At 42.6% G+C, this 121,896-nt stretch overlaps 2 protein-coding genes across 2 annotated transcripts; one reads left to right on the forward strand and one right to left on the reverse strand.

Annotated features, from left to right (window-relative positions):
• The first annotated feature begins 35,998 nt into the window (after positions 1-35,998).
• GRIN3A (glutamate ionotropic receptor NMDA type subunit 3A) lies at positions 35,999-100,400 on the forward strand. Its single transcript, XM_065745192.1, has 9 exons — positions 35,999-36,712; positions 63,766-64,370; positions 69,749-70,796; positions 86,590-86,735; positions 87,648-87,763; positions 89,252-89,403; positions 96,115-96,279; positions 97,043-97,116; positions 98,970-100,400. Exons 1-9 carry the CDS (start codon positions 35,999-36,001, stop codon positions 99,304-99,306), a joined length of 3,357 nt encoding a protein of 1,118 aa, XP_065601264.1. The 3' UTR covers positions 99,307-100,400.
• Positions 100,401-102,826: 2,426 nt separating this feature from the next.
• RNF20 (ring finger protein 20) lies at positions 102,827-121,176 on the reverse strand. Its single transcript, XM_065745235.1, has 19 exons — positions 120,987-121,176; positions 120,695-120,862; positions 120,029-120,176; positions 119,696-119,878; positions 118,389-118,507; positions 114,080-114,226; positions 113,851-113,928; positions 113,470-113,589; positions 112,650-112,829; positions 112,329-112,464; positions 110,273-110,394; positions 109,558-109,955; positions 108,896-109,013; positions 106,898-107,047; positions 105,824-106,036; positions 105,025-105,150; positions 103,885-104,025; positions 103,415-103,516; positions 102,827-103,192 (listed from the first exon to the last, which is right to left on the reverse strand). Exons 1-19 carry the CDS (start codon positions 121,113-121,115, stop codon positions 103,016-103,018), a joined length of 2,955 nt encoding a protein of 984 aa, XP_065601307.1. The 5' UTR covers positions 121,116-121,176; the 3' UTR covers positions 102,827-103,015.
• Positions 121,177-121,896: the final 720 nt, after the last annotated feature.

Consider the following 121,896-nt stretch of genomic DNA (forward strand, 5'->3'; position numbering starts at 1 on the left):
TCGTTTCGACAAAACTTTTTTTTCTATAGAAAACTGCATTCAGTCACTGCTTACATACTCCTTTCTTTTTTATACACATAGATTCCATTTATAAGATTAAAGATTCTACGTGCCCTTTGCATTTTTACTCAATCTGGAGCTACCACAATGTGCCAGAACATAGAAGATTCTTGTGCCCTGCAATGCGAAGGCAGACAACTACTCTGGGCTAGATTGCAGCCATTTGTGTGTACAGTAATGAGGCTTAACATGCTTCAACTGAAAGGCAAGCAACAAAAATGGCAAGAGACTGCATCTGTGATAGATTCTCCCCTCTTTCACATGAATGGAAAATAGCACTGAAGTTTCTTACTTCTAGCTCAATAATTGACCACACTGTTTGCTCTATTTATGGCCAGCAGATACTGTTACAATCACAGTCGAAATCCCTAGCAGCTGCTAACGAAGTTCATCAAGTTACACCACAGAAAAATCGGGAACATTGCTCTGAATGTAATGCCTCCTATGTATTTCCATGGAAACAAAAGATATGAGAGCAGAACACACTATTGAAGGCGGAAATATCAGCCCAGCACCTTCAGGGGCCTCACAAGGCTCCCAGGCCCATGCTGGGCCAAGATGAGGGGGGTTAGAAAGCTGTGAGGCAGCTTCCAGCAGCAGGGGCCATATCCATCATGGCCTGCACTAAAACACAGCAGCAGGTGCCAGCCATGGCACCCAGGTGCACTCAAACAGAACCTCCCAATGCTGCAAGAGAAGAACATTGTCTAGACTACCACTAAAAGAAGCACAGATGATACTCAGATAAAGCCCCTGCTCTTCTAAAGCTCCGTGGTGCTATTGAGTTCAGAAAGACTTATCTAATATTCACTGACAGAATATTGGGTTCAAAGAACAGAGGCAAGAAAACCTTCCTTCATGAAGGGATATGCAAAACTCACCTCTCAGGTCAGTGAAGGGAGAAACAGAAAAGAGGAGTAAAAGGAAAGCACTCATTACACTAGCACTATTCCCCCAAATGCCTGCAAAATGGAGAGAGTCCATTTGAGGCTGCTGAAACAGATGGCTGAAAGTAATACAGTGCTTACAGAAAAGCCTTGCTTTAGAGCCATTGGTTATAGAAAAATCTGATCATGAAGGAGGGAAAGAAAAGAGAGAAACAGTAGGAGTCAAGAAAGAATCATGCAGGCTAACAGAAGAAAGGGAGGCATAAAGACAGCTAGCATCGAGGGGAGAGGACTAGAGACTTTTGCAGGGCAAGAGGGCTTTGCAAGGAAGAAATGAGTTTCTCAGAGCACACCAGAGTATCTGTGCAAGGGAAGTTTGACCTCATCATGTGGAGACGCAACTCTTTATATTCATGGAGGGTGAAAACCATCCCTGTACAAAGATATCATGCAGTTCCAGGACTTTACTACTGCATTAATGACCTGCAAGGTTGCTGTAGCATGAGCAAACAGCACAAATGAAGCAGGGAACACCATAAGACTACAAAAAAAAAAAAAAAAAAAGGAGAGTTTACCCATCTACACAGGCTATAGAAAAGCTGCCTCTTCCAGAAGACCACTCAGAGCCTGGCAGAATGTCTCCTTCAGTGGAAAGAGAACTACTCACAAGGAATGAATCTTAAAGAAAGCTCTGCTTCTCCAGGAAAATTAGAGAAAGTGCTCTGGAGGTAGAAGAGTTCTTCTCTCCACCTCTTGTTGATGATGAAAAATTTGATGCAGTTTAAGGGGAGACATTGATCTCTTCTACTACATTTGCAGAGCAAGACAGTGATTTCACCGTGTACTTAGAAAGGAAAGGACAGTAACTTGCTTTCTCCCTCTCGTTTCTGTCCTGATCCAGGGAGCAGGTGAGCAGGTTTCCTTCGTGCACCAGCACCAGTAGGATTAGATGGAGTGGACACCCTAAGCTGTCTAGTAGTATTGACAGCCACACAGTGGCTGTCCAGTGTCCTCCCTCCATGCCATGACTATCCACTCTGTAGCTAGACCATAGTGGTGTGAGCAGATGAGCAACAAACACCAGTTGCATGGATCCTACAGGCATTCGATCCTGATAGCAGTGGTAAGGATTATAGGCGTTCCCTCACTGGAACTGTGCTCAGCTGGCACTTCTTTAAAGCACTACATTTGGCAGAAACATGATGTACCCTTCCAGAGCACTCAGAGTGTGCTCCCTCCATCAGCCTCCTTCAGTTCTCAAGAGCCATTATATAGCATTAAAGAATTGTTTAATACAGCTTCCCTTTACATCTACTGGCCATGTAAAAACAAAAACAACGACCTCCCCTCCCAAAAGAAAAAAATAATATCCAACAAAATCTCTAGCATGGGAGCAGCCAGGAAATTTTTTGCATCTTTTGCACACGTACCTCCTCAGTCAAACTGCAACCGTGCAGGTCAACAACACAGCACTGTCTGACTCGCTGCCTCCCTATGGACCAATGAGATGTTGCTGGATCCCTGATGGTGACTATCCCTGCCTTGTAAATTGTTTGATAAGATTTCTCTCTTTGCTATCGATGACTTCCCCATCTTCCCCACATTCCTTACTTATAAATCATTGGACAGCATTTGGCATCATTTATTGCCTTAATTTTCCTCTATGTCAAACCATCTCCTCCAATAATTGTATTGCAACCATCACCTGGACAAGAATAGATCTGCTTCCTAGAGAGACATGATTTAGGCTTGCATTATTGGTTTCTTGAATGGTTCAAAGCTGGGGATGCTCTGTAGATTCCCTGAAAAATTCCCCTGTTGTTGCCACTTAAATTTGAGGAGATGAAACAAAATCCAGCACAGTTGTTACCTCACCATTCTGATGTTTTATGAAGAATGGCTGTGAAATTAGCCTGCATTACAAGTGGAGGCAAAAAAAAAAAAAAAAAAAACCAACATTGGAGAGTTCAGACTTTTCTATAAATCCACGTATGGCTGCTCTTTTGATGCAATGAATCCAAATCTAGGTAGAAGTTATTGCATCCTTGGAGACTTGACCGTCATCAGTTTTCAGCCAGAATGGCAGCCCTTCAGAAGTACTCACAGATCTCCAAAAGAGGGAAAATATGAAAATGAAGGCTTTTTATTTATTTGTTTGTTTGTTTGTTTGCTTTTTTGCTTATTTGCTTATTTATTTATTTAGTATTTGAAATATACTTAGTCTCACTCTTCAGACAGAAGACATGGTTCCACCACATCATGTTCTCTTTCACGTGATCTCACTTCTGGGAGCTCTGGTTGCTGGCAGGTTAGTGGCGATCTCAAATCCTAGAGCAGCATAACAGCAAGGTGTGGATGGAAAATGGCAGCAGGTCACAGGAAGGGACACCTGGTTGGAGATCACCAGGTGAAGACCAGGTACCTCCTCAAGTCACCAAATGCCACTTGGTAAGGGAAAAGAGAACTTGAGAAAGGTTTCGTTTTTAGTTCTGACCAGGCAGCACTTCACCTGTCTGAAATCCAGGTCAAGAAGTCATGCATGGAAACCAATTGCATCTGTTTGACCTGCACCTGTCAGTCAAGATTTGGGTTAGCCAGAGCAGTCCAGTTGCATTTTAGCCCAATTTTAAATCAACTCTTCCTTGAAATACTTGTAAGATCTGCCTAAGAGCATCTGATCAGCAGGTCTAACATCTGTTCCTCAGCTGCAGCACTCAGAGGAACACAGAGGCTTCCTCAATTATGTTATTCCTTGAGAACTGGCTGTAAAAGTGTTTGTTACCCTAAGCAACGAGCAGAGCTTAAGAAATGCACGCGATCTCCACAAATTGCCTTCTTACATACTTCATTTTTTGCCTGTTACTACCTCTGTATATAAAAACAGTGTGATGTGTAAGATAGAAAAAGTGGACTCAAAAATGAAGAGTTAGTGGAGAAGTAGTTGAATGAAGAACCATTATACAACTTTGCTCTGTTTTATTAATACAGTATTCCAGAAATTCAATACATGAAATCTCAACTAAGGGCACAAACAAACAAAAATCTGTATAAACAGCTCATCAGGCTGCAATGACAAAGTGAATAGCATCATCTAGCAATAGCTTCCAATCTATTAATACTAAATTATTTTTTAATTGTGTTTTCTCTCTACTTTTCAGATAGCAAAATTAATAGTCCTCCTTTACCCTCACTCAATCCCTAACTCAACACTTATTTACACTTAGAGGATAAACCACAAGCTGCACACAGAGTGTGGGTGATTAAACCCTGCAACAGTTCTGGTAACAGCAGGTTATTAAGAATTCATCCTGGTTTTGGTCATTTATTCAATTAGAAAGGTAAACAGACTATGAAATTTTTATTGCATATGCCTATTCCAGTGATGTGCTCATTTGACATCTGCATAAAACAAAAATCAGCTTCCTTTCACTAGAACCCTTGGGGAGGATTGCTTATAATTAGGCTTGGGACTCTTTTAAGTTTTTAAGCTTCCCAGATAGAAGAAAATAAAATGAAATGACTTAAATTTGAGCTCTTTCAAACTGGTGGGACTGCTTGCTTATGTACATGATGCACCTCTATCTAAAAATACTGGTAGAACTAATCTTCCAGGATATAAGGCTGTATCTTTTAAAACTGAAAGACAAGAGGCTGTTTCTATAAAAGGCAGCTGGGAAGTGGAGGAACAGGAAGGCTGCTGTATAATGGTCCCACCATTAGTCTTAATATCCACTGATTTAAATGTGTTTGTAAATCCAAGATAGCATGGAAAGAGTTTCATTAGCATCTGTGATATCATAGGGCAATAGCTACTGTTAAAAAGCAAAGCCTCAGAGATGTTTCCCCATGTATTGTAACCACGTACAGCATTTAGTGGCCTATTGATTTGAGGACAGGAGCAAAATTTCAGTTCTAAATTTAGGAAGTTCCAGTCACTCCATTTATCAGACACGCTCAAAATTGTCTTCAATTTCCCGTGGGTGGTTCCTTCTCCAAAAGAAATGAAATCAAAATGAAACCATAATCTGTTACCAAACATGGTGTCCTAAAGGACAGGATCTTAATCCTGTAATTAGGTCAGCTACTTCATGCTTAACCGTCTGTACAAAACTTGCATCAGACTCTGGCACAGTGGAAGCTGTACTGCATTCCTCACTAGCAGAAGGTCAGAGCTGTTGGATGCAGGGGCAGAGAGGCACATTTCATTGAGAAGAGCACTTGCAGAGGCACCTGCAGGTGTCTGGGAGCTGGAGCATAGCCTGCTGCATGAAAAACTCAGTTTGTATGTTGTTCTGCCTTTCAGGCTGCAGCTGGACCTCTGGCAGCACCATTCACTGCCACCAGAGCTCAGGATTACTTATAGCGAAGCCACAGCTTATGAGAGTGGAAGAAACTTCATTAACTGTAGGAATTAATTAGAGTCTTGCTAATACTACCAGTAAATTCTTATATCTCCTTCCAAGGAATGTATCTTATCTTTCGGGAAAGCCCTAGCAGTTTTTCCTGCTACTGATCATTGACATCTTCAGATTATAGTGCTTATTCACCATTTCCTAAATTCATATAAATCAGGGACATCTTGCAGGTCATTTACAAACCAAGAAAGGGACAGATTCCTTTCATTATTATGGCATAGATTGAGGGCATCTAATTCTTTACAAGTATACCTATGATAAAGATCTGAAATTGGAGAAGGATAAAATTAGTGAGTGCATATCTGTATGTAGTGAATAGTGCACAATAGCTGCATTTACACAACCAGCAGTTTTCTTCTGCACTCTGAAGTATGGATCCATGCTTCACTTATCATGGTGCTTAGCATTTCTAGCTCTGTGTTCACAGCTCCAGCTATAGGCTTTAGTTGACCCTCTCCAACCCTTTCACAGGTCATTGGAAGACCCACATGTAAAAGATGGATTTCATCTGAAATGCCTTTGGCCATCCCAGAACACACATGGGCTACTCTTCTTAGGGTACAGACTTACACCCTGTCATGGTTTTAGGATTTTTCTTATCAGTATTCCACATCATAACGTCACATGAGGCACTGGGAGTTAAACAGTTAATGCTCCACTTCCATGGAGTGCCAAATTTCCAGGTACTCGGTTCTCAAAAGAGAAGAACTACAAACCCCAGAGGACTTTGCATTCCCATTTTCCACTCAGAGGGAAAGATAAAATTGCGTGCAAGTCCTAAGACTTCCTCCTTTTGCTGCTCATATATAGTGGGAGCTTCCTAGCTATCTCGCCTTCAGCTTTAGAGTAAGGCCTTCAGTTTCGGACACTCTCATTTGATTTATTAGCTTCAATTTCAATTATATTGTATTATATTCTGTTATTTTGCATTCTGATATCTTCTTTAGTAAATTAGTCTTCCTCCTCAGATCGTTGCTGCTGTTTTGTTTTTGGGCCCATCTCCCTACCCTCTCCTTTTTCCCTCCTTCCCCTTTCCCAGAGCATGGGTCCATGTGTCCCAAACCCACTCACAGAACCGGGTCAGAACGGCCCATAAACTGCTGACACACCCTGCCACCTTCAGCACAGTTACACAAGCTCTGCATTTCAGTCATGCATACACAAATGCATGTAGATGCCATAAGGTAAACATACATACAAAACCATCCACAGAATATGCCTGTTTCGGCACAGACGGTGTCAGAACGATCTGTTCTTACACGACTTCAGGCAGTAGCTCAATTGCTCCACTCCACAGTAAATACAGTTCAGCAGATGCAGGAGCACACAAATGAAAAAATGGAAAGTTGTATAACGCCTTTTTAACAACAACTCTGAATTTTCTTGTTCAATTGTACCTTCCAAGTCATGTTCATTTAGCCTTCTAATTCAGTGTTACAAGCAGCAGTGAGAGAATGGGACAATGGCTCAGACTGTAATAGTGACTGCTGGGTGGCCGTGTTTTTAAGATGAAGGTGAAAATCGACTGCTTTCCATCCTGACAATTGTGTGCTAGTCCTCATGATGGATATACCCTTTCTACAATTAGGTTGTAGACACAAGCATTGTTTCTCAATTTGTTAGAGTCCCTAAGACCCAGAGCAGGGTGCAAAATATCCATGATCTGCAAAATCACCCCTAAGACAACAAATTAATTCATAGTCAGACTCTCCTGCAAGTATAAGCAAGATGGTAAATTGATGGGAAACTAATTTTTTAAACTTGGGAACCATTTTTACTTGATTGGAAATGAGATTCCAAGAAGGCAGCACCACACCAGTTGCTCCTTTTTTTTATTTAAAGAAAAACTTGATAGCCCTGGGATTTTTAAAACTTTCAAACTTCTCCCTGCTACCGCAGCAGCAGCAGCAGCAGACTAATTGTCATCTTCCTGTAGGAACATTGTTCCCTTTCTTACAGGCACTATTCGCATAAAAATCTCCTTCCAGAAACTTTTGTTTATGTCCTTCTCTGAAATCACAGATCTTTGAGTAGGAAAAAATGCAGAGTCTGGTGAGATCATTTCATCATCTCTAGATGCTATCACTTTCCCAGACTGTTTCCAGGTACTCCTCCAGAAGGTATTGCAAGGTCTTGAACATCTGTCATCACAATGTTTATTTGCTGACATGTAAGAAGATGTAAAGGTACACGAGCTCCTTGCTGTTTGGAAGTGTAGGAAAGGTTTCTTAACTCCTCAAAAGGAACATAGGTACAAAAGATTTTGATTTTTGAACTGGTTGCCAAGAGACATCTTTCCTCTTCCTCAGACACTGTCCCTATATAAAGAACCAGAAGGTTCCTTTAAATCTACTTTTATAAGAAAATGAAAGTAGCAAAGGTCTGATTTAACTAATTGAAGATCAAATGCTTCCATTGTCAACATGGTATAAATGTTCAGTTCTCATGAAATCAAGTTTTAGCCTGGAAATTTTATACAGGAAAGTCTGCTTAGGAAAATAAGAATAGTAATAATAATAAAAAAATGCAGCAGAAACCAATTCTAAAACTGTCTTCTTATTGTCATTACCAAGCAAATGAGGAGGATGTAACAAATCACAACAACTCAGACAAAAGTCTGATTTTCTTCAGCCAATTGAACAAAATACAGTCTTCATTAAAATGGGTGCCTTACAGTTTGCATTGCTTACCCGTTCTAATTAACAGGCAAGTTAATGAAAGGGGAAGGGGCCTTCCCAGCCTCACGAGAGGTATCTGTAATACATTCTTCTCTCCCCACGTAACAGAGTGGGGCAAACACTGGCAGAGTTGCTTCTACTCACTCCTGTAGAAGAACCTTTCATTCTATTTTGTGTTCGTTTGTTTTTAAATGAACGTATAAACTGAAGACAAGAAATAGATTTTCCCTTCACTTCCTCACATTTAGGACTATAATTCTACTCCAATCTTCAGAAAAATGCCAGTAAATCTATACTACAAGCTCCATGTTTGGGAATATTCTCTGAATTTCTTATGTTTGAATCATATGAAGATAACCACAGAATCAGTATAAAAGTAGGGCTGGAAGAAATTTCAAAGGGAAGAAGTCATACAATTACATCCTTTTGCCCCAGGCCAGGAACATCTTCCAGTGCTGTAAAGCCATGTATTAACTGTGATCTATTAAACCAGACTTGCAAACTACCATATTGAAAGAAAAAGTAAAGCTTTTTCTGTGTAAAGCATTGCAGATACTGCAGGATAGGCTTCATAAGCAGCACAAGCACCAGATTAAATACACATTGTCTTGACAGCCCACTCCAGAAGAAAAGCAAGAATACCAAAAATTTGATGGATACTGGACAGTTTAATGGTGCTCTTGCTCACTACCCTCATTGTAAACATCAGCAATTTCCTAATGAAAAATGAAATTGATTTTTAAGGCTATATCTATTACTTTATCTGTCTATATTTTTGTTACATAATTATTTCTTCTGCACACCTCTTCTGTCCACCTTCACCTCCCTGACTACCTACTGGACATGGGAAAATGTCCTAGTAGTATATCCTAAGTGCATAGCTAATATAGTCTGTCTGTAGAGCAAGTAGATGATCTTCTGAGATCAATGACTATTAAAAGGATGGAGGCTGCAGATCTATGTCCTCAGCTCCTGCTCCACTGACCCCTGACACCATGCAGAAGAGGATTATCACTTCATGATGATTCCTTGCCTCTCTCAAGGAATAATTCAGTGCATCCTAAATCACTTCCAAAGGTATTTCTCTTATTTCTTCTGTAGGTGTTCCACAATAAGTATTCCGTAATTTTAGCTTCTCTTATTGTTCATCTATCCTTAGGGTAAGAAGTTTTCCCACAGTCTCTCTCCAAATCTTTTTTCTTCTCTTTTGGTGGAAGCTACTTTTAACCTTGCCCTGCATAGAGGTCATAGAGAGTGGTTTTCTGCCATCCGTTACACAACGGTCTTTTAGTTCCAGAAGACAGGTACTGTTTGTCTCTCTCCCATTTGTATTTCCAAAATGAACAGAATTATCCAACTCTTCCTCACAGACCTTAGTTAATAAATCCCCTATATTCCTCATATTGCTTCCTGCAACCTCCACAATTCACAGGCCACATTCCTCCAGTGCAGTGCCCTGGCTGGTATACACTGCTCTGGCCTCACCAGGGCCCAGGAGTAGAGCATGATTTCCTCCCACACCCTACATTTGATGTTCCTTTTAATATATTTTTGAGTGTCACTGCCTCCCCCTCCTGCCTCCTCTCCAGCAGCACAGCTGATTCAGCCTCAGTCTGTGATCTGCTGCATCGCTCTTACTTTTCTTTGTTCATTTTTTTTTCTCCTTAAGCATTACACTGCATTTGCACTCACTGGATTTCATCTCACTGATGCTGTGCATTTTCTCCAATTTATCAAAATCATATTTAAGTTTAATCCCATTACCCATCATGCTCTCAGCCCTTCCTAGCTCACCATCTGGTTTCTCTAAACATTTCCATTTTGCCATTTAAGTCATTAAACAAGACATTAGCTCCCTGCTACAAATTAACCCTCAGGACATCACTTGCAATGGCCTCCCAGTACAAGGCAGCAAATAGATCCACGGTATGCACATTTCTATCATGTTCTACTGTGCTCCAAGGAGACTTGACAGCAGCCTTTCAGGATCTAAAGAGGGGTTATAAGAAAGAAAGGGACAGACTCTTTAGTAGGATCTGCTCTGACAGAAGAGGAAGTGGTTTCAAAATAGAAGAGGGGAGTTTTAGACTAGATATAAGGAAAAACTTTTTACAAGAATGGTGATGATGCATTGGCACAGGTTGCCCAGCATGGGGTGGATGCCCCATCCTTAGAGACATTCACGTTCAGACTGGACAGAACTGTGAGCATGTGATCAAGCTCTAGGTGTCCTTGTTCACTGCAGGGGAGTTGGATGAGATGGCCTCTAAGGATCCACTCCAACTCAAATGATTCTACAATCCTGTGTTTTTTTCCTATGACCAACAAACCCATACATGGGCAGGGAAAAGTGGTACAATAGACCTGGAATAGACTGGAATAGTTTAAATGTTTGGACCATAGCACAGGGATGTTGGGGAAAAGTGCACTCATTAGTAATCAGTAATGAGTAATTAGTAATCAGTAATGAGTGCACTCATTACTGCTTTATTTGGTGGAGTGATTGTGGTTTGTTTGTTTGTTTGTTTATGGTTCATATATGATAAACTCACACCTTCTTGTTGATCACAGAAAAATGGAACACTATTCTCTCTCAGGAAAGCTAAAGATGAAGCAGCAGATAGATGCCTGTGAGCATCACACGTTGGAGAACACCTCACTTCCTCCTGCCTCTGCAAAATCCTGTTGCTGCTGTCAGAAGAGTGAAGGCAAAAATAGGGGAAAAATGAGGTATTGCCAACTGTTACAGCTTTCTGGATTATGTCACTCAGAGTCAGAAATACCTTGCAGGTGTCCAGTCCTTTTGTCTCCTTTTCCCAGTCTGACAGCATTTTTAACAAAACTGCCCTGAATTAAACCCGAGAGTGCTCTTCTATATTGTTTACCATTAAGCATTTCTCCACATCTCTCTGCTTCTACTTCATATTCTCCCAATTCATCTTCATCTACATGCCAGCAACAGGATGCCAGTCTACACAGACTTTTGATCTGATTCCAGATTTCTCCCGTTTTAGTTTGTCATGGTTCCTCAAATACATACAGAGCATTTGCCAGGAGTGACAATTAGGCATCTACATCTCAGAGAGGAAGAGGCACTGCGTGCATTCTGACACAACCCGTGTCTAAGTCAGTTCTCATTGCAATCACCAGCAAGGTCCAGAATTTTCTACTCTGTATACCCCTCGTCTTTGCAGTCATTTTAACTCAGCCCCCATCTCAGCAATCTCAGAGCACAGAAATTAAGTTGTCCCAGACTTTGTTCTTCTGTGTCTCCCATGATTTTGATTCAATTCCATTTCAGTGCATAGGTAAGAAGCATCAGCAAGAGCTGGCCTCTATTTCTGTCTCTTATGACAAAACTGCTATTTGCCACACTGTGTGCAGTGAGCAGCCTTGCTCTATCCTGTTTCTTGCTTTATGATGAGCTAAGGCTAGATTATCAGCAAAATAACCAAGTTCCTGTTCTCTCCTCTTTCTTTATGATCTGGAAGAAAATTGGCCCTTGATATGTCTAAAATAAGTTCCATAATGGCAGTAAAACCACTTAAATATATGCAGTGTGCTGAAAATATCAGATAAATGGAAGGCTTGGCTCATGTTAACAAGCTTTGCATTTTTTGTATTCTTTTCATCTGTGACAAAATTCAGCACTTACCAGCCATTAAGGTTGCATTGTGCAAGCCAAAAATGCAGACAGATATTCTTAGAGCATTTTAATCATATAATCACTGTAGGAAACATTCATTCAGATGCTGTATGATCTGATTTTTTTTCTCCTTCTAATAAAACATGCACTTTGACAAAATCAAGATTTTATGTATGTTCATCAAAACAGCTGGTTTGAAGATGGCAGGATCAATTGCAAGGGACAACATGAACCAGAAAGATCATAGCCAAAGACAGAAAGAAAAGATATATCTGCTGTGATTTTTTCAAACTCCGGAAATCTACAAATGATGCCATGGGTGACAAGAGCAATGGCACTATGCCAGCCTGTGCAAACTGGCTCTGGATATGTTGCTTTTTAATTTCTGATATTTAGAAGAAAAAAGAAAAAAGAAAAAAAAAACCAACATCCTGAGGTGAACATGGAACGACTGAATCACAGAAGTATAGTATAATTAATGTTGAAAAAGACCACTAAGATCATCTAGTCCAACCATCAGCCCATCCCCACCAAACCCACTATCTCTCAGTGATACATCTGCATGTTTCTTGAACATCTCCTGGGATGGTAACTCCACAGCTTCCCTAAACAACCAGTTCCAATAAGAGGCTGTCCAAATAAAAGCTGCAGATAGATGCCCAGGAGAAGGAGCTTCACACCTCTGTGTGTGAAGAGCAACAAAACAGGAACATACAAGGAGAACAGAGTCTAGGAGAACAAAAGGAGACACACACAGGTCACTCAGCATGGCTTCTCAGCATCCTATCCTCCCACCACAGCCAATGTCAGCCAGCTCCAGACCCGTAGACCTTATACAAAGCTAAGCTTCATCTCTACTTTAATCTGTTCATCACTGCCCGGAAGACTTTACTTAGAGGGCAGTGAGGCCCTGGCACAGCTTCCCAGAGATGCTGTGGGTGCCCCATCCCTGCAGGTGCTCCAGGCCAGGTTGGATGGGGCCCTGCTGCACCCTGACCTGCTGCATGGCACTGATCCCATGGCAGGAGCTCGGGGCTGGGTGGGCTTTGAGGTCCCTTCCAACCCAACCATTCTGTGAGTGTATGAAGACGTGGAGGTGTTGTCCTTGTATGCACAATGCAGGAATGTAAACAGAAGAAGAAAGGTTGATGGCTTCAGTTTGTCTTCAGTTCTGATGGTCCCACAACACACTGATATTGCTTTTTTTTTCTAGGCTGGACACTTCAAGTTGGAGTAACTTCTGTACATTGGATTTCTGAAAATCAGAACCTAGAAAAACACTTTTCTTATACAAGTAACTGAAATTCAAACCAAATAAGAAGTAGTTTTAGGTGAAATGAATGAAAAAAAAAAATAGAATCTTACTCATCATCTGAATTTTCAGGCGTCAGAAACCAGGATGAATAGAGCCTACTCCATGAAGGCAAAACCAAAAAGCTCTCAAAATCTATGACTAAAAAAAATCTTTTCTTAGTAAGCAGAAAGAAAGATCACTAGGAAGCTGACAAGATAGACTTTACATATCCTTTTCAGAACAGATAAGCTTCAGAAAATTCTAGATGCAGGATTTCAGGGCATTCAATCTCTTTTAAATCTTTAATGGGAGGAGCCTAGGTAGTAAAAAAATGCTCTTAAAATGCATAACTCTTGCTGTTTTTCTTCAGAGTGCTTAAAAGGTCAGTCACTTTCCCTAAATCAGGAGCAGAGCTCCTCTAAGAGGCTGTTTAGTAAAGGCTGTTTGCTGAGCTCAGATATATGGCCTTCACAACCTGGCATCTGCGATAAAAGCAAGAGGCAGTTCTTATCAAAACAACATTTGCAAGAAGTACTATTGGGTTCTAAACATTGAAACTGAAGAAGTCATGAGAAATTCATTTTTCTGCTGTGGTTTCAGAAGTTATCTTTGTTTACTGGGTTGCCATGAGCAGTAAGACAAGGAGACATACTTTATCCTTCCTAGGAGTACCTTTTTTGGATCCATTATAGCACGACAGCATGTCTTTGTAGGCCTGTTTTTAGCCAACAGCAAAGGTTATATCAGGTGTTAGTTTCATCCCCATTTCATTTAAATTGGATGACTTTTACCATAAGAATTCCTAAGGAGTCCATTCACATTATAGTAAATGTCAGTGAACATACATGAGTCACTCATTTGTTCATTTTTTCAGGCTATGACCTCTGGCTATCTCAGCCCTTGACATATTAGCCACAGGGAAATATTTGTTCCCATTCCTACTGTGTTTCTGGAAACACATCTCTGACTCTTCCAGTTAACAATCTCACAAGAGGTTCCCTCCATACAAGAAAGGTATGTTTATGAAAGGGAATTTGTGTGTGTGTGTGTTAGAGGACATATTTCACTCCTACCACTTTAATATTGAATCAGCCTTTACAAATGAAGAACTATCCAAGATGTAGAAAAACTTACCTGAAACAAACATACTTTTTGTGTCTGTACCATGAGTGAAAGCAATAACAAGAAGAATAACAAGCACTGTACACTGTATACTCTACATTGACTTATAAATTCACTGAAAATTCAAGCTGATCCAAAGCAAGACAAACAAGGAGTACCAGATTTTCTATTACTGTTTTGTCTAAAATTCCTGGTGTAAGAACAAGGGTGAAGGAATTCAGAGAAGTCCAGCTTTCAAAAAAAGAAAGTCATTTTGAAAATGTATAGTCCAGCTTTTCCAACTGAGTCCTATGTGTGTGGGGCATTTATTTAAAGACTCCACTAGCTGACTTTCTTCTATTCTGTTTGCCTCAGCATGAAGTTCAAATGTACCAGCACACCAGTGGTTGGAAGCTAAGGAATTTAACTGAAGCAAACTGCCCTAAAAAGCTCTCAGCAAATACTATCAGAAAGCTTCCAAAGTCACCATGACCTTAATAAGCTTTGCTGGTTGATATGGAAAGAGGTAAATCACAATTTTTGCTTGACTTAGCTCTTCTCTGTCTTCAGCTTTCTGGTCATAAGGACACGTGTTTGGACTCTCCTCTTGACTTCCTTCAAGACACTTCACATACCACTACACACATGTTGCTTTTGACCAGTCCAGAACTCAGTTTTTTTAAACATAGTGTAATGCATAGATTTTGCTATTTTCTCTTTGGATGGCAGAATGTCATGTTCTCTATTGTTCTTTTTCTTGTACTGCATTCACATTTTATTTCACCTGATCATGACTAGGCATAGTGAGTTGCTGTTTTCCCACCAGATCTGTAGTAAGCAAAAAAACTTTCCTTCTCTCACAGTTTATATGGTGTAGTAAAAATTCCTCGAGTAAAAGAATGGCGTTGGATTCCAGTAATAGATGTCCCAGAGAAAAAAAAGAATTCTGTTTTTCTTTCTACTGCTGCCAACCATGGAGAAAGAATAAAGCTATATGCATAATTTATATCTAAATTTGGATATGAGGTTGGTTCTTAATCACCTTTAGCTTTGATTTCTGATTTCTAAGTAAAACTCTGTCACAGTTGCTGTTACCGTATGCTTCAAAGAGCTCATCCCAGGCTGTACTCAGAGGTAATCATACAAGCATGATGTGCAGCAAATCCTCCAGGCTACCATGGAACTTTGAATTGTATTTCATTACGTTTGAACAAATTGTATTTCACCTGCCTCTGCAAAAGGCAATATTTGATCAGCAGTGGCACAGTCCCAAGGCAAGTCAAGTGACAGAGCCCCTACCTTCTACGAGCCCTAGGTCAGATGATGGAGCAGGATCATATAGATGGAAAGAAGATACCCTAGCACTTCACAAAAATAAATAATCTCCCCTCCAAATTCTTATAGCTGCCCATATGAGGTTTAGAACCACAAAGAAAGGTGTGAAATCTCAGCACTTCGGTGCAATGAGTGATCAAAGCCACAACGCCTTCACCTTTCTGAAACCTGGATGTAGCTATCTTTTGCTAACCGCCTAGTGGCAATCTTTTTCATGGTCAAGAGAAAGACCCACGTGGATAAAATAACAGGTAGAAACTGGATTTAATGTGAGCACTCAGCTCTCATGCAGATTTAATGCGTTTGTGTGAGAAATTCACTTATTTACTCACCATGAGCATCATCTACTAGAGACATCAAAAACGTAAATAACAGGTTATTTCAGGCCCCACTTGTTCACATTTTATTAAATTTAATCAGCTTGATGGTAGGGTATTCAAACAAAGAACATTATTTGGACAGTGGGAAAAGAAATAGATGTGTTTTATTTTAATAATAAAGCTGGTTTATCCCTGAAACTGTGCAAGATGCAAACAATGTCAAATTATTGCAGGTCCAAACATACAGTTTTTCTTGAAGAAAGAATGAAAATGACCAGGTTAGCTTAATTATTCAAGAATGAAAAGAAAGAAAGAAAGCAAATTTGAAAATAAAAGAAAAATTCCAAAATAACTACTGTTTTAATATTGCAAAATCTCATTAACTTAAGAAGCCAGGTTTTTTCTGGCATGAACGGCGTGCCTGCTGAAATGTATCTCAGACAAACAAGAGTAAGCCTGCTGCTTGTGAGGAGCTTATCAGATGTAGAAGTTTGGCATTAAAACAGTGCTCTTTAAGACAGCAGATATTTTGCTCAGATGTGCCAATACGTGTCTTCTTTGCAAATTACTGCTCTGGCCAATTGTTCCTAGGCAAGGAGAAGAATATTTAGCAGCAATTTCACCAAGTCTGGAGTCACTGGAATGGCACAGAATATTTTTGGCGGGCTATTGGATGGCTGTTTAGAAGCATTTTTACCAATTCTGGACATAGATTGGATTAAAATACATTTGGATAGCTATTGGCTGGCTTGCTTAACCAACAGCTCAGGAAAAATTGCAGTGAATCATCGTTTAAGTCAAAGCATTTGTACTGAAACTTATTTTGTAATGCCCTTCCATGTTTACCAAGCACAATATACTGAATTTCAGATTTCTGCCACAAAAAATTTGGAATTTTCCCATCACATTCAGTGGCAGTTTTAAGATCTATTGAAACATTTCATAGATTATCTCTGCAGCTTTAGAATGCCCTGGGCTTTGGAGGCACAACCACAGCCAGACAGCCCTCTACATAGAAGAAAACTACTGCTCACTCACCACATTCACGAGGTCACGTCAGAAAACCTGCAGTTAGTCCATAAAGCCATACATATTTCACAGAGCTGTCAGTTATACAGTGCAGTAAACATGCATGTAAGGGAGAAACTTCAAGGTGACCCATGTTCCTAAAAAGAATTATAAAGCACAAGACAGTGGTGCAAGTTTAGGAAGGAGGCAAATAAAACCAACCTACCATAATGACCTACTGATCACTTATTAATACTGGAGATGCTCACCTTAAGTGACGTTCAGTCCTCTCAAACAGGCCACTCTGAGTTTCTATTCCAAATGTGCTACAGCAGACATTTTTACCATCATATTAATAATATTTTTCAAGCTCTTGTTCTTCTCTTTACTTAAATATGACTTCTCTCAAATCCCAACCCATACAAAAAAAAAAAAAAAAAAGCAGTTTTCACTAGGAAATATTCTTGTTGTGAGATAAAAGAGCTGAAAAACCCTCCGCATTTGTAGAGGAGAGACAAATCTGGATTTACAACTACATTCTAGCCAACACAAGTGAAAACGAAGTGGTCATATGTTCATAAAAAAAAGGTCAAGTAAAAATAGAGAAACAACAAAAGCTCTCAAAGGAAAGAGCCAAGTCCTCAGCTAGTGTAAACTGCAGCTTCGTTACAGTCAGTGGATCTACGCTTGTGTGCACCAGCAGAAAATATGGCTCTGGAATTCTGCTTCTACTAGTGGGGGCCATATGGTAAGCCTTCACATGACTGAGTCCTCTTCTTAAATGAACTATTGTATCTAAATAACTTCATACATATGAGGTTCCTGTCTGAGACTTGAGTAACATCCCATGAATAATTCATGATGGAAAATTACAGATTTTCAGTGTTTTTCTATCATTTTACCACAAGGCTCATACTCAGCACACTCTGATAGTATTATTTCCAGAGATTCCACTCAGGCATACGTACTTCTCATGTAAGAACAAAAATGTCTGGATAAAACCTGAAGTTTGCAATGTTTTTCTCACAGATGCTCTTCACTTCCTTGAATTTTGGAAACACAGTAAAGGAGAAAAGACTGAGAACAAAGCCCAGGTAGCCAGACACAGGTACCTTCCACAAAACCTGTCAGGGAAAGGGATATTCAGTGAGGTATCCGCACAATCTTCAGCTGCAGCAGTAGTCAGCAGTGGATGATGCTGTGAAGGAAACTGAGGTTGTGATGTCTCTTCAAGACAGAAGTCACACTCCAAGTGGGGTGACCCCCAAATAGTGATGTAGCAGCCTCCATGACAGCTGAAATAACAAAGACCAGTGTGTGGTCAGGACTCACAAAGCCCCCACTAAGCATGAAGAGACATGGAATGGCAGCAACACAAATATAGGACCAGATCCACTGCTCTGTCCCACTGCTTTATTATATTCCACAGGCATATGGCAGATATTAAAAGCACAACAGGTATAATTTTATTCACATTTTTTGTCTGCTCTGCCTCCCATTCAAGATAATCCATGACAAAGGGCAATCCACAGCGCTGTGACAGCTTCATCTTTGCCTAAGTATCATTCACTCCACTCAATTATAGCAGACAACACAATTCTTACTACACAGACTTTTAGAGAGAATGCACAGGTGTTCTTCCTGTAGAGTACACCATTCCCCTGGTATCCATTCCTTTCCCATCTTTTGTACCATTACTGCAGGTATCCCTAAACCCCATCCATGGCTTCAAAAAGTCAGTGTGTGTATTCTAAATTTTCAACTGCAGCCATTTTGCTGCTCTTTAGGCTGGCAAAAAAAAATAAAATAAAATATATATATATATATATATATATATATATATATATATATATATATATATATATATAGGTTTGTCTGTGTGATATATAAATAAATGGTGCCAAAGTGTTAATCCTCTAATTTTCTTTTAAATTATTTCTTTTCCTTCTTTTACCCTTTTTTTTCTTTCTCCTAAAATGTTGGACTCTTCTTAGCAGCTGTCCAATTTTTCAAAACCATCCTTTGTTTTGGACTGTCCATTTTAGTGCTTCTCGTATTAGATGTGTCAAAATTACCTCACTCTGTGAAAGAGGTCAGCATTCAGCCTTGGAATATTAAACCCTCAGAATAACCAGTCAGTGATTCTCTCCTCTTATTTTATTTTCCAACCACACTGCTATAAAGCTCTTATTTAAAAAAGAAAAAGAAAGAGAAAGAATTCATTATTTTGTTTCTTTAATTATATATTCATTTGCTCACCAAAAAAAAAGAGTGAATTGTGACACAAGAGAAAATAAATATCAGCAATGAAGTGTGAGTCAGGCAGTACTGAGCCTGTGAGGAATATCTGTCTGGAATTGGTGCTTTACTAACTCCAGTCCGTTACAGATTGATAAAGATCTTCCAAAAGGATTTCAATCCAAAACTAGGATTTTAAAGGAATGAGGAAGTTGGTGAGTCATAAGGTTTTAATAAATCAACTTTGGCTGAGTATTTGCAGAATGATTGTACTTTCTCTTGTTTTGAATTAATGAAAGTGGCTGAACTGTCTTTGTTGACACACCACCAGGTCTCCAAAATTGATCTTTTTTATCTAAGACCTTTAAAAATGAACATCCGTTTTGCATTATTAGAACAAATTAAAGCAGTGTTGATTATTTGTCTTCAAAAATACCTGCAGAGTTTTTTCAGTGTATGGGTGTGTGTACTCAACAGGATGGGGTACAAATACTTGATCAGGACAAGCAAGAATCTCCTTGCCTAAGTATGACCTTCAGTAAAAAGCAGATGGTCAGAAATTGTCATCTTTTCCCTCTAGTTGCAAATGTTCCACTAAGAAAAGTACTAGAGGGGAAAATAGTTGTCATGAAATATGTGAGTATGAGAAAAATTGTGTGCAATATCTCAGGTAGATTTCAGCCCCAATGAATAGACCTGGGAAATCACCAATTGGCAGATCATCTCCAGAAGAATTACCAGCAGAGAAAGAGAATTATTTGAGTCTGCTCAAAGAAGACACACTGAGTATTAATAGACAGACTTCTACTTACAGCTGCTAAATTACAATGCAATTTGGAGGAAACAAGGGTGCCTAGGAAAAGTCATTCAGAGCAAGGTAGTATACAGAGAGCAAAGGACCAATGAAGGGAATGGCAGATGGAGGGAAGTGGAAGAGGTTTGGTTTTTGTTAAGCAACTGGAATTCTTGCAAAAATGATCAAGGAACAAGCGCCAAACTTTTCAAGGGTAAGAGGGGAGGGGAGGGGAGGGGAGGGGAGGGGAGGGGAGGGTTTAGTTGGAAGGGGTCTTCACAGACCAAATCCAACTTCCTGAGCACTTCAGGGCTAACCAACAGTTAAAGCATGTTACTGAGGGCATCATCCAAATTCCTCTTGGCCACTGAGAGGTATGGGGCACCAGACACTTCTAGAAAGCCTGTTCCAGCCTTTGACTGCCCTCACAGTAAAGAACTGCTTCCCAGTGCCCAGCCTCATCCTCCCCAGGTGCAGCTGCGTGCCATTCCTTCACGTTCTGTCCCACCAGGGAGCAGAGCCCAGCATGTCTCTCTGCTTGCTCTCAGGGAGCTGCAGAGCAGTGAGCACCTCTCAGCCTCCCCCACACTGGACAGCTCAGGTATGCTCAGCCTCTCCTCTCAGGACATGCCTTACAGACCTTCTACCAACTTTGTTGTCCTTCTTTCAAGTATCTTAATATCCTTTTTATGTAATGATTAGCAACCGTTTCTACAGCAGGAAGGCTGGAACTAAATGACCTTTAAGGTTCCTTCCAAACCAAGCCATGCAATGATTATGTCATTTTATGGAGCTCAGAAGTATTCGAGTTTAAGCTGCACTGATGCTAAACTTAGAAGAACCACCTCTTTTGTCTGACTACCTATGCTGTTTCTATTACTCAGAATGTTATATTAAGAAGACGATTATGTTCTGAATCTGTTATATTCTGATTCCTTAAGTTCTCTTAAATTAATAAAATTAGTTTATAAAAGCTTCCATCACCTAATGCCTTCATAGTATTGTGCTAGCTGAAGTCAAATACAGTATTACTGTAATATCTATAACTATAGGTGAATGAAATTTCAATTGAGCAGGGTTTATCACCCCTCATAGAGGAAGTGGAAATCCATATCCTGCTCACTCACAACACCAAAGGAACTGAGTTCAGATAATAAAATAAAGGCAAGTGGTTTGTTAAAGCAGGATGCAAAGTGCAACAGTAAATTTTCTGCATTCATTGTTTCGTTGCTTATGAGAGAAAAAATGAGAAGACGTTGGCTAGAATCAACACAAATAAGCTGTAAATATATCTTTTTAAAATTTCTTTTATCCTACAGTGTGGGGATGAGAGGAAGTTTTTAATTCAACAGGACTACTCATTTTCCCAGTTAAGCACATGGATGAGCATTTGAGCAAATGAAAGCTTCACAGTCTAGGCAAGGCAAAACAGCTCTGATCAACATTTCTTTTGAACTGATAGAGAGAAGACATAATCCTGTTTATTTCAAGTCCCATAAAAGTTAAATTTACTCAAATAATAAAGGTGAACCTACTTGGAAAAAAAAAAAAAAAGCGATGCTTATACAGTACATGAGTTTAGGAGATTTCTCATTCCAGTTCTGAACAAGTTTACTACATCTGATACCTGCTGAACTGTAGATTGTTCCAAGATTATCTGTGTGTGTGATTAAAAAAGAACTAAAACATTAAGTAAACTTAGATAAGTTGGATTGAAATAGAAGGCAAAACAAATATCTAGTTCTCATGTAGAAAACATGTCTTAGGAGTTTCCAGGATTCATCTTTCTCTTCCTGAAAGCAGATTCAGGCCCACTGTCCCAGAATAAGATGGATGGCATTTGCCTATCATCCCAGGGCCTTTCCCCATGCACCAAGATCTCATCCATAAGGATGTCAGCCAACTCCCTCAATGCACCTCTCTGCTACCACAGGACAAGGCAGTCATTCCCCTCTTGGTTTTGCTCTCTTTCCTCAAGATCTGAAAACCCCAGCCTTCTCATGGTCAAGGCAGATGAGGCTGTGTGTCTGTCCTCCACCATCCTTTCCTTGTTAGAATCAAACTACTTAACACAATGCTTTCCTTGTTGCCAAACACCTCAGCTGGAGAAGTATATTGTAAAGTATTATATGGTTCACATTTTCAAACTTGCTGTCATGAACAAGTATTTTCTATCACTGGCCTTTAGGGAAAGTATCTAAGTATCTAAATATCTAAGCCCTCAGTAATGCCCTTGTCTTTTTTTCCCTTTCTTTTTTTCTCATCTCTTTGTATTTCCTTTCCTTTTTTGGTTTTAAGCCAGTGTGTTCTCTCAGTACTTCACCTTGATTCTTGAACTTTTGCTGTGAATTCCATTTTTAGATTGGCTGCTGGATGCTATCACTCAGTTATGCTGAAGATAACTCAAGGAAAGAAAGCTTCAAAAGCAAAGTATGTAGGTTGGGGTAGTTAAAACTTACCAGAACTCTTTCATAGTGCCACTGTTGCCCTCTTGTAACTCAGAGCTCCATCCATAAAGTGACAGAGATGAAACAGGAACATTTTTATTAATAAAAACCAAAATAATTAACAATCTCATCACAAATTCTTGTTATTATGAGTTCTGATGTTTGAAAATATTTCCTTGTTATTAAATCCCAGAACTGAACTGACCACATCCCTCAGTCCAACCCCAACCCATCCCACTGTGCCACTGACCACATCCCCACCCACTGAATGCTGGTGGTATCCTAAAAGATACTACCAGCATTCCTCCTCCATAAGTCTAAATGTTGACTTCTAAGAAAAAATCTCTTAGCTTTTGGGACGTATTCTGTCAATTTCCAAAGTTGTGGAAGGATGAAAAGTTTTGACGTGATTTAAATACAATATGGTTAATCCAAGGTTTTCCTTCTTCACACACTGAGGTGTGCAATTTTTTATTCTAATCACTAGTCAGAAGGTTTTCTACAGGTTTTGCCTCTTATGACAACCCCTAAGCACATAAAAAGTAGTATGTAGATCAGCATAATGTTAGCAAGTGTAGCTCTCCTGTTGCCACCAAAGCACTGTTCTTGAATCATACAACTGTAGTGTCATCATTTCTCTGAACAGACTATTAAGTAGGCCTACCCTATTAAACAGACCTACCCTATTAAACAGCCTTGTTGTTTAACCTTATCCACTGTTGCTTCTCTGTTGTGAGGGAGGATACCTTGGTAATGTCAGCATTAGCCCTTACCTGGCATTTCTCACAAACCTGAAGGAAAACAAGTCTGTTGGGACACTGATCATCTGCTAGGCCTCAGTACAGTCCCTTTAATCTTGCATGGGCAATAGACTCTTGGGGTGAGAGTTGCATCAACAACTGTGGGAATTTGATTCTCAGCAACCCAAATGACACAGCACAAGCCTTGCTCACTCTAGAAGCCACTCCTGGAAAATAACACAGAGTGGGAGAAGCACATGCAACCCATTCAATTTTTCCACTGCAGAAAAGGCTTCTGTAGTGTGAAGATCGTTATATAAAAAGGGAAGCAGAGAGGCACTGAGAGAAGCAGGAAAACTACTGGAGTGTTTAAAGAAGCCTCTGAGATAGCATGGGGAAAACTGCTTAGATAAGCCTAAACATGCCCCAGAATAGTCTAGAAATAGTCGGTGTTTACACCAGGAGTCCATTAGTTGCCATTTTGTAAGTCAATAGGCATAGGATTGATTTTGCTCATGTGTCTTTCATGTCTAACACAATGTGTTAGCAGACTAAAAATATCTTTTGTATAGCGTATTTCAGGCACAAAAGTACTCCAGAACTTTTCATGCCACACTTCATACAGCTGCAAAAATTCCATGAGCACATTCTTTTCTGTGCAACTTCATTCTGTCGTGACACCTGGAGTAGAATTACTAACATGGGTAAGGTTTACAGAATATCAGAAAGCAGAGAAATAAGAGATGCAGACAAGACAGAAAAATAAACACTACTGCCTGAGGGGGTGACTATTGATGGTGCTGAGAGGCAGCTGATGATTTTAAGGCAAAGCACTAAAAGATCTTAGCCTGTGGAGATTCAGACAATAACAGAACAAGTGCAGAAAGAGAAAGAAACAGAGGAGTAGGAAACAACAGGATGACAAGCTCTACTACAAGTCTGTGTTTTGAGAAATACATACAGACGTACCTTTTCCTAAGTGAGAAAATGTTTGAGCCCCAATCCCACTGAGATGCTGCTGAGTGTACTGAGTTAATTGGATTTGGGGTTGCACTGTGCACTCATTTTGATAATATTACTGATCTTCTATGACTGACATCCAGAATCTACATGTATTGCTTAGACCCTTAGATCAAAAGAACCCTGTGAGTCAAGAAGAACTCAGCAGCTGAAGTTTAAAGTATAATAACCAGCAGAGAGCAAAACCTATACTACACTTCCATCTGAAAAGCAGAAAAATGCGTGGCTCAGGGGATAAGATTTTTTTCCTTCATTACTGCCTTTCCTTCCTCTGAGGAAGTATCATGTGGAACTTGGTAAGGATTAAATGAATGAATGAATAAATAAATAAATAAATAACTCTGTAGAAATTCACCAAATTCTGTAATTAGGTGTAAACTCTGAGTTTAGATATATAAATGGGATTCTCAGATATAACTTTTCCTTAGGTCAAATGAGCACATGGCAGTACAGCAGAATTTACTCAGACAACTGCCTTCACCAGGGAGCCAACGCCACTTACTCCTTGGCAATCCCTTACAGAAGCCCCCAACAGCTGCTGCTCTTTGATCTCCTCAAACATCACTTTGCCTGCCCTACAGAAGCCTGCAGGAGGAACACAGGTTGCTTACAAAGCTTCTAAGAGTATTCTGAATCTCTATCAAAAGATTACTTTCTAAAGCATTTTCTAAAACTCTGAACTTGACATGGGCATAAAACCTACATCTACTTTATATATAACTGTTGACTTAATTAGAAAGCTGCCCTTTACCGAACAGAAAGTGGCATTTAATGCATTTCTACCTCATTCGACTTTCCATTCACTCATTAGCTGCACACATTTTTCACCTGTATTTTTCATTATTCACAGTCAGTCTATTTTTACAGGAGCATTCTGACAACTTTTTAACTGCAAACGCTCGCTGATTTTCTGGCAGTCCTCTGCAGAATTTTTAGCAGGATATGCTTCCCTGGCTTGGTACCAACAGAACTCAGTGTTTGCTCTTCCAGTAATTTAATTCAGCATATGAAACTCCTTTTGGGGGGGTTCTAGTCCTTCAGTTAAATTACCCAGTCCTCAGCAGGTGCTGTTAATTCATACAATGACATTGACCCCGCAGGCGCAACAGCAAATAATGCATTATGGATTTTCCCTGCTTGGTTTACCATTTTTACAAGTCCCTGCTGTTTCTGCTAGTTACTTGGTTCGATCACAAGGCCTTTTGCTGCAACAGTGTGATGTGTTGGGTGTGATTAACTCATTACTACACACACAAGCTTTTTCCTCCCACAGCTGATAACTTCTTGCTAGAATAGTCACAGGGGGACCTATTTCTACTGAATGCCTGTTGGCTTCAGATGAACAACCTCTTTTAGGTCTAATATCACACCAACACATGATTCATCTGCATCCAAGCTACCTTCAAATATAAGCTAATGAAATATATCCAAGCATCTCCCCTAAAAAGCTCTCAGCAGATACTGTCAGCTTGCTAAGTCACCATGGCCTTAATAAGCTCTGGTGGTCGATCTGGAAAGAGCAGGTCGATCACATTTTTTGCTTGTCTTCTCTGTCTTCAACGTGCTCATCACAGGGCCACATAGTTGGACTCTCCTCTTGGTTTCCTTCAAGCCACTTCACTGACCACTATCTCTTGCTCCAGACAGGTACAGAATTTGAATGTCCTCCATACTGAAAATGCAACATGCAACTTGTTATATAAATGTGGCTCACTCTTTGTCTAAAAAACTGACACATACACTGCTTTATCTTTTCACAGCTGAGTATTACGGTTTTGCTACTGAATGCTAGAGTAGTAACAAAGACATCCCAGTCTCAAATTATGTGGATTTGCTACTATTCCAAATCTGTTGCAAGTTTCAGTGAAAGAATGAAAGGATTGAGCAAGGAAAAAAATAGCACTATTTTAAATAAAAATATGGTTTTTAAATGTCTTATTTAAAGCAGTCTGGAGAACTGCATAAAAACACACATATTTTAGCATGAATTCTGCTTATTTTAGATTAAGATAATTTCCCTGGGTGTTTGGCACCACTGTAACTAAACCAGTTGCTATATTAGGCTAAGCAGATTCATTTTCTTCCCGTAGACAGGTTTAGCCCCTTGACAAAGCTGCAGTGCTCCTTAACAGCCACAGGCTGTTAACAAGGCAGGCATAGCACATCTACACTAGTAATATCGAGGTGGATTTATTATTATTATTATTATTATTATTATTATTCAGTGAATAATTCATAGCAGTCATAATGAATAAGGTTTCTTTTCTGTTCCACAATCGGTCTATGCTTCTTTCTGGAATATTTGTTGCTCCCCAGACTGCCTGTCAAATGCACTTTCTCAGCTGGTAGGTTCATCATCTAGCAGCTTCTTGCCAGTGTTTGATAGACAGAATTCAAATACACGGTTGGTTTCATCAAACATACAGGGCTCAGGACAACTTTCTAATTGCAAAATTATAACTGTGAGATATGAATTTGAGATAAAACGCATTCATTTAGTCAATCAGGTGTGTAGGTACTTAGGAGACTAAGGATATTTTGACTTTTTTTTTTTCTTAAACAATGCTTGATGCAATCATGTACCACGCAACCAATCAATATCCTGTAGGACTCTTGTCATTCCTGGACTGATTAAATATTTTTTTTTACAAGTATATTCAACAATTTTCATTGTCCTTATGGAATTTTCCTCATTTGCTAGAGTATCTGCAAAAACAACACAAAATAAGGACAAAAGTATTCATTTTATACATGTAAATAATGATGGGGAGGAAAAATGTGGAACTCAGACTGGTTGGAGTAGCTGAACTGTATTCAACGCAACTCATGCCTTTCCTGTCAAGAAACCTGAGGCCTAAATGAAATCAGAAAGGTTTCCTCAAAATACAATCTGCAGAATCTACCTACTATTTTTGGTTGACTGAGATCATAGTAATCTGTCATGAGGCTGTCTAATATTGAATTTCTTTAGCTTTCTCCTCTCCACTCCACAATGCCTATAATCCCTTATTAGAGAGGAATGTCCTCTCTCCAGGTCATGTTGGATATTTTTTTGAGGGCAGTAAATGCATTTCTGGTTTTGTCTTCTCCATTTGTTCAACTCCTAGCCAAGCCAAGTAGTTAAGCACCATCAAATTCCACATTAGATATTCCCAGTAATGCTTTAGGACACTGAGTTGTGCCTAGGACTAACACACAATTCTGAAGATCCTCCCAGAAGATCTAGGATTTTCTTCCTATATATTTGTTTAGGCCTAGTTTGTGAACATTTTATGTGAATTTGGCAAAAAAAAAAGTTTTCCTCATCCTCTTTGCTACTGAAGACACCTTCCCATGCAGCAAACTCACTCTGAGATGCTAGAACATCTTTCCTGTTTATATTGAAACGCATCAACCACAATAATATTTTCCCAAGTGATGTTTTTACAGTTCTTGTTGTCTGCAGGAAATGTCTGAGGCAGGAGGGAACAAACACTTTGCATCTGATTTGCATTCCAAAGAGCCTCCACATTTTTCATTTCTCATCAGCCTTGGCCAGCTATAAAAGCAGTTTTGCCATCAAAGTTTGGAGCAGCCAGTGGCCAAGTTGCCTGCTGTCACTGATGAACCCACAGAAGTGCACAGCTTGCTCCTGCTCTATCATGCCTAACTGCCCCAGTACACCTAAGGAGGTCAATATACAGGGGCAAAACAGTGATAGCATTTCAGCTGCAGGGGCAAATGATGAAAGTTGAGTTATTAGAAGCAGGGAAGAAAAGCATTTGAGCTCACAGCACCTGCACGCTCTGCAATTTCCACTTACTTCATTCCTAAAGGCACACATAGTTGATAGCACATTCCCTCGTTCCCAACATCAGCTCACTTAGAGGAGCTGCCCTGCTATGGATGTTACCAGCACATGACAGTTCTTTCTATTACCAGCCTCTCACCTGAGTTGTCTATGGTCATAGCAACCCAGCACACTTCTTACAGAAATCCTTTTAAAGTGAAGAATGTAAAACTCAAGCTAACTTAATTAGAAGAGCATTACTTAATAATTAACCTTCCAGGTGCATCAAGTTGCTTTGTCTTCCTTTTCAATGCTTATAACAAAATAACAACAACAACAACAATAATATTTATTAGTAATTATTAATTACCGTTGTGCATTTCTCCATGGCTATTTGTCAAGAGGTCGGAATACACGAGGCTTCAGACACAAGAAAAGCTAAATCTTGTTCCGCATGCTGCCATTATGTTCCTCTATTTTTTAATGTTTTACACACAAGAGTGTGTTGTCTCACCATGTGTAAGGGTGTGTCATGGTGTCTCACCATGTACACCCTGATGCTTGCTTGTCACACTGTGAGGATCCAGAGCAGTGCTGAAGTCTGCATTTTGTAACAAGGCACTGAAACTGATTGAAGACCTACGCAATGCACCTGGAAGGCATACCACGGTTTCCAAGCCCAGGATTATATCATAAACCCTAAGATATCTTTACTCATTCTTCTCATCGGATATGTCTACCTCCTGCTAACCATCATGTTAAAAATGCCTGTGCTTACTCCAACGCAGCCCATTCCTGCAATGAGAATAATTTGGTGCTGGTGGTAGCACTCTGGGTTTTCATGAGCATATTGTTTAAGGAAGCTTCTGTTCTTAAAAATATATCAGACTTCATTTTTCTTGAGCAGATATTTAAATCCTCCACTCCTAGGTTGCTTCTGGAGCATGACAAAACTCATTTGTCATTTGTCACATGTACACTTCTGATTTAACTATTGCTTCCTCTGTGCTGCCTTACTAAGAGGGCATCCAGCATCACATTATTTAAAGGTTCTCTTGAACAAATGCCACACATTCAGTTCATCTATTTCCTTCTAAAAACATGACCTTGGGTGAATGCCATTCTCACTTGTACTTTATCGCACGTGTCAGCATTTTACAGTCATTTCCCTTTTGCCACCGTAATATCCTATGTGAGCCTAATCCTGCCAACTTCCTGCATTGTTTAGCCTCCAAAGATGTTTACTGGTATCACATATGTTTTTCCTGATATCAGTTTGAAGAGGGATTAATTGTAATTCAGACTACAGTGCAGATCAAACACCAGCCTGTTGTTGAACCCACACGCGTAGGAACAAACAGCTGAATTCCTCCTTGATGCAGAGGACTCTTATCCCCATTCATGAACACACCCTTTTCAGGGTATTTGATTCCAAACAGATAGATCAAATAGAATCATAGAATCATTAAGGTTGGAAAAGACCACTAAGATCATGCAGTCCTACCACGCTCACTGCCCATGCTCCTGAGTGCTATATCCACGTTTCTTGAATATCTCCATGGGCAGTGACTCCACCACCTTGCTGGGCAGCCCTTTCTGACCAGTCTTGTGGGCAGTAATGTCTCCCCTGAGCCTTCTCTTCTCCAGGCTGAACAAGCCCAGTTCCCTCAGCTGCTTCTCGTATGTTTCTCCAGACCCATCACAGCTTCACTGCCCTCCTCCACACATGCACAGCTGACACTAGGTACCTCCTGGGACATTTCCTACTGAAGCAAAGAGTGAGCAATGTGCATGGTCTCTCCTTGGGGTTCCTCAAATCACAAGCTCAGCACTATGCCTGTGTGTTCAACAGGGTGGTTTTGATTCTTTCATTTTTTTTTTCTTTCTCGGTATGCCATATCTTGAGGGAAATTTCAGCAAGAAGCAACTTTTAAGGAATCAATTACCTTTCACAAACACACAACACAATTCAAAAAAAAGCAAGTTGCTGGGGAGACCAACACCCTTACAGCCAGGCAGGGGCTCCATCAACAGGTGTGGTTGCTCTTGCTAAAACATGCAAATGCGATGAAAATTGTGAAAAACACAGCCCCAGGCAGGTTCTCCCTTCTGGTGAAAGCTGAGGAGGAAGCTTGGCTGGAGGCTGGAACAGATGCTCACCTCCTGCTAGACCACATCCCTTGGTGCAGCCTTGGGCAGTCATGTCTGCAGCTGGCAAGGAGACTCCTGTCCAACTCACTTCTGCTCTATCAGAAATTGTTGTTAATGATGAAAATCTACACAAGGTTCTCCCTCCTGTCCTGAGGGTTGCAAATTCAGTGCTTCCAACAGGCAAGCAGAAGGGTTAAGCCCATGCTGCTGCTGCAGAAGAGATGAGGCAGTTTGCCAATTTTGCAGCCCTCGGTAAACTTGACAGAATTGTTTAGCTGGACAAATTGGGTGAATTATCTCTTACACAGATGCTGTTGTGGCCTTTCTAGAGTTTGCTTATGCAGTCTTTTCCTGTTTTTAACACAGCCCTCACCATGTAACTTTGATAAGCACCTGTGATATCTCTCTCCTCCCACCTCCAAGATCAGAGGCAGCAAAAAATATGTGATCCCACCAGGGCCACATGGTGGGGGGTGCCTTCCTCCTCTGGTGGAAATTGAAGAGTTTGCCTGAAAGTCAAACGGTCTTCGTTCATCTTTACTGAGCATTTACACTAAGTGGCCTTCTGAAATGAATCAAAGCAGCACAAAGGCTGCACACAGCCCATAATAACCGTATATCTGGAGCAGAGGTGTGGGGGAAATCATGCAGTGCAGAGGACACCATAATGCCAGCAAATCAGCACTGACATTTTGTTAAAAATGATGCCTTTGCTCTGTTAAGAGGTAAGGTGCCTGTCTGACTTCCCTACGCAAATGATACAGACACTGCACACAATGTTGACATGAACTTCAAAGAATATTTTCTCTTTTTCCTCTTGTTGCTTCCTCCATTTTTCACAAACATGGCTGTCATCCTGGAATACAGATGCAAAAATATACAGGCAAAGTTGCATTAAATCCATGTTGGTCCTACAAGGGTCTGATGGAATCCAGGTTTCATGAATAACACCCTGAGTTGCACTAAGATAGAAAATCTCCCACTATGAAAGAACAGCTGGGGAAGGGAAGAGCTGCCTGCCTGCTAACAAAAAGCCAGAAAAAAAAGTCACTGCATTCACAGCAGTAGTTTATGAACACAACACCCTCTGTGCTCTCTCTCTCTCTACTGAGGGCTTCCAGCACAGCACAGAGAAGCTGGCCAGCAGGGCAGATGACTTTTCCTCCTTAATGATGCCCTGTGGATGATGTTCTTCCTCTTTGACTCAGTTCTGACACATTTCTGGCACTTAGTGGGGCTTTTTGGTAGAGTTTAAGAGGCCCACGGTCAGCAGGGTGAGGAAGGTGATCCTTTCCATCTACTCTGTGATGTGAGACTTTGTGTGGAGTACCACATTCAGACGTGGAGTCTTCAATACAGGACAGACATAGACCTGTTGGAGCATGTCCAGAGGAGAGCCACAAAAATGATCCAAGGGATATAGCACCTCTCCTGTGAGGACAGGTTGATAGAGCTGGCTCTGCTCAGCCTGGGGAAGATCAGGCTCCAGGGGGATCAGGGAGCAGCCTTTCAATATCTAAATGGAGACTACAGAAAAGAAAGAGACAGACCTTAGTAGAGTCTGTGGTGACAGAACAAGGGGAAATGGTTTCAAACTAAAAGAGGGGAGATTTAGATTAGATATAAGGAAAAGGAAAGAAAAAAAAAGGTAATAGTAGTAGTAAAAGAGAAGTACTGGAATAATTTGCCCAGAGATGTAGAGGAAGCCCCATTTCTGGAGATGCTCAAGGCCAGTCTGGACTGGACTCTGAGCATTTGATCTAGCTGTATGTGTCGGTACTTGTTGCAGGGGAATTAGACTCGATGACCTTTAAGGGTCCCTTCCAACTCAAATATGATTCTATGACTCCAGGACTCAGAAAGCTGCACGAGACTTTACATTAAACCAGCTCTTGGATCCTCAGGAAAGCATCCCTCTAAACTGAGGGTCTCCTAAAGCTTCTCTCACTGTAGCATCCATTGTGAAGCTATAAGCAGTGCTTGGCCCACTCCTTGCTACTGAAGCTGCTTTCATACCATCATATTAACCTAGAGAGAACAACATGGGAGATTTGATAACACAGATGAAGAGACAAAAATAAAAGCAGCTACAGGCAGAGGCAGAAGCTTCAGGGAGTCATATCCAGAGGTTTTGTACTCAACTAGATTATTAAGGTGCGTCAGTACTAGTTATGGCTTTGCCCAGGGTTAATGTATCTCAGCTGAGAGAATAACGAGGAGGGCTGCAGGTGGACCAGCAAGGAGGAAAACATGACAAAACATCAAAGTCAAAGTAGATAGCATGAAAATAATACATAATAATACAAGAAGGCTTTACAGCTGCTTGTTTGAGAAGATATACACCACCACCTCCCCCAAGTAGCAGTAAAATGAGTGACTGGATTGCTCACATTAACAGAGCACCTGCAATCGTACTTCCCCCTTCTGGCAACAGAAAACGGTCTGTCTCACATAAGAGCTGAGTCCGCTGTAGGCACCTTAATACCTTGGCCTGACTTGTGAGCATCACTTCCACTTCAGAGAGATGGTCGGGAGCCAACAGCAGGCCTGCCTACTCCAGGAAATCTGCAGGCAAAAGAATCTGGAGCAGCTGTGTGCTGTGGGATCATACCAGGCCAGCACTGGGGCAAGCTCTTCAAGTATAATAGCCTACTTCACATGCTTAATGCAGTTTTGGGTATCTGAAAGTATCTGCAAACACATAAATACTTCTGGTTGGAAAAAGATTTGTGGAGGAAGGAATGCAAAAAACATCAGGACTTTTATTTTGCCTCTTCTTTTCCTCCTTAAAATGGCAATTAAAATGAAAAACATGGCATGTTGGAATGTATGAAACTGTATTTACATTAATTTGGACATATAAATAGAAGAAAAGTAATTTATTCTTTGTTGGAGAGAAAGTAAGTTTTACATTAATTTTACATTGATATTTCACAGAATTCCAGGATGGCTGAGTCTGGCAGGGACCTCTGGGTCCACCAGGCGCAGCTCCTGCTCCAGCAGGGACACGCAGAGCAGAGTGCCAGGACCACATCCAGGTGGCTTCTGGAGGAGACCCCACAGCCTCTGAGCAACTTGTGCTAGGGTTTTCCCCTAATCTTCATTTTTCAGTGATGGTTATCATCATTGGGAAGAAAGAAAAAAAAGAAAAAAGAATTTCACTTCAGACTTCATAATAAGTCCCTCATCCCATCCAGAGGTAGAGGTAGTGTGTGATGCCCTGCATCTCAGCTGGTGACTTCTGCATTCTGAAGAAGGTGCAGATGAACATGAGTGGAAACAAAGGGCTCTCATGCTCTGCCAAGTGCAAGCAGCCTGCCTTATTCCAAGCAGGCTGTGCTGCTTGAAGGGAACAGGCCTTGCAGAAAGATGCCGTGATACACAGAGGACAATTGTTCTGCATCCCAGAACACAAACTAACAAAGAAATGACAACACACCAAGCAACTGGAGAAGCAATAGCAAGAGAAACACAAGCAGCGACTTTAATCAGTTTCCCAACGCATTTTTCATCGCTAACGGGCTTTCCCCAGCTCTAAGGGATAAGGAGACTGAGTGCTTTCCGTGGTTGCAGCTCCCCAGCAGGCAGTGCCACCAGTGCTGTGTGCTGAGGGTTACCCAAGGGGATGGCTGACTCAGAGTGGGCCCGCCCCAATCTGCCTGGTCCTGTTTCAGCTGGGAAGGGTGAGCAGAGCAGATGCTGTGGCTGCAGCCCCCATGGGGAAGGGGAAAGCAGAAGGAAGTTCTGAGTCTAGTGATGAAAAAAAAGTCAATCATCTGTCAAAATTGAAAAATGTATTCTGCTTTGGAGGAGGGAGACTCTAAAGCAGGGTGCTGTTGACTCTGGGTGGTCTCAAATTCCTTTTATCAGACCAAATTGTGCCTCTTTTCCACGTGCCTGTTTGTGCAAATAAAGACACGCAAAAATCGATTGTGTAACTTTCCAAATGCTGTGTGTGTACACTCTGAAAAAGTTTATGTCCTTTCTCAGACCAATTTCTACAAATATGTCAGCCTCTTAAAGAACAGCACATGTAAGGGTTTGATTATTATCCAGTCAAGTCCATGAGGAAGTGCTTTGGTTTTGTGTAGAACTTCATTAATAATCAGGACTATGTGAGTAAAAATGAAGGCTACAAAGAAAACCAGTAACTATTTGTTGCTATAAATAATAAATCTGTACAGCGCTGAAGTCATTCAAATCAAAACAATCACTGAATCATTAAGGTCAGAAAGATTACTACGATCATCAAGTCCAGCCGTCACCCTCCCCCCACCATGCCCACTAACCATGCCCCTGAGTGCCACATCCAGCATTTCTTGAGCATCTTCAGGAGAAACTGACTCCACCACTTCCCTGGGCAGCCTGGTCATGGATATCACCTGCAGCCTGTGCTCTGCTGAAGTTTATGTGCTGGGCTCAGAAATGAGCTCCACAGCAGGAACTGCCTCCAGCAGTAGTCCCAACCCCAGTACCGCATGGTCATACTCTGAATTTTAGACTAGAAACCACAGGGTCTCAAAGACTTGATGGTTCCACTTGTGGTCCACAAAAACATCCTCTCTCACACTGGAGCAAATTCTGCATGACCCAGTGAGAACTGGTTACTACTGAGCTACATGGCAGAGAAATTATGTGCTAAGCAGGCATTTCAAACCTGAGAAAAAGGATGCCAATACCGGTAACTCTGAAAACCAGCTGTTGTGTCTTTAGGGAAAAAAAAGAAGAAGAAAAAAACAAAAACAACAAAAAAAGTGATTTTTCTCTTCTATGACCAAAAGAAAGGAGAAAGAGGAGTAATTATTGAATCTCTCCTTTAACGTAGGACTGTCTCACTGTTAGTGTCAGCAGTGCACACACGGAGCATGCACAGCACTCTGTGGCACCTTAGCATGGACGGGATGGGGCATCCACCAGCTCCCTGCACACCTTGTGCCAGCGCCTCACTGACCTGTTAGAGGGCAGTGACCACATCCTTTTTATAACTGTTTCCTTTTAGACATGGATTTTTTTTTTTTTTTTGCGTGTTAATGGAAAACAAAGTTCAAAGAAAGGCAGAGCGGAGGAACGTTCAGCGAGAAGAGCGCTTTACGCTGTGAAGTGGTGGGGGGGAGGTGAGCTGAGGCTTTAGGGAGATTTCCTGGGAGCAGGAGGCGGCAGCGGGTCAGCACGGAGCTGGGAGCATCCCCTCCTGGGTCCTGGGGCTGAGCACGGAGCGCGGGCACACTGCGGAGCATCGCACCTCGGGCTCGCTTGGCAGCTGAACTAAACTAACGGCGTTGAGTCGAAGCGGGGACTTTCCCAGACCTTCGCAGACACGCTCGCGCGTCTCCGTTCCTCTCTCTCTGCCGGGAGAAAGGTGTTCTCCGTCATAGAAACAACCGGAGGAAGCGCTCACGCCTCGCTGAGCGCAGTCCCACGCGCTGCAAAACACGCGTTGGCAGTGCGGCCGCACGCAGATACCCAGCGATGCCCCCAGAGGTGCACCGACACCTCCCCCCCCCCCATTAACACCGCGCCCTCTGCAGCCTCCCCGCCCGTCCCTCCTCCTCCTCCTGCGTCCGTCGGGGCCGTCCCGGGACGCGCCCCCGGAGGAGGGAGCGGGTGCTCCCCGCAGCTCTCCATCCTCCGCTCCCCCCATCCCCGTGCGGGCAGCTCTCTGCCGGCGGGGGCGGCGGCGACTACAAGTCCCGGCCGCTCGGGGAGGAGCCGCTCGCCGGCCCTCCCGGTGGGAGCGCAGCGCAGCCCAGCGACCGCCCGCAGCCCCACCGCCCGGCAACTTTTCTCGCTCTCTCCGTAGCCGGGCAGGGCAGCGCGCCGAAGGGCTGCGGAGCGGAGCCGGGCTGAGACACGGCCGGGGGACGGCGCGGGGAGAGAGAGACACCGAGAAGGGGGAACCGCTGCGGGGGCGGCGCGGAAGCCGCCCCGGGGCCGTCCGGCTGCGGACCGGGCACCGTGAGGGGCGGGCCGGGGGCTGAGCCCCCCCCCCTCCCCTCTCCCTCCGGCCCCGGGGCGGGGGCGCGGGCGCGGCGGCGGCGGGGGCCCCCATGGGCGGCGGCGGGGGCGGCTCTGCGCCGGGTTCGCCCGCCGCGGCTGATGCCGCTGCCGGCCGCTCGCGGGTCGGCTGAGGCGGGGCGGGTCGGGGCCGGGGGAGGCGGCGGGCGGCGGCGGCGGGCCATGTGTCGGCCAGGGGTGCGCGGGCTCCTGCGCCGGGCGTGCCTGCTGCTGCTGCCGCCCTGCGCCCTAGTGCTGGCGGCGGTGCCCGGCTCCGCGTCGCACCCGCAGCCCTGCCAGATCCTGCGGCGCATCGGGCACACCGTCAGGGTGGGGGCCACCCACCTGCAGCCCCGCGGCCCCGCCGCCCCATGGAGCGGGGAGGCGGCGGGCGGCGGCGGCGGCCCCGAGGGGGAGGTTGCGGCGGGGACCCGGGGCCGCCGGCCCGGGGGCGGTGGGGAGCGGCGGCCGCCTCCCGCTCCTTCGCCGCGGGACGCGCTGCTGCTGGCCGTGGCGAACCTCAACGGCGTGTCCGGGCTGCTGCCCTACAACCTGTCCCTGGAGGTGGTGATGGCGATCGAGGCGGGGCTGGGCGACCTGCCCCTCTTCCCCTTCTCTTCCCCCAGCGCTTCGTGGAGCAACGACCCCGTCTCCTTCCTGCAGAGCCTCTGCCACACCGTGGTGGTGCAGGGGGTCTCCGCCATCCTCGCCTTCCCGCAGAGCCGCGGGGAGATGCTGGAGCTGGACTTCGTCTCGGCGGCGCTGCGCATCCCCGTGGTCAGCATCGTGCTGGGAGAGTTCCCCCGGCGGAGCCCGGTAAGGAGCTATGGGGGTTCAGTGCGGTGTTCGCACCCCGAGAGCCCCGCGGGAAGGGGCCGCGGTCGGGGCGCGGGGAGCGGGACCGGCGTGGGGAACGGGAGCCGTTCTGAGCTCTCTCCCCCCTTCCAGCATCTTTTCCCCGTGCTGGCGGGGGCCGAGCATCCTTTCCTCGCACAGGAGACGGCAACTCGTCGGTGAGAGCGAAGTTGCGAGCGCGGCGTGTTTTGCCGTGCGGAGTTGCGGGGCTGAGATGTGATAGCGGCTCCTGCGGTGAAGCCCGTGCAAGTGTGAGAGGAGATCTGGAGAAGCTTAACTTGGCTTTTGGAGAAGCTTGCCCTACCAAAAGAGAATCGTTAGAGAAAAGAAAAAAAGGAGGGGGGGGGGGGAGTTTAATATTTTTATTTATTATTTTGTTTTATTTATTACCGGTCAGAATGCTGTGCAGTGTTTGTTTATATCTGTTGCTGGTTCAACCAGTGACAGTTTTCAGGGAAGTTGTTCAGGCTTTTCATTGAGCATTTGTAGTTTGTGCACCACTGCTAGTTTGGATTTGTGAAGAACTGAAATACTTGGCTAAAGCAGTAGAAACTACAGTCTGACAGCATCTGCGTTTGGTTGTGCAGCTGAAGTCATAGCATCAAAAATCAGTGCCTAACTGCCCGAGATGCAGCGTCCCTGGGGGTGCTGAGTTTTATGCCATGTGAAGGTGGCATTGTTGTGTTATAAATGCTGGGAAAAAGTGGTGGTTCAGTGTGGTGCAAACGCAGGCTCAGTGCCAAAAATCATGTCCAGGTGAAGGATTGGGAAGAGAACAGACCCTTTTCTGTGGCCCACGCAAAGGAAATTGTGATAAGATGGCAGAAGCTGCCATTTAAGTAGCCAAGAGGAGCAGTTGTTTTATGTAGAAGGAGAAAGCTCAGCTTTGTACTCAGAATTTAAAAAAAAAAAAAGATCACCAACTGAGTTTTCTTTGCAAAAGTTGAAATCCCAGCCTGGATCAATACTTTCTGTACATTTTTCAGTGTTAAGACTGTGACAGAAAAGGTAGGGGAAGAGCTAGGAAAACAGCTAATTGGAGGTGTGACCTCTGCATGCTGCTCTGAGCTTTGCTAGTTTTCTCTAGCTCGGCAAGAAAGGTAACAAGTTTCTCTACAGATGATGCACAGACTCAGGTATGACCCGTATCACCCAGTACCACTGTCTGTACGTGCTTGGTGCCAGTACCGCCCAAGCTAGCTGAGTGACACCAGCCCACCTTGCAGTTACATTCCCTGTTGTACCTGAGCCAACAGCTGAAGCTCCTTGAGGACCAGAGCCTGAACCATCTCCTTGCCCTGTTAAAATCAGAATTATTTTCTCTTCTGTGCCAGATGGGGCTAGGTTCATCTGAAGCTGCCTGAGGACACAACATATGTGAAATGCATATCATGCAGGACCAGAGTCACCATTCCTTTCACAGACTTCGCAGTTCCTGCTTAACTTTCACACTGTTCTCAGTGGGGAGTCAACTGTTTTCATTGGATAAATCTGTCCAAATCAGGACCTTGTTCTTAAGCAGACATTTAAATGTCATTGTCTTCCGTGACAGTGAAACAAACAGGTTTAAAGTCAGGCGTTGAAGTGCTGAGGTTTTTGTTTTGTTTTCAGATCAGCTTAAAAAAGAATCACTCTTCAAGGCTTTTAAAAAGTCTCATCTGTATTTAAAGGCCAGCTGGTAATACACATCTCCAAGATAGGATGTGCAAGCTCTGCAAGCCGAACCCTGGAGGCCTCACCTCACATGCTTCTCAGAGTTGCAGGATTTCCAGCACCAGCTCAGAACTGGGAGAGCCAGTGTGGTTGGCCTGGGCAGCTCTGATGGCTTACTGCCCCATGCAGGGGTTTTGTATATCCCTCCATCCCGTGCTGGTGTGGATTGGACGTCTCGTAGCTCCAGGCCTAAAGCCCCAGGGCCACAAGCTGACCACTTCTGGCTACTGGCAGCATTAGAGCAGACAATTGCAGGTGTCACGGTGGTTAGATAACATAGATTTTGTCACTAGTTACGCTGAGCAGACAGTTTTTTAGAGAGGGTAAGTCATGAAAGGTATTGAGGGCTGCGATTTCGCTCTTCTCCAAGAAGGTGGTCAGGCCCTGGAACAGGTACCAAGCTGCTGGAGCTTGTGGGTTGTTTGGACACCACTGTCAGACCCTGGGTTTGAATTTTGGGTGGTGCTCTGTGGAGCCACGAGTTGGGATTCAATTATCCTTGTGGGTCACTTCCAACTCTGGATATTCTGTGATTATGTTTCTGGTGTGAGAGCCGTCGGCCCTGAGAAGCCTCCCGTCCTGCTCTGCCTGGCAGGGCTGTCCTCTCCTCACTCCTGCACTGCAGCATGCCCCAGGGCATGGCCTGCAGGCCCGTGGCTTTCCAACAGGAATAGCACTGAGCCTGTAGTGTGTTTGTCCTTGAAGAGCACTGCCTGCCGCCTGTCATATTGGGAATGTTGCAGACGTGCAAACAAATGCAACATCTGCTAGGTGCTGCCCTAGCAGCCCTTCCTCTGTTTTGTTAGGGCTGCTTTAGGGGAACAGCAAGGTCTCATTTTCCACATTAAGCCATGATGGGAACATGTAAGTACAACAGTTGTGCTGCCGCTGACCATTAACAACTTCCATTTCATATGGAAGTTTATAATAAGCAGATATTCATTGTATGGATTTCTGAGTATGTCTTCCATATCGTGGCACAAAACAGTGCTTGAAATGAAGAGGACCAGGATCTAGAACTGAAATTCATTTTAATAGCACTGACTGTTGCCTCCATCACATGTGATAGTGTGCTTCAAACGTGTGACAGCAAGAGGAAGCGTCAAAGCTGGGCTTTTGAATGCTGTGTCTTGAGCATCTTTTTAATGTCTGTTCTTCATTAAATTCACCTCTTCTGAAGCTCAGAGAATGACAAAGCCAACAGCGTTCCCCCACAACAATTAACAGTGACTTGGCAACAACTGTCACGGAGATAACAGTGCTGAGGGCTGTGTGTGTCAGAACACACACGCAGCTTCAAGGGATGCTCTGCAAAGTAAAATGTGACATATTTTTCTTTCAGTGTGATTTGTATATGTGATTTAGTGACTAACATAGACTGACAGTAAATCCAGACACTGTTGTGGCCTGGAAAAAGCTGTTTACTTTTCTGAGTTTACTGTCAGTCCTGTAAATTTTAACACTCTCAGTAAGCAAAAGTAACAGTTTATCACCATCATTCAGGAAGCAGAAAACCACTGGATTTCCTTATTGCTAACACAAATGTAGATAGCATTGAAGCTTTGACAGATCATTTTGGAGACAGCAGCTCATGAGACTGATGTCGTTGAGGCAGGACTTACTTACCTTACTTTTTCCATAGCATACACTTTTCCTTTCAATACTGCTAATGTCATTAGTAATTTTCCCAGAGAGGAAATTGCAAACATCAGTAAAGGAACATGAACCACAAATAAATACAGTGATACCATTTGTAGTACAGAGCCAAGAGTTTGGGAAGGATAGCCTGTAATTTCTATTTTACAGGTGATAGTATCAAGAACACAAGGGAGATAATGTTTGCAGCAGCTTTTTCTGAACTTCAGAACTAATGGACTATTTTCAGGGGACTTCAGATAAATCAGTAGGGCTAATGTCTTTTAGCATTAGAAGGATTCTTTGCAGAGCAACAAAACAGAACAAAATAAATCTGAATCATCTTAGTTCCTGCATGGCCTGTCCATACTTCATCTAGTTTCCGGAGTAACTGGAATTGGCAACTCTTCTGATCACTACAATGACTTCAGAGAGGGTAAAAAGAATACATAAATCAAGTCAAGAGTTTTAGTTTGAACAGTGAGTTTCCTGACAAATTAGCAACCCCGTGCTTAGAGCACAGGCTCTAAAAGAAAGTGACCATTAACATTTAACTTTAAAGGGATTGAGTTCTCTTTTTAAAAGAATAGGGGCATGGAGGTGTGGAAGAGCTGTGCAGCTGATAGCACAGATGCTTTTTTTCCTCCTTCAAGCCATAATTGCATCGAAAACATATTTCTGGTCTGCAATAAATAAGTAAATGATATCTCGTTGTCCAGGAGAGACTGCAAAACATACACCTAGCTGCAGCCTCTGGTATTTCATGCTACCATCACTAATCTGACTTGGTCCACGTGTTGGAGCTCGTACCACGTACTGAACAGATGAGCAATAAGCATTCAGTTGTCCTTAGGATCACCAGCCCTTCTCACCCCACTGCATAAATTGTATGGCACACAGTGGCTGTGCACCTCAGATTTGTGATTTGTTTGGAGTCTGTGATCCCAACAGATCTCTTCCAACTCAGGATATTCTATGAAATGTCTTGAGAAAAAAAAAAATGAAATGAAGAGACAAAATATGGAAATAGCATGAAAACAGATGTTCTGTTGATGTCTGTTCAGACAGAGGTCTCAGTGCTGTTCTGCTTTTAAAACTTTCATGGTTTGGACTACAGATCTGCTGTTAAGTGGGAGTCTTTTTCCACTGCCACCTAATGTATTCTGCTCTCCTAGAGCCATTAATTTTTTTTTAACACAAATTTCAGAGGTGTAATTCACGTTTTGCTTGTTGTTGTGCCATGAAATATTTCTTTATTGCAGCAGCCCTCTGTTAAACTGCAGCAATGCTGTGTTTGCTGGCTGATCCCATTTCAGACAAGGTGAACTGGTACCTGCTGAGCACTGTTATCTCCTGCCTCTCTCTTGCTTCTCCCTGGCATTGTACACCTTTCTCAGATTGTTACTCTGAGAATGGTTTTTTCCTGTGGTCTGGTGTGGTGTTGAGCATCTATGGGATAAGTGTAGTTTTGGTGGTTTGATGAGCTGTCATTTGAGGCCAGTCTGTCTGTTCCTGTAAACTTGACACATGCTGTGTGCTGAAGGGAGAAAGGAGTCGTTTGTATTCTGGCCCAGGATCAGAAAGCTCCCAGGTTTTCTGAAAGCAGTGGTAGCATAACATTTGGAAGTTGCATTGGCACCTCCTATATTATGAGGTATTTTCCTCAGTGCCATAGCTCAGGGTGTGTTTTTTCTACCTGTTGCACATATGATGTTCTGTCCCCAAAACTGACAAAATGAACTGAAACTCCATTGCAGCATATCCAGCTGTGTCAGATCTTGGCTCAAACTGATCATTGCAACCTGCTTACATGTGGTTATGTCCTTAAGGATAGTTTCTCTGTCAGCAAACATTGCATACACAGGACAATGGAAAGAAAACAAAGAACTACCCTTGTGATTCTACTTGCATTGTATCACAAGGATTCTGTTCATTGTGATCGTAAAGGATCCTTTTTTTGGAAGGCAGGAAAGTGAGGAGTGTTTATTTACTTCAGTTCTCTCCCTGAATCCTTGATTCAACATCACACTGAGGTAGAAGGAGCCAATGCTCTGCTGGGGTGAACTTTTCCAAGTCTCACCTTTCAGCACTATTTCCAACCCTTCTTCTTTAGGAGGAAGCCTCTCAGAAAGCCTTTGAATTTGCCAGCCTTCTACTGGGCTTTTGGAACTATGAGATCTTGCAGCTTACAGTATTGTAGCATGATATATGATGAATGCACTTTCAGTTGCAAGAATGTATTTTCTTAGTTGTTTAAGTGCTTATGGAGAAACAGTTAGAAGGTGAGGGAGTGTTTTCAAAAATACTAGTTCAAGACTTAACCTTCTTTGTAACCCTAGAAGCTTATTTAGTATTTCTTACCACCTTAGTTGCAATGAAATATTTCAGCGCCTTAAACATAGCACCTAAGTTTCTTAAACATCTTCAGTGCATAGAATTGTTCTTATTTGCTGGTATTCATGGTTTGTAATACCAATTGTGAGAGTTGGTTTGGTCAACCACCAATCACAGCATTATTCACAGTCCATATTTTTTTGTACGTTTTTATTTTCCTTTTCCAGTTGACTGTTTCTTAAGGAAATGTTGGTCGTGCTTCAATCTGAATGTCTGCTTATTTCCAAGTTAAAAGGGTATACCTAGTACATACCAGTTGAAGACATTGGGAACTGGATAGCACAGCATTGTTTGAAATACATAGACCAGAGATTCTCTCTTCAAGTGGCTTCAACTGCTTCAATGGCAGCAGTGGTTTATTACCCAGATTCAGAATGTTCACTGAGTCTGTAATTATTTAGGGTATCTGACTCTGTGAATCTTCAGATAAAATTATGTCAATGATCACTTTGTTCTTGAAGTGCATCTACTTCCATCAAGTTTTATTAAATCACATAATCAACTTTATAGGCTCTGTTGTGTTTTCAGTTATATCAATTCCATTTGAAAAGGGTGTAGAAGAGCTGCAGATGGGGAAGGATGATTCTCAACACTGAATATTGCATTGGAAGGAATTTACTACATAAACTAAGAAAATTATCTTTATCGAATTAATACAAAAACCAAAAACAAAGATAACAGTCCTGTAGTCTAACATGCATTTATCTCTGTTTTCTTCCTTGTTATACTAATCGTATAGTACTAGATTTTGGAGAAAATATCTGAGCTGTCTAATAACAAGATTTTCTCATTCCCCATCATGTGTTACTTCTGTGATGTGGAAAATGCTGAGTTAACATCAGATCCAATTGCAAACTTGGTGTTTTTCTTTTGTGTTTTTGCTGTTATGGATATTCACAAAATAACATCTTCCTCATTGAAGACATCTTTCATAATATACTGTACAAACTCATGTTGATAATGAGTGATCAAAATATGGCAGAGTTAAATGGTGAATTATTACTGTACTTAATGACACCTGGTGACAGAAAAAACAGCCATGTGGCATTCACCAAGTAAAAACTAAGTTCTGGCCAAGACAGTTTGCTGGTAGGTACTGTATGTGTACAAAATTTTGGAAATAGACAGAATATCAACAAAGAAAACATTCTCTACAAATGTAAATGGGGATGTTCAGTACAACCTCCACCAAGAATTTATTAATCACAGAAGCCTGAGCAACTCATATTCCTGCTAGAATGCAGCAGACCTCAGTAAGCTGTTCATCAAATCAATATTCACAATTAAATTCAAAGACCACTTATAAACATTTACATCTAGGGTACATTTAATGAGTTATTTATTAATTAAACCCATGAAAGAATGAAAGCTTGTGGCATTAGAACTCAACTCTGTGTTGGATTTAGTTACTCATTTAAGTCATCGAATAAAAATGTTTAGCCTGTGTGTTCTATTCATTTCCTGCTGATAGTTCCTCACAGTCTGTGAATGTGAAATAAATCCAGGTTTAGCACAGATAGAATTTATGTATTTCTGCTAATCCCATGTTGTGATTAACAGAAAACTGGAAAAAGCAGCTTCTTTTCTCATTCCAGCCTTGTCTTCCAAAGAGGAATCATGTTTCCATAGATCTGATCAAAGAGCTTTTAAATAGGATAAGGATTGTGTTTTCAGTTGAACAGAAGAGCCAATCAAATCTCACTGCAGTGCTGATAGCTGTGGATTGCAGTGTTTATTCTGAATAGCTGAAAGAAGCCAGAGAAAAGAGAGGAAAGAAAGCAAGAAAAGGTAGAAAACCAGAGACATAAATGTAAGAGACACAGGGGCAGATAAGGAGAAAATAAACTGAATCGAGAAAGAAAGGAGGAAGTGCCCTTCTCTGTCTCTTAGTTTCTCTGACTCCAGAAGCGTAAAAACATAATAATAGAGTTTTATATGAAATCACTGTACAAGGACCCAGGGTCACCAAGCAGAGAGCCAGGAAGCTTGCCTGGGTTAAGTTGGCAGGGCTACTTTACTCCGTGGATAGGGACACTTGTCTCCAGCAAGTTGTACTTCCCAACTGAGTCCTGCAGACACTGAGGGGAGCTGCCAAGCCAACAGCACCATTGTGGGGTTGTCAGGCATCCTGTGGTCCCAGTGTGTCCCCGCACATGGAGGCAGACCAAGACTGTATCAACATATGCCACGTCAGACCAGTAGGTATCCAAACAGAACTTACTAACGAATGGGAGGAAGTCCAAGCACAGCAGCTTTGGGATTGCATCATCTGGCATCAGTGGCTCTTCTGTACTTCCAATCCAGCCCTGAAGTTCTGCCTTTTTGTGCATGTATCCCATTGATTAGCCAGACTGGTCCTTACCACTATGGGGAGAGAATGTACAGCAGAAAGAGAAGTATTTAAGCTCGAGTAGGCAGTGATGATGGATGATTCATTTATTAAGGGAGTCACACTTGAGCAGTGCCATTTGTGCAAGGGACTCCTCGGCAGCGTGACTAACAAGTCCACAATCTGGCCCCAAATGCTTCTCAGCTGTCACATCAAGCTCCCATCATTACTTTTGGCAATTATTGACAAGTACACAAGAGCTGCCAAGGGTGGGGAGGGACACCACAAACTGCAGCAAGCCATAGTGGGTGCCATCTGCCACCTGCTCAGAGCAGTGCTGGGACGTGGTTTTGGCTGCATGCAGAACCCTACGGGACATACCTCCTTTCATACTTGACATTCATTGCTCCATCCCGAGTTTACTGTGTCCTTTCCTCACAGAGCAAAATGATTCAGCATCTTGCAGCCCTGTGTTGTATATATAGCATGTGCAAGGAGCAGGGATGGCATGTGAGGTGGTGGTGCTGAGTCTCTCTCTCTCTGGGCTGCACCAAGCTGCTAGCTTGGCTTCCCCATTGACAGGAGGCTGAAGGTTTTCTGCTTGGCACCTGGTAGGAAAGATCTGCTCATCAGCATGCTGGGTAATTAGCTTTTATCAAGAATCCAGCAGTCACCTGAATCTGCCCAACTGCAGATGGGGAGGTGGAGTTGGAGTTGGAGGGGGAAAAGTGAGTGTGATCACAGGTGCACCCTCCACTGCCAGTAAAGCACAGCAAATGGGTAAATTACTGCAATATTTTGATTGTTGCTGTTACATAGGAGAAGTCAAATGTCAGGCAATGCAGAAACAGGCATCATTTTCCTTTTCTTGCTACAGTATTTTTATTACTTTTTCTTCACCAGCTTTCATTTGTGATGATAGCATGCAAAGCCTATTTTACAATGTGAAAAGTATTTGAAATGCATTATAAAAATCTATGGATATGCTGTACAGGCATATTTTAAACTCTTATTATTTCCCTAAAGGCGTACTCTTCCACTTTCAGCTTTTTTAAGAATGTGAAGGAAATGATTGCCCATGCTGTTCATCAGACATTTTACAAGGCTTAACTTAAGACAAGGTTGAAAGACAAGATAGATCTTCAGGCAAAAACTGAGATTTTGAAAATGAGGCCCTGCATTTGTTGAAAGGAAAGAACTATTAGTCCTAGCAATTAATAGCAAAAAAGAGCAGCTGTATTATACACCAAGCTCTCCCAGTGATGTCACTGATAAAGCAGTTACATTACACTTGTTTTAATAGCATACTCACTCAAACAGGCTTAAAAAGAACTTTTTTTTTTTTTTTTTGCAAATCAGATTGAAAATCAGTATTATGAGTTCAGTTTTATAATCTTCCGGTGCTATTTTCGATGGAAGCATAATTATTTATCACTTTCTCAGCTTGTAAGGCTCACTCGTGTATTTCAGTTAAACAGCTATTGGTAGGAGAACGGTTTCTGAGAATTTACTGTACTTGACATACGCATCGATGCATGGGAAGAATAGATCTGAACGTATCTTGGAGCTGATAGCTGCTCTCTGTAGAGCACACTGGAGCCGTTTTAGCTGTAACTTACTTTTTGTAGCACACTAATACTGTGCAGTTAGTTTTGCTCGTACATTAGAAGGGCAACAGGGTGAAGCCGTTACTTGTCTGGGCTTCCTCAGCTTAAATTGCATGTGATAGATGCTGGAATGTAGAGCTGTGAGAGGATGAATGCATGCCCAGTAACTGCCTTGAGGGAAATAGAGGTAAGCAGTTGAAGCAAAACACATTGCAGCTTTTGGTTTCAGCTTTGGGACATGAAAGCTTTTAATGTCATTGCTGTGCAGCATCGCTGTGCTGGCCAGATCCAGCAGCTTAGTATGAGAGCACAAAATCAAGGAAGGCTGTAAGAGAAGGTGCTGCTTCTCTGCTGTATTTGCTTCCCTTTGTCCAGCTGTAGTGACAGCAGTGGTGATGCTGGCTTGCCCGGGACCCAGAAGAAAAAGATGTGCCCAAGGGAGTTTGGTGCCATTTGCAGGAGAGCTTGAAGTAGTTGAGGTTTGGTTTTCATTAGACATGGGATGTTGAGCTGAGCAGCTCAGCCTGATCTGGTGCTCTTGCACTGCTTGAGGCTGAAGGCAGGGAGAGATGGATGGAGCAGCATCCCCTTCCTGTCTGCCAGGCTTCTTCAGGATGTGAGCAGATGCGTGATCAGAGCAGCTGACAGGCTCTGTTCAAACCCCGTGTGTCTCTTAGAGAGAAAAAAAAAAGAATATGATCAAACATGGCATCAGTGTTCATTTCCCAGGGAGTCTGGGGAAAAAAAGACTATTAATCACCTCTTTAAAAGTTCATGTAAAAATGTATTGGTATGGAAACATGCTGGAGAGACTGGTACAGCTAACGATACCCTGGTGGCCTCTGATGAGGTATCCAGCATCCAACAGTCAACCCAGGGAATGCAAAATGATCATTATCCAGTCACCCTTATGATCATCCTTTCATATGCATGAATTATTTACTTAGTACAGGCTACTTACACACTTGTTAATGAAAACCTGCTTTTCCATTGTAAGACCTGTACGATCTCTTCAGAGCATATAATCTTTCACTGTCTAAATAGAAAATCCTTCAGAGCAGAATACCTGCAAGAAAAGGACACCTTAATACTTAATCTTTCATTTTTTATTTTTTGAGAGAGAGAGGTGGGTGAGTGGTCTGTTTCAAATATTGATGCTCAGAGTTTCCAGGAGCCCTGAAATTTCATTCAGCCACACTGCTGTGTACCTACTTTTCCATTTTCAGTGCACCTCGCTTCTTTTATCTGTCACCTCTCTTAGTCTTGCCCACTGGTCTTTGTTCTGAGTACTGTATTCCACTGTAGGATAATACTGATCCTAAATTGAGTCTTGACTCCAGAAAAAGACCGCGAGGCTCTATTGTGATACAAATGATCAGCAGCATAAATTGCTCATCACTCACTGTTCATCACATTTTCTGAAGAGCACCAAAAATAAGACACTTATTTATAAATAGCTTAGCCTGCTAGTTTCCAGTGAAACTGAATTTTCTATCTTCCCACCATTTTGACAGTGCATATAAATATGTAACATGTAGTTTATGTGAAAGTTAGCTGTTCCACGATGTCCTCTGTGGGCATTCACAACTCACCCGGGTTCACAGCAAAGGATTAAATGGCAAAATGAGGCTTGTGGGATGCAGCATGTCACATTATTAGCATAAGAAAGATGCCTTGTTTAAAGAATGGGAGCTTGTTGCCCAGATCATACTTCCCTCCCCAGAAGTATACTTTAAGAGGAAAATGAAGTAAGAGCTCATAGCGAGTAATACATCTGATAATTACAGACGTTTTTTCTGCATGAAAAACACCTGAGATTTCTGCAACAAGGATGAACAATAAAGGTGTTAGGTATAACTGCATCCTCAAGCCTTCCAGAAATGTATGTAAAGGCTTCCTTTCACTTCACCTACTTTGAAAAGGGACCAGTTTGAGATACGGTTTTAGTTGCTTGGCTAAGCCACATGGTATTTTTTTTTTCCCATCCAGTCTGATGAGCATGAGAACTGAGATATACTTGGAAACTGAAACTAGCAGATACTGAAAGTGTTAATTCCTGCTGTTCACTTTCTACAAACTTCTGTCCTGGTGCAATTTGATTACTCAGATGAAAGGAAGCGTTGAGTACAAGAGCTGTGTGAGTATCTGTGGTTGTTTCTGATGCATTTACTATCATTAACTAAAGCAAACCAATATACTCAGACTTCCTGTTCTTTTAAGCATGGTCTGGCTTTGCTGATGATGAGGAATTAGTCTAACAAATCTGTGGCTTGCTACTGTGATATTGAAACTATATTCACAATTGATCTCAGCATGGCTATCAATTTTAATCTTTAATTTTACGTGTTTGCACCTTATCTGCACCAGAGATTCCCTTCACTTATAGATGTGTAAAAAACCATTCACTGAATAAGATCAGGGATAACTGAGACAATCCGTCTTATTGTGGGTCCTACGTACTCTACTGTTATGAGAGCAAATGCATGTCTTCCAAGACAAAATTATTACTGATCTTATTAGTAAATAACAACCAACAGGATGGTTTATTACTGTCAGTAAGAGGAGAGGAAATGAGGATTCAGTATGACCATTGAGCAGAGGACTGTAACAGGAAATCCAGTGTTCTCCAGCTAAAGCTTAAAAACCTGTAGGGAAATGTAGTGGGATAAGGTACTGGACAGCCAAGCATCCTTTATTGGAAGCTTGGCGGGACTGCAGGTATTGAAATCAGTGTTCCTAAGCACGTACTCAGTCAGTTAAGGAATGGTCTCCAAATCAACACTGCTTACCTTGCCTTCATTTCAGGAAAGAACCAAAACAAACCTTCCACGGAAGATGTTGCTCTGTGTGTCTCTCCCTGCCTTTTATCCTTGCAGCTGGCTGGAGGTTTCACTCCTGTTTATTAATAATACATCCTAGTGTTCTGTTTGATACCACCGAGAGTTTTAAGCACAGAATTTTGCAGAAGATTTTAGATCCCTTGCTCAGAAGGGGCAGTGCAACCTTCAGGTCAATGCATAATATCAAAATTCAGAGCTTATATTATTTTTGCCTTCTTTAGCTGCATCCCAGGTCTTTTGAAAAACTGACCAAGACTTGCATTCAGGAGCTGGAGTCACATAAACAGTGACAGAAAAGTGAAATAGAAAGGAAAGAACATGTTCCTGTTTCCCTGGGAAATACGCTGTTTTGTGGTTTTAATTATAGGTTCTCTCCCCCTGAAGCAGCACTGTTTCCTGCAGCTTCGATCATATGTTCTTGTCAAACTCGTAGGAGCTTTGTCATCTCTTCCTTTCAGGTTGTCTGGGGGAATTAGGTGCTTCTCTACAGTGCTGGCAGAGGGTTATGAAGACTTACTGAGCCAGAACCCACTGACGTGGATCCCTGATCCTTAAGCGTGGCTCACCACCAGGCTGCACAGTTGTGTGTTTTCTGCATGCAGATAGACAGACATGAGCGTCTTGCCGGGATATGTGAGACATGATGCTCTTGTGTTTTATCACAACTGCTTACCCGTGTCAGAATCCCAGGGTTTGCTTCATTTTCACTGGTTCTTATGCTCTCCGTTAGGAGGATACAATCACCCACTCAAGAAGCAGAAATAGTGCATGACTAACTATGTCATGGAACAAATGATTAGCACTAAGTAGTTTGTGCTAGCTGTTTGCAAACAATCCACGTGCTGACAATTATGCCAAAGCAATTTTGTGAATACCTAACTCTGTGCATTTTGCATAACTCAGGATGGGTTCCTGGATCATTAAATCTTTTAACTTCTGCCAAATTCGCCAGTGCCCTTCCTTCAACTTGGCCGTTGTGCTGGGAGCATGGACCACAAGGCCATCCTTAGCAGAGGAGGTGGGAGGAATGGTGCTTCTCCAACACGTTGCAGCTGCAGTGCTATGCAAGTTTATGCACCACCGAGTGCCAGGGAGGGCAGCCGCCCGCAGGCAGATCTGCAGAAACAGCCAGTGTTTGTGGATTTGCTGTTACACAAACCAAGATGCTGATCTGCCCCAGCTGCACCCAGCCCACATGCAGAGATCTCAGTCTGGCTGCCATGCGTCACAGCACTTGCTGGGTTCATTAGTGGGAGATGAGGGCCAGCTTGTCATCCACCTGCTGACGTTACAGTTAGGGAGCTGACCTAATGAGCTCCTGGTGCTGATGCAAGACTTTGTGGTAAGAGTCGGTGCAGAGCTCAGTGCTGACAAGAGTTCATTGATTCCTTTAGTGCAGAGTATTTGAAAGTGTTTTGTTTCATGGATATGTGCAGCCCTCCTGGATCCTAAAGTACAGAGCTCTTAAGAGATAAATACCCAATATACTTGGGAAACTGGTAGTTCAAAGTTAGTGGAGTGGCTGTCAGCTGTCACAAGGCTGTGCAAACCTGACATGACCTCAAGGAGGAGATGCATTATTTTATAAGAGTGGGGATACTGAAGTAATAGAGATTTAAAGGGGTTGCAGCAGAAGGTGAGTCAGTATAGAAAATGAGATTTGTAAAGCCTTTCACCTTGTTCATGTGCTACTAAACATTCTGCCCATCAATAATGCCCAGCCTGTTAAATGAATACTATTACTTTCATTACATTCTCATAAATGAAGCCAACCCCAGTAACCTGCCACAACATTTTCCCTTTCCCCCTTGAGAAAAAAAAAGGAGCAGTGAAAATATGTTCTTCCTTAAGAAGACAGGATGACGACCTTTATTTACAGTGAAGCGAAGTTCATGTATAATTTCATCAGAGTCTTGTCCAGGTACTCCTCACTATTCTTTTTCTTTTTTTCTTTAAGGGTAAAAAGTACAAAGGCTGCTCTAAAAATAATGCTTCTCATTTTATTATGATGGCCCTTGCCACCAGAAGCAAATGTTGGTAGTATGGCAGTAGAGGCTGAACCACCATGACATCCTGTTACATGCCATTAGCATGTGATAGATGGCAGCAGCAGGGCAGACTGACAGAATGGCATCAGACATGGGAATGTATATGAAGCAAAGGTGTGTCACTGAATTCCTCCATTCAGGAAAAAAATGGCACCCAATGACATTCGTCAGCATTTGCTAAATGCTGATGGAGATAACCAAGTGGAGGTGTGAGCATAGAGAGGTGAGGAGTGGTGTATTTCAGCAGTGATGACAGCAACAGTGGGTCACCTCTGCTGGTGCTGACTGTTATGAGTGTGGCATGCTGGCTTTTGTTCATGCTGGTGAAAATGCATAACTAATGGTGATGACTGTGTTGAAAAAGTAGTGTTTTGTAGCTGAGGATCTGCTCTATCAGTGTTCTTTTGCTCTTCGTATCTATTGTAGTTTCCTTTGTAATAAATAGGATGCATTACTTTTGGAGTGACCTACATCTATTGAACTTCTCTATTACCACAGGCTTTGCTCGTATTGTGCTTAATTACTTCTATCCATACACTAGTGAGTTTCTAGTTAACAAAAGAAGATCTAATATTTCTTCAGGACCATACGGCTTTCCAGTTTCTTTCAACTCCGTGCACTGCAGTAGCATTCATTTGGAGACACATGCTGAAAGGAGCTGGAAGCTTCAAGTGCCACTCCCTGAAATTTCCAAGGAGGAAAAGCCTGGCTCAGTTCCTCAAGCTAAGTCAATGATGCCTTCCAGAAAATGATCTGCAGCCTCCTCCAGCCCCTGCTAATGCATTCCAAAGGGAGAGGCTGTGCAGTTGTCTTGTGTCTCATTTCAAGGCCAGCAGACCCAGACCTCCTGAGACCTCCTGCCTTGCTTTGGAGCCACTCTTGCATGGTGAAAACAGACCTCAGCTCCCTATCCTCATGAGCATCCTGGGTTCCATATAAACACTAGTTCAGGCAGCACCATCTTTTCCCGTCCTTTGCTTTCAAGTTTGCAAGGGAAGGATAGTCCTTGAAGAGTGATGCTTCATGGGGATCTTCAGCCTCACCAGCAGCTGCAGGCCTGTCCTCTGCTGCACATGGAGGAGACAAAAAACAATTAAAGGGAGGCCATAAAAGGCGGAAAGCTCTCTCCTTGTGACAGAACCATAGGAGTGCAGTAAAGCTCAGGGGCCAGGGCCACCAGCAATGATTTGTCCTTGTGGTGCTTTCATACTCTTGCAGCAGAAAGAGATCTGCAAGGTAAAGCTGATGAGCTGCTTCTGATGGTGAAGTGCTGGAGCCAACTGCACTCGCCATGGGCATGAACCATTAAAAGAGGTGTTGTTAATGTGGCTGGTGCCTGCATCTTGTGATCAGTGCCAGCTGTTGGCGAGTGGTGGTGGCAGACATGGCAAGCCTTCACCAGGTGGTCACACCAACTGTGGTGTGCTGTGTTTCCCAGCATGTATGGTCACATATTTATCTTCAGTCTGTGCTCATTGTCACATATCACATGTGTAAGAGTGGCTTAAGGGCTAAAAAGCATCAATTGCCATCGTTGCACTGAATTTGGATTCAGTGCGATGGAAGGAAGGATTTGAGTCATTCATATCTCTGTGCTGTCACATTATCGTTGGCCTGAGTGTCCATGTTAGGTGCTAGTAGCTGTAACCTATACAAATATTTGTGTACAGTAGAGAGATAATACTACTGTATATGTACTGTCAAGTATTCAGATTAGAACGGAAGAGTAGAGCACAAGGAGCTGTAAATATCCACCTGATCAGACATTATGAACCATGGTCATGGTATTAACTTCTGATGAATTCTCCAAGCTCCACCACAGTGCCACAGTAACTGCTCTGTGAGCTACCTTTGCAGTAAGGTCTGCCTTTATCGCATTATGATTATTGGTAAGTTGTTTATGCACTTAGAATTAATGAAGAAGTCTAAGTATTCAAGTGCAGGCATCAAGTCCTGACGAGGCAAGCATCACCGAGTCAGTAAGAGGAGTCCAGAAGGACAGATGAGTGTGCTGTCAGTAGAGCAGTGGTGCTTATGTCCAAAGAGCTTAAGAATTATTCATAAAATAAATGTATGTGTTTCTTCACACATTCATTTATCTCTTGAGGCAGCAGTGTCTAGCGTGGGTAGAACAGGAATTTTGAGCATTAGATTCCGCTTCTGGCAAGATCTTGCCATATCCTCTAAGATATGTGACTTAACCTCCTTTTTTTTTTCCCCTTTGTCCCTTCAGATCCCTTTCTGTGCAAAGAGATGTGAAATATTTATCGTGCTGTAAGCTGCAGGACTTCTAGGGCAGAAAGCCACTCCACAAGGGAGAAACCCAGACGTGCTGTGGTGTCCGTACCCTGTAGTGCTCACTCCGCACTGTACTTCAGCAGGGCCATCCTTGTCTTGCAGAGAGGAGCTTACATGCAAAAGGAACACAAGGCAGGGCAGGGATTTCAAGTGGGATTGCTCAGTTTCTATATTTGATGCACAGCCAGGGTATCTTCCTCCTCCTCTTTTAACTCGTCTTTCCCTCTGCCTTGGTAACAGCACTGTGCTGTCAGTTGCACACTTCTGTGGGAGGCTGCTGTGCTCTTGGTTGGAAGCTTAAACGCTTCTGCTTTTGGTGGAGAGGGAGCTCTGGATTGCAGAATCACACCTTGTTTGTCTTCTGCAAGACCAGAAGGGAAATTTGCGAAGAGCATGACAAAGCTGCTAAACTGTACATTTGCCTTGCCTGTTTTTTTAATGTTGGTGTTGGTTTTTTTGTTTGTTTGTTTGTTTGTATTTGCTTGTTTGTTTATGACAGAGAATTAAGAGGGAAAAATGAAAAGTAAGTTTAAGTTAACTGAGCTTTGCTGCATTTTCAGAAGTCATGCTTCCACCTCCTATTGAAGGAATGTAAACCTGCAGCACAGAAGCCAGCAAACACAGAATCGCAGAATGTGTTGGGTTGGAAGGGACCTCAAAGCCCATTCAGCTCCAACCCTCTGCCCTGGGCTGGTTGCCAAAATCTACCAGCTCAGGCTGCCCAGGGCCCCATCCAACCTGGCCATGAGTGCCTCCAGGGATGGGGCACCCACAGCAATCTGGGCAGCTGTGCCAGGGCCTCACCACCGTCTGAGTAAAGAATTTCCTCCTAACAGCTAACCTAAATTTCCCCTCTTTTAGTTTAAAGTTATCTTCCTTGTCCTGTCATTATCAAACCATGTAAGAAATCGGACTCCCTCCTGTTTATAAGCTCCCCTCAAGTCCTGCAAGACTGCAGTGTGGTCTCCCTGCAGCCTTCTCATCTCCAAACTGAGCAAGCCCACCTCCGTCAGCCTGTATTCACAGGAAAAGTGCTCCAGCCCCTCTTCGTGGCCCTTCCCTGGACCCACTCCAAGAGCTCCACATCTTCCTTGTGCTGGGGACACCAGAGTTCGGATGGCAGAGCCCTGCCATGCACTCAGGGGTACCTGCAGGGATACAGCCTGGCCAGACACCTGGCAGGTGCCTTCAGGCAAGCAGTGAGTGCCTCCTAACTGGCATCCAGAGCCTGCTGTGCTTCCCCACTGATTGTGACCCCTGCCATTGCCCAGTCCCTGTGCTCAGTGCAGGGGGAAAAAGAAATCTGGCAGAGGGGAGGGCTAGAGTGCTCCCATGGAAGTCTCTGCATCCAGCGAAAAAAATAAATCTGCAGGATTTGTTTTTTAGAAGAGTTGCTTGATATCGTTTTTTTCCTTCTCGCCCCCTTCCCCTAAGAGCTAATTATAAGTCTTTCTAATTTCCCAGCTTTCTAATTAAATCCTTGGTGTATTAAATAAGAAACCTCAAGCAGAGATTTTTAAATGCTATTCCTGATTTTAAGCCAAGCAAGTGCACACAGAATTCACCTCAGAGCCGTGATTTACATGTCTAGCCTCATAAAGATGAACTACTAACTTAATTCACCCTGGCCTTTTTTAATGGAGTTAAAGAGATCGGTCTTTGCAAGCTTAATTCTCAGCTTTCCTTCATACAAAAAAATCAATATAGAGTAAAATGCACCTGCAGGTGAAATTAATCCTGTGCAACATGCCCAGAACAAGGCCCAGCACAGAGGATCGATCGTGAGCTGGTGCATAAAATCATAGAATCGTTAAGGTTGGAAAAGACCCCTGAGATCATCAGATCTAACCACCAACCCATTCCCTCCCTGCCCCCTACCCATGTCCCTCAGTGCTACTTCTATACCTTTCTTCAGGAACCAGATCAGGGTTCATTTCTCCCACTGTACTTTGCCATGAATCTTTCAGTGTCTGCTCTGTGCATGGCACCATGGGGCAAGTATAGATACGGGTGCTAGCCTATGGTTGGTCATTGAGCTGGAGGAGCAGCGTCCAGCACCCTGGTTTCCTCCAAGGCATGGCCTCAGGAAGAACAGGAAAGGCTTTCTGGTTGGATTGACACCTCTTGCCATATTTGTTTCCAAGAACAAATAGCTTAACTTCACTCTGCTAGGCTGCAAACACCAAGTGGGGCTGCAGAGCCAGTTGGCAGGCTTCTTGTCATCTGAAAAATAACACAGGATGCACTGGGCGCGTTGGAGGTGTTTGTAAGCTGGGCTGGAACTGGACCAGTGGGTGGAAAAGGTGCTCCAGTTTTTGTTCTTGCTGCCAGTGTTAATGGTGAATAAAATCTAATTGGATAAAGTGCTGCGTGGGTACACAGGGTACTTACCAGCAAGGACAGTAGCAGCTTTTGTAGAATGAGATCAAACTTATTCTGCCTTCATAGCCAGAACCAGCCTGCTCAGTACACACTGCCCTCATAGTCTGTGTTTCCTCCTGGAATTCGTTTCTTGTGTGAGAATTTTGCTTATGCCTAAAAAGCCAGGAAATACTGAAAAGCAAGCACACAGCTTCTTCTGCTTGTGGAAAAGTAGCATTTCCTTGTGATACACTGCAAAGAGCCCATCTCGCTGCTGGGAAGGTGGAATCTGCTGTAACCAGGCAAGGGTGGGAATGCCATTGCAAGAATCCTTCCCACAGGGGAGCCTGGCAGAGCTGACATGCCAAGGAGCACAGTGGGGAACAGCGCTTGGCAACATGCATCCTAATTGCAGCCTTGGTTGCCAAATTCTTTGTCAACTTTCACGTTGTGTTAATGGTAGTCCTCAAGAGCGAGGCGTTAGAGCAAACGCTGTGTGCAATTAGCGTGAGCTATGGACATACGCAAAGCCAAGAATTTACTGTTAGTCTAATTAAAGTCCTAGCAGTCTAATCAGAGTAGTGTTATTGGTCCCGTTGCAACAATACTTGCAGACAAATTATCCAAATAGAACAGCTCGTTCTCAGCAATGACACAGCTCAAGTTGTTGTATGTGCACTTCTGCTATCTCTTTTCACACCTTTCTCAGCCTTTTTCGTGTTTCCATTCATCTCTGGGTCCTGAGGTCAGCATCACAAATCTCCTTTAGGGAGCAGAGCAATTGCATTTGCCGTTTCAAGGGGTTGATAAACAGAAGCAAATGGGTGTCTGCTGGTCTCTAGAGGTCGGAGTATTATGGGACCAGTACACAGGAGGCAGATCTGTAACTTCACAGCCTCAAAGTCCGTGCACTGTCCTCTCCCTGGTGTTAAGACAGATTTGGTTCTGCTGATGGCATCACTGCTGGACACCCAGCTACTCTGGCTGCACCAGAAGATGCCATGTTGCTTGAATAACTTTTACTAAGCATCATTTTCAAACTTCCACACTTGTAGTGCTGTGCAGACAGACTCCTGAAAGATATGGCTCTGTGGGACTGCCCCTGTGAGTTGCATCCTTTGCGAGAGTGAAAAATCTGTAGCTGGGTGTCTGCAGCAGGAATGCCTGCTGAGAAGTGCTGTGCACAGAAACAGCAGTCTCGATGAGGTCAGCTGTAGGAAAATGTGTTACTGGGAAATCACACTGCAAACAAAGCCCGGGGTAGAGCTGGTAAAGATCACCATACGCTTGATGGTGTGTGCTCACCTACATGTCACAGCTGCATTCTGTAACAGTGCTGAACTTACAGAAAACAGTGCTGTGCTGTAAGGAGTTGTCTGTTGTGGCTAATACTTGCATTTAATACTCCCTGGCATCTTTTGTCCAAATGTTTACAAGGGCTTTGCAGATGCTGATTATGAATCACATCTTCTTTGCAGAGAAAGGAGGATTCCTTACGTAGCTGTTGAGGCAAGGAAGGAACAAGTAGTCATTTACCAAATGCCATGAATTAATGGCCAGGTTAAGAGCAGACAGTAATAATTTGGATTCTTTTCAAGGAGTGTAGGCTTTAAAAGCAAGCAAATACCTTATCTCCCACATTTCCACCTCCCACTTAACATTAGTAGAGCACTTGGGAGCCAGAGTCACAGACAAGGAGCCAGCTACCTTTCTCCCGTATGGAGCACACCACAGACTAGAGGTGATCCTCCAGAGCACTGCATTGGCATTTTAATGATGGGGGGAAATCCTCTAATGGAGAATTAGTGCAACTCCCTCTGATGTATTTGTGTCATCAATCATCTGTCTTCTAACAGTAATGACATGTCTTAGGGAAGGAAAAACTACTTTGGCTCTTGGCATTTGTATGAAATATTCTCTGTTGAACTTTAAATGTTGGTTTTTCCCCCCCTGGAGCAAAGAACACCTTGAAGTTTTTGAAGTAGTATTACTTAACAATAATTTATAAACGGCCATGAAGATAAATAATGGGTCTTTCTTTCCAAGAACAGCTGAATGTTCTTATTTTATACTGCCTGTTTGACCTTGTAGAGAGCTGTACTTATTCAGATTAGTTTGAAGTTTTTGTATGTAGTCATTAGAGATGTTAAGCAACCCAAATTCATGACTGTCTGGTCGAACAAGAGAAATCATTCTGAGGACAAACTAAGACAATCCTTAAATTAATCCTTCATTATTATTATTGTTGTTGTTGCTGTTTCTTTTTAAATCAACAGTTAGTGCCTTGTTAGGATTTGCTGATAAGCATTGCCTGGACAGTTGCCAGGCTTCTTTTGCTGTAAGAATAAGAATGGCTTTAGTTAGTTTGAAGTGAGTTTCCTCTCTTGGAAGCTTTGAGTCCTTCTGCAAAAAAAAAATTAGCCATTCTTTGGGAATCTGCCCTGTTTCAAATTATACTCTTGTTCAAACAGGTGCATACGTGGACAGAGAAGATGTGAAAGATGATAAAAAAGAATTAGTAAAGTCATCCTCCTCTTCTTGGGCCAATGCAGGATAATCTGTTTGTTTTACATAGATGAATAGTTGTAATCATCTGGGGCTGGGATTTTCTTAGCCATAGAAACAAAAGATGGGATTATTTTTCTGTTGAAGTAGCAGAAGAAATTAGTATTTTTAATTGGTGCTGTTTAAGTAGATGTTTAAGAGTTCTGGATGAAGGCCTGAAGTCTGAATGTAACACTTAGTAATGTCCCTGAGAAGCCTTAGGGGTTTAGCTGGGGCTGGATAAAGGCCAGAAGCAGCATTATACCAAGGGTCCAGCATTTGATACCAAAGGCATGCTGGGCTCTTTGGACTAAAGAGTGAGGTGCAGAAATGAAATTTCCTTGGTTGAAGGTATGGAGAACTCTAAGACCATCAGTGACCCTGGTGAAGGGAGAGGTACACACACCGTCCTAACTCCTCACCTATCTCCTGAATGCACCAGCAGCCATTCTCCAGCTGGTAGGGCAAACAGTGGGACCTCTCCATCCTGAGCCCTTCCTGCACTCTGACAGCTGCCAACACAAAATCCTCTTTGAAGCATTGCAGTTTCAGCAGCAAGGCTGCTATCAAATAAATAAAGATAGCGTCTTTCTTTTTGGCATGAAAAGAAGAAGGAATAGGTAGGCACTCAGTCTGTAGGGAGCTGGGTTTTAAGCCTCAACTTGGTCATTTCAACCATGGAAAAAAGAGCTTAGTTTTTGGCGCTCCAGCATCAGCTTGCTCACAGCTGCCATTTAGCTCTGCTTGTAAAGCTGTGAGTCCCCACAGCTGCAATGAAAGCCAGAAGGCTTTTCTTTTTTTTTTTTTTCTGTTCAGCAGAGGTTTCTCTGATGTAATTATATAACTTGTTTTCTCTTTTGTTTCTTATCATAAATATACATTCGAATACTGCCTTTGCCTGTGAGAATCAGTGGGGAATATTTTCAGTATACTATTTACTTTTACAGTTAGAAAAAATTATTCGCATACGTTCTTTTTTAACTCTGCTAATGAATCTATCATAATGTCAAATAAAATGTCACTGTGGCCATGTGTAATTAGCATTACAAATTTGGCTGAAGAGTTAAATGGTCAGATACTGCAGGGTGCGAGTCACTTTAGCTCCAGGCATTGATTACGTTCACAAGATTTTCCTTTGCTAAGAGTGGATCTACAGATGACTGAAACAGAGCCTAGAAAAGAGTTCATTGATGAAATGCAAATCATGTATGGGGTGTTAAGTGAACATGCTATCTCAAATATCTCAGGCAATGGAAGTACAAATTGCTCTGGTTGCAGTACAGAAAGCAAATCAGTAGTTACTGTCTTGTTTTTGTGTAGAGAACTGAAACACATCAGACCATGTAGAGTTTAGTGTGTCATGATTGGGCTTCAGACCACTGGAAGTCAGTGGAAAGACTGCTGGTATCTGATCCAAAGGTGATTAATCAGAAAATAAGGATTCTAGGCTTGTTAGTTACTCAGGAAAAGTTGAACTCAAGACATCATAGCTGGTTTATAAAACATGAGCTAATTACGTGTAGTAAGTCATTAAGTAAGTCTGCATAAACATTGAAAATGCTTTTGCTACTGGAGACTATGTAAATACAAACACATCATTAAAAATAAATTCCAGTTAACATTATTCAAATGAGTTTTAATTTTCTGTGTAATGTAGAGAAATACTGATGCAAGTCATTTCACCTTTAATGACAGCTTAAAGTAAAATTGAAACAAAGCAATTGATTTTCCATACAAGAATTAATTGACAGTTTAACTGAAGCAGTCAAAATTTACTAATTTCTGAAGCCAAGTAATAAAGGTGCCTGCCTAAGAATTTTGATAAGGATGGATGGGCACAGTTCAATACACTAATGTTATCTCATAAATCTGCTGTTTCCTGATAAATAAAAAGTTATACGCATCTAAACTATTATTTGTCATCGGCCTTTGCTCTGAAATTATGCAGCCTCAGTGATTGCTATTGAATCACTGAATAGGCCATTTTTGCAAGTTCCACATTAAAAAGCAGTAATGTTTTATTTTATAGAAAAATGAATCATCAAAAACACATAAAACCTCATCAAAGACTGTATTCTGATATGTGACTTTATCCATGTAATTTTTTCAGCCCACCCTAGGTTCAACTGCATCCTACACAATGACAAATCAACCTTTTGAAATAAAATTAAAAAGGTATTAAATCCACATATCTGAAAACATCATTGAAATTATTGAAAGGTTCTTCTTTTGCATAATACAAAAACAGTAAGATCTACCAGCATTTCTGTAGATGAACCCTGTAATTGGTTGTGTTGTGAACCAGCCTGGCCCGTCAGGTATCCCTACCCTTAATCCCAAGCGCAAAGCAGACATGAACTGATGGTAAAACAAAGTTGGCTGGTGATTCCTAAAGTCGGCGGGATTGTTTGCACGAGGACTGGCTGAAAGTTAAGCAAAACACAGAGGCCTTATAGCTGATTTTTCTGTGTATCATTGTACCAGACAGTCTGAAGACGAGTTTGTTGTCAGTTCGTGTCAAATTCCCGTTTGGTCCTGGAACACTTCATGCTGCATTTCAGGCTTCAAGTTCACCTTATCTTCCACCTGAGACTTCCCACAAGTGCAGTGGAGCTTTTCTTCATCTGCACTTCTTAGGAAAATATATCCAGTTTTCTAGCCCCAGAGGGGAGTTTCTCTGTATGTGCTCAGTAATGTTTCCTGTGGGTACAGTGTAATCCCTAGAGCCCCTAACATGTAAATTTTACCTGTTGTGTATCTTTTTTTTTTTTTGCTTCCAAAGTGTTTTGACACTTGTACTGGAAGGATTGTGCTGGGAAGAAATCTTAAGTAATATGAAACAGCACATTAACACTGCGTTTAGCATGGGGGCATACAGGTCTAGAGATATCCGAACCTGCCGGTTAAGATGGAGCATCAATTCTCATGCACTTAGCCATACTGCCTGCTGGGAATAATCCCCAAAATGTATTGGAACCCACACTGCCACTGCAAGGCATCAGGGAGAGTAATTGCCATGGGCTGAAAACCCAGAATGGGGACAAATTAGGCAGTGCAAATGCTCATGTTTGTTTCCTGGATTCTTTTTTTCAGGACTGTGGATACAAATATTCTTGCCAACTTCTATCAGTCATCAATACAGGGTTGCTTTTCTGTATCCAATAGATTTTTTCTTTTATATCTGCACATACACTGTGAGAGCTGTAAAGCTATGATTGAGATGCTATGCTTCTGAATGCACCTGAGAATTTTGATCTTCCTTGAACTGTATGTACAGGTTGTATGCTATCTTTCGTATGTGCAAAATGTTCTTATATTGAATAACTTACTTTTAAACTAAAAAATAACTAGTCATCAGCCTTGCAAGATTGTTTGGAGGCAGATCGTTTTGTAAAAGGTGATGGGGTTTTTACTTGATCTAGGGTGGAGGACAGAAGGAAAACTTTCTATTCCCTTCTGTTTCAACTGAGAGACAAACTGGAGTTAATTTATTGTATGAGCTCATAATTTCAGCCAGAAAAGTTTGTCTTAATTGAGTTTTCAGACACTAATTTATTCAAATCAGCTTCCTAAATCCAGGTATTATGTGCAAAGCTTTTCTCTGTGCTAATCATGTACTTTAATTAATAGGCAGTGTTTAGCATAGAATTCACAGAGTCTGCACTGCTTAGCTTCTTGTGCATTCAGTAACTTGTCCTTTATCAAAGAGTCAATCCTCTTGCGTTTTATTGGCAGTACATGATGTGCATTGATTGTGGACATTGATCTATTCAGTTAGCTTATTTATGTGTGTGAAAACGAGCCACTGGTACCAAAACCAAGAGGTAACAAAAGAGCTGAGAGCTTCTTCAATTAAAGTATTCTCTTAATCAAGCTTTGAATTCAAATGATCTGCTCAGGAAAACACACGATGAGTTCATGTAGCTACAGATTAACACAGTGCAAGATTGCTGCTTTTAAATGGTGTTTAGCTCTTCCGTTTGTTCATTTGGGTTTTTTTCAGTTTGTTTTTTATTTTCCACATTCTACCTCTCACATCTAAAGAGGAGAGCCAGGGTTTCATTTTAGTATGTTTCTGATTATTTCAGATTTAGAACGACATTTCTGAGATACATCCAAGGTGGAGCCTGTGATGAGCTCTAAATACTGCTAAAATCAGAGGACAGAATTTTATATTGGCTTTAAAAAGAGTAAAGGTCTGATCCCTCTCACATGTAGTACGCTAGCTACCTAAAATGTAAGAGCATGAGAAACACACCTGAAGGGTTTAGTGACTTAGGAATGGATCAAAAAATTACGAATTTCAGGAACCTGTGTAGGATAATATATAATTTGAGGGGGCATGAATACCAGCAAATGTTGACATGAAGTCACAACAAAGATCTTACAAGCCAAATCAAATCCTGAAACTGACTTCATAACTGACTTCATAGTAAAGCTATAACAGAGGACTGTCAACTTCTGAGCTGAAACCAAGCAGATGAATTAACCTCACATCCTCCCTCCTTTCCTGGAAAATATACAGCAAAAGGCAGTGGTGTTGGGAAATGTAACTGGTTACGTTCTGTTCTACTGTCAGGGACGTAAAAATGTAAGTATGGAATGACTATTTATCAAGTATTTTCCAGCTCAGATATCACAATCACAGAGTGTGCACATCTTAGCCTTTGCACATTGAGTTACTTGCCCTTTACCAAGGAATCAATCTTCTCACGTTTTATTAGAAGTACATGATGTGCATTGGTTGACAGTGATGATGTGTTCATTAGTTTGCTCATGTGTCTGCATAGGAAAAGTCCACAACAGCTACTCAAAAGAAACAAAAAAAAGCAACCACACACAGAAAAGCACTTGTCAGTGTTCACTGAATGTAAGCATTACTGCTGTGATTGAATGCAAATAACAGTCTTACTTTCTCATGTGATCTGTTAGAAGAAAATGGAAATCCATGATTGAGAATGCCAAGAAATCCAAAAGTACAAATGGATTTTAAGAAATACGAATTGTTGGAAACAGGCTCTTTGATGATTATTGAAGTTGACTCACATTCTAGCCCAGGAAGCCCTTGGTTCACTGTCTGTATAAGTTGGGTAGGTCTAAGTTTCCCAGTTTCTCACACCATTACCTAGATCAACAAGTGCTTACTTTGAATAACAAGACTGAACATGTAATCCTCACATAGAAAATGCATTAACTTTGGTTCCATCTTATTTCTAATTAAAATATTTTGTATTTTTAACTACAGAATCCCCTCCACCTGCAAATGAGTTTAGAAAACTCATTGAGCTCTGATGCTGATGTCACATTCTCAATCCTTGCAATGAACAACTGGTACAATTTCAGCTTAATGGTGTGCCAGGAGGAGTGGAACATCACAGATTTTCTCTTCCTCACACAACAGAGCTCCAAGTTCCACCTGGGGTCTATTATAAACATCACAGCAAATCTCACTTCAACCAGTGACCTTCTGAACTACCTACAGTTTTACCTGGAAAGCATCAAAGACACAACATCTACCATGGTCATGTTTGGATGTGACATGGAAAAAACAAGGAGAATTTTTGAAATAACTACCCGATTTGGTGTGATGCCTCCAGAACTTCACTGGATTATTGGGGATTCACAGAATGTGGAAGAATTGAGGACAGAAGGTTTGCCACTCGGTCTCATTGCTCATGGCAAGACGACCCAGTCTGTCTTTGAACATTATGTGCAGGATGCGATGGAGCTGGTAGCAAGAGCTGTAGCAGCAGCCACCATGATTCAGCCTGAACTAGCTCTTATTCCAAGTACAATGAATTGCATGGACACAGATGAAAAAAATATAACCTCAGGACAATATTTGTCAAAGTAAGTTTGTTGTTGTTGTTGCTGTTTGTAGCTAGCATTTGTGGTATCGAATAACTTCGTAATTTTCTTTTCCTTCTCAGCCATTCTCAGTAGACTGGCCATAAGATGTTAACCCTTACTGATACGTGCATTTGTTTCAGTATTTCTTCCTGCTTCATAAATTCGGGAGACATAACGAAACCTAAACTTACCCACAGAGGGAGGTGAGGCCTGTTGTGTAAGAAGATCCTGTTCCACAGAAGTAGAAATACTGTAGTGAGTGTGTAGGCTCAGCTGCAGCCTAAGCTCTGAAAGTATCTTGTGATTATGTCTTTGTGGGAGAAGTCAAATTCTCTCAGGTTTTGAGATACTTGAAAATACAAAACACAAAAAGGGTATTTGCGCTAAGAAGGAAATGAGTTTAAAAGCAGGTGTGTTTTCAGGCCCTTGCTAGTATGCTTCCATGGATCAGGATTAAACAACAAAAAAATCCTTGACCACTTCAGACACCACTGTTGCAAGCTGAGAGCTCTAAAAGCTACAAGTGCTAGAAATTAAATCCTCTGCAGTGTGGTGTGAGAAGCTCCTCTTTCAGCTTCTAAAACTATTCCTGTATACCTGTCGTTCCCAAAACCACCTGGAGATTAATGTCTACAAATATTTGGAGCTTTAACGTAAGAGAAAGATGCATGGTTCCTTCTAAAAACAAAAAAAAAGTCCTTGTTATGTGTGTGAAGTCATCAACTGTTTTACATTCAGTGACTGCTGTGTATTTTCACCCCATTACATCTGGTTTGTAGCCTACAGATTTTAAAGGAATTAGAATAATGGGGTTAGGATGAGAGTTCTTGAGCCAAACGTTTGAGTGTTACAAACAGTAATTTGAGGACTAGAGGAAGGGTCAAAGAGAAACAAAAGCAAAAACACTTTTATGTATTCCTACATAATATTTCTTTGTCATTGTTTTCTTCAGAAACCAAGTAGCTCTTACACAGTCAACCTGTTAGGTTGTTTTATTTTTCACATCTATGAAATGTCTTGTTTCTTGGTCCTATGTAAGGCAAAAATGGTTCAGAAGGTAGGGAGACATCTGTCCTTAGAATGAATGACTTGAATAGGCTTGGAAAAAACATGGGGGATGTGATAGAAATGTACAAAATCACTAGTGAAATGGAGGGAGCAGACAGATAAATCATTCATTGTCTTTTTGCCTACAAGAAGCAAGGGAAATGAAGTCAACAACGTTCAGAACAAATCAAAAGCAGCACTTCATACCACTGCACAGTGGTACAATAAACACAGTACATCTGTAAGATTTCTGCTGTAAATTCAACTACTGCTAGCATTTTAAATGAGTTCAAGAGGAGGGCTGAATGAAGGGCCTGCAAGAAAATTCAGAGGGAGCAACATCACACTGATAAATCACAGCAGGTTCTGGAAATGCCTGGAACTCAAAATGGTTGAGAACTGTCAGAGCATTAGGAGATAATATCATACAGTTGGCCTGCTTTTCCCTAGGTACCTGGTGGATTGTATTGAAGAGAAGATGCTAAATAAACCCTTGTCCTGAATCACTGCTGTGCGTAGTGTGTAAAAGTGAGGCAGGCACCTGATGGCCAGTCCTTACATATTTCAGTAAGCAGCACAATTATTAATTCATACTGCCAACAGTTATTTCTGAGTCAGGAAGCACCAGTGGGTGGCTTAACTGTGACCAGAGCAGAGACAAAACTTCTGTCTGGGAAGTAACTGAGTATTTACTGATGTGGGAATTTTTCTGCCTGAGAGCCCATCTGTTTTGATATGCTGCCTCAGAGCTGCAGTGGCTGGGGATGGAGAGGTGCAGAGACATGGCCAGTGCCTCCACAGCTGCAGCATGCAGAGTAACAGCACATCCATGGTTGGCACGCCAGGTCCAGAGCTTTCACTGTGCTTGTGCACTGACTGCAGACATTTAAGTGGCACCTAAGAGCAGCAGAGCTGTGAACAAGGCCACTGCCTGGTCCGTGGCAAAGCAGGCTTTTCTCAGTATGTATGGAAATTGAGGAATTCATGCTTTCTCTTGTGCATCTCCATTCTTAATTCCTCCTACAGTGAGTCTGATTCCCAGATCTATTCCTCTTGTTCCTGGGAGCATCATTGTTGCCAGAATAAGATGCTAAAATTTAAGAGCTTCATCTTTTCTTATAGCCTAAACCAGTCTAACAGCTTTAATTTGCCTCGGGTAATTTCTTCAGCCTGCTATTTGTCTGCCTGTTCTGGCACTTGCTTCTGATAGTTTTTCCAAGAAAGATACAGAACGGCCAAGCCATCAAGATTGAGTGAAAGTGAAATCATTAAATTAAGTCATTCTGCAAAGAGGTCTCTGATAGAGTATAGTAATAACCAGTTCTTAGAACAAAGCACAATAATAAAAGCAGGAAGAAAGCTAAGACAAACAAGTGGCATGCTTGAGACTTCTTGGTCAAACTGAGTAATACTAGTAAAACATTGGGACAGCTGCCATAGTCTGTCAGTGCCATCATCAGCTCACAGTCATTGATACATCAAGGAAATTAATTCACTGAGGATCTGACCCTTTGCCTTCTGAAATCTATACACACCCTTCTGCATGAACCTGTCCGTAGACCTACTGAAAAGGACCAGCTCAGTATATCAATACATATATTTATAAAGATATATCAGGTAAATGTCAGATATTTCCATTGTGTCTGTGTGGTAATTAACACATGTAAGTGTGAAAGATTTCATACTAGAGGCTGCTGGTCTAAATAACGTAGTCAGATCCTCTAATCTATTTTTTAAAGTGACTGAGCTGTAGACCTTGTCGTGAGTTTCACTTCTGCTGCACACAGCATAAGCAGAAGATTAGCAGGCAGAGCCACTCACAACTTCTACAAAGTGCTGTTAAAATGTATCTCCCAGATGATTCCCCTCATTTATTTTGATTAATGTCCTGTCACTACCAAAAATATGGAACATGCAGATGAGCTGCAAAAGTAAGCTACTACCTCGAGAAGGTAGCAAAGTAATATGTTTAAATGCTACTAAATCTCCCAGGTAAATGCTTCTAACACAATTCAACTGCAGGACAGGTACAGAGTGCTTGGTTCACTCTCGTGGGCATGCTTATTTCTGCACTGAAAGTCAGAGAACACAGTGCATAAATCTCACTGTTCTCGTTCTACCTGTAGAAAATAAATCTAATGCATTATTCCATAGCTTCATCTCCCAAAACTTCAGGTTTGCAGCTTTCTAATATTCAGGTTGTGCTGCAATAGAAATTTGGGGCCACATCCATCAGAACTTTGTTAATTTATTCCTCCTAGGAATTTGTGTCTCTCAATTTCAGCATTTTGAGTTGTTAACACTGTTTTCCACACCACTTCTTTCGTAACGTTGTACACAGACACATCTGCATCTTCAGCTATTGTCACAGTGATGGCTTCAGCATATAAGCCTTGTAAGGAAGAAGTTGCACTTCTTTTTTTTACGAAGACTGAGGAGGAGAGAGAGAGAAAACAGATGAGTTCGTAGTTATGTGAACCTCCCTGTAGTGCTTAGGATTGCCTTCCTCTGTAGCTGTTGTCCTGATTGTGTTTACATATGCAAACATGCACAGACACTGTCAAACAGAAAAGCAGCCTGGGAAGAAAGCACTGTCAAACAATGGCTGGCACCGTTGGTGATTGAAGCTACAGTAACATTTAGCTAACAACAGAGTTAAGTGGAAAAGGATTTTTAAAATGTGATCCACAGTCCTGTGTGCAAACGTTTGTGTGTATTTCTGGGCATCGTTCTTAGGTAACTCATGTACAGATCTCTTGTTTTTCACAGCATTGGCTGTATCACCTCGTGTAGTAGGTGTAGTAGTAGGTAGTTATTTCCAACCGGAAGGATCCTGCGGTTCTAAGGTCTTCCTCCAAAACTGAAGACACAATAAACTGTTTAAAAGTAGTTCTGAAGCCGCCACAGGAAAGGCTCTCTCACATACAGCTGCAATCAAAATGTATTGTTAATTTTTTAATATTTGTTCTTTGCTGAGGGCGAATATTAGTATGATCTGGACACATGCAGAGCTTTTACTGCTGAGGATACATAAAAATTTAACAGATTTCATCAGCAGCGTGCATGCACAGACACATGCTGCAGGTTTCTCCTTGAATCTATTTAAGGTTAGTTTTTTCTTCCCCTCCAGCTATTGATAAACAATTAGCACTACTTAAGGTTTATGTCTTGTCTATTGAGGCTGCGATGACAGCTATACGCTTTACACTTCTTTCAATACTTGTTTTCATCTAATTCTCAGAGCTATTATGACGTGCTTCCTTCTACTATGACAGCTAAATACTCTTGTCATCTGAATGCCTCTTACTGAAAAATATGTGCTTCACTTACCTTACACTGTATTAGCAGCAATATAACTCAGTTGTTCTTAATGGAATCACTCTACCAAGACTTTCACAGTCGTAACAGGGTGCCTGTACAGTCCCTGCAAAATGCACAGCAGCTTTCTCATTAACAGGGAGCAGTTCAGCTGGTCGTGTTCCCACTCACTTCCCTGCTCCCTTATCTGTATCATTTTAGCATATTGAATAATGAGTTACCAGCAGCTGTGTTATACATAGGTGGATGACAACTACCAGCAAATGTTGCCAGCCGAATGCAAAGGAAGTGCTTAACTTCTACTCTGAAGACCTGGGATAGTAAATGTCAAAATTGCACTTTTCAGAACATTGCTTTTGCAGATATATTAATAATATATATTTTTTTTAAGGATTAAAATTTTGTTCTGGGGCAAACTTCTTTCACTGAGTCACTTTCCTCATTCTGAAGTGGGTAACTGTGACTTACTGATGACAAATGGGCATTGAGAATCTAGGTTGGTTCACTTGAGAGTGCTTGAAATCTTGACAACACTTTAGTATCATCTCTTACATAAGCTACATCTCACCTAGATCTTAAGATTTTTCTTGGATGGACATTTCACATTTCCAGTCTTCCGTTTTCATTCAGATTTTTATCTAGGAAACTGGCTACTGATCTCTAAATTCAGCTGAGAACTAATCTATGTTTTTGTACTTAACGAAGCAAAGGACAAAGTCAACTGAAAAAGATTGATATTCACTCACTCATTTTTTATATTAAGTAAGTAAATAAAATATCATTCCTGCATAGTTTTCACTTACGTTACATGAAATATGCAGGGGAGAGAGCATTCCCAGGTATTTTAATCTTAAGTGGCTTATTCATCATGCTATAGGAAAGCTATGAATATCTAGTTTATAGCCAGATTTCCTAACCTAATCCCTTAAGCATAAACTCATGGTGTCTCTGTAAGATTATGCGTATAGCTTGAGACGTCTGCTTCTGATTACTCTGCTTTCTCCCTCCAACAGGTTTTTAGCCAACACAAGTTTTGACGGTCTCAGTGGCCACATTAAGGTGAAAGGCTCCTCTGTTGTCAGCTCAGAAAACAACTTCTTCATCTGGAACCTGCAGCATGACCCCATTGGGAACCCAATGTGGACTCGTCTGGGGAGCTGGCAAGAAGGAAAGATTGTCATGGACTATGGGATATGGCCAGAACAGGCCCAGAGACATAAAAATCACATGCAACACCCCACTCGGCTGCACCTCAGAGTGGTAACTCTCATCGAGCACCCATTTGTCTTTACAAGAGATGTAGATGATGAAGGTCTTTGCCCAGCAGGGCAGCTGTGCCTGGATCCTTTGACCAACGATTCAGCTGTGCTGGATAACCTGTTTGAAACCCTTCAAGGAGGAAATGACACCGTTCCCATTGAGCTGAAGAAGTGCTGCTATGGCTACTGCATTGACCTGCTGGAGAAGTTGGCCGAGGATATGAACTTTGATTTTGACTTGTACATCGTTGGTGATGGAAAATACGGAGCCTGGAAGAATGGTCATTGGACTGGGCTGGTGGGAGATCTTCTTTCTGGTACAGCTCACATGGCAGTGACATCATTTAGCATTAACACTGCCCGCAGCCAAGTGATTGATTTCACTAGCCCTTTCTTTTCCACTAGTTTGGGGATATTGGTGAGGACCAGGGACACAGCAGCTCCGATTGGAGCCTTCATGTGGCCACTTCACTGGACTATGTGGCTGGGGATATTTGTTGCGCTCCACATCACTGCTGTTTTCCTCACCTTATACGAGTGGAAAAGTCCTTTTGGGATGACCCCCAAGGGAAGGAACAGAAACAAAGTCTTCTCTTTCTCCTCTGCCCTGAATGTGTGCTATGCGATCTTGTTTGGAAGAACAGCTGCCATCAAACCGCCCAAGTGCTGGACTGGAAGGTTTTTAATGAATCTGTGGGCTATTTTCTGTCTGTTTTGTTTGTCCACGTACACAGCCAACCTAGCTGCTGTCATGGTTGGAGAGAAGATCTATGAAGAGCTTTCTGGAATACATGACCCAAAGGTAAAGCATGTCTGTTGTTATTAGCTTGGCTTTTTCTTTTTTTCCAGTCGAGATTCAGTGCTGCATAATTTATGGTTTCTTAATAAAATTAGAGAGTGACCTGTCTGCAAAACAGCAGTTACACTACAATTAATTATTGTCTGAGAGCAATTCAGGAGGAAAGTCCAGTGAGAGAAGGTATCTCAATATCCATTAAAGGGCAGGGAGTGATTTCAGAGGTCTGAGAGGTTGATCAAGGATTTTTGATTTGCTCACAGCAGAGACTTTAAGTGGCTTCTGTATGCAGGTTTAAGAGTAGATTTCAGTTCTGAAGTCTCTCTGGCTGCACCTGTTTGGATCAGTTAGCTGATTTAGATCATCCTGAGATTTACTCAGGCAAAATAACCACACAGGACACAAAACCTGACATTCTAGGTAAGAGTTTTGCTATTATTTCAGAGGCTTTGATAGTGTTACTGTCAACGTTCTCCGTGAATGTTAAAGCAAGTGTAAAAGAACTGAAATACTATGAAAAAAACTACTTTTTGCATCAAAATTACAAGAGTTTACTTTATGAGTAGTCAGTTGATTAGCAGTGTCGCTTCTGCTGGGGAACTGTTTGCAGCAGGAACTGGCTCGTGCAGTAGACAGCTTGTCTGCAAGTAGCTCAGATGGCCTGGTACTTACTGGGAAGGCAGGGAAAAACGCAGGAGAATGACTGATCAAACCCACTCTCTCCATCACTCCTAAGGGGAATGAAGGGAAGTTGTGCTGAAATTTAAGCTTCAGCCAAATTCCACAGTCCAGTCATTTTAGAAGACTATTCTGATTTTATTTGCCACTAATTTGTGGTCACAAATAAAAGCGAGCAGAAGGGTTTATGGAGAGAATACATGGCTGCAGGTGACACAAAAGCATATTCTCTTCAAGTGACAGTCCCTCTAGGGAACAGGAAGCCAACAGAGAATTTCCTTTGTTTCTTTGATGTTTTCTCCAGCAGAAGTGTGATTCATGGTATCGTCCACAATTTTATACTCATAATTTAACTGCTAGTACACAGCTGTGAAACTGTCTCCAATCAGTCTCAGGTGGCTGAACTGATAAAACATTATGCCAGGGGAACAAATCACTTCAAGAACTCAGGAACCAGTCATTTATTTTGCTTTCATAACATTTATTTTTAAAAAGTTATATACATACCTCCAAACAACACAGGCCAAGCTCTGTCTTTTACATTAGTAAAACTTTGCATTCAGACTAATACCAATCCAGAATTAACACTGTGAATATGGCTTCTGAATCACTTCCTCCAACATTTAAGCCAGTAATATGAATTTTTTTAAGAACAGTATTTTCTATGATTGACCTAAGGCACTCTGACTTATGACTTACAGCTAGAGCTTTTACCCCTCATATCATCTATAGCACATCTGGAATTTTATCATGTTAAGCTTCAAGACTGCTGGAATCTTCTTTCTGTTTTATTTAGAGCATAGTTAACGAGTAATTCAGTCATTGTTTTGTAAGCCTGAACGTGGACTTGAAAATGAAGTTAGTCCTCTGTTCTTTGCGTGGGCATTACCTAATCCATTACCTAATCACATCAGATTACATCCTATTTTTCTGCATCACTGTACTATGACCACGCATGCAGTTCCTAAGAGACATATTGGAAAACTTCTGCAAGTTGTAAGAAGATGAAATTATTCTAAAGCTGCACTGTGAAGCTTTGCCATCAGCTTACAAAATTGAGCAGAGTGTTGAAGCATATTGTGAGCTGCAAACACAGGTCTTAGGCCTGAATAGAAACACTGTTGACTCATGGTTTGGGGTTAATCACCTCAGAGATCCCAGTAAATCAGTGGCATTATCAGCCTCTCCTAGGCAGACACTGCTCTGGTTCATGGAACGGAGCTAAGCTTCTGAACTGTTCCCACTTTCCAATGCAGACATAAAACAAATAGATTTTATGAGGGAGGATTACCTGATGTTACATAAACTACAGAACGTTTGTAGATATTTCGTTTTCGTGTTTGCCTCTGAAGTTTCAGCCTGTATGATCAGTTATAACAGAAAAACAAACTGCTTTCAACTCTTCTCACACAAATCCTGAGCTACGCTCTAAGTTCTCTCTAACATATAAAGTTTAGGGTCTGGAACACAACAGTTGTAGAAATACACCCACCAGTTTAGTTAGTTCTTTAAATATTTTTTAGGTGATTTAAATAATTTACCTTTTTTTTTTTTTCAGATCTACTTGCCTCTTTTTTCTTCATCTTTTTTGAAAAAGATGGCAACAGGATGCAAAAATAATCTTTTTAATATTAATGTGCTTTTAAACATTCCACTGCTGTTCTCCGCACAGATACGCTCTTGTACTGTGCTTTTGAAAAGTATTTAAAAAGCAAAACCTGAAATAGATGAGCATCCTGTTTGAGGTGGTGTAAAACGTACAGTTTCTCCAAGCTGGCACCACAAACAATAATCCCACGTGAGACTGCAAGCAGGAGGGAGGGGATGGTAAGATGGGAAAAAGTGAAAGTCTTTTCTGAGGATGAGAAACCTGGTATCTAAAGCCAGTACTGACTCTTTTTTCTGATTAAAGAAGTATCCAAGGTTAGCTATAACCTGAATAAACAGCATCTGCCTTTCTGTAGGAATACGTGTTGCAGTAGTGATGTTTAATTGACCGAGCAGCACCGTGTTTTAGCAGTGGCTCAGTGCAGCTCTGAAAGCAGAGTCTCAGAGGTAGAACCTCCTCATCAGAGATCAAGTGAAAATTAGTTGCAGTACAACCACTGATCACATGGAATACGGAATTAGGGGTCTCCCCAGTGGATGTTCATGTGCTCTGACAAGACAGGAGTGATCAAGTACTGAAAGAGCACTGAGCTGCTTCCAAGAGACACCAGCCAGGCATGGTGCTACCCAGAGCAGCCATGGGAGGCAGGAGAATCTCATTCTGGGAACAGGCCTTGAACCTGAGAGGCTCGGCGTGTGTTTTCTAAGCGAGGCCTGCACAGAATCCTAACAAGTGCAGTAGAAATGTCTGGAGTATCTGTCCAACCGGCTACTCCACTGGCTAGGTTTTCAAACCCGAAAATCCTTCTGATGCTGAAGAGATTAGAAGTGTGTTTCATCTAATGTCTGTTGCGAGGGTTGCTTCCAGTCCTTCACATCTCATTGATACTGGCCTGAAGTATCCAGGCTCAGATCAGCCATAGGTGATGGCCTGGAGGAGCACCGCGTGGTAGCTCCCACCACAGGAGCGGCCAGCACAGCCTGACCACACACCTTACTTCTAGCAGGAGCTGCAAAATACACACAGCCACTGAGCTGCAGAAATATATTAAAGCGATTTTCTGTCACCTTAAGATCTTACTCTTCTAGGAGAACGGGCAGTTGGGGAGCACAGCTGCCTCACCTCCTCCTGTTTTCTAGTCTTACACATTTTATACCATCATCTATTCTTAGTGCAAACTGGCACACCCATCTTTTGGGAAAGAAACATTCACCTGAATTAATCCAGGCTGCTGTTTGAGCCGTAGAAGATAGCTGCAAGATGAATGCACTCGTAACTCTGATAAAGGTAGCAGCAGTGTCCTAAGCCCTCATCTGAAGCAGCAGGCTGCTCTCCACACCATGGCCACTAAGTTTAAAAACTCACTTGCAGGCAGAAGGTAGAGAGAAACATTTTGTTTCGATCATTTTCGTCTGCTTTCATCCCTTCTACTATCTGAATCCTAGGTGTGTGTGTCAGTTGTTGTCCCAATGTCACACCTTTGGGTGCACAAAAAAATAATGGCATTCCTGTTTTTCAGACTGCTTGGCAGACAGTCTGTTGTGTAGACCTGACTTCCCCGCAAGGTCAGTTATTCATCCTGCAACTGTGCAGACCAGCAGGATCTTGGAGCAGGTCTGATCATTTGTCCTGCCTTCCTGTCACAGCCTGGGAGACATCTGGCACTATTCCTGACATCTCCCCAATCTGCTTGCCACCTTGTTTGTTTTATAGCTCCTTAGTCCCCTGGTGATGACATTATGCTAGAGTCTGAGTTGAAAAAGCCACCACCTGAAGCTTTTATCCCTTGCTGTGGTCAGACCAGCGTATATTTTCACAGTGTCGAGACTGGGTTGCAAAAGGTTACTCATTAAAACTGCTGCTAGAGAGGCACTGAGGTGTGCAGATGGGGATAGATGGGGACAGGACAGCTGGCTGCTGTATCTGTTCCCTGACTGACAGCAGTGACTGCGTTACTGCATTGCAGCAGGCACAGTCCGAGCAGAGAAGGGCCATGGTGATCAGCAAGAGACTTCAGGGAATTTGCTACCAGGCTGCTTCGAAAGCATGTATCCCTATGGCTTTTGTCTGTTCTAGCCAATCTTGTGACAGGTCCAGATATTTTATGTCTTAATTTCCAGTGTGGTTTCTGTAAAACTGTACCATCTGCTTGTGAGTGATCTACATCTCAGTGCCACAGGCAGGAAAAAGAAGAGATTATCTGTAAGTACATAAGCACTCCCATTGCCTTTCTTTGCTCTGCAAACCAGCAGTCTAAGGCCTGGATCCAGGAAAATTTCTCTCTGTCACATCCAAAAGCAAGGCTCTGAATTGTAGACTATTCCCCAGGGAGCAGAGCTTGTCAGTGACAAGTTCATTGAAGCAGGGACTTTGCTTTCAGGCTTCTACTGTAAGTCACGTGTTGGAAATGTACTGTAAAAGTCAGGAGTGTATTGAGAAGCCCAGATTATCTAAGGGAAAACAATTGTGGAAGCCCAAAGGGCAGGAGACACATTCCAAACGTGTCAACAGGAAAGCATCCATCAGTAGAAGCTGAAGAGCAGGGAAGATTTTCCAGGAAGTGGTCCCACACCTGACTTTTCTTTCTACAAGTGGAAGTGTCATGCTTTCAAGCAGTATCATGAGCTTTTCAGGTATTAGCCTGCCATTGTCAGAGCTGTTACAGGTGTCAGCTTTTCTTTGCCAGATTCACGATATGTTTTTCTGTCTGTGTCTGCTGCTTTAGTGTGGTAGTACTGTGCTTTAGTACGTCAATCTCTCTGGATCATTTTGCCTTCAGAGTGCTCAGTGGCAATGGCAAAGTTATTTTCCACATTGTGTCTTGACAAAATATACCCATACTTTTTGAGATTCTGTTAAGTGCTGCACCTGTGAGTCCCACCGTCTGCAGTTTCCTTGCACTATCATCTCACCTGACTTTACATGTCTGCAGTGGGGACATTATGCGTGTTTTACTTGATCTGGAATGATTTCAGAGTCAGCAGTGGGAGGTGGGCACATCTGGCTGTTTCCTCTGTTGAAGACACTTTGGGAAAAGATCACCAAAACCATTTCCTGAAAGTGCAAGCTTCTCTCCATCACACGTGATGGTGTGCTACCACATCCAGCACTGATGTCTCACAACACTGTAGAAGCCCCAGGGAACACACTGCAGACACCCGAGATCACTCTGACAAGCCCCATCTGGTACATCCTCCCAACCACCATGCTTTGGAACGAATCCTTAGAAATCTGTGATGCTTCTCTCTTGGAAATCAATCCAGCTCCTGACATGCCCCCAGAACGCCTTCTTTTATGAGCTACCTCTCTGCTACAAGATTAACCACAGTGAATAATCCAAGCAAGATATTTCTGAGAGTATTTTATTCAGGAATTCAGCATTTACAATCACCCAGAATTTTGTTTCTGAATTTGAAGTATAATATGTGAGGGCGCAGACTCTTGTTTCTGCTTTATGCAAATATAAATTAATTTAGAGGCATTATGTCAGTATGAGTTGAAAACTTCCTGTTATGTACAGCAATAAAACAGCCCCGAAATACTAACCAGCAACTGCAGGTGAGCTTTAGCAATATCAAACCACGGAAAAGGAAAGCTCCAGACACTTCACAGACCTTTCTTACAGTTAGAAGCATGATCCAAACATCACTGCATTTATTGAGATTTCCCCATGAGTCCAGCAAACTTTATAGTGAGACCATAACTATTATGTATTTAAAGGGATATATATACACAAGGGATATATATAAAAAGAGAAGTCTTGGAAGAAGAAAATGCACTTAAAGTCTGCCATGGTCTTTCACTGCAGCTGCCAAAGAGGGATCATTATTCAAGGAGCACTACTTGAACTGCTGTGTTTTAAATAAATAACAAAATAGCATGTATTTAAATATGCATTAAATGCATTTAAATTGTATGGCAAAAAAAAAAAAAAAAGCACAATCTCAATGGGGTCAACAGAAATCTTAACTGCTACCATGGGATTTTGTTCTTTCTAGGACTGGAGAATTCATTTTGTATTACAGTTCCAAGAAGTAGGCAGCAGTATCTATAGGGCATATACTTCTGTGCTGGAAGATACTGGATGCAGGAAGGTCATGACTGACAGTATCACAGCCTGCTAATTACTGTTTGGTGCTTTTCTGAGTATTAATGAGTCAGTGGATTCAAGAGGACTTTAAATGTCATGGAGACCATACTAAGTGAAAAAATCTGAAATGGAAAAGAAATTAAGTGTATCAGACTGAAGAGTCAGATGAAGAAGGGCTTTGAAGGCTAACCTCCTATGGGGATGAGGGACATCAGTAGTCTGAGGAGGTAAAATCTTGGCTTCTTTAGCTCTCCCATGCAATTTATAGCACTGAAAACTTTACTTGTTTAGATTTTCCAACACCTTATTAAGGATGTCTTGTAAAGTTATGGCTTTGGAGTTTCAGAATCCTGCTAATTCGGATTTTTATCATGCTAATATTGAATTTATCAGACATTGTAGTGCCCCATTCTCCAAATAAGTCTCCTTCCCCTTCAAAACCTGCTTTTTTACACCATTTTGTCAACAGCCATCTTTGTGGTATTGTTGTGTATTATCCTTTGCTGCTCCAAGTCTTTACATAGAATGAGTTGTTCAGTCACCTACTGTCTAAGCTGCTGTTTACCAATGCAATTTGATCCAAAGCATGAAGATACAGAGATGGAAGGGAGGAAGTTCTGCTGTCTTTTTTCCTCTTGGTGTAGGTTGTGAAGGTTGTTCTTTCAGAACCAGGAGTCAATATGCTCTAGGATTTTCCCATCAGTTTTCACATCAGCATCTTACTCTAGAACTGCAGAATACATTTATGCCATGTCATTTAAAAGCAATGAAAGTGAACCCAGCATCAGAAACAGCAACTGCATCCTTGATGAGACTGAGACCCTTGCAAGAAGTAATGCACTAATGCAAGCAGAGAAAGATGAGAAAGTACTACTGAAATAACTGGCAAAGAACAGAGGACAGAGAAGACACATAAGGTTGATCTTATCCCGTGGCAGATTGAAGATCATTGTACAGCTGACTTAGCAGCATGGAGGAAATTTATTACTGCTCACAGCCATTGTGGTCTATAAAAACACACCTGGATACCAGCCTGTCTCATCTTCCTAATGATAGGAGTCCTCGCTCAGCACCAGTACCACTGGATTTCAGGGACACTAAGGGATCAAACCCTCTGGAAAGAGTCATAGTCCTCACCGAGTGAGAACATGAAGCATGAAACTGCTGTCTTCTCTCTCCCATGAACTGCAGAATACTGTCCTCACCATACCAGTGTAGGTAGTGTCACCATAGATGGCATCCACATGCTGGCACCTGGGGGACAAGTGCCACATGGCCAGGACTGGCAGCTTGGCTCTGACCAACCTCTGACAGCTGGAGCAGGAGGAATTTCTAAGATAAATGATTTAAAAGGCAGTTGTTTTGAAACTTGGCAAGGAAGCTACCTACATGATGTGCTTCTGTGATATCAGGTGTCATCTTCCAGCCCACAGAATTGGAGAGGTCTAAAAATGCTTTCTGTCAGCGAAAGTTACAGCCTGGATGGAAGGTGAAGGGGTACAATGGAACCAGAAATGCCCCATGTCTTTTTGATGTGGAAAACCTACTCAGCCAAGCAGCTCTCTTTCTGATTGGGAATGACTTCACAGTAAAGCAGCATTAACCCTATTTATAGGTAGGAAGTAGAAAAACACAGTAGATGAAGAGACTTAGTCTGGAGCATTTTTATGGCTCCTTTGTGCTGCTGAAGTTAACTGGAAGCAGTGATCTATTGTCTGGTGGGAGTTACATCCCTATTTTTTCCATCAGCCTATCAATTTTGCTTATAACTATTTACACATGCTATCTTACAGTTGACAACTTTTCTGAAATAAACCCCAGCTGAAAGATCTCTCTATCCAAACCTAAAAGTGCTGTTAAAAACAAAGATAAACCCATCCTTAAGCTTATATTCACCACTGTTCTGTTCTTGCAGAGCTTTTTGCACGAAGATATTGCTCAGCAATTCAATCAGCAGAACAATCCTCTAAAATTAATACCTGCACAGACTTGAATCCCCAGCTGCACTCTGTAGCAAAGCAGCTTCTGAAGCACACAGAGCAGACCTTAAAATTAATTCTTAGCACTGACAAAAAGAGTGTCAATAAAGTGTCTTTATATTCTGAAGAGACCTGAGTTAGACTTCATTTTCATTTGCAATCACACTGAAATACAGGAGAAAAAACTCTCAGTACTGTGCATTGGTTCCCAGATTAAAACTGTTCATTTACTTCAATGGAGTTGTAAAGATTTATGTCAACTATTGACCTAATTGAGTTAGATTCAAAGTTACAGGATTTTAACAAAATCTGACATTATCCTGGCAAGACAAGAATCAATTCTGCTGACGATGCAACAGAAAAAGGAAGTGAGCTTTCAGACGTATCCTGCATACACCATCTCCTGGAGGCCTTGGGAACACCTCCATATCTCAAGCCCAGACACACAGGACAGCTTCTAAACAAAACTTACGCTTCCAGAAGTTCAGCTGTGAATTTTCATCTGCTAAAACATGAAATTCATGTGCTTCACTGTGAATAATTTTCTTTCACCCCCCTCTACAACCCATAAATATTCACTGGAGTTAGCTTTCAGGAATTCTTGTGGATAAGTAGGGAACAACCCCTGAACAGAGTTATACTTGGTGATTTTTTTTTTCTTTTTAATTTTCTTTGTTTTGTTCTTTTTACCCTGCAACTTTGTTTAGTAATAGCAGTTGCATTTCTTCTGTCAATGGGTCATGAGATATCTATCATGAGAAGCTAAGTATATGGGTTACATAAGGCAGAATAAAAAGCTACTGCTTCCTAAAGGCTTATTGCAAAACAGTAGATCTCTAAAAGCATATCAGCTCTTCACAGAAGAGCAGACCAATTGGTGCCACCATTCTCTAGTGATTAACAGCCGAAACTGAAGGTTTTTTCCAAAGTCTGCTGCAGTTCCCTGGTGCAGATCGTGCTGGCACTCACAGTGCAGCTGCTGATGGATGCAGTGACCATTAAACACTGCAGCAGGTGTTACACCAAGCAGCCAGCAATAGCATGAGGCAGAGGTACTGAGGCCTTTGTAGAATATTTTTTCCTCTAAAGGTTTTTGTAAAAATAGGGAAAGTGTTTTCAATTATGTCACCCTTTTCTGTGCCCTCTTAAAATTGAAAAGCTGTATCATAGGTGGCAGTAAAAGCTGAATCTGTGTGACCTCTGCATCTCTCACTTAGAGTGCAGTCACGACCACTCCACCCCACTGTATATTGTCCTCTTCATGGAGAAAAATTTTGGCTGAATGATGAAATCACACTGATGATTTGAGAGGCTGATTAGAAACTGAGCCCCAGAAGCATTCCTCCTCCCACCAGCTATCAATGTGCACAAAATAGTCTTGAATCAAAGTCAGTGAGACAGGTACTGCACTCCTCAGTCAACTGCCGGGAAAGCATTTCCTAAGTTTCAGTGATGTATGGATATGTTGATCTCTCTGCTTATTGGAGATAGCTATCATTTCTATTTCCAGCAGTTTTTCTGTTAAGAACTTCCTTATCTCTTCACAGCTCCCTGCAAGCTTAAACTCCACAGGAGCAGAAGGAAGTAAAGCCAGAATTCCACCTGGCCAGTTCATGCTTCAGCATAACTCCTGCCACTTAGAGACCCCACTGTGCTCCATTTGTTAAGTAGTCTTGATGCAGTCTGGCATCTCCTGTCTCAGTGACAGGATTCTATTAAAACTGACAGAAATACAGAGGAAGCATTGCAATCAGTTAGGCATTCCCAGTGCAACTTTTCTCCCTTACTCACATGCGTGTGCAGAAAGCTAGTTCCTCTGGAGAACCATTAGGATGTGATACAGAACTGCTGAAAGAAGAATCTGCCCTTCTCGCTGGGTAGGTTCGCTCCACCTATTCCATTGCTTGCCTTTCTGGAACTGAGGTAAGCTTTTCACTGAGTTTGTATTCTGAACACATAAGGTTTCCTACACGCAACAGAAATACATGACAACCAAATGTGATGCAAACCTCAAAATGATGGTAGACAAAGTGAGCAGGGCACCAAGGGGGAAAAGTCTTCGAGCCCAGTCTAGTTATACAGTGCTGAAAGAGTCTGCTACAAAGGCTCCAGAACCTAACAGACAAACTTTGGATTATGTCAGCTCCTAGCAGCATCTCATGCATTTTCAGTTTTACATTCCAACTTGAACAGGATATTTCTATGCCTGAGTATTTTCAAGTCTGAGTCTAGGTGATCTCAGCCTGGCTGATGGTACCGAATGCAGTGGCACTGTATTACATAAACTGGAATATGCCAAGTAATTCAAAATCCCTGACATTTAGGATTTTATTTTTCTGTTTCTGCTCCTGTGGTTTTATCACATTGATATTTTCATGCATAATTGGCACCCCAAGGCATAGATGTATGTACATACCCAGTTCTTCTCAACATCTTCCCAAATAAAACACAAGCTCTCCACTTCCCACTCAGCAGATGTTTTAACAACAGGAGACAGAAACTAAGAATATGTAAGGTGGCAAGCCAGTGGAACTGGTATCTACAGTATTTGCTTTCAGTAGTGAGCAGCACAAACATCATTTGTTTAGTAGCACAGTGTTATACAAGAAAACTTTGAGGCATCCCAAAGCTTTTCCTGGAACTTTCAGAGAGGGTGAGTGTTCTGCAGAGCTCTGGGTTTTCCTTGTCTTCCACGTGACCTCCTTGCCTCAGCATTTAAGTGACCCAAACACTATTTCACCTCCTCAGTACTTGGAAGCAGTCACATTACCCCAACCTTGGATACTGTGTTTTCTGACACAGCAGGATTTGTCCTCAGAAATACTAGCATAACCCATGCAGATAATTATCCTTGGGGGCTGCAGGTACAGAAAGCCTACTCACTTCCACAGTTCCTTAGCCTTTGTTCTGCACCTTCATCTTGTTCTTTCCAGCAGCACTTCATAGGCCTCCCAAGAGTTCTGTCTTCACAGAAGATGGGTCATCTTCCTGATCCGTGTTAGACCTATGCACCAAGACAGTTAGATCCTGCATTTCACAGCCCTGTGCAGTCAGACTGAAGAAGCTGAGTACTCATCCCCATCTGGCCCTACATCCCTCTCCTGCAAGGATTCTCATGGCCATATTTTCTTCCTTGAGTTGACCCCAGACACTAGCCCAGGTCCAAATGGAAGGCACCACATGTCTCAGAGCCTTACATGCAGCAGCTATCTCACAGGAGATGGGAGGTGGTTTTCAAAATTTGGGATGCACCAAATTAGCATAGTCATTCATGGTATGCTCCACTGCTTCAGATGTAAAATGCAGTTCACTTTACTAATCATACTGTAAAATACTACAGAATACTGTAGGAGACTTGCTTTAGCAGGAAGATTGGACTCGATCTCCAGAAGTCCCTTCTAACCCCTATGATTCTGTGAAATCCCCAATCTCCCAGCATTTGAGCTGCAAAAGTGCTATTGTTACCTGGCAGTATTCAGCATTTATTTTTTTTTTAGGAGAGCCACTAACTACCAATGCTAAGTAGTTTTTTAATCCAAGAAATATTTCAACTATTTTTTTACACACACAGTTACACTGCCAGGCCAGCACAGATATCATATTCTAATGGGATGCAGCCTAGAGCTTTAGTTAGCCTCTGGGAATGTCAGGTATGTCTTATGTTTGACTTTTAGAGTGCTAACCTTGCCAGCAGAACTATTCATTTTGGAAGGGTTCGGTCTGAAAGGCTGCAAGCCATGCATTTCCCTTCAGTTCTCAATCACTGCCTGCATCCAGGTCCCTCCAAGGGATGGGCACAAGGTTTGGTTCCATCCTTCGGCAGCTCCCAGTGACACTCTTCTCCTCCTCCAGGCCCACAGCTCTGCACTGCTGTTTGTGATGGTGGTCTTGCTGGCTAGCATCCACACACGGGCTTAAACAGAAGTCCTTTGTGTGGCAGCAGTGCACAGTTTCTGCGCCGTGCGTGGAAGTGCACCATCAGCCTGCTGGTTGAGGAGCCATTACACTCAGGAGAAATGACCCTTCTGGAAAAACGAGTGATTTCTTGTTCTCCCAGACTTTCAGAAGGAAGAGAAACAGATGAATAAAGAGGATTATTTTCTGTACCTGTTTCTATCTTTATGGTTTGCTTAATACCTCATCAGAGGCATTACTTTCTTGTTCCATGAAAAGGCTGAAAGCTTCCCTCTAGTTGAAAACTAACTCTGTTTCTTCAGTTCCTTGCAGCAATAGATACCTGATTTTGGAGGGTTCTTGTAATGTCATCTGAGCTGAGTGCCAAGAAAGCTGATACAAGCACTTGGAGATGGATCTGCAGTCGCTGCATTCATTTATTTTAAACATACAAGCATCTCCAATAGTTGATCTCCAGGTCCATTCAAATGCTGTCAACAGATCCCAGTGCCCAAGGCACTCTTTCTGATGGTTATTCACCTTTCACACTGGCTAGGCTTAGAGCAAAAAATAATGCAGTGGAGTTTACACAGAAATGTAGTCTCCACATATCAGAAATGGCTATAATTTCAACAGTTTTCCCTTTTGAGCGAGGCAGCATTTATATTAGCTATTACTGATAACAGCAGTAAGTAACTATCTCCCACAATCAACAGTTTAAAAAATAATACACTCCTGAGTCTTCAGATCGTGATTCTTCAAATGCTGATTTTTATTTAGAGTCAGATTTTCAGGGATTTCACTGAGTCCTAGGCATTAGGATCCTGCGATTTGTTTTTGGAAAGACACTTCCAAAAGAACTCGAAAGGTCTAAATAACACAGAAGAAACAGCATGAGAAACAGGGAAGAAAAATATAAAAAGACAATTACTAAGGTAAGACTGACACAAAGACTGTCATTTACCTGTACTCCTAGCATACAGATACTTGTGGTTTCCATCTTTTCACAGAATCTTCCCAGAGATGACTACAGAAAATAAGAAAGCAACAGTGACACAGCAATGAAAACTGAAGAACCTTGTTACCATCCTGGAGTTTTTATCTTCTGTTGAAGCAAGTAGCCCTCAGGAGCCTTAGTGGATTAGGCAGCGAGGGTAGTGCAGGTAGTCCATTATCTGCCTTTGGCAGCACTTTGCTTTGTTAGTCTGCTGCTTGGTATAGCTGCAAGTAAGCCTTTTCCTCATGTGAATAAGCAGCAGTAAGAAGAAAGCAGAAGAGACAAGAGGCATACAAGATTAGAATACTGTTAAGATTTATCCTTCATAAAAAGAGTCAAGAGTCACCAAATACATGAGTAATTATTCTTAAGAAAAAAACATAGATTGCTGGAAGCAGGAAGAGCAGTGTGTGAGCAAAGGATCACTGCACAACTTTCCTGCACAGACTTCTCCAGACTTCCCACCAGGCAGATGGTGTTGCTAGAGACAGGATATTAATCCAGATGGACTTCTGATCTAATCCATGTTCCTCTGTTTTTATTATTTGCAGTGAAGTTTGACAGTGTGCCCAACACAGAGCAAAGCACGGAGAGTCCTCAGTAAAACTTCTGTGACAGAAAATTAAATTGAAATAGGCTCAATTATTTCCTTTGTTCTTGTATTTCCCATAGAGATTTGTTGCACTGGTGACAGTCAGAGTGAGATGCTTTCAGTGAGCTCAGGCATCAGCATCGTTATTTGCAGATCAGTTGCTATCACCAGGTGGACCACAAATGTCACAGCAAACACCTAAGCTGACTTGGAAGGTTAACACAGATCGGAGCCTAGGCCTTGTGATGTTTTCTTTGTTTCTTCTCTGAAACTGGCAATAAATAAAACCTGAAGAAATGACATTAATTGTGGCAATTAGCTTCTTGGGATGGTGTAAGTACGCAGAGCCCAGTCCAAGCTCGTTCTTCAAGGAAGTTATCTTCATTGTGTGGAGGCTAGAGTAGACCTAAATTTGGATGGACAGCATTGTGCTGGAAGACTCCATGATGTATTGTCACAGAACCACTCTCTGTTATTTATGTCTTCTGGCACTTACATGCTGCTTCCACACTTCCAGGCAAGAACATTTCCCTCTGCGCCCACAGACCTTCTGGCACAGCGTGCTCTATGGCCAGCTCCTGATGGAGGCAGTCCCTGCACTGTGCATCCAAACCAGTACAACTCAAAAAACACACTCAGGCTCACTCCGTGCCCAAAGATTTGCAGGGCTTATTTCTGGGTTGCAGCAAAAGAGCCAGCTCAGCAGAACACAGTGTGGAAAGCACGTGGCCGCTTTCCAGAAATAAATTACAGGTTCCATGATATTAGAAATACCACTGAAATAGTCTCTCTGTTCATTTTCAGGCTGAATGAGATGATCATGAGTTTACATCACACCTCTGTTATTCTTCTAAAAGCCAGAAATAGCCTTTTATCCACAGTGTCACTGAAGAGTGGGGAAAGTCTTCTGAGCGACTTTGTGTTCCTTTTGCATAGATGGTGATACAGGGAAACAGATGGATTGGCAGAATGCCTCTCTGCTTGCTCTTTGCAAAGCAGAGCATGGCCATGGTGAGATCATCATGACAAACTGCTGTGGACACCTTCAGCTTCGTAGGAAGCAAACAGCACATCTTCTTCAGCCTTAGCTTTATGTGGCTTCCTGTGCTCTGAGAGCTTGACTTTTTAGAGGCAGGCAGATTGCTGAAGGCTTTCTGGTTAGCCTGCTCTTGGCAGCACACAGCTGTCTTGGAGCAGTGTTTGGCTTACCAAAATTTCACCTTCAGGTGTGTTAAATTCTGCCAAGACAAAGAGGATACTGTGGAAACACAGGTCTCTGAGATTTGTGAATGTCTAAGCAATTCAGGACTTTAATACGGAAGGTAAAACCAGTTGTGAAAAGGACACACAACTGTGTCTGTGTTCTGTACAAAAGTGGTATGTATATAGCCTGGTAATCAAGCTTAATCAAGTAATTAAGTCAATACAGTTGTCTGTACTGAGGGTATTTCCCTCTTTTCAGCCAAGGAAGACTTAATGTCCACAACTACTCAGTCCTTGGTTTCTCTGCAGAGAATGATAGTACAGAAGTGGTCTGGGATCCAGAAGTGAAAAGATGGTGCTACCCTTCGGCAGAAGAGTGAACTTCATTCTTAAGGAATCATTATTATTCCAGAATATAGACTTTGCTGGCTATCCCGAGCTTCAGGAGATGGATCCTAGCATGCATAGAGGCTCCTCCTGGTATTTGCTGAAACTTTGACTGGTCTTAAGTTATACCACACTAGATTTTGGGGTCCTAAGTGCCTCAAGGGAAATATTTTTCATGTTGCAAAGAAAATCCTGAGTACGTGAACAGGCTGATTAGTCCCCTGGTAATTCTGTATGTACTTCTGTGAAGTGGAAAGCTGGCTGTAGTAAAGCGTTTGATACAGGCCTATAAATGCTGAGGATTTCTGACAAACGAAACCAAGTCACCCTGTGTGATTGGTGCTGCTAATGTGTGATTTCATCTCCTTAGCTCCATCACCCCTCCCAAGGGTTTCGCTTTGGAACCGTGCGGGAAAGCAGCGCAGAAGACTACGTGAGGCAAAGCTTCCCCGAGATGCACGAGTACATGCGGCGGTACAATGTCCCTGCAACCCCAGATGGAGTAGCATACCTCAAGTGAGCTTCTGCATGCAACAGCACATCTGGTCCATCGGCCAGAACACGTGGAGTGAGGTGGTGATGAGCTTCCCACTTCCAGTGTCACTTCAGCGGGAATTGAAGGCAGTGTGGCAAGCATGTTGTCACCTGGATGGAGGGATACTTGGAGAGCATGGGAGGCAGTGGGTTGCATTAACTGCTGGGGCACCATGAAGCACAGGCAGTGTACAAATCCTGGCTGGCTTCTGTGCTCTGGGAGATGTTCACCAGGTAGTGAGAAGCACTTGGAAAAATAAGCATTGCAGTCCAGGCAAAAGTTGAGAATGAAGATCCTCAACATGTTCAGCATGCGAGTAGGAGAGTTTGTCAGAGAGAGCCCTTTGAGCACTTGTCATTAGAGTGAATCGTGCACTAATCATTAGGTTAGTAAAATTGAATCCTCTGTGTTCATGAAGGCTGAGCACAGAGAAGAGCTGATCTGGGTGAAAGAAATTAATTTACCGCATACTCAGGAGAAAGGAAGAGGAACAGTTTTGTATGAGTTATCCTCTTGTGTTTTTGCTCTATGACCTCAATTTCAGCATCACAAAGGAAACCAAGACAGCACAAGCATATTAGCAATTTTTGTTCTTCTGCCACCTTTTCAGATGAGCTGAAGTCTGGCTTGTAGTGTTTTCCATTTTTCAGATCAGGTATTTCATGAGAGTGAAATAAGCCCTAGCCCTGCTGCCCTGTGCTGGGTGCACAAAGGTCGTATCCTTTATGCACACTTCCCTCCTTCAGAACGTCTTATCAGTTTAGCATTTGAAGTGGCAGTCCCTGGTTCCCTTCAGTAAGCCTCCAGAGAACCAGACAGATAAATGTTCAGTGCACACCACCGAATCTTGGACTGTGAAGTGATTCTGTTTATGACTTTGATGTTGAATACAGGAATGACCCAGAGAAACTGGATGCCTTCATTATGGATAAAGCACTCTTGGACTATGAAGTATCCATAGATGCCGACTGCAAGCTTCTAACTGTGGGAAAGCCCTTTGCCATTGAAGGTAATAATGAATTTTCCAGCACGGTGCTCTCTTTCACGTGTTACATTTGCTTTATTGTAATTCAGCATTCTGATTGAAACTGTTTATGTGAAACTGAAGACTTCTGATGCTTATGGGTTACATTCTCGGTGATTAAGCAGGACTGAGACTTTGCCCTTTTTTGAGCTTTCACATCACTCACACCATCTGTTACCGTACTCTGTATAGGAATCGTTCAGTGCTCGTGTGCTCTGTCTCCAGCAGGCAGGAGGCTCTGGCTGTTCCCATTGCACATTCAAACAGCCTCCTCAAGAATTGTCCCACCCAGAAGAAGGAAGGCAAAAGGAAGGAAGGAAAGCTGGGGGAAGCCGAGTGATTGAATCATTTCAGCACAAGAGACTTTGTAGAGTGTTAAAATTCACACTGTCAGTGTTCCCCGTTTGAATTCGCACCAGCGACTTGAAAGCAATCCGTTTTCTTCCTGTCTTTGTGTTACTGAGGAGGACAGATGCTCAGATGTTCAGGCTGAAGCAGGATGTGTGTGCAGCAGCATGTTTCCCCACGTGCCTGTAGTTCAGTCAGTAGTGCTCTCCTGAAGGAAGCCAGCACTTTCACGACGTTGAGGCAGTTACAGAGCCTTTCAAAACAGAAAAAATAAAAAGCTGCCCTCAAATACACATTTTAAAAGGACTGCTCTTTACAGCACCCAAGTGTGAAACAGTTATGAAACACTCTGAAAATGTGATTATTAAAGAGCCTTAGATGGGCTTGCTCTGAAACCATTTGTTCAGTGATAGCAGGTATGTTCAGATACAAATACAGGCACAACATAACATCCCTCCTCTCTAAAGCAGCAAGCTATATGTATAGTTCCTGAGCCCTGCTGCATTTAGGCTGAGTCCTGTACCAGCACCCCGAAGTGGCCAAAGAACACATAATAATTCAATTATGTCCAGAGCAGAACTGCAGCAATGGAAAGCCCAGCCCCTGGGGCTTAAACTGTGGTGAAAATGATGCAGACTGCTCCCATGGGCGTGCACATGGCTTCTCATCAGAAAGTACAAAGGAAATAAGAATGTCACATATGACACCACAGTCACCTCCACTCCTCCAGCAGTGTGAAGGGGTCATGTAGTAGTTGGCAGGAAGGCCCCTCTGCATTGCTAAAGCATTGTAAACCAGAAGAAGCTATGACAAAAGCAGTGTGAAAGCTGTGCTTCTGGGCACACACCACATTTATTCATCAGTCTGTATTGACATCTTAGGTTTTTGAATCTCCAGTTTTACTTTTGTGACTGTAATCATTTTGGCGTTGCGTACCCTGTTTGTATCAAGCTCCTTTACTCACCGAGAAGTCTTATCTCAGCATTTTCAGTCTGTGGGAAGCATCCAGGTTTGAACACCAACCTCCTCCATCGTGCTGGAGGTTGACACTGTAAAACAATGCAATTCAGCAAAAATAAAAAATAAAAATCCAGTAAGAGAGATGACTGCTGTTTTTCCTTCCAGGATATGGCATTGGTCTTCCCCCCAACTCTCCGCTCACCTCCAACATCTCTGAGCTGATAAGCCAGTACAAGTCCCATGGCTTCATGGATGTTCTGCATGACAAGTGGTACAAAGTTGTACCGTGTGGGAAAAGAAGCTTTGCTGTCACGGAGGTAAGTAATGAATGGTGGGTGACCATTAGGTGCTGAGGATGTGCCCAAGTTGCCAATTATTTCCCCTCATTCTCCACATGCAGTAGGCACAGCGGTGGCATGCAGCTGAGGGGAAGTGTTAAGCTTCAGAAGCAGAAGTCATTGCTCCCAGAAGCATTCAGGTCAGCATAAGGGAAACATCAGCCAGGCTGTGCTGCTAAGTTTCAGTGCAGACACCAGACAGCTTGTCTGGAGACAAAAAGGATATGTAACGTTGCTTTATAATAAAGTGGTCTGCTCACTGCACAACAGATCTGTCTGATTCCACTCCATTATGTATATCACTGTGTCCAGAAGCTGCCATGGATTCTGGAGCATCTCACACAGCAGCGGTGGCTGAAGCAGCCCACATGAAGAATGACAGCAGTGAAAGAAGCAGAAAAAGCAGCAATTTCACACATCCCAAGTTACTGATTTAACCCTGAGCTCTTCCTGACATGGGTAGCAGGTTGCACCAAAAACAGGACTTGATACTAGAGCTGCCCCACCACGAGACAGTGCTGAGTACTGACAAGAAGCAGTTCTTGCATTGAAGCACAGTTACTGGAAGCAAATCCTCATGGATTTACAGACTGGTATTAAATCAGAGGAGTTATGCCAGCTCGTGGCAGCTGAAGATATTGGCATTATTTATGAGAAAAAAAGACTGCTCTTATCGGAATAGCAGTTTTTCTCAGGTTCTCAAGACTGTCAAGTAAAAAAGATAAAGTGCTGAGAAATCAAAAGATCCAGCATGCCTGCTGCTCAGAACACAGATTTCTAACTCAGAGGTGTTCCAAAAGACATCAGTTACATGTTCCCACTGGTACAAAACACACAGCTACGAGTATGTTGTCTCCTGCTCAGGACAGGCTCAGACGAGTATTAAACCATCCCTCCTGTTTCCCAGGGAAGCAGTAGCGTGGCCAGTTTCTCCTGAAAGGGAAGCACAGGCTCCTCGAGCTCTGTTCTTCAGTGTTCATTTGAAAATCCAGTTTATTTTTATTCAACTTATTCTTTTTTTTTTTTTTTTTTTTTGTGATTGCTTCAACACACACACCAAAAAAAGCGTCGTTAAATCTGTATTCACTGCTATTTTTGATCTGGGTTATCTGAAGATTATGTGATCTAACAAGACAGGTGTTGGAGGAATTTGCTTTTAATGGGGCTTACAAATGTGCTCCTGACAAGCACTTCACTCAGTGGACTGTTTTAACTCTGCACTGTAACACAATCTTTTGAATTACATCACATGGAAATTAACAGATGGTAATGATATTAATTACCCCAACTGTCTTAAAACTTGGGAGACTGACTAACCTTGTTATTAATTCCCAGTGAAACAATTAAATACTTCTATTAAAAATGTTTGCGTTTTAAAAGAGGGAAGAGAGGTCAGAAATTTGCCAGAAAATTCTCTCTTAAAGCAGTCTGAAGTCAGGGCAAAGCAGAGCCCCGTGTCTTCTGTATGAAAAGTGACCTTGCATTAAGTGTGAAAACGTAGCACCCCCAAAAAGGTGCTGTCAGAAGTTTCAGTTAAATGTGTCAGGTGCATTAAGTGCTTACGATTGTGTTAGTGACAGCTCTGCAGTCACACAGAAGGCATTAAGAGAATGCTTTGTGTCCAAGCCTGTCTTTCCCTAGCTTCTGCCCTTCTAAATACCAACAAAGTCTCATGATGATCCAGGCTCCAGCTTCCTTTTGAGTTTGATACATGTGGATTTTCAGCTTCCTTTCCTTGTTCTTGCCTTCCCTCGTTATCCTAATACTTGCACCAGGGAAATGCTGTTCTATCCAGCTCGTCTGATGCCAGACACTAGAATTAAAACAAAATTTCTTTCTGCTGTTACAAGAACAAGCTTTTTATTGCCCACAAAGTGATGGTTGGTAGCAGTGACTGTTCCCACTGGTCAGTAGCAGTACCAAATGAATACTCTCTATGTAAAATTGTTAGACAACTGTTAGCAGCTGTTAAAACAGGCAGTAGATAACGTGAACAGGCAAGCTGCACATCAGTTAGCATTGGGCTTTACTGTTAGGACCTGTTAGTGATGGTCAGGGTAGAGTGTTCAGGAGGTGAGCTGGCACTGAGGTTTTTCAGGGCAGTATGAAAGAGAAGGACCCATGGAGAGCAGGGAACAGCTAACTGTAAGTGCACACTACTTCACCTCTTTGAAGGTGAATTTTCAAAAATGTTATTATTTTAATTTTAGTTTCTGTTTCACTTGAAAAGGTTGATTGTTGTCCTTTCATAAGTGTCATATACCTGAAGCTCTGGAGCTTAAACTGGCACGCAGACTGGCAGTTCAGTCCTAACAAATAATGCAAGGAATAAGAAGTCACTCTATCCTGTGCTGCACACAGTGACAGTAGGGTCCCTTCATCCTTTCTCCTTCCCACATCAGTGGTGGAATCCACCAGTGTCTGTTCTGTGCAGTCTTTGAAGAAACTTAGACATGCTTGGCTGGCTGTGTCTTGTGCCTTGGACACTTGACGAAGAAGGTTGTCACAAAATGACAGACACTACACTGCAAAGGGGTTGTCTCTTTGTGGGATGATCTAATGACATCTGCACATGCTCAAGGAAGAAAACTGCTTTCCACAAGGTCCTCAAGAAACGAGCACATAGGTATTGAGCCCTGCAACAGAGTATGGAGCATTTTTTGAGCCTTCTTGGAAAATGCATTTCAGATTTAGATTCACCTGTCCAAACTGAAAAGAAAGAAGTTGCATATGTGACAAGGCAGAATTATTATTCCCAATTCATCAGCTTGTAATATCATAGAAACATACAACTGTAAAATTCTGATGGTATTTATGTTGTTCTTCCTACTACTTACAGGAGTTGAGTAATGGATAAGCTAAAAGAAAAGGATTGATTACAGAAGAGTTTTTCCTAGTTCTGTGCAAAACTTTCCTCAGGAGGGGAAAGGAACTTGTCTTGCTAATGCAAGACAAAGTGATTTACAGCATCTGTCTTAAAATTTGACACCTGAAAAACCAAAGCCATGGTCACCAATCTTTGCCATGGATAATCTCCCTAAGGAGATTAAATATATATTACTTCAGTGCTGCCTCTTCTTTGAAAGCACACAAAGCCATAAGAATAATAAAGGAATGAATGAATGAATGAATGAATGAATGAATGAATTGGTGGATGAATGGATGGATGGATGCATGAATATCTTCTTGCTGCTACAAGAAATGCCACAATGTGGGGACAGGGACAGCTTTTAATACTGTCTGGTAATCTAAATACGTGCATCAGTGTCAGCAGGATTTTGGAAATCTACAGAGATGCCCAAATGGCTTCAAAAACCTGCCCTTTATATCCATTTATCCCTAATAAAGCTGGAAGTAATTCTTTTTTCCAGAGGAATTTTGCAAAGGTGCTGTAAAATCTAACTTCATTATCTCACTAAAGCTTTTTAAAGTCTTGGAGGGGAAAATGCTATCAAAAAGAGTAGCTTATTTTATTATTATAGCTAATACAAACATGACATCCCTACTTAGTGCTTGAGTTCAGCAGTGTGTAGCATTAATACCTGTGCTGTGCTGCCATCCTGCAGGGAATCCACAGAAATCTTCAGAGGCTTCTGACTAGTCAAAGACCTTGGATTATTTGATGGCCTTTTCACTGCTCTCAGTGCAACCAGGGAGAGTAAATTATTTTCTGTCTCTTGTAGCAGGGTGTAAAGCAGGAGTTTTGCACATTACATCCAGTAATGAACTACTCTGTGCTGTTTTTTGCCCCTACAAACAGAAAACAAGCATTGACTGAACTTCCTGTATCACTTTGTCTTCTCTTCAGTGCCCAAAGAAAAAAGTAAACAACTCTGGAAGGGGCAGAAGGAGCTATTTAGGTAGCAGTTGGAGGTAGGGGTCAGTAAATCAGAACCACCTCCCTCCTGCCTAGAGAGGTGGTTGAGGCACCATCCCTAGCGCTGTTCAAGAAGTGTTTAGATGAGGTGCTAAGGGATTTGATTTAGTAGTTGGGTAGGGATAGTGATAGGAGGATGGTTGGACTAGATGATCTTGTAGGTCCTTTCCAACCTTATGAACCTATGAACCTATGAACCTAAGTGCATCTCTGAGGATATATAAAAAGGCAGATACCTCCACGTCTGTTCTTGTGTTTGTAATTGCCAGTCTCCCCCATTTGTAAGCAGCAGATGACTTAGAGGCTGCAGCCAGCATGTCCTTACTGCCCATCAGATGTAATTATCACAGGACTGACGGTAGTTGCTTATTGCTTCAGAGCCACCACACGGCCATAATTGACTTGCTTCTAATAGGCAGGGAGCTACCTCCTCAATTTATGATTACGAATGTGGAGTGAGGACTGTATTTCCACCTTTGTCTGACAGAGAATACAGTACATTCTGAGCTTTTATTGCTAAAAAGAAAAGGTAATGCAGTATAGAAGGCATTTGCTGGTTCTATGTTGTCAGCAAAGGACTCAGACACCTAAGCACTCCAGCAGAGAGGAATGCAATGCTATACAGAGAATGCAGTCTATTGCTGCTTTTTCCAAATATAATCTGTATCCACAGCCACAAATGTAAAAGAACTACACACAGTAAGCATTGGAGCTTGATGCTTTGATACTGATCAGCATGATACTATGAAAAGGAGAGGCACTTCTACCAGGTGATTTCTTCTATTATTTAGCGTGTGCTTCTGGAATAATTGTGAAGAGCAGATAAAGTCCTTCTTACAAGGGTATGTAAGTCTGCTGATTTCAGTACGGATCCTCACTCAGGCTGTCAGGCACACTGTGTTATTTGCACGCAGTTTATTCTCAAGATTTCCCTCTGATGTTCAGGTAGCTCTTTCAGAGTTATCTTCTCTATTGCCAGATGAAACACTATTGAAGCCTTGTTTCGGCATTGCCCTTCCCAGTGAAAGATATCCTGTTTGGGACAATTTCAGAAGCTATCCATCACAAGTGAAAAAACACATCTAGGATGCCAGGGTTGGAATTTCTTTCTCCTGTTTCTGAGGAAGACAGAAAGCTATTCTGCAGAGCTGAGAGGACAGTGAGCCAGACCTTCATCAGCATAAATCAGCGCACTTAACTGTAGACAACAGAGCTGTTTTTCATGTGAAGAGCTGGCCAGCTGTTCTTTCTGCAGGTAGCACTGGAATGGCATCAATCATCAGCTTCAGGCTGCAGGATATGTCTCAGGTGTGCAGAAATCACCCCTGCAGTTGCCATGGTCTATTGCCGTACAGCATAGAAGTGTTTATGCTGCTGAAGCTCTGTTCTTGTTAAAGAAATGTGTTACAGTGCTTTCTATCTTTGCGTTCTAAAGAACAGAAACAGAGCATAGAAAAGAGGAGAGAGAAATACTGCTGTCAGTAACTCAGTAAAACTACAAAGAGATTCCAGAGCCTTCAACTTCAGTGGACTCATCAGAAATTAACTCTCTAATTTAAAATGATGTCTAAACAATATTTATCAAACATTATGATTTATGACAGGTTGGATGTTAGGAACAATTTCTTGTTGTGGTGGTGCATTGGAATGGGTCACACCAGGGAGGTGGTGGGGTCACCATCCCTGGAGGTGTTCAAGAAACATGGAGATCAAGCACTGAGGGACGTGGTTAGTGGGCATGGTGGGGATGGGTTGCTGATTGGATTTGGTGCTCTTAGAGGCTTTTTCCAACCTTCACGATCCTTTAATTGTATGATCTAACTTTGAACTAAAGCCAGTTTGTTTTACAGATTGTTCAGCTGTAGTACAAACAGAGCACAATCCCTGTACCCACCATACAAACAACAAACTCAAGGAATGGACAGGTCAGTTATTCAAGGTGACAGCATCATCCCAGGTGGCATCTCCCAGCACACAGCCCTACCCATGCAGTTTTTACCAACGTGGTGAATAACCTTTTTCAATAGAAAGACAAGGGTAAAATTTATATTCTTGGAAATGTTTCCCGAGTAGTGTGTGGGCAGTAATTACTAGGAAGTTTTTAGTTGTTGATGAATTCATAAGTGGGTTATGGTGGCATGAGAATAAAAGTAAGTAACTTGCATGTCTGACCCACGCATTGGAGTGCAGGTATTTCTGGTACACACTGCTGCTGTTCATGATTCCTCAGTATTCAAACGTGATTAAAGACAAGAAGTGATTCAAATTAATTAAAGACTTCCTACCCTACATGAAAAGGGAGGGTTGGGGGAAGTCAAGGTGAGAGTGTTTCTGTTTTTTGTAACAGAGTTGTGTTAACATGGAGAGTGAGGAGATGCTGTGTTTGTGATACTACTTCAAAACATTTTTTCCATGACCTCCCATCAAGGACAGAGCATAAAAGAGGCAGTTAGCAACCTTAGAAAATAGGAACAGTCTTAGCTCAGTGCTGATGAAAGATTTGCTCTACTGTTCATTAAGTGCAGTCCTTTAAGCAGTATTTGCTTTTACAAATGCAAGTGTGAAGGCACCACAAGTACTGGATTCTCCTACCTCCAGCACTTCGTCTCACTAGCAAGACAGCACAGTATGTGGCCCAAATCCCACTCATTTGCTGTGACTAAACACCAAGTCCTCAGGTAGCCATGCAGCACAGAAAGGCTTCGTTGTGACCAGGATACTTCACTGCTGTGCATCCAAAAGGAAATATAACTGTCTGTTAAAATAAGCCAGCAGCTTCCTCCATTAATTTCCCCTTCTGATTTTATTCATAGACTCTGCAAATGGGCATCAAGCATTTTTCTGGGCTCTTTGTGATGTTGTGCATCGGGTTTGCGTTATCCATTCTTACCACCATTGGAGAACACATCGTGTACAGACTGGTGCTCCCACGAATCAAGAAGAAATCCAAGATGAAGTATTGGCTCCATACAAGCCAGGTAAGAATTCAGTAGTAACCCCATGAAAGTCATGTTGAGCTGACTAAGAAAGACTGGAAAAGAGCAGTGTATGAGAGGTTGTAAGAATGAACGTTGATGAATGGCACTGGAAGGGCAGCAGCAGCTACTGGAATTTGAAGAGGCTCATGTATGGGTGAAATCAGAAGCATAGAGGAAATGCTACAAACATTTGCAAGTGAAAGCCTACAGAAGGGACTTTTCCACGTGCGAGTTTAACCTTACAGTGTGTTTTTGGACACCCAAAACAACAGTGGTATCCTAGTCTGGAAGATTTTATCTTAATACGGCGGGTTCCCAAATTTTTGATGAGTGCAGGAGATGCTGGGTAGTTGACACCATTATTCTAAGGGAAATGATGGAAGGAAAGTGCTCTAGGTGTATGCTGTAAAGGAAGAGGTTACGTTGCTGAAAAAGTCACAGAAAATAAGAGCTCTTGCTTTCAAGCAGTACAGTGAAAGAGCTTCTTTAGAAAATAACACTGCTTGCTGAGATCCCCTTTTCTTCTGAAGAATTCTAACACCAAGGATAGTTTGCCACCTGTCCACCTTTCAGAGTGCCCTTTCTCACAGAACTATAGGGAAAAGAAATTGTTGTAATGACAAAGCACAGGCATTGCTTGCATCCTTGAAAATGCAAGATAATTTATGTGTAAGTCCATCACACGTGGCCCAAATTGTTTGTGTACTTATGGAGCTGTTTTTAATCTCGCTTTTATTAATTTATTTTCTTCTTTCCCCTCTAGAGATTACATCGTGCCCTGAACAGTTCATTTATTGAGGACAGATGCCAGACAAAGACAAAACGAGTAGAAAAGAGGTAGGAATTTTTGAATGCCTTTCTAAACAAGCTATAGAAATTACTCTGATATGAAGCACACCCTGCTAGGATATCTATTTGTGGATCTAATACATGTCAAACATAACAGAAGAACAACAACAAAGAAACAATAGAAATGACAAGGGAGTGAAGCAGTAATGAACTGCTTCCAACAGAAAGCATTAAATCTAGAAGTCTTGTTCTTTGATGATTTCCCTAACAGAATAAAAGCACTCCATTGAAAGCCCAGGCTCTTCAGATTATTAGAGCTGCTGCTGTTGGTTTTGCCCGTATAAGAACCAGGAGATGAATAGGCTCTGTGCAATAGCTTCACAGGGAATGCCAGATCAGGTGGCACGTATGTTTAAAAAACTTTCAACTTCCTTATTTTTCAGAATAAGTACTAAAAAACTGTGGGGAAAAAAAAATGCAGTCCTTTTAAAAGCCTTTGTCTCAACTCTTGATATTGAAGAAGTAGGTAACAGACTTCCTTGTGTTCTTAGCCTGTGTGCTATGGAGAGCAGACAGTCTGACTTATCTCTTGCCATAAGGACCACAAGGCATCTTCATAACACTGAACATTTGCTCAGTAATTCAAAACGATTTGTGCACTTTTTAAAGACCCTGGCACCAGCTTTTCTACAGATAGGTAGAAACAGAATTCAGAGAAGAAATGTCTTTCTGGCTGCTGCTATGTATTTGGTGTGACTGAAACCTCACGTAAGTTCAGTGTGGCCAGGACACGTAAATGTACATTTAGTTTGGTTCACAGCTCCTGTGCCAGTGTCAGCAGATGTAAGGAAGAAACAGCTACATGCTTCTAGGCTGATCTACATCATCAGTCTGTATCTTTGATGATTAAAAAAACAATGGGCTGAGCTATTTGCCATACACTGAGCAGTGGAGAAACTTGGCAGGGGATGAATAAAAAGCCCTACAGAGAACAGCTCTGAAAAAGAAATACACAGGTATTCCTTCATCCTCCAGACTGAGCGTGTGCTGCTGCCCCAGAGGCACACAGGCCGTGTGTGTTTCTGCATGGCAGTCTGAGTGTGATCCAAGCTGCCTTTTGCACAGATCTGTGGCATGTTGAACCCAAGACATCTAGTAATGTGCTGGCAGAACTTCTCAGCCTCAGTGGCTGAACTCTGAAGGGTTTCATTTGCTTGTTGAAACTCAAGCAGTAATTGTGGTTTGGGGCCTTTGTTACAACCAGCTGCCCAGACCAGCCAGCCACGAGCAGCAGGAGCTACAGCAGTAACTAATCCTTCATCAAAGAGCTGAGCTTCAATTTGTGAAAGAAAAAATACATCAGAAATGACAGTGATAATGAGTGACTTCCTCTGGGAAGCTCACGTTGCTGTGCTGCAAGGTTTGGATTAAGCCGTGTCCATTCCTTCCAAGCACATGGAGATTGCAACAAGAAATGAACACGTTTTCCCCCATGCTGACCAACTCGAGGCAGCCCCTTTCCCCCTCCATGAGAACAAATTACAGCATGTTCATGCTGTAACAGACTTTGGATATTGCATCCACAAAGCTTCCAGAGAGCTTTGGAGGCAGACTGACACGTCTTCCTGTGCTGGAGCTGAGAGGACTGCGATTCAGTAACTGAAAAAAATGAAAACTTGAACTTTAGGATTCTTTTCCAATGTCAGCTGCAGTTTGCCACAAACATTTGGCTTCATTGGTGTTCATAAATTGTGCTCCTGAGTGGTAATAGTTAAAAACAAAGAAATAATGAATACAATTAGTGGCAGCAGCCTCACGTTTCTCCATTAGGATGGCTCACAGGGAGGGGTTGCGTACGCATCAGGCTCTGATTTTGCACTGACTCCCACACTTCTGTTCAGGTCTCACGTAGGGAACAGCCAGCACGCCGTGTGGAACACAGCCAACGTGGGCAACTGTCACCGCAAAAAGTACCTCTGCACCGACGAAGGGCAAAACGAGGTGACCCTCAGGCAGCACCAGGACATCCCCCTGCCACAGCTGAGGAGGGAGGCTCCAGCTTCTTTAACCACCAACGGGAAGGCCGAGTCCCTCAGTATCGCTAGGACCTCAGTGATGCAAGAGCTGACGGAGCTGGAGAAGCAGATCCAAATCATCAAGCAAGAGCTGCAACTCGCCATGGACCGGAAATCTGAGCTGGAAGAATATCAGAGGACAAACAGGACTGCAGAGCCCTAGGCCGGCACACTTTGGCCCATTTTCCCCTTTTCTTCCTTCCTCCCCTTCTGTGTAAAATTTGTAACACGCTTTTGTAATGCCAGGAAGAGGCATGAAAATAAAGCAGGCAGTATGCTCTTCAGGAGAGCAGAGTTGCAGCAGCCCACAGCCACTGCCACCATCCTGAGTCCTCCTCCTTTCATAGCGAGTTTCTAGTTCTCCTGGCCAACACCAGCCATTCCCAAGGGACTAGAGAAACAAGAAGTGTCTGAAAAGCAAGTATTCCTGTTTCCTTCACTTGGCACTACAGTGAAGTTTCCTCTTTTTTTAGCCCTTTCTGTGCATTAATTCAAAAAGAAAAAAAAAAACGGAAATCTAAACTGCTCATTGGAAGCATGTCTCTTGATGGTATGTTTTTGTTGTGGTACCTATGGGTTTAGTCTCTGTTTATGCTAAGGCTCCTTCTGGTTGCCTCATTACACCAGGTGCTAGTTCTGTGTTGGCAGCCCCTTCCCTCCTGGCTGTGGTTCACGAGACGTATTCTTGGTGGTAGTCCCAGTACACAGTGTTCCCTTCACTCTTCAGCACACACGCAGACGTGGCTGCTCTGTGTCTGTAAGAAAGAAACTCCACCAGCTTAAAAATAACTTCACAGAAACCAAACCGTCACCTCTGTCTGCTTCTCAGCCCGGGGTCACCTTGCACTTCCACGCAGAGAAGCCATGCCAACAGCTGCACTGGCAAATGTGGGGATTGGGTTCACAGTGGCACAGGGTAAGGATGAGAGGGAAGGGAGGGGGTAGCAGTGCTGCAGCCCTCTGCCCTCTACTGACCGTGTTCAGCACTGTGAAACCACTCCCTTAATGTTTCTCTGTCTTCAACTGACATTAGGGTTCTTCCTTACAGTCAAAATGACATAAAGGGGATTTATTCTGACACCAAACTCCCACTGAAGTCAAAGGGAGCTTGGCACCAAAGCCTCCTCGTGGACTAGGGCTCGTGGTAATGGAAAATGAGATTTGCTGTTCCAAAGTCAATGTACTGAGTGGAGCTCACTCCCACCTGGACGATGAGTAAAGGGGAAGGAAGGGTAAGCTGTTCAGCATCTGAATAAATGATACATCAATCCAAACGGCTGTGTTATTTGTACAGGATTTCTATGGACCTTTAAACAATGCTTTCCAACACACCCTGCGTTGCAGAGAAAAAGAATGGCTGTGGCACTGTCAGAATTAACAGTGGTCTCCCAGATGCATCACTGAAGTCATCTTTGCCCTCTCTGTATCTCCAGCCACCTGCTTGAATGTTGCCAAGGGTGATGTTCTCAGCAGGTAAAAGGCTGCAGCTAGATCTGAAACCAAATTCCAGGGTTTCAGTAAGGTGTACCACCTTTTTGCACCTTTAACCTTTGCAGAACAGTTGTAAATGGAAGCTTTACGTGGTCAGCTAAGAGCTGGCATCGGCAGCACCCACAGCAGTCAGCCCTGTTGAAACAAGTTCATCTCCTGATTTTTCAGGTCTATAGATCCAGAACCACGTCAATTTACACACACACAGAGAATTCAGCCTGATTCCACAGTGAATAATGTTTTCCGTAGCTTTCTGTGGGATGGGAGGTGCCATGCATTCCCAGGCCTGCGGGCTGCCTGCAAGGGTGGGGACTGCCTGTGTCAAAAGGCTGTGGAGTTCTGTCCTGTCTGCATATAGTTGGGGTTCAAGATTGATATAGGACAGCTCACACACTTCTTGAGCTTCACTGCCTCACAAGCAGGGCACAACTTGAATTCACAGACTTGAAGAACAGATGGTGTCTCATCAAGTGAAGAACACAGACCACGATTTTCCTCCTTGACACAAGGTCAAGCGACACGAGCAGCAGGTTGTCCTGAGACCTCTGCACCCCGTGTAAGACGTGCAGCAAGGAGGAACATCCACGGGAACTTCCAGACTCGGCAGCTTTCCTTCTTTCTGACCCCATCTGCTATTCCGGATGGGGTTTTTTTGTTGTTGTTGTAGCTTTGTTTTATAAATTGCCACGCTTTCAGCTCATCAATCCATACTGGTTTGCTGCTGACTCAAGCCCTGGTTTTGATGAGCAAGTATGTGTAGCATAGAACATGCCACATGGTTAGCATTCCAAGCATGCACTCTTATTTCCTGGACACATTATGAGCTGTAATCCAGACAGCAACTTCAGGGGAACAATAAAGGCTCCACTGTGCTCCTCCTGCACAGGCTGTGACAACACATAAGCCTTCCCACACACAGGGAGTGTAGAGTCTACAAGGTATGGCACATCCCTTCACGAGATCTCCTGTGACAGAATGGCTCAATTTGGTCCTTGTGCTACGTCAGGAATAAGGTGCTGGAGGTACAGCCAAAGTGACAGAGGCTGCTCTGATTGACTTTTTCTGAAGACAGAGGAAAGAAGAAATTCGTCTACATGCTTTAGAAACTTAAAGCCTGGAAAAAAAACACTTCCAGAAATTGGACAAAAGACAGAAGTGTGGCTATGTACTATCAAAGTTAATAACAACAGGAAAGTAATCCAGACCACAGCTTTTATTATAGCATGTACATTACAAGATTAATCTTTCTGGCAAATCTGCACCGAAATAATCCTTACAAATTAATCCCAGGAAACTAAGGGCAGTGTCTCAACCTGGAGGAAGACGTCCACACCAACACCAGCAGGATGCTATTTTCAAAGATTTTCCATTGCCTTCTCTTCCCCATTTGCCAGATGTGAAGATACACATACACTTCTGGTGACAGAGAGGCATGTTTACTACTGCAGCATCCTTCACAGATACTTGGCCTGATTCACAAAGATAACCAAGGAGGCCTGAACACAGAAGCCCAGATGGGACCCCTGTCCAGGGCACCCCGAGCAAGAAGGATGCAGAGCTGTTGGAGAGGGTCCACAGAAGGGCCACAAAGATGATGAAAGGGCTGGAGCTCCTCTCCTGCCATGAGAGGTGAGGGAGCTGGATTTGTTAGCGTGGAGAAGGCTCTGGGGAGACCTCACTGTGCCCTTCCACTAATTGAAAGGAGCTTCTAAGCAGGAGGGGGCTCAACTTCTACACAGTCTGATAGGGACAGGACGAAAGGAAATGGCTTTGAACTAAAAGAGAGGAAACTTAGGTTATTAGGTTAAACATTAAGAAGAAATTCTTCACTCAGAAGGTAGCAAAGCATCAGAACAGGCTGCACAGAGAAGCTGTGGGTGCCCCATCCCTGGAAGCATTCAATACCAGGTTGGATGGGGTCCTGGCCTGCTTGGTCTAAGGTCCCTTCCAACCTAAGTTAATCTGTGAGCCACTCCACTGAAGTCTACGTAGGTACCACTTCATTCTTTAGCTGGTCATTTAATGGGGAAGCTATTCACACTCAGCAACACCACCATACTTTGACACAGCTTGAAACCCAGAGAGCAAACTCCTCAAATAAAGACCTCATTTATTCTGCTGCAGAGAGCTTCCATCCCACCAACGCAAGGCTTCAGACAGATGTTTCCAACTCGGCAGTGTGAAAGTGATAAATGGAAAATAGAAAAAAAAATACACAAAAACTGAAGACAAAAGCAAAACAACAGGGACACGAAAGGAACCGATATTGTTCCCTAGGAACACTGCAGAAGCACTGACTGACCCAAAGGTGATGGTTAGAGAAAGTGAGGGAGGCTGGGTGGTCAGCGTAAGCAGCAGCTTCCTGACTCCAGTGGAAAGAATCAACCAATGTAGATCCTATGGAAGTCATTGGCACCAAAGGCAGCATTGCACTTCGGGCACTTACGCTGCCGGGTGTCATAGCGTGTTTTCACACACTCAAAGCAGAAGACATGAAAACACTTAGTGAGGACAGCATCCTTTTTGCGCATGTTACAGCATGGGCAGGTCAGGCGGGCCTGGAAGACAGAAACGTTACAGTCAGGGCCTGCTGCACTGTGCTAAGAAAAGAGGACTGAAGATGAAGGGCTTTCAACTTCTCCTACTGAAAGGGTGCTTTTTTCAAGGCAAAACAAGTCTACAATGCCAAGGTTCAGATAACAAATGTCAAATACAAGTGTGACTACAAAGCCTTTTGACTAAAGGAGAGTTCAAGAGAGAAGTGGTAGACAGCTACTCGCCTTGTAATCCTTGATTTCTTCCATCAGTATCTCATCACAATTGGGAACCATGTCAGGCTTCTTAGTGGTTTCCAGCTTCCTGCGTAACCTAGAAATGTCTTCCTGCACAAAAACAAACAGACCAAACAAATGAGCGGTGTCTTTTCTGCCACAGCTTCTTCAAGAAAGAAACAGAACTAGCACCTGACCAACTGCGCATCTAGCTGTATCACTCCATCTATACTTTCATCCCAAAAGGCATATGAGAAAAGATACTATCCTCTGGCACTAATTTGTATTGTCAGTTTTTAGTGTCCAAGACCTGAAATAGCCAAGACTCTATCAAGCAGAAACCCAAGTAGATGGACATAAATGTATTAACTGGGAAATGGTGCGAAAATTCATGCAGCTGAACCCTACTCTGACCTCAGCGCACAAAGAGCAGACACCAAAGGAAAAAGGTATTTAAGGATTATGCATGGGGTATGTACCTCAGCCCTTTTGAAGTTGAACATCTCTTTCTCTCTAGTTACTCTGTTCTCCACAATCTCCTCCTGAAAGTCATGCAGCTTTTTCTGAGCCAGCTCCAGCTGGGTTTTCAGATCATCTGCAAGCTGGGCTGCATCCATGGCCTGAAAAAAGTAAACCATCACACAAGTAACAAACATGAAAGAAGTTCTGATGATTTCTGGTCCCCCTCTATCTATAAATGTAAGACTGCTCACAAGCTATTTCTAGGGCTGCAGGAGATGTATTTTTTTCCAGATCTGCTTTTAAGTAGTTTCAAACCAAAGAACTGAATTTATTCCCTAAACATTTATTCAACAGCAAAATATCTTTCTGCTCACAAGCTCTAATAATTTAGCTTGAACACTCCTCTTTTAACAGAGACAACTTGTTACATAGCAATACATCTCACTTGGAATTGAGGGGGCATTAATGTTTTCCCTGTTAGTTCTGGTATTTTTAGCCTTCCATTTCCACACTTTTTCCCATTGAATTTAGAAGCACATCTACAGCTAAACTAGATAGAACTGCAAGACAAGACTTTTTTGTGTGGGTGGGATTTTTTTAGTCATTTTCTCTCCAGACCCATTCTCTTACCGTTTTCTATTCCTGCACTAACAAATCTATTAGCTGAGTTCTCTTGGTACCACAGAACATGAGAGCACTGCATTCCCCCACCTCCTCTTCAAAACAGCATTTCTCATTTCCTTCCTGTCCGTTCTAATGCAATTCCACTATTGTACTACAGCCTTGATAGCAGTGGCTGAATCAACCTCGGCACTCAGTTTTAGTCCACAGGCCAACTTCACTGTGTTCCCTAATCATAATTTCCTTTTACTGACCTCATCTTTCCGAGGAAAGCTTTAACTGATCTGTTAACATCTGGCTGCTGCCTCTTCTTTTCTAAGTTCCCTTTTCAAGGCACCTCAGCCCCCTAATCAGACCTTCACACAGCCAGCTACACCTTACTTATCTTGATCAAAGTAAACATTAGTCTATGACACAAACTATCACACTCTGCAGTGCTCCTCATCGTTCTCATGTAATTCAAAAGCAGGGAACATCAGGCTCTACAAAGCCAGTGAGACAGGAGATTCCCTCCATCTCCAAAACGAACCACTCACCTTGCGTTTGTTCATTTCCAGGGCCTGTGTTCTGAGACCAAGTTCTTTCTCCCCTGTTCCAATACTGCTTTGCAGCAAGTGTTCCTTCTCCTCCAGCTTACGTACAACCTGCAGCTGGGCATCCACCTTACAAAGGGAGAGATGAGACAGATAAGGACTGAAATAAATTCTCTACAGGTCGTCAGAGTTGTCATTAAAAGTACATGCAAAAAATATGCCTGCCTCCTCATCAAAGACAGTATCTCTTTATCTCACTTTTTTCTTCCTGAATGCAAGACACACTGGCACTCACTGACAGGTACACTCAGAACTCTCTGCTGAATGCTCTAAAATCTAGCAATCACCTGCAACAAGGATTCACCTTTTGGGGGGTGGCTTACGGAACTGCTCCAAGACAGTAAGCAGTTCCACTCTGATCCCAAATATGGCACAACACAAATGTGGAAGAACTGCCACCACAGGAAAGTGACTTCCCTGCTTTTCTTTCTGCTTGCTCTCCATCACAATGAACCTGCAGAACAGTTTATACTCATACAGACATTTCTCACTGAGACAAGACGCCCTGAAGTCCAACACAGAAACCTCAGTTGATATGGGAAACATTTCCTTCTATTCTAATTTTGGATGAGATATAACTGATTTTCTTCAGAGGGGCTTTAGTGGCACTGTATTTTTGAATTTCTGACCAATCTCTTCTGGGGGAAGCAGCTGTGTGGGTCTTAGCTACCTACCAGGGCTAACTTACAATACCTTCACCTTCCCATGAGTTCAGCTGTCCTCTTTCCTTCTCTCAGGTTACCTGTGTCTTCAGTGTCAAAACTTGATCTGCCAGCTCCTCCTTCTCCTCTTTCAGCAGTTTGTGAATCTGGTTGGACTTGATGCGTTCTGACATCAGCTTGAAGTTGGCATCATCCTTCTCCCGTAGCTGCTGCATCAGCCGGATGTTCTGCTCCTGCATGTCTTCAAAGGCTTGGCCTGTAACATCCATTTCTGACAGCAAAGCCTCCTCCTCCTGCAAGATAATCATTGGCTCTGGCAAAACAGTTTCCTGTACCACTATGATTATCCTGGACATAGTACTCAGAGACACCGAAACTAACACAGATCAAGGAAAATGAATCAGTTTCTAGGCACTTATCCACAGGAGAAATGCTCTGAATTGTGAAGAGGCTAATCTTCATAGAAACTCACAGATGCTTGCTTGTCTGGTGGGAAAAATCAGCTGCAGCACAGTCACTGCCAGATCTGGGGAGAAACCACCTACCAACTTCAGGAAGCTAGCTAAATAGCTGTCATAAACTAGGCCAATTAATGCCTGAGGTTGACAACTCAACAGCTTCCAATTAAATGGCTGTCAAGCCCTTTATACTCATGCTGCTTCATCATTAAAGGATGAAATGGCAAGATAGTATAATTGTGTACTATAAGGAAAAGAATTTAAATTCTAAAAAAGTACATATCAAATGACTGGCTTGCCTTGCCTATGCTCAGGGTTGGCTCTTCCCTGTTAATCTAAGACTATGCCTTTTTCTGTAGAAGAAGGTATGTAACAGCACCACACAAATTAATTCTATGAACTATACACATAACAATGCTACTAAAAATAAGTTTCACCCTCTTCCTCTAGAGGCTGACCCAGCCATTTTGACTGCACTCTCCACCTAAGCATTGTGAACAGATAAATATTCCCCACCACTTCTGCCATGGGCTTTGTGATACTTGGTGTTGAGATTTCTTTTCTCCTGCTTCAGTATACAAGGACAAATCGTATACATCTCTGAAACATGAGGCAACAGAAATCTGTCTCCTTGGCAGTAAACTAAAGACACTTTCACAAAGGCAAATGCCATGGCACAACACATTAGAAACTCACCTGCTTAGCCATAGCTAGCTTCTTCTGTAAGTACTCAATCTGTTCCTCTACTGCTCGGATCTTCCTGAGGGCATCCTCATCAGCCATCTTTTTACTCTCCTTTTTCTCCTTGTCCTCCAATTCTTTCACTCTCTGCCTTAGTTCTTCCAGCTTAAGAAAGGACAAGACAGAAATGACACTAAATACAAGAATATGGCCCGAGCTCTGTTAAGTGCCTGTTTTCCCAACAGTTCTTCAGAACATCAGAAAAATTGCCTTCTAAGCATGGGAAAATAAAATCCATTTCATCTCAACAGGGCACTTTACTACTACCAGACAGACCACTAAGATGGACTGTAAGATTAAGACCTTTATTTCAAAACCTTGGAAAACTCAACAACACCTTTATCAAAGTAGTGACACTTGTTTCTTGCACTTGTACGTGTGGAAGGAGAGCATCTGCTCAAGCACCTTTCTCAATGCAAAAATGTAGAACAAGAGAAGGAAGAGGAAACCATAAACAAAACATACAGAGACACAAACGTGACTGTGAAAACAAAGGAACCAAACCTGGTCAGTCACACTAACTGATGGGGGAATGTGAGAATGCTTAATTCAAGAAAGTCATCTGACTGGGGACCTTGACAATTAGGAAACTAAGGTGGAAAAAAAGGGAGAAGCCAGAAACAAGATACACAGAGGCACTGGCCTTAGAAACAAACATGCATACAGTCACAACAAGCCAACCTTGTCTGTCACACTAATTGTTAGGCTTTCTACAAACTAGAGGTGCTACTTCCAAGAAGACTAAATGGGACTCCACAATGGATAAGACTCAATTAGAGGGGGCCTGAGCTACATGAGTCAGAGTTCTGCAAACACCTGAGCAGTGGGAAAGGGAGCAGGATTAACAAACAGGTATGTAGACAGAAAGGACTTGGTTGTGTATGTATTTTTCTTAACTATCTCTCTGTGATCTCACTGCCTATGCCACGTATATGTGCACTGCAAGGACTAAATGCCAACTTCTTTACCCAGTTCACAAACTGTCTTAACAGAGGCCTGGAATGCAGGCAGAGGTGCTAAACTGACAGAAGGGCTGTGCTTGTACTGAAGGGATCTGCTAAAATGCATGTGCTTGTGAAACTGGACACAGCCATGTATATGTACTGTCAACAGTGAATTTTTACCCCTACCATGTGAAGATGTGGGGGCTTGTCTACTCATGTTAATGTTTTGAGTCCACTATGCAAGCACTGTTGAAGGCAGCAGTTTGTCCATGGCAGTCTGCTTGACTGGCCATATCTGTGTCTTGCATTCTCTGTATGTCCCTGGGACAAACATTTAGCATCACTACTGCTGGGCCTGCACTCAGGAAAGCAGCACCACACCTCTCGGCCTTTGTTGAGACTGTACATCCCTAGACTGGGCTCCAGTGGCTAGGTAGTAGGAAGTCCTGAACCAGAGTGATTGGAGGAGAGGTGTTACAAGTGTGGTTTTCTAACATCACACTGTAACTTTTCTAAGTGCTCTCTACAAGTTCACTCATATAGGACATTTTTTAAATTTATTTCCAATTCACTGTCCAAGATTCATCTAAAATATGTTAGGTGATGTTCCTTGCCTGATCCACTAGGAAATCTGAGACCACTCTCTACATTCTCTTAATAGCACAGACTAATTTTTGTCTTATTTGCTGCCTAACTCTGTCCTTAGATCTTTAGTCTAAATTTTTAACTATGCATTTTACATACAATTGAAAAGGAAAGCTAAAAAACAGCTCTGAACAAGCAACCTCCTTTAACACCAACGATGAAAACACTGTCCTTCAAGAGGACATATCAGCATACCTTCTCAGCTCCAGGCTACTTCAGTCTCTAGTGTAAGTGACAAATATAAGACAGGAAAAACCCCCTCATTTTGACAACCAAGGCACTACAGCTCAGGTACAGAATATTTGAAGAGAAGTCTTAAGGAGCATACAAAAGAGGAAAAAATGGCAAGAGAAATGAGGTTTACCTCTGCTTTTGCCTTCTTCTCAGCTGCCATAAGCTGCACTTTGTCCCTCTGCTCTTTGGGGGCAGAGCGGTACATATCTAGCAACAGCTTCATCTCCTTTTGGCTCTCCTGGGCCTTCCTGGAAACACAAAGGTAAAGGACTGTGAGTACAAAACCTACACTATCACACATTCAGCAATATTCTCTCTGTATTCCACACTGCAGGTATAGAGAATCTTCTTCCAGAGCTCATCTCACTCTGGTAAACACAAGCTGAAAGCTGTAAAGAACAGGTTCAGACACACGTGGGTTGAAAAGCCAACAGAATGCAAAGGGTAAAGGAAGTGTGCATCCTAAAGTAAGGAACAGCTATCCATTTCTGCTTTGGTACTGATCTAAGAAGGGGGGACCACTACTCCCTTCATTAGTAACATGCTGCTACAGAGTTTTACACAATTGCAGTGGCATCAACTTGACGCACAGTATGAAGTACCCAGTTTGGTATTCATGCTTTAGGCTATTCCAAGTGAAATGTTACTGCACTGTCCAAAAAATAACCAGGCACAGGCTGTTAGGAACTTCTAATTTCAGTAGTGAATTCCCCAAGAGCTACAAGTGATCTCACACAAACGCCCAAGTTTGAGCATAACTCACACAAGAAAGGGATAAACAGCAACTCTTACTTGAGCTCAGCCTTTAACTGTTTGATTGCTTCAGCCTCCTTCTTTCTTCCATCTTCATGTTTCCCTTTCTCCTTCTCTTTGGACTCTCTCTCCTTCTCAGATTCCTTCTGTTTCTGTTTTTCTCTCTCCCGCTCCTTTTCTTTTTCTTTCTCTTTCTCTCGCTCCCTCTCTTTCTCTTTTTCCTTTTCACGTTCCCTCTCCCTCTCCCGTCTTTCTCGCTCCCGTTCCTCTTCATCTCTCCTGGCCTTAACTTCACTAGCTTCTTCAGAAGCAGCCTTGGGAGCAGATACTTGGGCAGAAGGGTCATCAGGTTCCTGCTTGATCTCGGGAGGCTCTTCCTTTGTGTCTTCAGTACTGGACTGGGATTGAAGAAGAGCACTCCCACTACGAGAGCGGATCTGTCATGGAACAGCAACAGAGAAGACAGATCAGCCAGAAACTTGTATCACAGTTACCCACCTACACTGGTCTTCCTGAAATCCACTTGCACGTTTCCTCTGACAATACTAATACTGTTCATAGAGCTCTGTAAAGCTACAAAAGGACAACAATTCATCTCTTAAGTTGAAAGGAGGAGAGTGTGGCACTCCATCAGAAATTATGCTGCATCTTGCATGCCACAGCAGAAAAGCTGATGCTACAAGTAAGGACTGACAGCACCCACCCCTCCACTAAGCATTTACTGCTCTTTTACTGCCACGTTGTATTTAAATACCTTGCTCAAGTCAGACTGGGCCTCTCTCAGTTTCCGTTTGTATCTCAATACCTCTCCCTTCAACTGGTGGTTATGATTCTGGAGGCTGCTGATGAGATGACGCATCTCCCGATTAATTGGGCCTAGAAAAACAATAACACAAATGCAACAAAACATACCTGCACTCATTTTCTACAGACTTTCATGGTGAGAGAATGACAAGAGACAAAAATAGGACTACAAATCATTCTACTGCACAACTCAGCATCACAACACATTCACATTCAGTCATGCCATTCATGCCATTGTCACAAGCTACTCTAAGACTGGAGATTCCTAGCCACGGTTTCTCCTCTACTTTTTCTCCCAGATCCCTTAAAGGAAAAGCAAATCTTTTTAATTTGGTCTGGCTGAGATGGAGCTCATTTTCTTCACAGCACCTTATACAGTGTTGTTTTAGATTTAGGAACCAAAATAATGATGGTAACATATAAATGGTGTGGCTAATGCTGAATAATGTTTGCATGTTGTCAAGGTGTTTCCTGTTTCTCACTCAGCCCCTTCAGCAAGTAAACTGGAGGTACACGAGAAGCTGGGATGAGACAAACGAAGCAGATGATCCATACTGATCAGGACAGATACTGTGTGTTATGTAATGCCATCAATAAAAACTTAAAAAGAATGGACATTTATAAAGGTTGGCCATTGTATGCTTGTGAACTGACTTGGCATCAGTATAAGGTTGAGTGAGTACTTTACATCACCTATTTCTCTCTCTGTTTTACTTCTTGCTTATCAAACATTTTTTTTATCTTGATCCATAAGTTTACTTGTTACTACTCTTCCTTTTCTTGTGCTCCACCAAGAGTAGGAAGGTGAATGAGCAAGCAGCTCAGTGGTGCTTAACCTACGTACCAAGTTAACCAGTAAGTCATGCTACAGGAAATCTCTACTCATTTAAATGCTACTAAGCAACAACTTCCTTCTTTCTCCTGATAAGATTCAAGTGTTACTAGTTTGTCTAGGTTATCTGAGACTTATAAGCTAATCTTCCCACAAGTAATTTTTTTAAAATGAAGAACAATCTGTCATAAACAAAATCATTATTAGCAGAAACCAAATTATTATTAGGAAAATAGCAAGTAATAAACACATAATAGCTAATAATCCAAGCACAAGCTGGGAGGAAAGTGGCTTGAGAAAAGCCCAGATTTCCAAACTCAATCCCAACCCAGAGACTGGGGGGTGCTGACTGATAAAAGATTCAACATGAGCTGGTAATGAGCGCTTGCAGCCCAGAAGGCCAAGCATATCCTGGGCTGCATCAAGACAAGTGTGGCAAGCAGGCCGAAGGAGGTGATTCTGTCCCTCTGCTCTGCTCTCATGAGACCTCACCTGGAGTCCTGCATCCAGTTCTGGGGACCCTAAACAAGAAGGACACAGAGGTGGTAGAGCAGGCCCAGAGGAGGGCCACAAAGATGATCAGAGAGCTGGAGCTACTCCCATATAAGGGCAGCCTGAGCGAGCTGGGGACCTTACACCTGCTTTCCAGTACCTGAAGTGGGCCTTCAGGTAAGCTGGAAAAGGACTTTTTGTACGAGCATGCAGGGGAGAGGATGAGAAGAAAGGGGTTTAAAGCTGATTCAAAATAAGCAAAGATTAAGACTTGATATTAGAAAGAAATTATTTACTTATGCAGGTGGTGGAATGCTGAAACAGACTGCTCAGGGTAGTTGTGGTTGCCTCTTCCCTAGTGGTATTGAAGGCCAGGCTGGATGGAGCTGTAAGCAACCTGCTCTACTGTGAGGTGTCCCTACGTATAGCAGTGGGGTTGGAACTAGGTGACCCTAAAGGTCCCTTCCAACCCAAATCATTCTGTGACTATATGATTCTATGAAACTGTAACATTATGCAACACCTAGAAGTCAGATAACATGTCACTGGCTCCTGAAACTTGTCAAAACAAGTATTTAACAGTAACAGAAAAAGATAAAATCACACTGCTTTGCTGCAAGCAACCTCTAATGGGGCTGCTTTTTTTAAAACAAAACCAGAACATAACAGAAGAACTCCATACCTGCTTGTTCATTGGCAGCAAGCGTCTGTTCAAACTCAATCCTCAACATCTCATACTCTTTGCGGACTTGTGCCAGGGTGTCCTCCAACTGAATTACCTCTGTGCGTAGCTTCTTGTGAAGGCTGACCTCATCCCTCTGAGGAATAAGAAGGGGACAGAACTGTGACCTGAAAACATCTCTCACGTCATCAGCAGAAGGGTACGAGAACAGATGAATTATTGCCAGGAAGAAATCTCCTGAGCATTTCCAGAGCCACTCAGACCAACAGCAACAATCAGTGGGTGACAGTGTTCTCTAGTTGAACGGAGCAGAGATACTACCTCAATTAGTTCCACCTGGCGCTGGTGCGTGGTGCGAGTGCCATGGAGCAGAGTGCGGGCCTCATCAAGATGTGCCTTCAGCTGGAGGCTCTCGTTATACAGAACAGAAAACTGGGACTGCATACAGCGATATTCTGGAGTCTCCTTCACAGCTTCTTCCACAGCTCGTCGCAGCTCAACCTGGCCAGGACACAAGATGTCACAGAAAGCAAAATCTAGACATCATGAAAACACTGTAAAGCAATGGAACAGGATTGAGAACAGGAAATAAAATATAAGTACAATTCCCACTGATGACCACATGGTGTCATCAATGCACTGAACTGCAAGCTTTATTTTAAACTAAGAGGTTGGTGTACAAGCACTATCCCTTGTCCTGTTACTACCAGCTCTTGTGAAACTTTTTCTCCATCTTTCAATAAGCCCCCTTTGAATACTGAGTGGTTGCAATAAGGTACCCCAAAGCTTCTCTTCTCTAGCCCTGAAGAGCAACTACTCTCAGCGTTTCCTCATAAGAAAGTGCTCCAGCACTCCGGTCATTTACATGCCTCTCCTCTAGACCCACTCTAAGATCTTGGTTTTTTACATGCTGGGGACCCCAAAGCTGGATGCAGTACTCCAAGCAGGGTCTCACATGAGTGAAACAATGATCTCTCTCAACCAGCTAGCCATGCTTTTTTATGTGGCTCAGGATACAAAGTGCAAGCATAGAAGAGAAGAATACTAATAACGAATCCCAGATATACAAGACAGCTGGGAACACACATGGGAACAGGCCACACGGAACACCTTCATCTTCAGACAGGCAGAGACGTCTCACCTTGAGTTTTTCATTCTGTGCTGTGACTTCCTGAAGATCACGGCGCAGATCCTCTAACTCATTGAGGCGGTTCCCAGCAAGCTCTTTATTCTCTTCCAGCTCAGCGTTCATCTCCTCAAACTGTTGGGGGTAAACACTTTTAAGTTCCACTGTTCATGTACAGTACTAATTGAGTGATTATTTCTACAGTAAGGGTCAGAAAGTGTTACCAAGTGAGACAGACTCTACTTTCCCCGGTCTGTTTCATAGCAGGTCTGCCATGGCCCCCCAGGAGATTTGTAGTAAAGGAAGTATTTATTTCGGTAACAAATCAAGTTCCTATGCACAAATGCTCCTTGAATATATTCTTCCCCTTGAACAAAACCAAGGCCCTGACCTTACCTTGCGGGCATTAATGGTGATTGTGCCCCCATACAGACTGCTCCCTGCTCCGTAAACCTTGTAGCCTTTAGAATTCACCTGCAAAAAGGCAACAAATTTCATAAACGTCTGACTAAATGCCAGAAAGATACTAAAAGAGCAGACTGAGGGTCACAAACCGTATGCAAGCTTCTCACAACAAAGTACCACGCCACTCAAAACTACACCCATTTCTCAGGATGGTGCTCACCCGTTCGAGAACATCTGCCAAGTGCCGGTTCAGTCGCTGCTCTCTCTTTCGGATCTTTTCAATATTCCACTGAAGGTCATCAATCGTCGTCTCCAGAACAGACACTCGAGACTCCGCTGTCTCCACTTTCTCTTGCAGTTTGGAGAACTGCAGTCAAGAATATTTTAGTCAGCAATATTACATAGAATGAACGATTTTTCAGACTGCTAAGCGTTTTTTCCTCTTATTCATCATATGCTGGATTCATACTCCTTGTACATCTTGTCGTTGTCTTTTCCTATTCAGATAGTATACTCCAAGATTACTCTCCTAAGAGGAGAACAAGACTGACAGGACAGCTGAAGTGTCTTTACACCAGTGCATACAGCATGGGAAACAAGCAGAAAATGGAAGCAGTAGTACAGTTGGAAAACTATTGACCTACCTGCTATCATGGAAACACAGTGGGCACAACTAGAGCACAATAACTGAGAGCTGCAAGCTTTTAAGCAGAGAATAAGGTGGGGGGGAATCGCCCTCTATGTTAAGCAGACTGCAAAGACCTGGCTCTGAGAAACAACCACAAACAGGCTGAAAGCTTGAGGGCTGAAATTAGGGACCACCCCAAAAGAAGACATCTGGTGGTTAGGGTGTAGTACAGGATGCCTGATCAAGGGAAGACTGCTGACAAGTCCTTACTGCTTCAGCTACAAGAAGCATCACGCCCACAGGCTCTCATAGGGGATTTCAATTATGCAGTTTCTACCCAGTTGCTGGCAACTTGATGGGCTGCAAACAACCCAAGAGACTGCTGGAGTGCACCAAGGTAACTTCCTGGTCCAGGTATTGGGCAGACCAACAAGAGAAACAGCAGGGTTGCTCTTTTCTCACTGATGAAAAAACAGAGAAATGATGCACCAAGGAAGCTTTAGGTTAGACATACGGAAGAATTTCTTCACAGAAAGTTCATAAGTTCATAAGTTCATAAGTTCATAAGGTTGGAAAGGACCTATAAGATCATCTAGTCCAACCATCCTCCTATCACTATCTCTACCCAACTACTAAATTAAGTCCTTAAGCACCTCATCTAAACGCTTCTTGAACAGCGCTAGGGATGGTGCCTCAACCACCTCCCTAGGCAGGCCATTCCAGTGCCTGACCACTCTTTCAGAAAAGAAATGCTTCCTGAGGTCTAATCTAAATCTTCCCTGGCGCAACTTGTGGCCATTCCCTCTCGTCCTGTCATTACTTATCAGGGAGAAGAGGCCTACCCCCTCCTCACCACAACCCCCCTTCAGGAAGTGGTAGAGTGCAATAAGGTCTCCTCTGAGCCTCCTCTTCTCCAGACTAAACAATCCCAGCTCCCTCAGCCGCTCCTCATAAGACTTGTGCTCCAGGCCCCTCACCAGTTTTGTTGCCCTTCTCTGAACACGCTCCAGGGCCTCAATGTCCTTCTTGTAGTGAGGGGCCCAAAACTGAACACAGTACTCGAGGTGCGGCCGCACCAGAGCTGAGTACAGGGGGATGATCACCTCCCTGCTCCTGCTGGCTACACTATTTCTAATACAGGCCAGGATGCTGTTGGCCTTCTTAGCCACCTGTGCACACTGCCGGCTCATGTTGAGCCGAGCATCAACCAACACCCCCAGGTCCTTTTCCTCTCTACATTCTTCAAGCCATTCTGCCCCAAGCCTATAGCATTGCATGGGGTTATTGTGGCCAAAGTGCAGGACCCGGCACTTGGTCTTATTGAACCTCATCCCATTTTGCTCAGCCCAGCTGTTCAGCCTATCCAAATCCCTCTGAAGGGCCTCCCTACCCTCAGGCAGTTTGACACATCCTCCCAGCTTTGTGTCATCTGCAAACTTACTGAGGGTACACTCAATTCCCTCATCTAGGTCATCAATAAAGATATTAAACAAGATGGGCCCCAAAACTGACCCTTGGGGGACACCACTCGTTACAGGACGCCAGCTGGACTTAACTCCATTAACCACTACCCTCTGGGCACGGCCCTCCAGCCAGTTCTCCACCCAGAGAAGAGTGAACCTGTCCACACCACGGGCTGCCAGTTTCCTTAGGAGAATACTGTGGGAGACCGTGTCAAAGGCCTTGCTGAAGTCCAGGTAGACTACATCAACAGCCTTTCCCTCATCTACCTGTCTGGTCACCCAGTCATAGAAGGAGATGAGGTTGGACAAGCACGACCTGCCCCTGGTGAACCCGTGCTGGCTGGGTCTGATCCCTTTATTGCCATGCACATGTCGTGTGATCTCCCTCAATATCATCTGTTCCATAACTTTCCCTGATACCGAGGTCAGGCTGACAGGCCTGTAGTTCCCCGGGTCTTCCTTACGGCCTTTCTTGAAGATGGGAGTCACATCGGCAAGCCTCCAATCTTGTGGGACCTCTCCAGATAACCAGGAATGCTGATAGATGGCAGAAAGTGGCTCGGCAATCACCTCTGCTAGCTCCCTCAGCACCCTTGGGTGGATCCCATCTGGCCCCATGGACTTGTGGCAGTTCAGATGGAGGAGAAGATCTCTGACCATCTCTGCTTGAATCACAGGGGGTGCATTATGCACCCCGTCCCGGACTTCCAGGTCAGGGCAAGTACCATGTGGACAACTGTCCTGTCTATTAAAGACAGATGTGAAGAAGGCATTGAGAACCTCAGCCTTTTCCTTATCCTCTGTGGTTATATTGCCTGCCTCGTTGAGTAAAGGAGGGAAATTTTCCTTAGTTTTTCTCCTGCTGTTAATATATTTGTAAAAGGGTTTCCTGTTCTCCTTTACAGCAGTAGCCAGCCTAATTTCAAGCTGGGCTTTAGCTTTTCTAATTTTTTGCCTGCAGATCTTGGCCAGTTCTCTGTAGTCACCCCAAGTAGCCTGACCCATCTTCCAGAGGACATAGACTCTCCTTTTCTCTCGGAGTCTCAACAAAAGATCCCGGTTCATCCACACTGGTCTTTTGCTCCTCCGGCTTGACTTACAGGACTCCGGGACTGCCTGCTCCTGTGCCTTTAAGATTTCCATCTTGAAGAGCATCCAGGCTTCCTGGACCCCTTTACCCTTCAGGAGCAAGTCCCAAGGGACCCTTGCAACAAGTGTCCTGAACAGGTCAAAGTCTGCCCTCCGAAAGAAGACTGTTAAGCACTGGAATAGGCTCTGCAGGGAGGTGGCTGAGTCACCATCCCTGAACGTATCTAAAAATCATCTGGATGTGGTGCTCAGGGATATAATTTAGCAGTAGGTTTTTTAGGGCAGTATGGTTTGGTTGTGGTTGGACTTGATGATTTCTTGAAGGCCTTTTCCAATCCGAGCAATTCTGTGATTTGATGATTACTGAACCTGGTGCTCACCAACACTGAGATCATTAAAGGGCTTAAGATTGGAGTTCACAATCTCGAGGAATATGTGCCTCGAAAAATAAAAGCAAAGTCAGGAGTCTGAACTTCAGACAAGCGAGTCTTTAGCTATTTAAATAATTACTGGATGAGATCCCTTGGAAGCTGCCCAGAGAAGTTGAGGAAGCCTTGGACAGCCTGATCTTATGTGTGGTCTCCCTCACAAGTCAGGAGGGTGTGGAGAACTGGCAATCTTTAAGGTCCCTTTCAACTCAAACCATTCTATTACATGCAGTAAACTGCCCTGAATTTTATACTAGCAGAATCCTAGCACAGTACTGAAATTAAAAAAAAAAAAAAGAACAATAATGAAAAAGGGGAAGAAGTTGGGAATATCAGGCAGAGTGCAGAAGTGCCCACCTTACTTCACTCAAAGTTTTTTGTCTTCCTTTTAAATCTTTTATAATCTTACCATTATCTGCTCTATAAATCACAGAAGTGCCTATGAACAAACACTGAACAAGGGCAGCATTATCACAAAACAGATTCTATAGGAACTGAGGACTCTGAAGCAAGTACTGCCAACAGAATTCCTTGATGACTGCATTCATCCTATAATTGAGGCTGTGGAACTTTCATATGCGACCCAGAAAAAAAAAATGAGATGGGAGTGCCAGGGATGCCAGGTGTCACAGACAGCTTAGCATCATCTTACCACCTTCTCTTCTACATTTTCTAAATATCAAGTCCATTTAACTCACTAGTCATTACACTCTGCACTTCAGCCATACAACAATCAAATCCACCTAAATAACACAGAAAAACCTACGTATATCCACTCTTTCTATAACCTTCATTCAGAACATGAATTTCCAATCTAGTTGCTGCTGCCTCTCTCTAAGGCAAGAATAATCCGCAAAGCAGTTTGTAAGTGGAAAATAATCACGTACAGTCTCCAAAACAGATTTCCTTCTCTTTTTATACCTCCTGAGACATTATTCGGTGCTTTTCCTGAAGAAGATCAGCCAATTCCTGTAGACGTCCATTTTCATGTGACAAATAGGAATTAAGCTCTGAGACTGCTTCTTCCATCAGTGAAATATCTGAGATGGGCAAAAAGAGAAAGAAACAAATCAAATGAGGTAGCTTCTAATTCTTAAACAGCAGAGAGAAAAAGAGAAAAGTTAAAAGGAGATTCTGTTGTTAACCACTACTTATTACATCACTCCAGCAGGCCCCATGGTCTTATCTTGCATTCAAGAAGCAAAAAGCTTTGTAGTTTAACACACCACTCATTCCTGACTGACAGTTACCACCTCTTAATGCCAGAGATAATTCCAACCATGTCAGTAACACAGAAAATGCTTCCGCATCATCATACCAGCATCCTACTGCAGATCAAACTCATGTGCAAACCTGTTTCAACATATTCCATAAGCTAATAAACCAAATGAAAATTACAATTGAGTACAGGTTCACACAATAGCACTGGAATTATTGCAACAGAGCCTGAGACTGCCAGCTAAGAACTGTAGTACTTTACCACACCATTGCTCTATTTGTCAAAGTTCTTTTACCAGAGCATGTAACATCCTAGGGAACAGGAATTAAAAAAAAAGAGATAGTAATTCTACCTATATTTTCACTTGGAAAAGGTTAAATTCTGTCCTTTACCAACAAAGTTTTTCAGAGATCAATTTTTAGTATAAACTGCTGCATCAATTTTTAGACTCTAATCATTTACATCTCTTCAAAATTCTGAAATTCTCATCTCATCAAAATTCTGTTTTGCTTTCAAAATTAATAGTTACGCTGGAAATAGATGGTTCCCATTGTGTTTAAAGCCCACAGAAAACTGTGAAAAGTTAACTCCACTATGCCTTTTAGTGAACTGTAAATTAGAAGTCCAGTATCCGTTTGCAATACAGGTTTCATTTCCTCGCTTGAAAGCCCCAAACCTTTTGCTTGGTGGTCAGGGACACCTGGTGATAAGGTTCCACCTGCAGCTTCTCAGGTGAAGAAGCACACTACAGACAGAAACAAGTCTCTCCTCAGCCCAGCACTGCGCACAGAACAATTAGAATTCAAATTCAGAGGCAGTTATCATTCTTCTAGTATTCATTTTAATGGAGATTTTGACTATTAGGCATTAGGAGAGCTAAACAAATTTATTTTGGAAACTAAATAAGTGTAAAGCGTAGTCATTCATAATGCTTACAATGCAGAATGATATCTAAGAAGGAATTAGGGATCCTTGAGCATCAGCCAGGGATCAACCACTCTGGTCCTACCTCCACTATTCAGCTTGTGTGACAGCACATCCACTTTCTCCTGCAGTTTGTCATACATTGTCACAATCTGAGCAACAGCACGCCGGGAGGACTCCACACGCTCTTGCAGCTGAGACTCTATCTCCTCACTTGTGCTGCTGGCTAGAGTTGCTAGGAAGGAGAATGCTGGCTCCGGCCCTTCACCTGGAAAGGAAGAACAGAAGTAAATATGCTGACAGATAAATAACGCTACTCTTCATCATCAGAAAGCCTGTGATAGCTTTTAGAAAAAGGAATCAGTACCATCCACAACTGAAATACCTCTTTTCCACTGTCTCCAGTCATGTGCCTTACCTCTTTCCCTTTCATCTTTGCGTTCCTGATTACTGTCCGAGTCTGGTTCAGGTTCTGGTACCACAAGTGCTTTTCTTTCAGACAGCAGGTCTCCAAGGCTTTGGTCCAGGTCAAAACGTTTAAGGATGATGCGGATATTTTCATCAAACTGCAACAACAGGGCAAGACAAGACAAAGGACAGATGTGAATGGAGTGTAGGTGAACAGAAGGCACAAGGAGAGCAATATTATAAAATAGTCAGGTCACTCCAAAAGAAAGGCCTCCTATTTATTTCCGTGGAAACTACAAAAGATACAAAGAACGTAACATTACCTGATAGAGCAAATACACAGCTACAAAACACTATTTTTCAACAGTCATCACCATTAGCTATGCATTTTCACCAGCAACAAATAAGAGCCTGCGTGCCACACTCCATACCAGTGGAAATCATCCACTGTTCACAGCTGCTACAGACACCCTTGCTTCATAAGCACTTCCATGTCAGACATCATGCTGTCAGACTGCCCCTCTGCCATCTGTCACAAAGCAACAAAACTTAAGAGAGTATTGGTGGGAAGATTCAACCTTTGCTGCCGTACCACCAGCACCTGCCTCTGACATTGTGAGCCAACAGAATGAAATGGGCTGCTCTGAAAGTCACGTCTCCTTTGTAGATTACTAACCTGATTCCAGTAACGGTTGATAATCAGCAGAGAGGCATCATCAGTGGCCTGCCGACGCTCTAGCTTCTCAATGTGTTCCCGCAGCTCGTCTTCAATGGCTTGCCGCTGGTCAAGCATCTCTGCTAGTTTCCGGTTCTTGCTCTGTAGGGTCCGAATGTCCAACTCCTCCTGCACAGAAGCATAAGTCACTTGCATATTCCTCACAGAGCAGTTCACTAGGCTCATCAGGAAGAGAGACAGTTTCGTTCCCAGGTCAGAAGAATCAAGAGGCTGAGGGGCAATAAAGACATACCGTTGAAGAAACGCCACCAAGCTTAATGGTCTCCACCGTGGTCCCCGAGTCTTCAACCCCTGCCTTCTTCTCTGGAGGTGCAGAAGGGCCAGGCTCTCCAGCTGCCCGCTTATTGCCAGCTCCAGACATGGTGGCTGAGACATAAAGGCTCTCCCTTTCTCCAAGTTCTACCTAAATATGAAAGAACGTCATTAAAAGAAAAGCAAAGACACCAACATAACTACAACCAATTCATTATGGCAACAAGATATACAACACAGAACAGAATCTGTAACCCAGGAGGCTTTGGAAAATACTGGTCAAAAACTAAAGATGTCACTGGGTTTTAGTGCTGTGAACAGCAACCTGATGGAAAAAAAATTATCCTCCATGAGAACCACCAATCTGTGATGTCCAAATGGAAGCACCATATCCTAGCATGCTCTGGGGAAAAAAAAAAAAGCTTCATGCAGCTTTCACCTCTGTTTTTTTAATCCCTTCATTTTCAGGAAAATGATTTGAGTTGGACTTCACAGGGTACTCCTGAGACTTCCTGATGCTGTGAACACATGACACCTGTTCACTTCACACCCATCAAATTGCTCTTAGTAAATCAACATCCCAAGTCAGTTAAAGCCAAGGGAAGCAACGCCTTGAAGACAAGTCCTCAGAGATGTTACAAAAAGACCTAATAAATCCTAGAGAACTGAATAGCAATTCCTAATAAAGTTTTGCAAAATCCCAAGTTTTCAGAGATACAGACACACTAGAAGCATGCTTACAACCAAGCTACTGGAATTTTAAAAGCTCTGGACTACCACTTAAGAGAATCACAGAGTGCCTGAGGATGGAAGGGACCTCTGCTGATGACCTCCCAGTGCTCACAAATAACCAGATTCAGCAGGAGCAGGCTGCCAAGGGCCTTTCACAG

This window comes from Cyrtonyx montezumae, unplaced genomic scaffold, assembly GCF_038088225.1.
Source record: "Cyrtonyx montezumae isolate F1298 unplaced genomic scaffold, pur_monq_1.0 scaffold_34, whole genome shotgun sequence".
Lineage (NCBI taxonomy): Eukaryota > Metazoa > Chordata > Aves > Galliformes > Odontophoridae > Cyrtonyx > Cyrtonyx montezumae.

Bases quoted from the DNA above. Each gene is read 5' to 3' on its own strand.
- RNF20 (XM_065745235.1), bottom strand. From the start codon at position 121,115: ATGTCTGGAGCTGGCAATAAGCGGGCAGCTGGAGAGCCTGGCCCTTCT. The intron at 119,879-120,028 runs GTAAGGCACATG...CTTCCTTTCCAG, and splicing joins CAAAGATGAAAGGGAAAGAG to GTGAAGGGCCGGAGCCAGCA. The intron at 109,014-109,557 runs GTAAGAGTTGCT...TTGTGTTTCCAG, and splicing joins CAGTTAAAGGCTGAGCTCAA to GAAGGCCCAGGAGAGCCAAA.
- GRIN3A (XM_065745192.1), top strand. From the start codon at position 35,999: ATGCCGCTGCCGGCCGCTCGCGGGTCGGCTGAGGCGGGGCGGGTCGGG. The intron at 87,764-89,251 runs GTAATAATGAAT...TTTTCCTTCCAG, and splicing joins AAAGCCCTTTGCCATTGAAG to GATATGGCATTGGTCTTCCC. The intron at 97,117-98,969 runs GTAGGAATTTTT...ACTTCTGTTCAG, and splicing joins ACAAAACGAGTAGAAAAGAG to GTCTCACGTAGGGAACAGCC.